This window comes from Lacerta agilis, chromosome 17, assembly GCF_009819535.1.
Source record: "Lacerta agilis isolate rLacAgi1 chromosome 17, rLacAgi1.pri, whole genome shotgun sequence".
Taxonomy (NCBI): Eukaryota; Metazoa; Chordata; class Lepidosauria; order Squamata; family Lacertidae; genus Lacerta; species Lacerta agilis.
Genome location: NC_046328.1, coordinates 15,295,540 through 15,417,435, shown reverse-complemented (window position 1 = coordinate 15,417,435; position 121,896 = coordinate 15,295,540). Strand labels below are relative to the sequence as shown.

At 47.8% G+C, this 121,896-nt stretch overlaps 4 protein-coding genes across 5 annotated transcripts in view; 1 reads left to right on the top strand and 3 right to left on the bottom strand.

Moving 5' to 3' along the window:
- Nucleotides 1-349: 349 nt before the first annotated feature.
- LOC117061783 lies at nucleotides 350-11,164 on the bottom strand. 2 transcript variants are annotated; one of them, XM_033174749.1, is made up of 7 exons: nucleotides 11,075-11,164; nucleotides 9,328-9,550; nucleotides 5,864-5,987; nucleotides 4,714-4,874; nucleotides 3,507-3,580; nucleotides 1,443-1,544; nucleotides 350-563 (listed from the first exon to the last, which is right to left on the bottom strand). In XM_033174749.1, the coding sequence occupies exons 2-7, from the start codon at nucleotides 9,547-9,549 to the stop codon at nucleotides 410-412; spliced, it is 837 nt and encodes a 278-aa protein (XP_033030640.1). In that variant the 5' UTR covers nucleotide 9,550; nucleotides 11,075-11,164; the 3' UTR covers nucleotides 350-409. The 2 variants fall into 2 exon arrangements, with proteins under 2 accessions (XP_033030640.1, XP_033030641.1); XM_033174750.1 differs by lacking the exon at nucleotides 11,075-11,164 and adding an exon at nucleotides 10,850-10,868.
- Nucleotides 11,165-12,506: 1,342 nt separating this feature from the next.
- On the bottom strand, nucleotides 12,507-17,932 carry PLA2G1B (phospholipase A2 group IB). The gene is made up of 4 exons (XM_033136317.1): nucleotides 17,867-17,932; nucleotides 16,840-16,993; nucleotides 14,489-14,616; nucleotides 12,507-12,643 (listed from the first exon to the last, which is right to left on the bottom strand). Exons 1-4 carry the CDS (start codon nucleotides 17,901-17,903, stop codon nucleotides 12,522-12,524), a joined length of 441 nt encoding a protein of 146 aa, XP_032992208.1. The 5' UTR covers nucleotides 17,904-17,932; the 3' UTR covers nucleotides 12,507-12,521.
- Nucleotides 17,933-28,544: 10,612 nt separating this feature from the next.
- Nucleotides 28,545-81,821, bottom strand: MSI1 (musashi RNA binding protein 1). The gene is made up of 15 exons (XM_033174509.1): nucleotides 81,626-81,821; nucleotides 81,028-81,068; nucleotides 80,380-80,461; nucleotides 80,178-80,262; nucleotides 59,132-59,173; nucleotides 56,313-56,405; nucleotides 38,843-38,891; nucleotides 37,881-37,963; nucleotides 36,908-37,025; nucleotides 35,969-36,049; nucleotides 34,813-34,869; nucleotides 32,248-32,344; nucleotides 31,979-32,144; nucleotides 30,678-30,743; nucleotides 28,545-29,290 (listed from the first exon to the last, which is right to left on the bottom strand). Exons 1-14 carry the CDS (start codon nucleotides 81,682-81,684, stop codon nucleotides 30,702-30,704), a joined length of 1,095 nt encoding a protein of 364 aa, XP_033030400.1. The 5' UTR covers nucleotides 81,685-81,821; the 3' UTR covers nucleotides 28,545-29,290; nucleotides 30,678-30,701.
- Nucleotides 81,822-119,835: 38,014 nt separating this feature from the next.
- LOC117038946 (cytochrome c oxidase subunit 6A1, mitochondrial) overlaps nucleotides 119,836-121,896 on the top strand; it is a 3,843-nt gene continuing 1,782 nt past the window's right edge. The window contains exons 1-2 of the mRNA XM_033135939.1: nucleotides 119,836-119,996; nucleotides 121,388-121,527. Coding sequence (XP_032991830.1) covers nucleotides 119,870-119,996; nucleotides 121,388-121,527 — 267 coding nt within the window. The 5' untranslated portion in view covers nucleotides 119,836-119,869. The remainder of the gene's footprint in view (nucleotides 119,997-121,387; nucleotides 121,528-121,896) is intronic.

Genomic DNA, 121,896 nt, shown 5'->3' with positions numbered 1-121,896 from the left:
TGGACTACAAGTCCCATCATCCCCAACCGCTGGTCCTGCTAGCTAGGGATGGTGGGAGTTGTAGTCCCGCCGCATCTTTTTTTTTAAAAAAAGAGCATTTTGAGGCGTGTCCTCCCCCTAAGGCAGGCATAGGCAACCTTCGGCTCTCCAGATGTTTTGGCCTACAACTCCCATGATCCCTAGCTAACAGGACCAGTGGTCAGGGATGATGGGAATTGTAGTCCGAAACATCTGGAGAGCCGAAGGTTGCTGACCCCTGCCCTAAGGCATAAGGATTTCTCCCCTCTCCCAGCCACCGGTAGCCATTTCCTCTCTGCAAGGTCCGCAGCAGAGGCCACACCCGAGGAAGCAGTGTGCACCGGACGTTTCTTTTTAATTCACACAGCATCTCCCCATACACAAAAGTTGTTTAGGTCCCTGTCGGTCGAGAATCAGGACCTGGGTTTTCATTGTCCTTCTCCTCGTCTTTGCTGCCTCTGAACTTGGCCAGCACAGGCGTATTGAAAGCAGACGTGGGGCTGGATGAGCTCTGGGAAGATGTGGCGGAGTTGCTGGCAGCGGCCCTGGAAGGAGAAAACACGGCAGGTGGTGAGGCTGGCCCCGCCCCCCCGCCCCCAGGTAGGTTGGTGTTTAGCAAAGAAAACTAAACAGCATAAAGGACATAAGGAGAGACCCGCTGCATCAGGCCCAGTGGCCCATCTAGTCCAGCCTCCTGCTCTCGGAGGGACCAAATGACCGCAGGAATTCAGGATAGACTGCCCCTAGACCTGGAGGTTCCACAAGTGCATAAGGAGAACCCAGCTGCTGCGGCAGGGCAGTGGCCCATCTATTCCAGCATCCTGTTCCCACACTGTGGCCAACCAGGTGCCACCAAAGGGGAGCCCACAAGCAGGACTCGAGAGCAAGAACTTTCCGACTTCAAGAACTGTTCGTGGCGCACGGCTCAGTTGGTTAGAGCACGGTGCTGATGATGCCAAGGTTGCAGGTTTGATCCCCGTATGGGGCAGCTGCATATTCCAGCATTGCAGGGGGTTGGACTAGATGACCCACAGGGTCCCTTCCAACTGTGGAATTCTATTATTCTGTTCTACGACAGTGGAATGGACTCCTTCAGAAGGTGAACTCTCCTTCTTTGGAGGTTTTCAATCGGAGGTTGGGTGGCCATGGGAGAGGGGCTTATCAGCTGTGATTCCTGTATTGCAGGGGGCTGGATTGGATGACCTTAGGGTGCAATCCAACTCTACAGTTCTATGATTCTACAGACTTCTGGAGTGCCACACGTTCAGGCCTCGTGAGGAACCATGGAAGTTTGCCTCCAGGAAACCACTGGCCCATTTTTCCAGCCCCTTCCCTGTAATGAAATGCCCCCCCCCCTTGCTTGTGTGTGTATTTTCCCCGTCAGAACAAAAGGTGTCACGCCAGATCTCAGAAGGGTCCTGCACCTTGGGAAACTGGTGTATTTCAGCCTGCTGGCAGAGGTGCTCCCCAGGAATGAAGGGCGGAAACCGCCGGGGTTCAGCATCACAGGGCGCAGGTCAACCATGCTGTCGGAGGAGAGACAAAACAGGATTAGACTCAGGATGACATTGGGAAGGAAAAAGATTGTGGAAAGTATGCTGAGATCATGGGAGGTGAGGTCTCTTTGCTCTGGACTCCTCCCTGATGTGAGTAAATCAAGGGAATTAATAGTACTGCTCTATTCTGCTTTGGGGACGCAGGTGGCGCTGTGGGTTAAACCACAGAGCCTAGAGCTTGCCGATCAGAAGGTCAGCTGTTCAAATCCCCGCGACGGGGTGAGCTCCCGTTGCTCGGTCCCAGCTCCTGCCAACCTAGCAGTTCGAAAGCACATTGAAGTGCAAGTAGATAAATAGGTACCGCCCCGGCAGGAAGGTAAATGGCGTTTCCGTGCGCTGCTCTGGTTCGCCAGAAGTGGCTTAGTCATGCTGGTCACATGACCCGGAAGCTGTACACTGGCTCCCTCAGCCAGTAAAGCGAGATGAGTGCCGCAACCCCAGAGTTGTCCACGACGACCTAATGGTCAGGGGTCCCTTTAAAGGTAGGGGTCGGGTTGGTGAGGGGAGGGGGCACCCGGTATGCCGGCGGGCTCACGGGGGCGCCCCTGGGGGCCCGGCGCCCTGGTGCGCTGCGCCATCAGCCCAAATGGACGAGACGGCCCTGCTGGGGGGGGCTAGCACCCAAACCAATTAATTCAAATGACCAGAAAGGAGATTGCAACAAAACATTAGGAACAACTTTCTTCTTCTTTTTTAAATGTATTTTTATTAAAGATTTTCTTGATTTACAAAGGTGTGTACAATGTCTCTCTCGTTTTTTTATGTAACTTTTTTTTTACTAATCGGTTTCATTTGTTGAGACATTAGGAAGAAAGGGGGGAAAGAGGTGGAGGTGGAAGATGAGTGGGGGTGGGGTCGGGTGGCAATGTTTCTATTCTACTTAATATATGTGGAGTTTTGTGTCAACGTTGCTTGTGCAGGTTCTCTGCTGTTCGCTTGTGTTCCTTTGGTGGTGAGGGAGGTTGGGGTTGGCCTAGGGTGTGGTTGTTCATTTGTGGCTGGCTGTGGTGGTCTTTGTTTTCATGTGTGAATGGGGTGGGTTGGTGGGTGTTTTGGATCAGGTTAGCCATATTGATTTGTACGCTGTTGGTGGATTTTTGTCATTGTCTTGTTGGGCTGTGTGTGGGATAAAGGGGAGCCATACCGGGGTGAAGGCGTCTTCTATTTGTCCCTGTGTCAGTTTCAATTTATTGGTAACTTTAGGAAGAACTTTCTGCTGCTAAGAGCCGCTTGGCAATGGGCCAGACTCCCTTAGAAGATGGTGGGCCCTATTTTGTTGGAGGCTTTAAAACAGAGGAATATAGCCACCTGCTGAGGATTTGTCAGTCGTGATTCCTGCATTGCATCTCAAGGTACCATCCATCTCTACTATGATTCTGTGAATCAACACTGCAAGCTAAAAAACTAAACCAGAAGAAATATGCCACTCTTGTGTGGTGTAGTGGTTAAGAGCGGTAGACTTGTAATCTGGTGAACCGGGTTCGCGTCTCCGCTCCTCCACATGCTTGGGCTGGTCACACCTCTCTGAAGTCTCTCAGCCCCACTCACCTCACAGAGTGTTTGTTGTGGGGGAGGAAGGGAAAGGAGAATGTTAGCCGCTTTGAGACTCCTTCGGGTAGTGATAAAGTGGGATATCAAATCCAAACTCTTCTTGTACCTTGGACATGTTGCAGACCACACCCCAGTACTTCCCCCCCCCTAAAAAAATGTTTAGGGGTACTCTTATTTTGACTCAAGAAAATCACCATTTTATAGTTCAAATCGAGGGAAATGAATACAGTAAATGGACAAAAGTACAAAGATTCACAAAATGTTTAGGGGTATGCGTACCCCCAGAAAAAAGCATTGCCACACCCCAATACAAAACCAGTCCACAGTGGGGGGGAACCAGTATGTATCCACCCTCTCCCCTCGCCTTCAAGCCCCTTGCACCTCTTTTGATTGACGGATGACATGCCGGCCCAGAGTTGCTTCAAGTCCAAGTTGGATCCCATCGATCTCTCCATCTGTAGGGGGAGTGAAAAATAAAATTAAAGAGCTTATTATGAGCTGCAAGAAACTGTCTTCCTAGGATAATAATAATAATAATAATAATAATAATAAACTTTATTGCAGCTATAAGCTCATATATAAATAGACACGCAAATCATACTTGCTTTACAATCCATGCAAAAACAGCTAAAATAATTACATTAAAATAGAAATAATAACATAAAATATTTACAATCAGGAGAAATAAATATAAATTGAACCTATGATACTATCAGGAGTTATAGGCCCAAAAGGGGTGGAAAAGAACCATTAGGATTCTTGTAATAGGCCATTTCGCCTCTTATGGTTCAGAACCGAACCACTTGCCACTTGCAAGGTTAACTGTTGGGTTAAAATCCTGGAGTAAAAGGGTAAGCTGGATCTCAGCTGGAAGTCCAGAGAATTTTTGGACCAGTGGGCTCAACAAATTTCTCCTGACATCACTGTATAAAGGGCAGATAAAAACAATATGCAGGAGGGATTCCCTCGACAACTCGTCACACGAGCATAAATCTGATACACGGCCCCTAGAGAATCTATGTGACATGACCCCGGAAGGAAAGGCATTAAACCTTGCCTTAATAAACGCAAAACGATGTCTTCCTAGGAAATTATGACTGCTGCTGGCACCTCCCACCAGCAGCATTTTGGGGGTGGATATTTCTGAAAAAGATGCTGTGATCATGGGAGGTGAGGTCCCCTTGCTCATTCAGCCTGATGTGGAATGGCTGAAACACTTGGGCATGTTTTGTTTTGTTTTTTGTTTTTGTATTGACTGCATTTATATTCCACTTTTCCTCTAAGGAGCCCAAGGTGTCGCATGTGAGTATCTTCCTCCCCGTTTCATCCTCACAACAACCCTGTGAGGTTGTAACCAGACTGCGACTGGTCCAAAGTCACCCAGTGGGAGTTTCATGGCTGAATGGGCATTGGAACCCTGGTCTCCCAGGTCCTAGTTCTCCTTTAATCCCCCCACAACAACCCTGCGAAGTAGGTTAGACTGAGAGAAACCAGCTGGAGCTCCCAGGCTCAAGGGCAGCCCCACAGACAGCACATTGCAGAAGTCCAGCCTTCGGGATGACCAAGGTCTTGAGTCAGAAGAACAAACCTGCTTTGGGAAGGAACCAAAGACCTTCGGCATGGAGGGAACACTCGAGTCCAGAAGCTTGGTCTGGCTGGGGCTGAATCCCCCTGATGGTGGAATAGCCCTCCTGGGCCTCATCTCTGATGGCTTCATTGCCAACGACCTCCAGGAAGCACTCTTGGCAGCTGCAACAGAGCAAGGCTCATTTCATTTCATTTATCTATTTTAATAGGTTTTTTAAATTAAATTTTCTAAATGACATTTCAAAATATTCATTTAAACAACCTTAAATCAACTGACTTTCCTTCCTCTCTTTCAGTGGTTCATTTTGCGTACCATGCAGCACTGCATATTTTACATGAACTAAACCATTCAATAATCCACTTACATCTATCAAAACTTAATTACACTATTGAACTTACCTTGATGCTACCAGCGTTTTTAAATGAACACAGTTTTTACTCATATATTCCATAAACATTTTCCAGTGCATTCTTCTTGTCCTCTTATTCTATATATTAAATCTGCAAGCTGCAAGTATTTCATCAGTTTAAGTTGCCATTCTTCATTGGTTGGGACCTCGCTCATTTTCCATTTGGGGGCTAACAAGACACGGGCTGCAGTAGTGGCATACATAAATAGTCTTTTTTGACACCTGGAAATTTCCCTCTGAATTACCCCCACAAAAAGGACTCTGTTGTTGTTGTTTTGGAAAGGTACTTTTGAACATTTTTTCAGTTCATTATATATCATTTCCCAATATTCTTTTCCCCTTTTACAAATCTACCACATATGATGAAACATATCCTCAACCTCATTACACCTCCAGCACTTATCTGATTCGGACTTGTACATTTTAGCAAGTCTACTCAGAGTAAAATAGCATCTATAAATCATTTTCAGGTAATTCTCCTTCAAAGAATAACATGCTGTGAAGCAAGGCTCGTTTGAAACCACAAAAACGGTTTGAATGGACACCTCCAGAAGGTGGTGAACTCTCCTTCCTTGGAGGTTTTTAATCGGTGGTCGGATGGCCCTGTGAGAGGGATCGATTCCATCGATGGAAGCGATTGGGTGGGTGGGATGAACAGCGGGGATCACAGGGAGAAATTGGCTGGAGGAGCAAAACCCAGGAGGAGCCTAGGGAAAGAGCGAGGAAAACAGCCAGACTTACCACGAGCGTAATCGTTGACCTTCTCCATCTCGCGTTTCAGTTGCTCCACCTTTTCCTCCATTTCCATTTCCCCCAGCGAGTTGCTGTTGTTCACGTCTCCCTGAAGCATGGAAAAGAACTTGGCCTGGAAAAGAAGAGTGCAGAATGGTTAAAGCTTGGCAGGTGCGCAGGTTTTGTCAGCCTGGAAACAGCTGCCTGGTTGAGCCGGTGAGACCCAGTAACACAGCAGACCGTGCTCCTTGAGATGGGAAGGTGATGTTAGTTCCATTCTGAAATGTTTTGAAAAAGGAAACCCCCTGCAGTAAGAAAATCAGCGCATCAGGGAGGGGGTTCTGACCAACCCTCACCCTGGTGTGCTAGATTTCTATTCACAGGGAAATAGTTTCATATATTCATTTCATTTAAATGTTGTTATTATTGGATGTACATCCCACCTGCTTTCCTCCAAGGAACTCAAGGAAGGCTCTGCCTCTCCTCAATGAATTCTCACAACAACCCTGTGAGGTAGGTTAGGCCGAGAGGCAGTTTGACTGGCTCAAGGTCACACCCAGCGAGCTTCATGGCCGAGAGGGGATTTGATCTCCCATGTCCTAGTCCAATACTCTAATCACTGCACCATGCTTGCTCTGTTTATGACCCACTTAATATTATTTTTAAAATATCCAAACAGGGATAATGAAAATGGTTAGGATGTGTGTTTGCTTGCTTGCTTAACATGAAGGACAACAGTGTTTAAGAATGTGACCTCCTCCTCCTGCAGTGTGAAGTGGAGCAGCCCTTTCTACCACATCCTCGTTCAGCTGCAGGCTTCAACTGAGTTTCATCAGCCTCAGTTATGAATTTTAGACACGTTGGCTCAGCCTTTGTGAGCACTGACAGCTTCTAGATCAGGCTTCCTCAACCTTGGCCCTCCAGATGTTTTTGGCCTACAACTCCCATGATCCCTAGCTAGCAGGACCAGTGGTCAGGGATGATGGGAATTGTAGTCCCAAAACATCTGGAGGGCCGAGGTTGAGGAAGCCTGCTCTAGATCAGTGTTTTTCAACCTTTTTTGGGCAAAGGCACACTTGTTTCATGAAAAAAATCACGAGGCACACCACCATTAGAAAATGTTAAAAAATTTAACTCTGTGCCTATATTGACTATATATAAAGTAATTCTCTTGAATTTTTCAATTTTTCCCACGGCACACCAGGCAACATCTCGCGGCACACTAGTGTGCCACGGAACAGTGGTTGAAAAACACTGCTCTAGATGGTGTGGGACCAAGACTACAACTCAGACATCTAGGACACGCCAGGTTGGGGAATGCTGGCTGATGGATCTTGGAAACAGAGAGGTATTTCCAATCACTCTGGCTCTTTTAAAACTGGGGACAGCAGTGAGGAGATTGAGCTATGGACTTTACTTCAAAAGAGGCTAACAGCAGACTTATACACCCCGAGCTAATCACTGATTGATGTTAAAAGGCCCCCCCAAGCAAGTGCATTCTGAAACACATCATCAGCACACAGGAATAGCACATTAGCGGTCGATTTATACCAGACCATCCACCCATCATTCCACTTCGTTAGCTGTTCAGTGCTGCTTCCCAAATGTTATTGCACAATTTCCATCTACAGGGGGCGCTCTTGCACTGTAAAAAAAAAAAAAACCAGGGGAAAGGGACACCTGGAACAATTGTGGTGTAAGGGCCATGTGCACGCCATACATTTAAAAGATATCCAACGCACATGAAAAGCACATGATTTCCCATAAGCCGTAGTCAGTTAAGGGTGCTGGGAGTTGCAGCACTGTGCGGTGAGAACTACAGTTCCCAGATCCTACGGGGGTGAGGAGTCATGTGCTTAAAATGTGCGTCGGATGCGCTTTAAACGTGCGGCTTGGATCTGCCAAATGTTACAGGATTTCAGCAGGAAGTTACGAATGTGCACCAACTGGAAACAAAGCCATGTGCCTGCTCTGAACCAGGCAGGTTCAGGGCAGACACATGGAGGAGGGTCATGCAGAATGTTGTTGTTCAGTCATTCAGTCGTGTCTGACTCTTCGTGACCCTATGGACCAGAGCACGCCAGGCACGCCTATCTTTCACTGCCTCCCGCAGTTTGGCCAAACTCATGCAGAACAGTCAAGTGTTATTGGGGAATAATAATAATAATAATAATAATAATAATAATAATAATTTATTTATACACCACCCACCTGGCTGGGTTTCCCCAGCCACTCTGGGCGGCTCCCAACAGAATATTATTAATAATAAAAAAGCAACAAAACATCAAACATTAAAAGCTTCCCTAAACAGGGCTGCCTTCAGATGTCTCCTAAAAGTCAGATAGTTGTTTATTTCCTTGACATGTGATGGGAGGGCGTTCCACAGGGCGGGTGCCACCACCGAGAAGGCCCTCTGCCTGTTTCCCTGTAACTTCACTTCTCGCAGTGAGGGAACCATCAGAAGGCCCTTGGAGCTAGACCTCAATGTCCAGGATGAACGATGGGAGTGGAGATGCTCCTTCAGGTATACTGCGCTGAGGCCGTTTTGATTTATAACAAAATGGGGGGGGGGAAATGTTTAAAAGAACAACACACCCACACACCCAAAAAAACAGAGGCATTTCTTCTGGGTATGATACAGACAGAGGTAGCCAGGGGGGGCAGAAAAAGCAATTTATGTATGCAGTGATTGTAGCTCAGGTTTTGTTAGCTGAGAAATGGAAGGTGGGAGAGGCTGCAAAGAAGAAGGAATGGCAGCTGAAAAGTGATGGAATACGCAGAGCTAGCAGGCCTAAACAGCAGGGCAGGAGAACAAGAAGGTATATAAAGAGGAATGGAAAACATTTGCAGAAAAACCATTGTAAGCAAACGGAAAAGCTAGCAGGATTACTGTAAATTCAACGGTATAATTTAGATTAAGATATAATAGAGGGGGGTGGGAACCAGATGGAGGAAATAAAACATGCAGTTCATTCTGGAAGCATAAGGAACCATGGAAGGAGAAGAAGGGAAGTCGTTGGATGTATATTTAATTGCGGGAAAATGTGTACCTGAAAATTTAAATAATAAGAATAATAAATAAATATTAATCTGATGGGGCGGGGTATGAAACTTTTACAGGTCGAAACCGTATTGAAAACGGGATCATGTTGTATAACCGCCCCGATACAAATCATGAGCACAGATCACCATGAATGTGCAATGAAAGAAGCATCTTGCAAAATTAGGGTAGGCATATATGAGGGCAGGTTTACTAGCCTGTCTGCCAACTTTGCTCCTTTGCATGCAGAGCGGCTTCTTCTGAAGATGCAAACAGGCATGTTTTGTCTCCATGAAAAGCTTCCCTTGCAGATCCCTGCAGTTGAAGGGCCAGGAGCAGGCTGGGATGCTCTCTGCCCCCCCACCCTGCCCTGGCCAGGTCATGTGATAACTCCCTTCCGGGGGTCCCCTAGAGAACCCCTTCTCCCGCTCACCTTCAGATATTGGGCCAAGCTGGCACCCTCATTCTCAGCTTGCTTCCTCTTCCTCACCACCCGCTCGCAGATTCCCGGGTTCTGTTCCATCTGGGCAAAAAGGTCCTGCAGGGATTTCTGGGTGTAGCTCACAGCCTGGCTGTCAAAGTCCTGGGGGGAGATCCGCTCGCAGAAGGAGATGAGGAGCGGGTACTCGTTGTCAAACTCATCCAGGATCTCCATCCTGCACTCGGCCAAAAAAAGGAGGAGGAGGAGGAGGAGGAGGAGGCAGAACGCCAAGAGTTCAGGCAGAGCAATCCGTAAGAAGAGGAGAAACCGAGCCTGTTGCATCATAGCGTTGGAAGGGACCGTGAGAGTCATCTAGTCCAACCCCCTACAATGAAGGAATCTTTTGCCCAGTGTGGGGCTCGAACCCACAACCCTGAGATGGAGAGCCTCATGCTCTACAGACTGAGCTGTGATCCCATTTAGCGCAAAGCTCTGATTATTGGTTGGTGACTGTCTGAGTGTTTCGCTGGGGTGGGGATGGATGGGGCGATGCAACAGGTGCAAAGGGAAGTGTGATTGCTGAATGAAAACCAGTATGAACTTCATGCCATGCAAACTGGCTGGATTTTCTGGTTGTTAAGTCGCTCTGAGATAAGATAAGGCAACTAACAAATCCCCCTCCACGAGTTTGTCCCATACTCTCTTTTAAAGCCATCCAAGCTGGTGGCCGCCAGCACTCCTGCAGCAGTGAGTTCCATAGTTCACACTGTCCTGAATCTTGTAGCATTCAGCTTCATCTGATATCCATCAAGTTCTAGCATTATTAGAAAAGCTTTTCTCTATCTGCTTCCTCAACACCATGCATAATTCAATACACTTCTATATCCTGTCGCCTATTTATTGCTTTTTTCTCTAAACCCCAAACAAATAAATAAATCAGCACCCCCACGCCCTGGCCAGGCCAGCCTCATTAAGATGAATCACCTCCTCGGGTCTGTTGTCACTCTGCCAAAATCCCTCAGGAGCACCAGTCTGCGCTTAAAAGGGTCCAAGATCTTTTGCAATCTGGCCAGGGCAATTTGAACTTACCCTAGCAGCTTCCAGATGCTTTGCACTACAACTCCCATCAGCCCCAGCCCACGTGGCGGTATGGTGCTGGGGGCTGATGGGAGTTGTAGTCCAACACGGTCTGGAGAGCAGCTTCTGACTTCTGACATCCCAGGGTTGCGCACTGGAGCAATGAAGGTGGTGGTGGTGGGGAAGAGCACACACCCTTCCAAACCCAGTAACCCAAACCTATTCCCCCCACGGAGCAAAGGTTTGCCAAACTGCAGGATCGTAGAGTTGGAAGAGACCCAGAGGGTCATCTAGCTCAACCCATTGCAGGATAAAATAAAAATGTCCAGATAAGGCCACAGAAGCCATTATCTAGAATCAAGACGCTCCAGGTACTTCGGCCAAACAAAATATTCTATAGCGAAACCCTGCTGAGCATTGTAAAAACTGTGTTTAATTTTAAATTGCTGCAACGCACCCTGGGACCTGATGCTGAAGGCAGAGTAACAAATTTTAATGAGGATGATGCATGATGAAATAGAGGAGGAGGGGTTCTGTGGCGCTCGTTGAAGAGCAGCTCCGAGGAGGCGTGGCTTGCAAACAGCCCCCCCCCCGCTTAAACCCTGGCAAGTGGGCGGGTCCCTGTGCAACCCAGGGGGCGTGGTTTACCGTCTTTTCCCCCAGGAGAGGGGGCGTGGCTTACTTTTTCCCCCACGTGCGCTGCCTGGGTTGGTGCCTGGTGGGCGGCTGATGGGTGGGCGGCGCTGCCTGGCTTCCCTCTGCCCGCCCCGTCCTGCCCTCTCCGCCTCCTCCAGCGACAGCTGCTGCTCCCCCCCCCCCCGTCGGGCCGCCCCACATTGTGACACAGGTCTGCAGGAGCGGGGGGCGGGGGCTCTGCTCTCCCTGCCGTCCGGTCCTCCTCACGGGCAAATCAGGCCCCCGGCCCGAGGGTAGGGGAGGTTGGAAGGTGACGGGAGGAGAATCCAATGACCCCGACCCTCTCTTTTCTCCAGACGGAGAGGTTCCGGGGCTCCGGGAATGCAGCCGCAGAAGCACCCTTGCGAATTGTAAGTGCGGACTGATCCCGCGCCCCGCCCCCTTTCCCGTTTTTGCAATCGGTAGAGAGGAGGCAAAATGCACTCTGCGTGTGCTCCGAGGCCGTCTCTCTGTAGGTTGAATCCCCAATGGCTCTCCCACTGCACTCTAACCCTTCCTGTCCTCTCTGTGGCAGCAGGGCAGGCCAGCATCCCTCTGTAGTCTGTGTCAAGGCAATGGGCGTGCCCTTCCTCTTATGCAGAAAAGAGGAAACGGGCTTTGATGCTGTATAAGAAGAGCTTCCTGGATCAGGCCAATGGCCCATCGAGTCAGGCATCCTGTTCTCATTGGGGCCAACCAGATGCCCATTACGGGGAAAACCAACAAGCAGAACCTGAACACAAGACCACTCTCATTTCCTGTGGTTTCTGGCAACTGGGATTCAGGAGCATTGCTGCCTCCGACTTTGGAGCCTGAGCACAGCCATTACAGCTAGTAGCCACCAATAGCCCTCTCCTCCATGAATTTGTCCAATCCTCTTTTAAAGCAATTCTATGAGTCCCAAATGCTGCTTTTTTTTCCAAAGGGGAGTTGCTACGTCCACTTCATCATTTGGGTTTCCCTTTTCTAAACCTTTTCCAACTCTACAGTATCCTTTTTGAGGCGAGGCACCCAGAACTGCAGCTGCAACACAGATTTGAATGACGACCTTTTCAGGATGGCAGTTTTATGTTCAATTCCTTTCCTAATGATAACCCCTAGCATGGAATTTGCTTTTCTTGCAGCCGCTGTGCACACACAGGGTCAACCTGGATTTTATTATTCAGGAGCCCCCTTGTGGTAGAAGACTCTTAAAAAAAACACCCAGTCTGTTTGTTTCTTTGTTCAGTCATTCGTTTATTTATTATTTGCACGTTAAAAGGATTTCGGGGAATCGCCCACCCGCACACCTACATAAAAATCACACAAAACAACCCTCCTAAATTTGCGGCACCAAACAAACTCAGCACAAAACTTTTTTTAAAAAACCAGGACTAAACTCACTCCTCTGCTTGAGGATTGAAGGGCCTTTTAATAATAATTTCATAATAACTTGAACTGGGTTTCCCCAAACATCACTCGCAGTGTTTGCTGGTATCCATGTTCTTGTGTTCCTTGTTGTACGACACCCCCGCAAAGCAGATGGCGGCGCTGCGGTCACAATTACAGATGAAAGCCTCGCACTCGTTATTCTTTTCTGGAGAAAGATTTGGGAGAAGACCAGGGAATCAGGAGTTCAGGTGCGCTTGAGCCCAGGTAATCCGCTCTCCCCCTTTTAGGAAAGTAAATACTGCCCACAACCTCCTGAGGACACAGTCCCCAAATACCTTTGAAACTGCCAGAGTTTAGGCCGGTTACCAGTGGACTTCTGAGTTTGATTCAAAGTGGTAGCATGAGCATATAACATCGTAAGTGGCTTGGGACGCAAGTTAACCAAACGAATCCCTTCCCCAATATCAGCAGGTGAAGTCTCAGTGGTGGTGCCTCTGCCATGAGGGGTTGCTGACCCCTTCCCCACCTGACAGTGCCTTTTCAGTGGTGGCTCCCATGTTTGTGGAATGCCCTCCCTCTGGTGAGGTTGCACCTGCCTCCCTCATTACTGACTTTCAAGGGGAATTTAAAAACATCCCTGTTCCCCCAAGTGTGCTGGGTGGTTGAAGAATACTGTTCCTGGCAACCCGGAGATCACTGGATGAGAAAATGTTTTAAACTGTTTTTATAATGTTTGGGAGCATGGGCGTAGCCGGGGGGATGCAGAGGGAGCAGTTGCCCCCCTAAATCAAATAAATAAAAATACTTAACTAACTGACCAATTGCATCTCTCCCCCTAAAATAAATCATGGCTATGCCCATGTTTGGGAGAGAGAATGAATGGATGCGTTTGTTACCTTGGGCTCCTTTGGGAGGAAGTGCAGAATATAAATTGAATGAATGAATGAGAACTTAAGAAAAGCCTACTGGATCAGGCCAATGGCCCATCGGGTCCACTATTCTGCTCTCACAGTGCTGCCTCCAACTGTGAAGGCAGAGCATAGCCAATAGAGCTGATAGCCATTTATAGTCTCCTCCATGAATTTGCATGTTTTAAGCCATCTAGGTTGGCGGCTGTTATTGTCTCCTGCAGGAAGGAGTTCCATAGATTAACTGTGTGTTGCCCTCATTCGCTCACTCCCTTTGTAAGACAGATCCAGTTGTCCTCATTGTTAAACGCTTCCACTCCCATGTCTCTGTATCGTCCTCAAATATTTTCTGACCACATCTGATTTGTAATCATAGGAATAAACCAGAGTTTCCCAAACTTGGGTGCCCAGATGTTTTTTGGACTACAACTCCCATCATCCCTGGCTAGCAGGACAAGTGGCCATGGATGGTGGGAATTGTAGTCCATAAGCAGCTGGAGACCCAAGTTTGAGAAGCCCTGGCATAAACCTTTAACTATACCAGGCATTAGGAAACTGGCCTTTCAGAGCAGGCATGATGGGAGTTGTAGTTCAGGCATGTCTGAAGGGCACCAGCTTGGGGATAGGTGGGTCTGATGCAGGGGTCAGCAAACGTTCAGCAGGAGGCCGGTCCACTGTCCCTCAGACCTTGTGGGGGGCCGGACTATATTTTTGGGGGGAAATATGAACAAATTCCTATGCCCCACAAATAACCCAGAGATGCATTTTAAGTAAAAGGACACATTCTACTCATGTAAAAACACTCTGATTCCCCGACCATCCGCGGGCCGGATTGAGAAGGCGACTGGGCCTCATCCAGCCTTAGTTTGGGGACCCCTGGTCTGACAGCATAAGCCTGGGACCAGATCCGAGGTTTTAGAATCATAGAATTGTAGAGTTGGAAGAAGGGACCCCAGGGGTCTTCTAGTCCAACCCCCTGCAATGCAGGAATTGTACCTGAAGAATCCCTGAGAAGTGGCCATCCAAGCTATGTTTCAAAACGTCAAGTGAAGGAGAGTCTGTTCCACTTGTGGAGAAGAAAACATGTGCATGACCAACTGCGCCAGAGCCTCTGCTAAGCATGCCATATGAAGTACATTTACCTGTACAGGTGATTTCGGTGCCAGAGCAGGTGTAGGAGTAGGTCTTTGTGTAAGGATTGTCCAGGATGAAAGTGCAGGCCGGGTGCTTCTTGGCTGCGGAATAGCAGTTGTCGTGGATTTGACAGCAGCTGCTCAGGAAGCAAAAAGATAAAGAAAAAGAAAAGGATTCAAAAATGATTCTCCGGGCACCTGACACAAATTCAGAAAGCTTTCTTGTTGGAAGAGACCAAGCACTCTGCCTAATCCAGAGAGTGGCAAGGCATCCGGAAGAATAATAAATCAAGGCAACAAACTTTTTATAAAAGAATGGAAATGGTTTGCCGAATATTTACAGATACATTGTAAACAGATAAGAACATTGGCAGGATTATTATTGTAATAACCTGCAGTTTTATAAGAGTATATATTTAAAGTAGATAAATAAATGAGCAAATTAAGTTAATCTCGGATATGCAGAAGATATTTAAAATAAATTTAAAGAACCGCAGAAAGAGGGGGAAGGAAGTCAAGTTTTGAAACGTTAAAATGATTGTAAAATTAATGAAATGTATAAACCTGAAGAGCATAAATATATTATTTAAATTAAAAAAAGTGAGTAGCAAGACAGGTTCTTCCCAGAAAATCCTGCAAGCATGATATGATGGCAACCAGCCTCCTCAGCATCTGGAATTTAGAGGTACACTGCCCTTGACTGGGGGTGTTCCATTCTTATCTCTCGAAAGAATTTAAGAGCAGCCATCTTGGATTAAGGCCAAACGTCCATCTAGTCTAGGATCTGTCCTCCCACAGTGTCAGCCAGATGGTTCCTGGAGCCCCACAAGCAAGAAGCAGCTCCCCCCAACCCAGGGAAGTACTCTCTCTGAACCAGCACAGTCTTTAGCACATGTGCCACCGGAGTGCAAAGATCCGCCCAGCGCCCCCAAATTTAGTTTAGCCCCCAAATTAATTTTATTATGCTTGTGTCAGACATCACGCTTATGCCTTATCTCTTGTTTACGAAAGAAGGGAGGAAAAAGAAACAAACTTTTTTATTTACTCATTTATTTACAATACACTTATTCCTAAGTATACGATACCACCACACTTAAACTTATAAGTATTTTTTAGGTACCTACTTAGGAGAAACTTCAGTCGTGTCAAAGGTGCCGCTGACCCCGCTGCTGCATAGCAGCTCAATACAAGACGTAACATAATATTTTGATGTAAGAGTTCATTTTGCATGCACGGCACCTTTTTGAGTGACAAGTGCCGTCGTTGAGTCTGACAAGCGCTGCCACTGGCGTGGCACGTCTTTGGTAAATGAGTACACAAAGCTGAAAGTCCTTTAGTGAAACAGTAGGTATACATTTCAATAATACCTAGGCATGTATGTATTTTGTTTTTCTAGCTGGATCAAAATTATTTATTATTTCGTAACAGGTAGCAGTGGGTGCCTGGCACCCCCAGAATTCGGCGCCTGGGTGCCCCGCACTCCTTGCACCCCCAGGTAAAGATGGCCCTGCTCTGAACCAGGTAGCAGACATGACTAATCACCACCTCATGAACAGAGTCAAAGGTATGGGGCACCACATGTGGCAGCAAAATCCATGACCTGTGCTGTGTGAAGACATCTTTCCTTTGTCTTTCTATTTCAGCCTCACAACAGCCTTGTGAGGTAGGCTGGGCAGAAGTGAACCAGCACAGAGAATCTTTGGCACTATGGATGCTGCTGAACTGCAACTGCACTGGGGTGTGTGTGTGTGGGGGGGAAACATTGGACTCAGTTATACAGCTGCAAATAAAACGTTTTAAGTATGTTGTGCATTATACAAATATGACACTAGCTGGCAATAGCGAGCTATGGCAAATTCAATATATATATTTTTCAAAACGTTTTTTTAAAAAGCATTTTCAAAGCGTTTTTAATATGTGTCTAGATTCCGCCTTTGTCCGTCGTAGGCTAGCTCCCACACACATCCCAAACCTATGAGTTCATGGAAACACTCCATGGAAGCCAAATAAACACAAGGAGGTTATGAAGTAGGCCTGGCGAGGGGCCTGGCCTGGGAGAGAGTTGCAAGGGCCAGAGAGAGGGGCCGGGGGGGGCAGGTTCTCCAACCCTGACCCACGCTATCATACACTCCAGATAAGCCTTCTGCAACCGAATGCCTTTCAGGCGCTTTGACTACAACTGCCATCATGCTGTGCTGGCCAGGCCTGATGGGAGTTGTAGTCCAAAACATTTGGAAGCCAGATAGTCGGGGAAGTTTGCTCCAACGGGACCTACCTCATAGCAGACATCTCAAAAACACAATGAGAATACACAATGCCAAGCAGAGGATTTGAGTGCTTAAAGAAAGATGGCTGCTTACGTGTCCAGGTCATCAACTGGCGTCCCGCTGCCCCCCAAGCCGCAGTAGCAGCCGTAGTTGTTGTAATCCCTGAGGGGGTCACTGGATGGTATGGTGCATTTGATCATGTTACGGAATTGCCACAGGTTCCGGAGGACGGCATGGGCAGTGCCCGCTAGAAAACAAAGCGACACACACAAACTAAATATTTCTGCCTGAACCCTGGGCATGCAGAGTTGCGATGGACATGCAGAGTTGCGACAGGCATACCCCTTGGAAAAGCAAAGGACTCTGCTGAGCTTGTGCAGCAGGAGCAATGGGATGGCCCAGCCATGCTCAAGGTCAGGCTTCCTCAACCTCGGCCCTCCAGATGTTTGTGGCCTACAACTCCCATGATCCCTAGCTAGCAGGACCAGTGGTCAGGGATGGTGGGAATTGTAGTCTCAAAACATCTGGAGGGCCGAGGTTGAGGAAGCCTGCTCAAGGTAGAGAGACTCACTGGAAAGAGAGAGGGCTGGAGCAGGAACTCATACAGAGATATGGCTTAGTTTGGGGTTCTAGGAGGTCTTTGGCAGATTTAATGCATCACATTGCTTCAACTGCCCCCAGCGTGCAAGTCTGGGAATTACCAGGCTAGAGCTGTGCTTCCCAGCTGGCCAAGCAAGAAGGGAAGGCATGAAACGCCTGGAACCAAAGAGAAGACTTCAGAGCATGGGCACCATGAAGGTGCTTGTGCAATATTACAGAGATTAGGTCACGCACAGCTGTTTACACTCCAAATACTTGTGATTGCAATATATCACTTGCAAAAAATGGGGAGTTCCAAAGGGGAAGGAGATAGGAGCCACCAAGAAGACTTTTTTCCGTTTTTTCTTTTTAAAGGCACCCATTGTCTGAACCAGACATGCAGATGGTTTCCTCTAAATCCACAAGTTTATTGCACCACCCAAATAACAAACAAACAAACAAACAAAAAACCACCTTTCCAGGCCGATCAGAATGCATCTGCAAAGCAAGGAATTCTCAACTTCACTGGGTTGCAACTCACCTGATGCCAGGAGGACTAGGAGAACGGTGAGGTTCATTTTGTCAGGTGTCCAAGTCCTAGTGGCTGTACTTCACTTCCCTGCATCTTTATACCCTGCCCTCCCCTTGGCACCTGGATCCGAGATAAGAACACCCTGTTTACCTTTCTATAAGCATCCTTTTTCCGTCAGAGGTTGACTGAGGGTAGGGGGGGTGGCTTGAGTGTCAAGCAAGGCCAGTGGGAAAGCAGCCTTTGCAATACGCAGCTTAGCCTTCGCTGGAGAGGAATCTTATTTCAAAAACACCCTCTTTTAAAAACATGACCCTGGTGGACTTTCCACCACTGCTCGATTCAAGCTGGGACTCAACCAGGACTTAACCCACGTAGCCAGTTTTTGCTGCCAGGACTAATCCTGGAAGGAATAGCAAGGGAGAACAGTCATTGGATGCAAAACAGCTTGAATTAGGATTCCCGGGCAGTGGGCAAAGCAAATCCCAAATTCCTCCTACCCCAAGTTGTGTGTTTTGGACTACAACTCCCATCAGACCCAGGCCAGGAGTCATATGCTTGCTGGGAGTTAATAGTGCAAAACCTCTGCAGGGCACTAGGCTGAAGAAAGGCTAGCTAATTCTGTCAGGACCATCAACATTCAATGACTTTCACCCCACCATCAACCTAACAATGAACCAATCTATGCAAGAAATACATTTTTGGACACTACTGTAAAAATACAGGATGGGCACATAGACACCACCTTATACCGTAAACCAACTGACCGACAAACATCTACATGCTTCTAGCTACCATCTCAAACATACCAAACAATCCATTGTATATAGCCAGGCCCTACGTTACAGCCACATCTGTTCCAACTCTACAGAGACTCTCACGTAAGAGATCTACAGCATACCTTTTTAGAACTAAAATACTGTATCCGCCTGACGAAGTTAAACAACAGATCAACAGAGCCAGACTGATACCCAGAGAGAACTTGCTGCAAGACAGACCCAAAAAAGAAAATAACAGAACACCACTAGTAATCACATACAGCTCCCAAGTTAAAACAGTACAACGCATCATCAGAGATCTACAGACAGCCACCCAATCTTAAACAACTCCTCACCCACAATAATACAACAACAGGACTTAACATGGACACTGGTATCAGGGCCTGCAATAAACCCAGATGCCAACTTTGCTGCCACATACACCCAACAACATCAAACATACCATCTCAGGACTATTTAATTGCTCATCTAACATTGTGTATGCCATCAAATGCCAACAGTGCCCTTCAGCTCTCTATATTGGACAAACAGGCCAAACCCTACGCCAAAGGATAAATGGACATAAATCAGACATCAGGATTCACAAGAAAGAGAAAACAGTAGGAGAACACTTCAGTCTCCCAGGACATTCTATACAAGATCTCAAAGTAGCTGTCTTACTACAAAGGAATTTCAGAAACAGACTGGAAGGAGACGTTGCTGAATTGCAACTCATTAGCAAACTTAAAACCATGGAGAGACCTGGTCTGAACAAAGACATTGGATTCTTATCTCATTATACATGACAAAGCTATTTTTAGCCATCTCACCCCTTGCTTTTTCCTGTAAGACTAATTGCAGTCGTTAACAGTCATCAGCAGGTTTTCCACACCTATCAGCCAATCACCCATTCCCACCACCCTTCTGAGTAATACCCCTCCCCACTCTCTCACTATATATAAGGGTCTAGTGACTTCTGTTTCAGTGTATCTGAAGAAGTGTGCATACACAGGAAAACTCAAGAACAAACTTAGTTGGTCTCTAAGGTGCTACTGGAAGGATTTTTATTTTTATTTTTTTTAATTGTTTTGTTTTGACTATGGCAGACCAACACGGCTACCTACCTGTAACTGTGGTTAAGAGCGGTAGACTCGTAATCTGGTGAACTGGGTTCGCATCTCCACTCCTCCACATGCAGCTGCTGGGTGACCTTGGGCTAGTCACACTTCTTTGAGGTATCTCAGCCCCACTCACCTCACAGAGTGTTTGTTGTGGGGGAGGGAGGGAAAGGAGAATGTTAGCCGCTTTGAGACTCCTTTGGGTAGTGATAAAGTGGGATATCAAATCCAAATTCTTCTTGTTGTTGTTGTTAGCGGAGTTCTTATTGGCCCAACACACATCACCCCAAGCGCAGTGACCGGCTGGAGCCTGGCGGAGTTGCTTATCGGAAGGAGGCTCACTACCCTCCTTGATCGTATGGGCTCTTGAGCAACGGCCATCCACTGTGGTGCGGGGGGCTCCAAGACAGTTCTCCCCGGGGGACCCTGTGAACGTCCGAAACTATGGGCCCGGACAGGGTTGGGTCCCAGGTACCATTGTCCGCTGTACAGGTCTGGTTTCCTATGAGGTAGGGTTGGAGGGGGGATTGGTTTGGAAGAGACACCTCGACCAGATCAGAACCAGGGCACCTCTGAACACGGAACTTCAAGCGGAACCAGAGGACAGAGAAATGGGTACTTCGGGAGATTCTGCGCCCAGGCCAGGGTGGGAACCAGATGGGTTGCCGGTGACTGAGTTACCCCAGCAGGGCGACCTCAGGCCCGAGTCCTCAGTGGCTCCATCGGCCGTGACCCCTTTGGAGCCGGCCTCGCTGGCCGCCCCACTCAGACCGCAGGTACCGAAGGAACCTCCCGGGTCACCCACTTGGGCCCAGGAACTGCGATGGTCCCAGCAGGAGCGGAAAAGGCAAGCACACCTTGATGACTGTGTTTGTTCCTTTTGTTAGGAAGTTGGGGGGAGCAGTGTTATGTGTTGGGTCTAACACATTTTATGTTGCCAGGCACATTCTAACCAATCCTACCAAACGTTCCAATGGCAAGTAAGCGCAGGCACTGTCAGCTGTCAGTTCTTGTTGGGTTTTTTTTTAGTGTGTGCGTCCTGTGTTATGTTCTTGTTTTTCTAGGAGTGAGCTGTTCGTCACTGGACAAATGTTGAATAAACATAGTTGAGGAAGTTATACTTGCCTTGGGCTTCTGACTTTTTCTGAACATTTAACAGTGGGTTTTTAGTGTTAGTGACTGCCTGACGCAAGGTCACCCAGTGAGCTTCACGGCCAAGTCAGGATCCGAGCCCTGGTCTCTCCCAGGTCCTAGTCCAGCACTCTAACCACTATTCCACGCTGGCTCTCATTGGCCTTGGCTGTGACAAAAGCAACCCCAAGGTGGCTTTGAGGGGTGTGTGCTTTGCAAGCACCCCCTCCCCCGCAGCACTTGTGCTGCATTCTGCTGGCTAATGACACCTGTGCAAATGGAAATTGATCGTTCGTAAATTGATTGTGCGAAAATAAACAGGTGCCCCCCCACACACTACTGCTGTGCCAGGCTAAAAAGGAAGGAGAAACGGCTGTTTTAAAAACGCCCCTGATTGGGCAACTCACTCCAACTTAGGGTCAAAACCAGACCCTCCACGTGGCCATTCCTCAGTTCCAAGAATGTCCTTGTTTTCCCTGCACATCAGCTCGAGTGGCCAGGAGGGCCTGCTCTCAGGACATTGGCACATGCCCAAATTTCCAAGACGTAACAGGACACTGGCGGCAATCCAGTTCCAGTCTATCTGAAGACCCCAAGCCCTGGGAGAGAAGCACTTGTGAAGGAGCAGGCTGGCTCAAGGGTTTGTTTGTTGTGGGGAGGCTCCGGTGGAAAATGCAAATTGCATGGCATTCCCACGGACCCTGCCCCATTCCAGGGCTCCGTTCCCCTCTGCAAGCCCTGCTGAAATGCATGCCTATTGATTTCAATGGGGCTTGTGCAGGCCAAATCTTTTCATTTATTAAATTGGTGCACCACCCTCCAACCAAAGATCACAGGGCGGTTCATGACATAAAAATACAAAACGAAAAGCAACCAATAACCCTCCCCATCCCACGAACACAGAGCGTTTCTGCTTCGAAATACAGCTGTACCTTAGAAGTCAAACAGAATCAGTTCCAGAAGTCCGTTCATCTTCCAAAACGTTTGGAAACCAAAGCATGGATACTGATTGGCTGCAGAAAGCTCCTGCAGCCAATCAGAAGCCACGGAAGCCCCGTCGGACATTCGGCTTCCAAAAATAGTTCGCAAACCAGAACAGTCCCTTCCAGGTTTGCGGCGTTCGGAAGCCAAAACGTTCGAGAACTAAGCTGTTCAAAAACCAAGGTACGACTGTATGCTGGTCATCACAAGATGTAGGCCTTTATCTGTGCCAAGAGTTGGGAAACCGCAGCCCTCCAAATGTTGTTGAACTACCAACTTCCATCAGCTCCAGCCAGCATGGCCAGTGGTCAGGGATGACTGAGACCTACAGGTTCCCACTTTGTGACTGATTCTTCTGCTTCTTGGCTTTCTCCAGGTTTTGGAGTCTCAGGTGGAAAATATCAAATGTCATTGGACCATTTGAACATAAGAGGCTGCTTGTTACCTGCCAGATCCCTGATCCATCTAGCTTAGTGCTGTCTACACTGGGTGGCAGTGGGTCTCCAGGGCGTCAGACAGGGGACATTGAAGGTGCTGCCAGGGACTGAACTTGGGGCCTTCTGCATGAAAGACAACAGCCCTTCCCCTCATCCTTTATAGGTTTCTAGAAGCTCAGGAACGAAGTGGAACACGCTTTACATTGAATTAGATCGTTGGTTTGTCTAGTTCAGTGATGTCAACACTGGCTTGCAGCAGCTTTCCCAGGTTTCAGATCTATTCCCAGCTCTACCTGGAGGTGCCAGAGATTGGAGCAAGGACCTTCCGCAGGCACTCCGCCACTGAATGATGGCCCTTTCCAAACAGGAACACAGGAAGCTGCCCTATGGTGAGGTAGGCCACTGGCCTATTGAGGTTACACTGGCTGGCAGCAGCTCTCCAGAATTTCAAGCAGGAGTTTACCTGGAGATGCTGGGGAACTTTCTGTATGCAGAGATGTTTTGCCACTGAGCCACACCCCAACAGCCCGTTCTCCCTCCAGAGAGATTTCTAGATGCAAACTCAGCACAAATCCATGGCAGCATTCGCCCACTTCCAAACCACACCAACAAATCCAAAAGCCATTTTCAAATAATTTATTAGGAATTTAAAACTGAAAATCTGGAAAAAGGGGTTACAGGTATGGAGAGAGAACATTGACGTATAATAAAACTGGCTTAATAAAAACCACAGCTTTATTTTTTTTCTCTTAAAAAAAAAAACCAGACACAGCAGCAGTAGCTCCCCCCCCCAAATCACAGGCCCTCCCACCCCCTGACACCTGGGCTGTTGCCAAGAGAGTCGCAATGCAAACTCCAGATCTTGGTGGTGCCGCAGGTTAGGGATGTGGTCGGAGAAGCAGCTCAGCGCGTGTACCGAGGGGGGAGGCACGGCTGTGTGTGTGTCCCCACCCCCTCTGCAGCCCCCCAAGGCTGAAGACTCAAGAATAAAAATAAACCCAATAAATCGCGGCTGCACTTTCGCTTCTTCTTCTTTTAAAAAAAGGACATACAGACTCGTCTCAGTAACAAAAATTATTGCTTTGTGTTTCCAGTACTAATTCGCTAAGTTATCCCACCCACCCCGCTCCTTCCCTCTCCCCCCCCCCGCAAAAAAGAAGAAAAAGAATAAAAAAGAGAACTCTCCCAATATTTATGACCTGCTTTAGGTGGGGACCTGGGGTTTGAGGACAAGGCAGCAAGGACATCATCCCAAAAAGAGGGAGGGGGCATGAAGCAGAGAGAGAGAGAGAGAGAGAGAGAGAGAGAGAGAGAGAGAGAGAGAGAACAGGAAGGGGTGGCTGACGCTGATGGGCAGTCAAAAGGCTTCACACCTGGACTGCTCCACTTCTGGATGCAGGGGGGCTGCCTTATACAGAGTCAGATCGCTGAGTCCATCTCCTCAGTATTGCCTACACTGACTGGCAGTGGCTCTCCAAGGTCTCAGGCAGGGGTCTCTCGCAGTCTTGCCCAGAGATGCCATTGGGGACAGAACCTGGGACCTTCTCCATGCAAAGTGCTCTGCTAGTGACCTAGGGCCCTTCTTTTGACAAGGTGCTAGTCCTCATGGTTCCGAGTTAAACAGCAGCATAGGAAACTGCCTTATACCAAGTGAGGTCATTGGTTCATCTAGCTCAGTACTGTCCACACTGGCAGCCAAGTCCCTCCTAGCCCTGCCCTGCAGGATTGCATGCCAAGGATTGAACCTGCATGGATAGTGGATGTTTCTGCCGCTTAGGTTTGGAGGTTCCAGTTAAGGAAATCTTCCGTAGTGACATGAAATAGCAGGTGAGGGAGAGCTGGGGTACATCACAAAGCATGACACACTGATTTTCTATATGCATAACAATATATGAAGAGCCCTGCAGATGGATCAGGCCCAAAGGCTTATCTAGTCTGGCGTCTTGTTCTCACAGTAGAGCCAATTGCTCCCAAAGAACCTAGGAATTTAGATAGACTGCCTCTGGACCTGGAGGCTCCATAAGAAGACAAGAAGAGCCCTGCTGGATCACGCCAAAGGGGGCCCATCTGGTCCAGCCTCCTGCCCTCACAGTGGCCATCCAGGTGCCTCTTTGGGGAAGCACACAGGCAGAACCTGAGCGCAAGAATAACTCTCCTCACCTGCGTTCACTGCTTCAAACAGTGGAGGTAAAACACAGCAGCTAATAGTCATTGACAGCTTTATCCTCCATGAAGTTGTCCCCCCCCCCGATAAAGCAGCATTAAACATGCACTCTGAAGTGAGTGCAGGGATAAGGGACATCTGTTCCCCTCCAGATGTTGCTGGACTCCAACTCCGAACAGCCCCTGCAGGCTGCATGAAGTTTAAACTGATCCTGGTCAAACAGGTTCTGTAGGCTTCTGATCATTTCAAAAACCTGCTCAACCGAAGTTGTTATAGCAGGACAAAGGAAACACCCCCTCCCCCCCCCCCGGGAAATGACACTGGCTCTTTTCTGCTACTTTCAACACTGTTTGAAAAATGGTCACTAGTCACCAGTCTTAAGGAAGCAAAGATCCTGTTTTGGGCGTTGTTGTGTGTCCAGACTTCCACAACCTGGTGCCCTGTGCATTTCTTTTGGACGAAAATTGCCATCAGCCTCCAGCCAGCATGGGCATGCTCAAGTGGATGCCGTGGTCGTATTGGTTGAGGGCTGATGCAGCCCAAAATATCTGGAGGGCACCAGGTTGGGAAAGGCTGGATTTGTCTCTTGCTCATAGGGGCTAAGTTTGAGGAAAGGCGCTAAAATTATTATTATTATTATTATTATTATTATTATTATTATTATTATTATTAGACTTAAGATGAAGCTGTGTTTTATTTTCCCTGGGCATAAGTGTCAGACTGCATCTTAAGAAAAGGCTCAGACAAGGTCTTTGGTTCAAGTTTAAACAGATTTCAGACCCAGTCCCGGTAAGCTCTCCCCCCCCCCCCCCGGCAACAAAAGGGTATTGATTTATTGCAACTGGAAATTATCACCCATGAAGTATTGCATTACACACGCAGGGAGGAAGTGAGGCCTGCAACTAAGTATGCACACACCAAAAGGAAGCTGCAAGCAAGGGATGGATGGAGTGCTGCTTGAAACCGAGTCAGACCCTTAGTCCATGTAGCTCAGTATTGTCTGCACTGACAGGCAGAGGCTCTCAATGGTTTGGGACAGGAGCCTTACTTCTATTTGGCAATGGGGGGGGGGAATTGGAACCAGGACTGTCTGCATGCAAAGCAGATGCTCTCTACCACGGCCCTTACCCAAACTGCACATTTGCCACACCTGCACGATGCACTTTGTAGAGGCATCTTTTAATGTTGCCTAAATAATGCAACAGGCAGAGAGACCCTGTCCTGGTTGGCTGTGCAGGAGAAAGGAGCCAGGGCAAAGGAACCTGAGACAAGTGGGATTTTGCACATCCCCCCCCAAACATATATAGATAAGATTCCCTCTTGCCACCTCAAAGGGGCTCAGATCTCCCAGCTTCCTTCCTTGCCAAAGTGGCAATTCTTTGAAAGGTGGGCCCAAGGCATCTCCGCCCCCCCCCCAAATGTAGATGACACAACACCCACCCACACCATTCCCTACATGCAACCGATCCAGAAGGAAGGTCCCTGGCACAAGCCTCCCTGAAAGGTACAGGAGCTGCGAAAGAGCCCTTCAGTTAGTAGACAGAACGCAGTGGCTAGTGCCTGTGATGTCACAAACTATGGTACTCTGGCACAGATGCCGTTGGTTTCAATGGAGGTTGCATGGGAGATCATTACACTGGACTGATAGCTCCATAGATTGGTGCGTGGAGAGAGAGAGTGGGCGCCACTGGGATCTTCCCCTTCAGGCACCAAAATGTTGCCTTATTGAAAGGTTGAAGCAGAGAGGAAGGGACATGGCTGCAGCATGTCTGAATCCTTTCGCATCGCACACTTTCACTCTCTGGAGGAGGCCTCACAGGGGTCGGATCTGCCTGCTTCCTACCTTAGTGATGCCCAAAATCCACTGGAAAGGCCACATCTAGATTTGGATTGAGTCCCAGTTTGCCTCTGTGGGGACGCTGGTTCCCCAAAAACGGGCCTTTTTGGGGGGGGGGGGAATTCAAGTATGGTAGTCAGAAGCAACCCAAAAGCCCACTCTGGGGCAGCACCTCACCACACAGAATGTCACATACAAAGAAGCTGCCTTGCACAAGTCAGTTCATTGGTCATCTAGCTCATTCCTGCCTACGCGGACCCCAAGGTATGAACCTGGGACCTTCTGCACCCAAAGCAGGCACTCTGTGCCTCTGAGCTATGGCCCTTCCTCATGGTAGCGAGAAGAGCGGGGCAGGAAGAGTTCCACAAAAAGGCAAGCAGCTTGAAAATGAGGCGTGTGGGTGAGGAATGCAAATGCGGCCTAGGGAGTGGATAGCCAGCCTAGTTGCTCCTGGACTCCAACTCCCAGCAGGCAGCCAGGCCAAGGCTGGGAGTTGTAGTCCAGTCACACCCAGAGAGCATGACTGTTCCAAGGGGAGACACATGTCACACTTCCCAGCCTCTCCCTGGCTGTGTAGTAGCAAATCTTGATAGAAGGGGTGCGGAAGACAAAGAAAGGCCCACGCGAGATGAGAGTCAGAGGAGGATGCAGAGGACCATGTGCAAGGGGAAACGAATGGGGATTTAACTTTTTGCTTCAAAGAGAGCGCTGAACGTGTGCAGGGTGGCCCTTCACTTTCCACTTCCATCGCAGGAGGAAAACTTTGCTCACCTCACCCCTGACAGGAAGCAGGGTTTCCCAATGGGGAAATTTGCTGTGATCCTTGCATTGCAGGGGGTTGGACTACAGATGACCCTTCAGGAGCCTTCCAACCCTACAATTCTATGATTCAAATGCGCCTTTCTTAAGAACAAATGGTATCCTGGCATAGTAAAACAAGGTGGGGATCCAGGGCTTCTCCCCTCCCTCCCCCCCACTCACAGGATCCCTGAGAACCTTTCTACCGGTGCAGATCTTGGGCCACATTCACACCATACCAGTTAAAACCACTCGAAACAGCCATGAATTCCCTGCCCCTACAAAATAATAATATTATTAATCCTGGGAACCATAGTTTGCTTTGGTGCTGAGACCTTCCCTTCCCTTCACAATTCCCCTGGGAAGAGGGGATTGATGGTTCAACCACTCTGTAGCTCTGGGAAGGTAACAGGGGGGTCTCTTATCAACTCTCCGCGCCCTTTGGCAAACTACAGTCCCCAGGATTCAATGTGCTTTTGATGTATGGTATGGATGTGGCCTTTACTCAAAAATAATGCCCATTGGCTTTGATGGCCGGGTTTAGGAGGGTGTGGGATCACAGCCTAAGTCTCCCTCACTAGCAAAACACAAACACACACACCTTTTTTGCCTGAATCATCACCCACCTTTACAGTAAAAAGTGAGGGAGATTGGGGGGGGGGGGGCGAACAGATGCCCTCGACACCCCCCACCCTCCCGGCAAGCTATTGCCCACCCTCTTGGCAGGAAGCGGTAAATATTGGGAGAGTTACATCCACCCAAAGCGTCAACAGAGACCAGCAGTGGTGGCTGAAGAAGCCCTTTTCTAAAGCGGGCGCTGGCACCGTCATGAGAGGGGGGCACGATGCCCGCATGCTGAGCCTGGCACAAGCCACCCAGCAACACACCAGCCCCCCCCCGCACCAGATGATGCAAGTAGCTCTCACCCGACTCTTTCCAAACCCGCCCTCCCCCCCCCGTGTCCCCCCCAACACCCACCAAGCGCCCTCCTCCTCCTGCTCCCCACCCCACCAGACTCCCAGAGGTCTTAAAATCTTATACAGTAAAAGGTATAAAAAAGGGGGAGGGGAAAGAGGTTCGTCACGGTCCAACTGGAGAGAGTATTGCTCACGTTTTCGGCATCAAGAGGCCCAGAATGAGAAGAGGAAAAAGAAAGGAAGCTTAAGAAACCCAGAGTTTGCTTGGTGCACAACAAGGCCGAAGACCGCCCTGCAATATTTACATATGATACAGGAAAGATCGAAGGGAAGGGGGCGGAGAACAAAATAACAATAATAAAAACCCACAGAAACCTAAAATCTAGGGGAGGGGAGGGGGGAATTCAGTCACAAGGAATAGTGTTTTTTCTTCTTCTTCTTCTTCCACTTAGCAAAATATACAGTTCATTATTCGTTCCATAGCAATTGCCTTCTGCTAATTCGGCACGTTTCTCAAAGCCTCACCTTGATAGAAAGAAAGGGTTTCTCTTTTTTTTACAAAAAAAGAAGAGAGACAGAGAGAAAGAGAATCTGCCCGATGCAGCGACAGCTCCCTGCTCTCTGCCTACCCTTTGGAACTGCCTTCACTTGACATCTCAATGCGTCCTTTCCAAGAGAACCTTTTGCTTTCTCATGACCAAGTCCTGTTCCTTCCTCCTGCCCTACCCCCCCCCCAAATATATATTTATATAATATATATCTAAAAACAAAACAAAACAAAAAGATTTCAAAGCCAAATAAAAATATTCCTCAATAAAAACTACCCCCTACTCACAATCACAATAAAATAAAATCCAAATTCATAAAAACGGTTCTTCTGAGAGGCTCTGCAAAAGAGCAAAAAGAACCACAACAACGAAAAAACAATGACAGCGAGAGGACTGACTTCACACCTCCTCGGTCCTCCTTCCCCAGCACCCCCCTCTCCCCCCCAAAAAAAATTAAAAATAAAAGCTAACAAGCTAACAAAATAAATAAAAGAAGAATTGTTGGGGTGGAGGGTTTGGGGACAAGTGTAAACGGTCAGCGGTTAGTAAGAAGAGGAGACAAGATCTCCTTGCGTTCAAATCCAGTGCTCAAGATCTGGTCAATGGAGAGATCAGGGCAGGCCAGGAGAAGCCCAGAAAACAGCCACGAGTGTGCAGTTTTATTTACTAAAAATGAAATCTTGGCTCATCCCTCAAGTGTTGCCGGATCCTCCAGGTCGCTTGTCCTTGGTTTGCTCACTGGGGAATCTGCAAGAACAAAGGGTGCGGGGAGATGGAAATTATGGAAAAAAAGAATGATCATGCAAGTTTCGCCTCCCCAGAATTCTGCATTTTGCATTCACAGCTGTCTTAAGAGTGTGTAGGCACACTTTCTCGTAGAATCTTACAATGGTAAAAAGGTAAAAGACCCCTGGACGGTTAAGTCCAGTCAAAGGCGATGATGAGGTTGTGGCACTCATCTCGCTTTCAGGCTGAAGGAGCTGGCGTTTGTCCACAGACATGGTCATGTAGCCCAGTGTTTTTCAACCTTTTTTGGGCAAAGGCACACTTGTTTCATGAAAAAAATCACGAGGCACACCACCATTAGAAAATGTTAAAAAAATTAACTCTGTGCCTATATTGACTATATATAAAGTAATTTTTCAATTTTTTCCACGGCACACCAGGCAACATCTCGCGGCACACTAGTGTGCCGCGGAACAGTGGTTGAACAACACTGATGTAGCCAGCAGGACTAAACAGCTTCTGGCACAACAGAACATTGTGACAGAAACCAGAGCACATGGAAACACCATTTACTTTCCCGCCACAGGAGTACCTATTTATCTACTTGAACTGGCATGCTTTCAAACTGCTAGGTTGGCAGGAGCTGTGACGGAGCAACGGGAGCTCACTCCGCCGCGGGGATTCAAACTGCCGACCTTCTGATCGGCAAGCCCAAGAGGCTCAGTGGTTTAGACCAGTGTCCACCCGCATAGAGCTGAAAGGCACCCCCAAAGCTACCGTAATCTGGTCCGACCCCCTGCAATGCAGGAATCACAGCTAAAGAATCCTTTACAATGCCCAACATAATACTAGACTCCACAATGGGAACATCCCACGAGAGACAAATGGAAGGACTTTTTCTCACACAGCCAGGCATCTGTGTCAAGACAATGGGCATGCCTTTCCCCTCATGTAGAAAGGAGGAGACGGGCTTTGAACATGAACCTGCCAATGGCTCATGCAGTCCAACCTCCTGTTTTCACAGTGGCCAGCTAGATGGCTGTGAGAGCCCCACAAGCAGGGCACAAACGCTAAAGCATCTTCCCCTCCTGTGGTTTCCAGCAACTGGGATTCAGGAGTATTGCTGCCTCAGACTATGGAGGCAGAGCACAGCCATCATGGCTATTAGCCGCTGAAAGCATGAATTTGCCCGATCCTCTGTTAAAGCCAGAAGATGCAGAGAACCATCCCAGGTCTTACCACTTGACTTCGAAGTACAGATAGTTCTCTATGGGAGGAGGAACCCCCTCTAATATCTTGGACTATGGCCACTTCACCCTACAGTTCAACTAAGAGTTCTAAAACTGTATTCAAGGACAGACCTATGAACAGCACACTGTGGTAGCCTAGTCCCCACTGGCCATCTTACCTCCTCCTTCCTTGGTCCTCAGCTTCAGTGGTAACCATTAGTAAACGCTGTTGCAATCAAAGGTCCCTTCAAAACAATGACATGACATCGATTGGACATTATCTGCAGAGCTTTGAACACTCACAAAGTACCGTGTGTGTGTGTGTGTGTGTGTGTGTGTGTATCAGGTTTACCTACAAGATGACCTTATCCCCACATGTGCCCTCTTGACTGCTTCAATCTGCAGAACTGGCACTGTTACAGGTGCCACAAAATTCTCGTTCCACATTTGTAAGGAATGGAACTTTCAGTGTGGCAGCACTTTGGAACTCCCTGCCTATTGACATCCAGCAGGCAGGTGCCTCGTTTTGTACACTTTTCGGTGCTTGCTAAAAATGTTTTTGCTAAGGAAAAGCCTACCCAGTTATATAGAACGTTGATGTAAATTTTAATCTGGGGTTGTTGTTTTATAAGTTACAAAATGTTTTATTTTTATTGTACTCACATAATTCATAACATGACTGACAAAAAATGGCTCCTTAAGGGGGTAAAATACTGAACACAAAAAAGAGTTCTTTTTTGTAAACCACCTTGAGTGTGGTTTTTTCAGGGTTTTTTGTTTTGCAATCATGCAGTATATAAATTTTATGAATTAAATAAATATATCAAATAACCCAACTGAGTTATCTGGTGCTGCAAAATTGAAGCGCAGAGCACTCTGGCCTTTGTCATCAGAAAGGGCCACTGGCGGGGCTGCACATACTGCCTCCTAGGAAGATAATCATAGCAATGGGAAGACCAACTTGGCCCCATCCACCAGCCAGTGAAAAAGCAGCTGTTCTAACACTTGCTTTCCTCTTCCCTCCGCATTCCTAATTCCTTACGTGCTGTACCTATTAAATTGCAAGCCTGGAAGGCAGGGACAGTCTCATAATTTAATGCTTTAGCAGTATTCAATAATCATGATTGTTACTGAAGGATATATGACTTTAGGCAAAGCTAAAGAAGTCCCGACATTTCTTTAAAAAGCAAACATACATGAATGAATGAATGTGAGTCACTGGCCCTCCTTTCCTGTCTGGCAGTGGCTCTGTAGGGTCCTGCTTAGCCCTTCACATCCTTTAATTCAGCCATCCCCAAATTGGTGCCCTCCAGATATTCTGGACTACAGCTACAACGGGAGCTGCAGTCCCAAATGGCGGTGTTGGCTGGAGCTGATGGGAGCTGTAATCCAAAACATCCATAGGGCACCAGGCTGGGGGAGGCTGCTTTTTACAGAGCCCCTTGCTCCACCCCACAGGGCCCTCCTGCTGATCACTCACCCCTAGGCTGTGGCCAAAGCCAGTGCTTGGGGCGGGACTTGCTGCGCTGATGTAGCTGCTGACTCCTGAATCCTGATTGGCTGCTCCGTAAAGCTCCGCCATTGGCCCAGGGCTGGTGGTGCCCAGGAATCCACCGGTGCGGCTCGGGTTGGACCCTACAGGAGGAAGCAGGACTAGCCAGTGAAGATGCCAAAATGAAGGCCCCCTTGTCCCCCCGCCCCACCCCTCACCCAGAACAAATATAGAGCTTCCCCAAAGCCAGCAAGGTGGCCACCCCCCAGGGAGCACGGCAGTTACCTGTCCCCCGCACCACAGCCGCCGCTGCTGCTGCCGCTGCCATGGGTCCATACGCAGTGAGAGGGATGGCTGGAAGGAAAGGGAGAGACGTCAGAGCAGGTCTGGGCTTCCCTGCGGGGTGGTGAAGGAGTGGGTGGCTGGTGAATCTGAAGAGCACCCAGTGCCCATAAGCCAAGGATGGGGGAGGCGGTGACCCTCGCCTGCTGATGGGAGTTAGAGTCACTGGTATTCCTGCATCCCTGCTGCTCTCTGAGAAGTAGAATTTCCATGCAGGGAATAACACCTCTTCTTAGATCTTAGGGATGGCAGGGGATAAGCCGCCTTCTGCTGGCTTCAGAAGCTTTCATAGGTTTCCTCCCACGTCACTGTCTAATTACATCAGGGACAGTCAACATGGTGCAATGTTGGTCAAGGGATGATGGGAGTTGTAGTCCATTGGGCCATATTGGCTGGGGCTGACAAGAGGCAGAATTCCAACCACGCCGGCTCTCCCTGCACCAGGCAGACCGCAGTTCAAGGTCACAGCCACAGCATATATTTAAAGAACTCTAAACAGGCATGGCTTCACCCAAAGAATTCTGGGGTCTGTGGTTCGTTAAGGGGGCCGAGAGTGGTTAGGAGCAGCGCTCCCCCCAGGGTACTCAAGGGTACGCAGTACTGGCCCTTCTTTTTATTGTAATTTAAAAAATGTGGCACTTACTGTAACAGCTTCATGGTGAGTACTGGGCTCCTACTTTTCTAGGGGAAAAGCACTGGTTAGGAGACCCCTAGTCCCCTCACAGAGCTGCCGTTCCCAGAGTTCCCTGGGAAAAGGGATTGATTGTTAAACCACTTAGGGGGTAGCGGCTCTGGCAGGGGAATGGGGGTGGTCTCCTAACAACTCTCAGCCCTCTTAACAAACCATGGGTCCCAGAATTCTTTGGAGGGGGGAGGCCATGGTATCATAGCTCTTTATGGTGTGGATGTGACCTTGAACTGGGATAGCCAGCGTGGTTGGATTCAGCATCCTGTCAGCTCCAGACTGTGGCCGTCGTCTGAAGGCACACGAGGCAATCAACTTGATGAAGCTAAGTAGGTCTGGCTCAGGTCAGGCTGGCCTGTATGGATGACCACCTGAGAACCACACAGATGCCACCTTGGAGAGGGTTCCACAATGGAATAAAGCTTTTTGATACCCATGTTAAGAAAAGAAAATAGGTCAGAAGCAGCAAGATTTTAAGCCTGGGAAAAGGCATTATTATTATTATTATTATTATTATTATTATTATTATTATTATTATTATTATTATTATTATTACCACCACCCATGGTATCAGAATGCCTGTGCTGCAGGGTCTTTGGATGCTTATCACAAATTACCTTGGAAATCTGCGGCACAAAGTAGGCTAAGGTCTCCCCCACCCGTGAAGCTCCAAACCTCAGAAGAAAGAGAGGGAAGTGTGGCGAGTGAGGGGGTGTTATGGAGGATGAGACGGGCCTGTCAGTCCATTAGCTCAGGAAGAGAGAGGAAGAGCAGAGTGCTGCCTGGGCAGGAGACACAGGTGGCAGCTTCTACAAAGCTTTGGGGAAATGGCAGCGGGGGGCAGGGGGTGCGCCCTGAAATGCAAGTGCGAGGCCAGGCCAAAGGGCGGAAGGGCCGTGGGAAGGAAGCGGCAGGAGGCATTAGACTCAGAGAGGACGAGGAAGAGGAGGAGGAGGAGGGTGGGGAGAAGGTGCCCTCTGCTCCCTTGTGAACAGTGGGTGCAGGGAAGGAGCACCCCCAAAAATTTCCACCCCATTCCATCTCCAGAAAAATAGGGTGAAACAGTGCTGTGCCGTTCCAGCATTGGCATGGCTGTTTTATCAAGGAATGCCTCAGCGGGGCAAAGAGTAAGGAACAATGCAGCAGAATCAGCTGGAAGGGACCCGAGGGTCATCTAGTCCAACCCCCTGCAATGCAGGAAGCGTAGCTAAGTAGTTAACAGTTCTAGGAGGCGGCACCAGAATTCGGAGCAGAACATGTGAAGTTGCCTTGGTAGAAGACAGAGGAGGGGGAAACTCCGGGCCTACACCTCCCTTTGCCCCTTGGCTGCTGGGGTTGATGGGAGTCGGAGTCCTCAACCAACATAGGGAGGGCTGAAGGCCCCCACACTTGGTGACCCCTTTTCTCCTCGGTCCACACAGACCAGCAACATTTATTGTGACCAGCGGTGTCCCCTGTTATGCTTTGCAGAGTGAGGCTTGGTGAAAAAGTGCTGAGAGAAAGAGCAAAAGGGTTGTGTGGGTGGGTGCCTTAATGGTGGTGTTAAATGGCTGCGTCCTTCAAGTAAGGATGTAACAACAAACACATTTCCCTGATCGTGGAGCCGCTGCAGAACAACACGAGAGCCTGAATTTTCATGCAGATGGAAGAGGAAACAAGGGTCATTTCCAACCTCCCGCCCGCCCACTCCCCCAAAACAAGCTGCAAGGAGGTAACTGGGCTGGAGCCGCCCAAAGCTCTGTGCCCCCCCACCCTTCCAGCTTTTTGCAAGGTTTAGGAAATTGGTGGGACTGACCTGTCAGCTCAGGGAGTACTGGGGCACTCGGGAGGGGGGTCCTCTCTACCCGGAATTCTAAAAACGAAAGGCAAGACAACTTAGGATATGTGGTCAGTTTCATCCCCAAAAGAGAGGATCCAGCAAACAGAGCAGAAGGGGCAGGGGAGAGAAGAGGCGCAACAGCAGAAAACACAAATATTCTGGGTGAGGCAAATCCTCAGAGTTGCTGCCTGGACTTGATAGAGTAGGGAGCAGGTGAGAAAAGACCCACCACTGCTTTCAAAACCGGCACCAGATGCCCTGGTTCAGTATGACCACCTAAACAAAGGATTCACCCCCCCCCCCTTTGCAAAGAGCAGCAGTGACCTGCCTTGCAGGCTTCTTGTGCTCCCCCCCCCCCCCAAACTGAAGTAACAAATTATTTTTCATTCCTTGAGGTTTGGAGCCTGTTAGATTTTTGATTGTGAGTCCCAATTAATATCCGGCTTTTAGATGGTGGGGTTGTGGGCTTTTTGTTCCGGTTTTCAGGAAGGCGGCAACTCTGGGAGGGGGTTCGAGGTGGATGTTGAGGATCAGAAGCAGGGAGGGAAGGAGAGGCTTAGAAAAACAGATTGAGAGAGAGATAGAGAGATAGAGGCTTGCAAGCTGCCCTTTCTAAGGACTAACAAGTTTCCAGGGAGAATGTGGCCAAGGAGGGAACCACAAAATCGGCATCCTGCTCCTATTAAAACCTCAGAGGTTTCTCTCACTTCCTTCTTGAGTGGAGACAACTGGCAAAAGTTTAGAGAGGTGGTGGCGAATCCCACCTGGGTGGGGTGGGGGCACATGTTACTGGTGGGTGGGGCCAGAGGCAAAAGTGGGTGGAGCAACAAGTGTGAATTTTATATTTGTGCCGTAGGCAAGTTTCTACACACACTCGCATGGACCCCCTCTCTAATCTCCATCCAGACGAGAATGAAGCATTATCAGAGTTTGAGGACTAGGGAAAGGGTGTGTAGCTAGGGTAGAGTCCCAAGGGCTGAAGGTCCTTGTCAGCTGCAGCAGGATTCTGGGACTGAGGTCTGTCATCCATCCTCCACTGCCTGCTGGGATTGTAGGGATGAATTTTGGGGTCACTGGGGAGCCCACCCTTAGCACAAAGGCACAACAACCGAGAAAAGGGAGAGAGACATACCAGGGAACTGGTAAGTGTAGCCAGGCGCAAGGCCCGTGTAACTTCGGCTGGCGTAGGTGGCAGCCTGAAAACCTGGGTAACCTGTTCCCAGAGACAAAAGCATTGAAACAAGTTAGATTATTTCACAACAAGGCGCGCGCGCGCGCACACACACACACACACACACACACACCTGATTCACCCCTTATTCCCTCATTCACGAGGCAGCAGAAGGGATCTTCTAAATGTCCAGATCTCGCTCTCCTCAATCTTTTCATGGGAGACAATATTCACTTACAGTTCAAACCTTTAATAAGTTGTCCTCTACTAGCAGCCAGGCTCACAATAACGAGACACTGGAAGAACTTAAGAGACTGCTTCTCTGACAAGTCGGCACAACCAAATTATGGCAAAACAGCACTTGTGGAAAAATTAAGATAAGAAGAACAAAGAATCTTTCGGCACAAGTTTACTTAGTCCAGTCATTAAAGGATCCTGTGTTGTGTTCGAAACACCTTCACTCGAAGGAGCAAGTCTCTGTGCTGCACCTCTGCATGACTTAAGTGCTCTGGCGGCACCTCACCTCCTTTAAACAGGAAGGAGTGTGTGCAGCGCTTACTTTTGCACCATGCAAAAGGAATGCTCTTCATGTGCAAGAGCAGTATGTGTGTCAAATTTTAATCTGTAAGGGAAGGTATACCTCCTTTGTGGGGAAACTCTGCTCTAGCGCTGAAATTATCTGCAGTGCGCCCATTCTGCCAGAAGAGGGCAGTGTAGGATCACAAATGCCCGTCCGCCCAAATGTATTACCCCCATCACAAGACCTCTGACATCATAGAGCTGATCCTTACACAACTCGGCACGGGTCTTAACACAGGCTGCCTGCTGCAGAGCAATAAGGGCAGAGAGAAAGTGTAAGGGGGCGCAGGCAGTTAAAGAGAGCTCCTTTGCCGTCCTTACCCAACATGCCAATCCCGAGCATGAAGGCGTCCATTCCGTAAGGCATCACCCGGGACCGCCCTCTTGCAGAGCCAGTGGGGGACATCACTTCCTTTGGCTGAGCTTTTTTACATTCCACCTGACATGGGACACAGAAAGAAGACAGCTTGTTTTACAGCCCACCTAACCGTGTAGGATATGTCAGCTTGTAGAGCAATCCCTCACTTCACACCCCCGGAGTCAGATTTACAAGCAGCAGAGCTTTCTTCAAGCCCAGCCCTGTAAAAACTGCTGCATCTCCCCCCCTCCCTTCCATAACCATGCCTGCAAAACCATTCCCCCAACTTTGTGCTGGCTGCGGCCGATTTGTCATCCAAAACATCTGAAAGGCACCAGGTTGGCGAAGATGGCTCTAGAATTTTCTTTTTCTGTCTGCTTTCTAAGCCACAAAAGGCTGGTTTCCCCATCTTTTTAAAAAGTTTGCCCTAAAGTAGTTTGTCCTTTCAACCCAGCATTTCCTGCTAGGATTCTTCCTGCTCATTTCCACCCCATCCCCTATTAAAGGCAGAACCCCATTGCCACTTCCTCCTCCTTTCCCCCCCTTACAAGGCTCCTGTGGCTCTTCAAAAGTGGCACAACTGACAGAAACACAATGAGTGGAGTGTTCCCCTTCACTGCACCCCTATATTTCGGTGGCGGCGGCTGCACCTGTTGAATTACTGCCCGTCGTGCAACTTTTAAAGGCACGCAAGTACTGCCAGAATAAAATAATTAAAAAATCAGCAACTCCAATCTAGTGAAGTTTTCCCGGTGCATGTATAGCTGACAACACTAGCAGTCGCTGGCCACATAGCAGCCTCTGAAGATCAGTCGGGTGGCTGTGCTGTGCGATAGGAAGGGAGACCCACCTAACACTTCGTATACACACACATTACAGAACCCCGCAGCCTCGTACCCTCTGTGACCTCCACAACCCAACTTTCCTCCTCCTAACCATTTTGTTGTTGATCTCATGGAAGTGGATCTCACAGACTTTCTCCACAATGTCTTCACTTTCGAATGTGACAAATCCAAAACCTGAAAGAGAAATAAAGCGGTTGTGGTCTGGTCAAGATGCTGCAGAATCACATTCTATGTTATCTTCCTTAGTGAGTCGTGCAAACCGTTCTTCTGAACAACGCTCTTTGTAGGGTAAGGTAAGGGGCAATGGAGATGAGTTTATGGAATCAAGAGGCTGGTTGCCCCAAACAGTTTGGGAACCACTGTTCTAGATGAAAACAAGGATGACCTCTTCTTGATTTCCAAAGGAGTCAGGCATCTAGGGGCTGCGGAGGGGGGGCGGGCGCTGGGTAACATCAGTTGTCTTCAACCCAGAGGACGAGCCTTGCCTTGGATGGCACAACACCCACCCACAACCATGCAGGAGAGTAGTCTCCTGCCAGCAGCCTGCAGAAGGCTCCCCGCTCTGTAACCAAACTCCCCAAGGGAGGCTCTGGGAAAAGGTGACCTAGGAGTGGGAGCAGCCGCCACCGCCGCAGCCCCAACCCCCCCATGCTGCGGCAAAGGAGGAGAGGCAGCCTCCTGGCTTTCGTGTCAGCTTCCCCAGGGGCTCAAATTACTCAGGACAAGGTAAGACACACAGACAGATGGAGCCACGTAGGTGACCAGGGAGGGGAAGGGGAAGAGGCTGCCCCCTCCCTCCCCCCGCCGGCAAAGAGTTACACGGCACAGGAAGCAGGCAGACAAAAAGCCCTCTGTGCTGGGAAGGGACGCATCGGGTAAAAGGACACGGCTGACGAAGGAAAGTGGATCTGGAAGGAAGAGGCTGGAGGGAAGGGGGTGGGAAGGAGCTGCAAGCAGGGTGGGGCAGGGCAGGAGGGCAGAGGCAGTCGCAAGTGGTGCCTGGGTTCCCATGAAACACCCCGGAGCCTGGCTCCTCAAAATACAGGGCCTCACCTCGGTGCCTGTTTGTGGTCTTGTCAAACATGAGCATTGCGTCGTCCACCTGCAAGAGACAATTGGGGGGAGTGGAATTGAGTTTGGGGTCGGAAGAGAACCGTTTCCATACTTAATCCCGCAAAGCCTTAGGTTTTCTCTGCCTATTGTCAGGCAAAGCAAGGCAGCTGGATCCAGGTATCTAGGCTTGGGGTGCTACGAAAGGGAAGCCAAGCGCCAAAGCTGTTTCACTGTCTCTTTAAAGGGAGAGAGGCACCTGTAGGATTCCCACAAGTGCCCAGGTGTCTTGAGATGGGTCCTGGGACAGCCTGTGCTGCCCATGCCTCTTGCCCCCATCCTGCCCAAATCTTAGGCAGACCAGCCCCTTTGCTGGGCACTTCTGGATATTGACATTGGTCACCCAAATCCCAAAGAAGTGGAACTGCCCTAAATGGCCATCAATCATTCAACAAACAAATAAAACAATAGTAACCTAGGAAGCTGCTTTAAGCAGAAATCAGACCATTGGTCCATCTAGTTCAGTACTGTCTACATACACTGGCAGCAGTTCTCCAGGGGTTCAGGCAGGGTTCGAAATTAGCCATGTGCCAGATGGATTTTGCACCCTGCTATTGACCACTTGCGACCAAGCGAAGATGCCTGGGTGCCAGGATGACGGCTGACATCTCTACCATCTGGAGGTGCATGCCTGGGAGACCACTGGATCTGGACTGTTTTCACACCCTCAGACCCACATCCTGTAGAATTCTATCAATTATATTTTATCTGCACAATCGGAATGAGTTTCTGGAACCAAAATGCTGCTTCTGTGCAGCCTGAGCAGGAGCAGTCACCATTAAGAAAAAGAGGTTGGAATAGGCAAATATATACAAAAACTGTCCCTGGATCAAGCGACTTTTCTTCTTTAAGTTTTCAAAGCTCTTAACCTAGCTCAAGGTTGTCATCTGAACGAGCCAATGTTTAACCAAGAATCAATCCCAGTCAGTCCATCATTTGAAAAAATAAGACATTAGAGCAGTCTTGCCCCTAAAATGGCAACTGGACATTCTGTTTTGGCGACTGCAACCTTGGTTTAAGAAGCCATTTGGCGCCTAGCTTATATATTTGAGTTTCCAACACTGGTTTCTGGCAGGGATGTCTCTCCTGGCCCTACCTAGAGATTAAATTTGAGGCCTTCTGCATGCAAGGCAGATGCTCTGCCACTGAGCCTGTACACTGCTAACATTACGACTGCATCCAGAAACATCCTCCAGGCCAGAGACTCCGGTTACACACAGATGATGGTTTATCAAGTGCTAACATGCCACTTGGAAATGTAATCACTTAGTAAGCTGCTCATCCATAATGGCATTCTAAAGAGGCAAGGAGAATTCTAACACAATTCGGATTAAAAATCCAGGAAAGCAAGTGGTTCCCCACTTGGCTGGAGAAGATGGAAGCCTAGCATATCTATGCTGTCACAAGTACATTGTAGTAAGCAGGCTGCAAAGGATCTTTTTGTGGGGTAACAAAGAAACCAGAGCTATGAATTAGGATGGCCCCAGTTCAGAGCTCAAGCAGAGGTGGCCTCCAGATGTTGTTGGACTCCAACTCCCATCAGCCACAACAACCAAAGGTCAAGGATGATGGCAGTTGTAGTCCAGGCACCATGATGACACCACTAACCTAGACAAGTGACTGTCCCCCCCCCCCAGACTGATCCCCCCCCATCAATGTGGGGTGTGAGGATTATTCCCAAGTGATGCCTATGGAAGACATTTCTGTTGAATAAGGCTTTCTCCCAGATGTGATCCAGCCATTTATGGAACATTAATTGCACACATGTATAAATGGTTTTATTGATTTATTTAGAATTTGTAGAGGTGGCCACTGAGCTACAGGGCTAAATTCAAGATGTTAATATCAGCATATAAAGACATAAAAGAGTGCATTCCCCAATACCAACCATCTCAGATCCTACAGCCAGCAGGTAAGGCCTTACTGGTGGTGACGCCACTGATGGTTGCTCGGTTGGCGCTGACCCATGACGGAGCCTTTTCGATGGTGGCTCCCCAATTGTGGAATGCCCTCCCCAGTGTGGTGACCCTTTCTCTTTCATTATCATCTTTCAAAAGTAATTTGAAACCATCCTTGTTTACCCAGGCATTTTGTGGTTGTAGGATACTGTTCATGGCTACCCTAACATCACCGGCTAGAATGACGTTTGTAACCGTAACTGCTTTTTGGACTGTTTTAACTGTTTTCAGAATGCTTAAACAAATTATTATGCATGTGTTTGTCACCCTGGGCTCCTTTGGGAGGAAGGACACAATATCAATTGAATAATGGAAAAATGGAAAAATTGGAAAAATCTACTCTACTGTGACGGCTTTTAGATGGATTTAATTGCAATTTTTTTCTGGAGTATAAGGAAGGGTGGGATATACAGTAAATTCAATAAATAACAACAAATAATTGTTTTGTAACTTTTTTTCCTTCTATTTTTATTTTGTACCCCGATTGTTCATACATTCATTATTAATAATAATGCCACCCCAAACTCCTAATACATTTGCTTCCTGTATTTTTTACTAACCATTTCTATCACACATTCAAGGCAGGTACCTACACAGCCAGGAAGGTTCTGCAGAGTGTGAAAAGGAAAAATATACATATTCCCCTTGTCTTTCTTCCTGAAACAGCCTTGGGAGTGTAGGTTTGTTTTTTTTATTAAAAATGTATTATTAACCTCACAGCACACATCTCTCACCACCCTAATCCCTCCCACCCCTCCCCAATCCATGATGCTTACTATAATCTGTTAGGATCTTGAGAAGGCTAATTCCTTCTTCCAATCCCCACCCCCACTTCCGTTTATTCCCTCCCACCCAAGCTGACACTTGCAAGTAACCCTTACATTCCATTTATTTCCTGAAAGCTCACAGGTTCTTGCTGGGCCATTTTGGGTGGTTGTCATTTGTTTTTTAAATCTCTTTTATTTTAAATTTAAAGCCGATATCCCTTCTGCAAGCCAAAGCAGCCCTCTACGTTTATGTAGGAACCACTAACCTTATTTTAAGTAGAAACATAGGAAGCTGCCTTTTAATGAGTCAGGTCATTAATCCATTCTAGCTCAATATTCTCTACACTGGCCAGCAGTGGCATGGCAAGATTTCAGGTCTCTCCTAGCCCTTACCTGGAGATGCTGGGAATCGAACCCAGGACATTCTGCATGAAAAGCAGGTGCTCTACTGCTAGAAGTTACCTTATACAGAGTCAGACCATTGGTCTATCTAGCTCAGTGTTGTCTACACCAGGAGTAGCCCATGTGGTGACCTCCAGATGTTCTGGCCAGGATGGCTGGGACTAATGGGAGTTATAGTACAACCACATCTGGAGACCATCACAGCTGGCTACCCCTGGTCTACACCGACCAGCAGTGGCTCTCCAAGGTTTCAAGCCAGGGACATTTCCCAGCCCTACCTGGAGGTCCAATTGAAGTTATCTGGAAATGGATAGCCCAGTTCTGTTTCCAAACTGATAAACATTGACCCACTCAAGTTTGCTATCCATGCAAGTAACTGTTAATGAATTATCCCTCAGCAATAATCACCATATCTGCCCTATTTTCAGAGTCTTCGGTGGCCAAACGGTCCACATGCTTATTCTGAAAAGTGGCATGATTCTGCAAAAGAGCAGGTCTGTCGTGGAGGCGAAAGCCTAGAATCAGGAACCAAGGCACCAGAGCGTGGCAATTATACAGACGGCACCCTTGGGCCCGTTCCTGAAAACTAGGTTGCTGGCCCCTTCAGTTGGCCTGAGACCAGAAGCCTGACTCCATCCCTGTGGGAGGAGGCTAAGGAAGTTTAGGAGGGGTCTCACTAGGATCGCAAACCGTGCTCCACTTCCTTGTCCACCTTGTGTCACAGGAGGACACAGAAACTGCCCTTCCATAACGTCAGCAGGCCAGGATGAAGGAGGTGGGGGGGTGGAGAGAGGGAGAAGGTGCTCACAATGGGCTTTCTGTGTTCAGGGTCAGGGCCGCTGTCAATTGGCAAGCCTAGCAGTCAACGTTGCAAGGGTTTCAAGATTGACGTGCGCTGGGCAAAGAAAGCAGGGCAAGAGAGAAAAGGAGATTATCCACTTTACCAGCGGGCGTCTCGAGTAGAAGCGTCTGGCAGAGGGATAGAGCACAGGGCACTTGCTGTTCCGGCCTGATTAGCCCCGAGGTAGCAGGCGTTAACGTGTGCCGAGGACAGGGGCAAAACCCTCCCGGGGCATTCTGCCAAGGCTGGGGGGGGGGGCTCTCCAGAAGAGTTCAAGGTGGCATACCAGGCTCTCCCTCCGTGTCCCCAATATTTTGTCCTCACAACAACCCTGTGAGGTAGGACATGCGGAAAGAGTGCGGATGGCCCAAGGTCACCCAGTGAACTTCATAGCTGAATGGTAGGATAAGAAGCCTGTTCTAGTCAGACACTCTAACCACTACACAACACTGTGCACATTTAGTTGCCTAACACTTTTCTGGTCTCGGTCCTGTTCTGGAGGAAGTGGTACTCCTTCACAGAAGGTGGTATCATCATCATCACTATCACCTATTTGTCTATCTCTTTGATTTCCTGGGGACTCACTAAAATTCTTTTTTCCTCAGGTAGCAAAATGACACCCTCAAAGGACAAGCCCAAGACGAGAGGCAAGAACACTGTAGAAAGGAAACTCTGTCTTTGAAAAAGGCACCCTCCTTAGGACCTAACTAAAAAACCACTGTCTTCCTGTATATATTAAAAGACATAATCTGTAGGCTGGGTAGACCACCTAAAACAGCAGAGAATGAACTATTCCAACCCCCAAAGGAGAAAGACTCTGCAGAACCAAAGGACCCTGAATTAAGGACATAAAATTTGTTAAGAGTTCTTGATAATGATGAGAAAAGGGCGCTGTGTTCCAGTGCAGAGGCCGAGGAACTGAACCACCAGAAATACACTTCTCCAGTTTTTTATTCACAGGAAGGCACGTTTTAAGAAAGCCCCAAATCTTCCACAAAGTGGTCAGCAAGCACACTAAGCCCTGGAGAAATGGAGGAAGGCTTCAAGGTTGCATAAGAACATGAAGAGCAGCCCTGCTGGATCAGGCCAATAGCCCATCGAGTCCAGCATCCTGTTCCCACTGGGGCCAACCACATGCCCATTACGGGGAAAACCAACAAGCAGGACCTGAGCACAAGAGCATTCTCCCTTCCCATGGCTTCCATCAACTGGTATTCAGCAGCATTGCTCTCTCAAGACTGTGGAGCACAACCATCAATGGCCCTCTCCTCCACTGCATCAAAAGAAGCCTGGGATGAAAAGCCAGAAGGGAAGAAGATGGTGGACAGGAGCATCCCTGGGAACGGCCAGCGAGCCAGCCGGTCTCTCCCCCCCCCCCCCAAGCTTCCCTGACACCGGGTGGGCATTCAATTTCACAGGCGGAAAATGTGTGTCCTCAATAGGCTCCGGTGTCCATGGAAACCCAGGGCAGGGGAGAGGCGGGATTATGGCGGAGCAGCCAAGTTCAGGCGGGCAAGCGCTAAGTGTGAGTGGCAGCCCCCGGCGGGCGGCTATTGTAGCGGCTGCCCGTTGGGTGCCTCTTTGGGCAGATCCCCCTGCTGGGGGGGGGGAAGACCCCCCGCTGCTCCCCTGGGCCCCATTCTCCAGAGCCCTTTTCTTCTCCAGAGGGAGGCCGCCGCTGCAGCAGTGGCTGGCTTTGCCAACGCCCCGGAACAAAAGAGGCTGGCTGGGGATGGCTTCTCTTGGGGCCTGGTTGCTGTGGCAACCCTGGCCCCTCCAATCCGAGCTGCTGGATCAGATTAGCGCCAGCTCTAATGCTCTCTCTTTCTCTCTCCCAGGGAAAAAAAGCGCTTCTCAACAGCCACACAAAAGGCATCCCTGCTGGGGACAGACCCTCCTCATGGAGGAGATGGTCCTTGTGGGCCTCATGAGGGAGAGCCAGGGCCACTCGTTCCCTCCTCCTCCTCCTCCTCCTCCAGCCACACAAAAGCCTCCTACAAGGGAGGCCCTGTCGGCCCTCGCACATACTGTGCAAAGCTCTCAGCTCAGTCACAAGTCCGTTCCACCAGACTACGGGTCAGCGCCACAGCTTAGGAACACAGGAAGCTTAGGAACTGTTGACCCATCTAGCACAATACTTTCTACGCCAGCCAGCAGCAGATCTTTAGGCCGGAGTCTATCCCAGTCCTGCTTTGGGTTGAACCTTCTGCAATCACAGCAGATGCCCTACCCCTGAGCTCCATCCCTCCCCAAATTGCCTTATACTGAGTCGGACTGTCAGTCGACCCAGCTCCATACTGTCCACACTGACTTGCAGCAGCAGCTTCCCAGAGTTTCAAACAAAGAACCAGTTTTGCAGCCATCTAGTTATAGAGAAGTGATCATCATGGTGATCTAGGCTCTCTTCTTCTGGACATTCGAAGTCAGCCCCCCTTTTGGACTACGGCTCCCAGCGACTGGGACTGATTGGAGTTGTAGTCCAAAAGCAGCTGCAAGGGACCAGGTTGGGGGAAGGCTGAGCCACAGAGCGCTGTGATTTAACACCCAGGAACCGGCGGCAGGAGGGTATTTACTAACTGTGTCTCGTCTCTCCCAAATAAAATCCACCCCGCCACTCCTTGCCGTAGGCGTCGCAAGCCAGCCAAAAGCTTTTCTAGAAGAAAGCGCCACTGAGGAGTGCAGGCAGAGAGCGAGGCCTTCGCTTATAGAGACAAGAGGGTATAAATAGCAGGACGCCCCCTCAGCCTCACTTCCGTTCCACCTTCACATCCTATCTGGAGGTGGAACTCCGAGTCAGGTGGGAGGGAGAGGAAGTGCAGTGCAAATTATTTTTAGAACGTGGGGGGGGGGGGGGGGAGAGAGAGAGCTCTAATCTAGTGCAAAGGCCTAGTGCCCACTGAGGCGGATGAAACCTGCATACGAGCCGAGCCGGGCCACTTCAAAACAAGAGGTGACATAAACGGTAGAATCATCCTTTGCAGAAAACGCAGACACTCACTGCACTCATTGAGGTAGCATGTCAGGGAAAGGACTAGGATAGCTTTCTGCACGGAGGGGCTTCCCAAACGGAGGAGCGTGCCATGGTGCAAAGCCCCAGCTGCAAGATTTATCGCAGAGAAAACTAGGCCAGAATCACTTATCTTGCAGGGAGGAGAAAACCTTTCATCGCTACTGTGTTTGTTTGTTTTATTTACATCCAATGGAGTTGAATGTTTTAAGATTCAAGGTAGAAGGAAGAACAGGACAACTTCATGCCGCTATGGAACTCGGTCCCACAGGAGGCAGTTATGGCCACCAACCTAGATGGCTTTTAAAAAAGGATTAGACAAATTCTTGGAGGAGAGGGCTATTGATGGCTACTAGCCATGAAACCTCCACAGCTGGAGGCTGTAATGCTTATGAATTCCAACTGCTAGAAACCAAAGGAGAAGAAGAGTGCTCTTGTTGCTCAATTCCTGTTTGCAGGTTTCCCAATGGAGCATCTCGTTTGCCACTGTGATGCTGGACCAGATGGGCCATTGGCCTGATCTAGCAGGTTATCCGTATGTTCTTATGTAACTGTCATCCCCAAGCTGGTGTCCCCTCCAACCGTTTTGGACTGCAGCTTCTATCAGCCCCAGCCAGAATGGCCATACGATGCTGAGGCTGATGGGAGCTGTAGTCCAATGGAAGGACAGCAGGTTTACATGTTCAAGTCGGGGGTGTGTGTGTGTGGAGGCATCGCAGGAAAGCCGAACAGACCAAGAAGCATGCAGGGATCTAGGTGCAGGGATATGCCACTTCTCCAATGTGAGGAGGTATCTCATGGGGCAAGGTAAGTAGCAGCAGGCGTGAACAATAATTTCCTTGCAACCAAGTCTCTCACCTAGTTATAGCTGCAGGCTCAACACACCACCCAGAGGGAGCAACTCCACCTCTTAATCCCTGGAGGACACGTTTTCACAAACAACAGGCAAGGAAGGAAAACTTTGCCTCAGCTGTGCCACTGCAGACTTAGTATAGATTCAGTTACAGGTGGGTAGCCGTGTTGGTCTGCCAGAGTCTGAAGAAGTGTGCATGCACACGAAAGCTCATACCAAGAACAAACTCAGTTGGCCTCTAAGGTGCTACTGGAAAGAATTTTCTATTTTGTTTTAGTATAGATTGTATGTGTGAAATATATATACCTCCAGAGGTACATGGAATGTATTTAATGTATAGATTTGGCATAGTTGAGAAAGACATTTACTTCCTTGCCTGTTTATACACATCAGGGATAGGGAACATGTGGCCCTTCAGATGTTTTTTTGGTCTACAATTCCCATCAACCCCAGCCTCAATGGCCCAATATTCAGGGATGACAGGAGTTGGGGTCCAAAAAACATCTGGAGGACCACAAGTTTCCCCACTATATAGAACCAGTTTACCTGCGAGCTCACCTTACTCCATATACGTCTACTCAACTGCTCCAATCTGCAGATCTGGCAGTTATAGGTGCTACATAATACCTGTTCCGCATTTGTAAAAACTTAGTATTTTACTGTGGCAGCACCTACACTTTCTAACTCCTGCCTATTAACACCAGGCAGGTACCTTTGCTGTATTATTCTCAGTGTTTGCTAAAAATATTTGTGTTTAGGGAAGCCTGTTTGCACATGCAGAATGTTGACACGTACTTTAATCAGCTTTTCAGCTTATTGTTGATTTTAATTTTTAAAAATGTTTTTAAAAGCTGTTTTAACTGGGTTTTTTTTTTAAAAAAAAGAACCCAATAATTTAATTGTTTCATTCTTTTTGTAAACTGCTTGAGGTTTTCTTTTGTTTTACAATCAAGCAATATATAAATTTAAACACACACAGAGAGAGAGAGAGAGAGAAAGAGAGAGCGCCTTCCATATCTTGATGCTCTCTGGATATTTTGGATTGCAACTCCTATCAGCGCCCAGCCTGCACAGCCAATGGTTAGGGAGCACGAGAGCTTTAGCCTAAAATATCTGGAGACGATGAGGTTAGGGATATATTATAGAAAACTAGGAGGAGAAGGGTTCTAACCCTTGAAAGTTCTCTATGTGCAAAAAGTATTTATGTTTGGAGGGGAATATTCAGTTATAGAAGTGAATGTTTCCCTGCCATCAGAAATGTTTCCATCTAGAAGCAGGCATTTATGAGATATAGATGTAAAATTGCTGTCAGTTCTTGTACTGCAAACCACTGCCAGCCAAGAACCAAGTGGTCCTTTTCCAGTTTCCAGAGTGTGTGGGTGAGTGGGATTATTAAAAATCCAGCAAAACTGGAGGTGAGAAGGAAGGTGCGTCACCCTCTGTGAATTTTCTCTCCTTTCCAGTGTTTCAGCAAAATCTGCCAATACTTCTATGAGATAACTGAGCAGCGTTTTCTTCCAGGGAGAAGGGAAAGCAGGCAAATAAAGACCCTTCTGTAAACCTGACCTTAAAACAAAGGCCAATGACTTTTCCCTTGTGAGCTGGTTGTCAGGGAGAGCGCCCTTAAAAATGCCAAAAAGAAAAGCATCTGCTTTAGGACGGCTGAGCAGCCTGCAAGGTGGCATCCAATTCACCACGTCAACCATGCTCTGTCGTATTAAAGGTGGGAGAGAGAGACAGAGACAACAAAATCCAGCCCAAAAACCAGATTTCACTGGCAGCTGGATTGCAGCAAACAAAATGCTCCATGCTGCTGACCAGGTGAAGAGGGGGGGAAGCCAAGATTCTCAGTCTTTATACCTGGGTCAGCCAAACCAGGTGGGTCATACTTCCGGCCAATCACAGGAGCTGGTGGTGCACTTGACTACTTCCTTTCATGGCTGCGGGGGACCCTCAAGTCCTGCATGCCTATATACCTTCCAAAGTACTTAAGCCCCATCCCAGACTCCTGACATCCCACATAAGCTGCTGCGATTTGATGCTCCCCGAAAGGAAAGCTGGTGGTCCTTCTACCTCTAGTTAAGTTTCTGTTGACTATCATAGAATTTGTGTCCTTCTCCCCAACACCCACCTTCTCTTATTATTTTTTTCCCTGATGCACATGTTGGATTTTACATGTGCTTAGGAACTGGAGGGTGTCTGGGCATGTGTGTGTGTGTGTGTGTGTGTGTGTGTGTGTGTGTGTGTGTGTGTTTAAATTCCCTTGCAGTGACTTGGCTCACTTACTCAAGTAATCTGAAGCTGTTCATTAGCCGGCACATGGCACATTTCTCCAGCATGCCCGCTTCTTAGCCCCAGCCACATGTGGATTTTGTAGGCAGATGACAGGTCGTTGTCAGAAACTGGCTCCCAGGGTTTGCTGCTTTGATCAGTCTCACCGGAGCTCTGGACAGTCCAATATATATATTTAGTTTGATTGCTCTACCCTGATTTTCCCTCAAGGAGCTCAGAGCAGCTTGCTTATAGCTCCTAGCCAAGCAGCTTAGAGGGCCAGCTTGCTCATCTTCAGCAGCAGAATTGGAAGGCAGGCCCTGGGACCATCCTCTGAGCCACACATACCCCCAAACAGAAGGAAGCAGAGCTTGAGCAATGTTTACAGGCTAAGCAATGGATTGCTCTCCTGCAAGAACTGCCAGGAACTGAAACTTCTTATACACAGGAATAGAGATGGAAGGATCTGTCAATCTCGGTTCTCTCAGTCTCTTATTCTTCTTCATCTTAATTTCAGCTCTCCACATTTTGCAGCAATTTCTCCCTCCCTCCCTCCCTCCCTTTCTTTCTTTTAAATTCACGTATTTTAGTGTGCATTTCTTCTAACACACACCTTTATAATGCAGTTTTTACTATTGTACACATTTTTGCAAGATTTCCCTAATACAATGCATTTCTGTATGTTATTTTCACTAACCCCTTCATCTTTATGCACACTTTCCCCTATATATGCATTCTTTATAAAGGCTGTTTGGTTGCAGAACTGCTTCACAAAATTCAGCTAAGTGTTGGTTTCCAAGGGAAGTTGTGCTTCGTATACTGCAGATTTGAAAGATTTGGCTTCAAACGCAAACTGCTTCAAATTTCTCCTCTTATACAGGAGATGGAGGATTTGGAGTGACTCATCCCCAAATAAAGGATTGGGCAGAGCCTCAATTTATCCAATTTGTTCCTCCAATTTTAAGGGGAGAAACTGCAACTGAGCCAGCCCTTAGCTTCTTGGCCTAGGGGTCCTTCCAGGCATCCTTTTTTCTTGTGCATCCATTACGATCTGAGCTCACAATGGTATCAGGGTGGTTCCAAGTAATTCTGCTTTCAATGCTCTAATCTTTACTATTTAGTCAAAGGCCCTCAGTCCACTTTCAATACTCTTTGCGCCTGCAGAAGTTCCAGGGAGGTTGTACTGCTTCCTTTACAATCAGTGCATGTCCTGCAACTTCCTGCTGAAATCATGCAACTTTTTAATATTGCGAATGTTCTAGGGTTGTTGCTTTTTTGTTGTTGTTCAGTTCCACTATAGAGCACACACACACACCCAGACAGCAATAACGCTGGGGAAGCATCACGATGTGTGATCAGTGTCAATGGAATGTTGCAGAATTATACCCACTAAAAAATAAACACTGGTCCGGAGGGGTCCTCTATCCTGGTCTTCGGACTTAAGATGTATATTTTCAGGATCCACCCTATTTTCGTGATTGCATTTCTTTTTGTTGGTACAAGTTTTTTAAACTGTTTTTAAAGCTGTCTTTTAAATTGTTGGCACATGCCCTGGGACCTTAAGAGCGAAGAATGGGTAATAAATTAAAATAATCATTGTGGAGTGATATAACTTCAAGGTTTCATGTGGGGTTTCCATTGCACTTGATCAGCTGTGATAGAATGCTGCAGCATGATTACTGACAGGAGTGAGGCCTTGTCTGCATATAGCACCTGAGAGCTACACAGATTGCCAATTTGCTAACAGGCCAAGTTCAAGGTGTTAGTATATAAAGCCCTTAACAACTTGGGAACAGTTTACCTGTGAAATCTCATTACCCCATATATGCTCACACAACTGCTTCGATTTGCAGAACTGGCACTGCTACATGTACCACGTAATACCTATTCCACATTTGTAAGAAATTAATATTGTAGCGTGGCAGCACCTACACTGTGGAACTCCCTGCTTATTGACATCAGGCAGGCATCTTCATTGTACAGTACTGCTAGAAACTTTTTTTTATAGATAAGCCTACCCAATCATGTAGAATGCTGATGTATGTTTAAATATTGTTTTTTCTTAATTGCCGATTTTATCTTTTGAATGTTTTAAAGAGTTGTTTTTACTGATAGTTTTATTGTTCTACTCTCTTTGCAAACCACTTTTTTTTCAACAGTCCAGCGGTGTATGGATTTCATGAAATAAATAAATAAATACTTGGGTCTCAGAGGCTGGACGAGGCCACATACCTTTGTGCCACCTTAGCAGGGCCTATCCTGGTACCAATTCAGCATGAACCAGAAGTTTGGGCAAGGGATGGGCTTCTGATTCCAGCTCTCTGCTAAACCCTGACCCACCTGTTCCACGTATTCATACGTTACTCAGGCCAAGAAAGAGCTCCATGCAGAAAAGTCCCGTAGAATCCTTTCACTACCAAGCTGTTGCTGGCAGAGGCAAATGCTGAAATCAGTTTGCTGCAGGGGAGATATATACACACGGCCACTTCTCTCCCCCACCCCCAACAGAATCTGTTTTCAAGTTCTACATTCATTGGCTAGGCATATGATTTGAAGGTTGGCATGAAAATGGAGCGTCGCTAACACACATGTGCTACCGCGGTCATCTACACTCTGCGACCTTCAAAGCTACGTACAAAAAAATTAAAACACAACAACAGTGGGAAAGAAAAGGGTAAAAAAGAAAAAAAAATCACTATAAACAGCTGAAATGTATTATTATTGTTGTTGTTGTTTTTCCTACATCTAAGTCTAACTATACAGATAATGATAAAACTATCTACAAAAGTCTTTGGGCAAGACTAGGCGAGCAACAGAGACGAAAAGGGTGAAGCTGGTTTTGTGATTCTTTGAGCCAGAAGACAGAGGGGGGTGGGGGGAGTGAGGGGGGGGGAAACTACACATTTGTATATCTGTACCTTTGATCTATGCTGGGACACGAAGGTGCCCCCTTCACTGCCAACTACTGATCAAAGAGCATCCATGGCCACATAAGGGAGGGCTCTGTGGAAGCAACGTCATAGAAGAGAGCTTAGGATCCACACAGGGCGCAGAGTCACGTGCAACAGCGGCTGGCTGGCTGGCTGGCTCTCCTGGCCAGGAGGGAAGGCCGACAGCAGCTGCCAAGTATCAAATGGCACCCAAACGCCGGAGCTGCCTGCCCCGGGAAGTAATTTTGTAAGGAGTTCAGCAGGATGTGTAGCAGGGGCAAAGGAAGGAAAGCAGAAGGGCTGTGGGCTCTCTCAAACCCACAGTCGGGAAGATTCATCTCCTGCACAGACAACTATGCTGTAATTCCTGCACCTTTGGGTTCCCCCCTTCCAACTCTACTTTTCTGTGATTACAGCTACTTGAAATGGGGCAGCAGTTGGGCAAACAGCAAGCTCCCGGGCAAAGGTGTGGTTTCACTCCTCCTGGATCGTGCCAATTTGAGTATTATTAATTCCCGCCCTCCACACCCTGCAGCCCCAGGGCAGGTTACAGCATTAAAACACAATATTCAAAAACAATTTCGAACAGCTTACGATCATAAACGTGAGGTGGGTCTTAAAAACATGCACCTCAACGTGTCAAAAGCCAGGGTGAAGAGATCCGTCTTCAGCATTCCCCGGAAGGTGCCAGGCGCACCTCTGTGGGGAGGGAGTTCCACAGCTTAGGGGCCACCACAAGAAGGACCTGCCCCAAGCCACCACCATCACCCCAGGCATCTGAGGGCGGACCCTCTCTGCTGATATCAGGACCCAAGAGGGCCTGTGGGGAACAAGGCGGTCTCTCTCACCATGTGCCTCTCTTTCCCTGAAAGTTAAGGCATCACCCCCAGTTAAGAACGTTAGAAAGAGCCCTGGAGCTGGATCAGGACAATGGCCCAGCTAGTTCAGCATCCTGTTCTCGTAGTGGCCAACCAGATGCCCCAAAGGGGAGCCCACAAGCAGGACACGAATGCAAGACCAACTCTCCTCACTTGCGATTCCCCTCCTCCTCCAGTTACCTGTTTTCTTTTCATCAAAAGTAGGTAGTAATTCCATTAACCAAACCTTCCTCCCATGGCCTCCTACGCTCAGAAAAGAGTACTCATAATACCTTGACCCCAATGTTTCTGACTATTTCAAAGGCTACCCTATGCCATTTGGGTCAACGGGGGTGAACAGTTATCCAAATGCATCACAACATGGTAAGTAAACACACCAGTAAAAGTAAATAAAATTTAAAAAATGGGGGTCCTGAGAAAGAGAACAGGCCGTGGTATCTATTCTCTGCTAGAATATTTCTTTTTTTTAAAATTATGCATTTCACATTAAATTCTGAAGAACTTAAAAAAAAACTTGCTCAGAAGCAAGTTCCACAGATTGAACAGTATTCACTTCCAAGGAGGCACACTACCCCACAGCCTGTGAGTGGGGTTGGACAGACGATGGTGGGGATTGTAGGGGAAGCATTTCACAAACCTCACAAAATTGCCATCAATTGTGTGATTCCTGCATTGGATCCCTTCCAACTGCACAATTGTATGATTTTTCCTTAAAACCTTCAGAAGATTCCCACTTAGCTCTCCTGCATTCAGCTAAGATTCACCAGGCAGCAGTTAGCAAGCATTCACAAGCTTGGGTCTATCCCCCACCCCCAAAAGACCCTGGTGGCCATAGAAAGGCACATGGTTACTTGCTAGAATTAGCCCATCTGAGCCCTTTTAAAGTGCCCCCCATAATCCTTCACACTGGAACAAGCTATTAAGATACAATAACAGGCAAACAGATATGCCAATGTTTGTGGGGCTGCCCTTGAAGACTGTACATAGGAGAGTACCTGAAAACACATCCGCTTTGGGCTGCTAACTGGGACCAGCTGTTAGGACCACATCACCATGCCAGTGTTGACAGAGCTCACCATCTGGCCTCGAGCAGAATTCAGAGTGTTGGCAGATCGCCTTTAAAGCACTACATGCCACTTGGGACTCGTGCCACAAGGACAACCTGCTGGTGGACCTGGGTCATTTTTGGAGGCCCATTACTGGAACCAACCCACTTTCTGAATAGAGGTGTGTGACTAATGGTGGGCCATAGCTCAGTGACAGAGCATCTGCCTGGCAGACAGAAGGTTCCAGGTTCAATCCCCAGCATCTCCAGGTACAGTCGGGAGAGACCCCCTGCCTGAAACCCTGGAAAGCTGCTGCCGGTTAGTGCAGACAATACTGAGCTAGCTGGACCAATGACCTTACTCAGTATAAGATAGCTTCCTATGTTCCTCCTGTGTTCCTATGACACCCTGTCTGGGCAACTATCTCTCTAGGGAGGCTCACTCACAGCATACCAGACAAAGACCTTCCTACTTTTCCAACCATTTTTTGTTTCAGCACTGTATTTTTGACCAGCTGTTTTATTCTTTCCACCACTTCTTATTACAGTCGTACATCAGAAGTCAAACAGAATCCATTCCAGAAGTCTGTTCGACTTCCAAAATGTTCGGAAACCAAGGCGGGGCTTCCGATTGGCTGCAGGAGCTTCCTGCAGCCAATCGGGAGCTGCAGAACCCGCGTCAGACATTCGGGTTCCAAAGAACTTTCGCAAACCAGAACACTCACTTCTGGGTTTGCGGGAACCAAAACGTTTGACTCGCAAGGCGTTCGACCTCCAAGGTACAACTGTATTTTGATGACTATATTGTTTTTATGCCAGTCTTCCCCAGCCGGGTGCCCTTCAGATCATCAGCCAACATGGCACATGATGCTGACGGTTGGTGGGAGTTGTCAAATCCAAAGTATCTGGAGGGTACCAGGTTGGGGGATAAGGTTGAGCCATGCTCTGGAAGTTATTTATATGTTTATAAAATGTTTATATGTTTATAAAATAAAAAAGTAAAATAGGATGGCTATGCACTAACAAAAAAAAGTTCACAAAGCATCAATGTTCCGGCTCAGATTCAACAACCAAAAGCAGGCAAACGGCTAGTTGCTGAAGACGGGGGGGGGGGGGGAGGTGGGGAGCAACTTAGATGAAACTGAAATCTGGATAAGGTGGCATCACAGGTCCCTGAAAGAAAAGGGGTCAGGAGACGCCCAGAAAGGGAATATGACCACTACAGGTATCAGACTGTGATGGCAGTGTGGGAGGCTAACAAGTCTGATCCCTGGAACTTAATTCACTGGGGGATCTGTGCAAGCCCACAGAAGAACTTCTTGGATGATTAAGCCCTGCACTGGGTCTCTTAATTAACAGCCTTTCAGTGCCAGGTTAAAAACTTACAACTTCTCTCAGGCACTGGGAGGATTATCATGACTTTGCTCCCTACTGATGGAATGATTCTGGTGCTGTTCAGCTGGATTACTGTACGGCTTTTCTTGAACGCATTGTTCTTTTTTTCTGATTTCATGTCATGCTTTATGCTTTTAACATTTTTCTGAGTTGTTTGGAGAATCCTTATGTGTCCAGTAACCAACAAGCTGAATTTATTATCATCATCAAGAAACAGGGAGGGTCACTTTCCATCTCAGGCACCAAAATGTCTTAATTGTTTGGGGAAGGGCAGAGAGAAAGAGAAAGAGAGAGACTATTTGAAGACTGTGGAAGAGATTCAGTCAACTATAAGGCTTAGGAGTGGATGACTCTTAGGGTCAGAACTTAGGAGGAAGGCCCATTTTTTTAGGGGGGCACAGATCTACCAGTGATATACTGCAGATGTCCAATGATCTACCTGTTGAACATGCCTGACCTAGAACTATGAACTGGCCATGCCACTAGTCCTCAGCCTCATCTCAGGAGAATCTGGGTTGGAGAGGGAGCATTGACTTGTTGGGTTACTTCATGTTCTGTGAATTTGTGAGGCACCCAAAGGCAAAACAGCTTTAAAATAAACCTCCCGTGAAGCTGGAATCACGAACTTTACAAGCAGTCCTTGTAGCTCTGCCTTTAGCAGCTCTGGTGATTAGCAGGAAGTGGTACCACTGATCACCTGCTGATTTCAGCACTGCAGATTGGTCTTAAAGGCAGAAGAAACAGGCCAGGCAGCTTTTTCCCAGGTCAGCTGACAGAACACCAAGCTATCTGCGGGTGTCTTAGCAAGGAAAACATTGCATTTCCTAATCCTTTCCTTCAGCAAACCCCAAAAGGTGTAATATTGGTTTTATACAATCATAGCTTCCCTGCAAAGTATCCTGGGAATTGCACGTTTGGCGAGAGTACTGAAAATTCTGTTTCCTAATACCTCCCCACCTCCACTGAGTGAACTACATTTCCCAGATTGCTAACCAGGTTATGGCTGCAGTTTAGATATAACCCAGAGGGATGCAGTTGGTTGCTTAACTGGACCCAAAGCACTTACCTTCCCAAATTGTTCAAAATACTGTTTCACATCCTCCACGGTGGTGTTCACGGAGAGGCCGCCCACAAATATCTTCTTGGTCCGTGTCACCATCTAGAAGACAGAAGGACAAGAAGGCAGCAGGATAGCAAAAAGGGCCACTCCTTCAAAACTACAAAAGCTTCATTTCACTTTGCCAGCTAAAGAAAATATGCTGTCTAACCATCCCGTGATTTGTGTGCAGGTTTAAAGGAAGACATTTCCATGTGCCACTATCCCATGCATATTAAGAATCCCGCTTCATGAGAAAAGAACACCAAATATTCTTTTTCCCTTAAAAAATAATAATCAAGAAGCCAAGTTCCAGTCCTTAAGGTTCTGATGGTTTGTTGCCTTGTGCAATTTTAAGTGCTAGATGTGACGAACAACCATTACAGCAGTTACAGGTGGTGCTTTGGTGACCTCTGCTTAGCTCTTTGCCCCTCCCAATAATTAAATTATGCAGAATAACTTAGCTTTAGTGGAGATTTCTGCATTGCAGGGGACTATGCAGCCTAGAAACTTAATCTGCACAGCTTACTTATACAATTTGCAGAATTCTGCTTCGCTTCACCCAGAATTTCCACCATGACACCCCCTGCATGAAATGTCTGCTTGCAAACAACTTACTCCCCCACTGCTTTCTTTGCCTACCCATTAAATTCTTTTTGAACAGCTTTTAAACAGGGTGCTTTTGAACAGCTCCTCCCATTCACTTCAGCAGGGTTTGCATAGGAGAACTGCTGGACTGTGGCGCTGTGTGCGTGTATTCTCCCTTCCACCTGAGACTCACAACAAGGCCCTGCATCTGATGCAGGAGTGCTGGTAAGTGACCGCAAGAGAGACACACAGACAGACAGACAGACAGACAGACACACACACACACACACACACACACACAGTGTGGCTGACAGAACATTCACTTTGAGACGCTCAGAAAGAGCAAGTGCATTTGTGGAAAGAGACTGCTCGGTGCGTTTTCCTGGTCCCTTCAGCCCTGTAGAGCTCCCTGATCACAGAAGGGGCCCGGGATGCTCTTTTCAAATAGGCTCTCTTCCGCACACTGCTGCCCTCCCCCTCCCCCAGGATGACTGTGTCCCCGCTCTGCAAGAAACACATGCTCCTAATTACCCCAAGGAGTGCACACAGAGCTAATCCGCAGCAATTCCAAGCCTTAGAGAACAGCCCGCCCAAACAGCAAAGCGCCTTCTGTCACCAAAACTGCTTAATGGAATTAACCCAATTCCAACCATGTGCTCATGGTGCTGGTTACTTGGGATACCTGAGCACTCGCTACCCTGATCCCCACTTTGCTGGCCGGCACAAATCACGTTCCCTCTCCTTGGGTTCCCCCATCCACCCAACCCTCTTCATTTGCGCATCAAGCCCAAGGGCAAAGGGCAGAAAAGGTGCCTTTATTTTACTTCCTACATTTCTGTGGCCACCCAACGGCGTATGTTCTCAGGGCAGCTCACAAGCTTTAAATGCAATATTTTAACGTTTTGATTAAAAGCAGTTAAGAGCAGCATGAAAAATGGGTGTTTTGAGAGCTGGGTAGAAGATGGGATGTCAGCAGGTAAAGCATCTGTAGCAAGGGAAAGAGAAGCGAGAACCCAACAAAATAAAACTCAAGCTAACTGCATATTCTTTCCTCATTTCGCTCCCGCCTCAGTTCTCCCTCCCCTCCCCCCCCCCCAATGTCAAATTTTAGATGATTAGTCCCCTGGAGCAAGGACTTGTCCCTTTGAACTTTCGCAAACCACCGTGCAAGCCAATGTATTGCTAAATGAGGATCGCTCTCTGGAGGGCCACAGGTTCCTGAACTCATTCAGGTCAGCCCAGTATATGAATCACAGGTTGCTGTACGGGGCTGTCTTACACCCCACACCCCTGCTGAAGCCACTGTTTTGCATCCAAATGGTTAAACCAGGGGTCAGCAAGGTTTACCTCACCTGGGCTAGTTCACTCCAGTGGAGATCCCTCCGTGGGCCGGATCGTGCGTGCTCATGCACGTGCACCCGTGATTTCCAGCATCTGTGCGTGCACAGATGCAATTTTCGGCGTTGCAGAAGCGAGTCCCCGCACCACGCTGCGCTAGTTTAGCGCAGTGTGCGGGGACTCGCTGAGCGTTCAGCTCAGTTCAGGAGTGGCTCAGGGGCCAGTTAAATGACCCCCGTGGGCCGCTTGTGGCCCATGGGCCTTAGGTTGCTGACCCCTGGGTTAAACCTTTGGCTTCTAGTAAAAAGTAAAATATAGACCATTCAAACAGTTGCCTCTAAGCTTCTCTTCGGGTCACATATTAAACTGTTTCCTTCCATCAGGAGCCAAGGACAAAGGTCTTACTTAAGAAGAGGGCAGCCAGGCTTGCAAGTGGACATCTTAACCCCAAAAAGAAGCAAGACCAACACAAACTGGAGCCACGGGGAAGTTTAGAAAAATGAAGTGTGGACACTCAAAAGAAAGGCACGTTTGACAGAGGGGAACACTGCAAGGTAGACCTAGGTGAGGAGTCCTGCTTTGAAAGGTTCTTCTTCAGCAGTTTCCATCGCAGGGAACGCCACCGGTGGTTGAAACAACAGGCATAAACCCGATAACCAGCAGGCTCTAAAAACATTGAGGTTTCGGCTGCAAGGAGCTGGAAAGGTCCAGGTGCTGATCTGTACCCTCAACCCAAGAGGAAGAGCTCCAGCACCCAGCCATCTGCCTGGTGGCCAAAGAAGCGGTTCCAAAGCTTGATGCCCCCAAAGCACCTGTATGATTGGTTGGGGGGTCACTCTCAAAAGTTGTAAACAAGTACCTACCTTGGGCTGTGCTCTGCGGGGAAATGCAACCTTTGGGTCAATCTGAAAGACAAGGAGAGGCAGGTGAAAAAAAATAACGACACAAAACTTCCCTTTAAGAAATAACAGAGCACACACATGTGGAGGCAACATCTCTTGGCACAATGGAAGCTTTCTAGTGTGCTAGAAGACCTTACGGGAGAACAGAACAAAGCAACAAGAAGCATGTCAATGGAAAGGGCATTTTTGGGATGCCACACTCCTTGTGCACAAGCTACAGTGAAATTAAGTGGAGCTAGCCAAAGACAGGATTTTGCAAATGCTCCCATTCATATTATTGGGGCTAGCAGCTAAGCAATTCCTGGAGATGATACCCATTTCCTGTTCAGTTTTTAACATTTGATTTCATTTTTTCACTTTTAATTTGCATAGCGCCTTTCTATATTGCTATACAGAAGCTGGTTGACAGCCACAAAACATACAACCAAGAACACACAGCTTATAATAATCTGATTCAACACAGAAAGTCAAAATAAAGCATAACTTTAAAAAGGAACGACTTATATCAAATAAAGTAATATTCAATAATCTATTAGCATGTAACAGCACAGAGTAAAATTAATTCTGGAAACATCAGCAAATGATAATTCAACAGAAATTCACTCTTTTAACAATTACGAAAAATAATTGATCAATAAAATAAATGCAAGGCACAATTCATAAAATACCACAATACATACAAAACCATGTAAAAGGAACAAATTGAGAAACAAAGAAACACAACCTGAAAAAGAGACAGTGCATGTACTTTCGTAAACTAAGAAAATATTTAATAAAAATTATTTTTTTTAAAGAAACGAAGACATACAACTTATAAAACTCCCCCCCCCCAGCTGTGTATAGAGAAGGTGTAAGGAAGATAAAACATTGCCATCAATCACTTCATCCTTGTTTTATTCTTTAAAAGTCGACTTGGCGGAACTTTATAAATACCAGTTGCTGGAAACCACAGTTGCTTTCTGGTTTCACTTTGGGGCACCTGGGTGGTCACTGTGAGAAGAAGATGCTGAACAAGAAGGGCCACTGGCCTGATCCACTAGGCTCATCTTATGGTCCCATCATCCGCACAACAAGCATGACCAGACCTGTAATACAGCTGGAAGGCATCAGGCTAGGGAAGACTGCTCAGGTACAAGGATGGGAAACCTTTGGCCCTCCATGTGCTGTGGGACTCCTCCTCCCATTAATTCGGACCAGCACACTCCCCCTCCCATTAATTCGGACCAGGGATGCTGGGAGCAATAGTCCAGAAACAGCTGGCAGGCCAGTTTCACCATCCCTGTTCCACAAGAGGAAGACTATCTTGACTACTTGAGCAAAGGCACATCTACGCTAGTCTGTTTTGAAACAGTTTAGCCTCTATGACTCCACGTAAGGAAAGCCTGCAGGATCAGACCAACAGCCCACCTCGTCCAACAGCCTGTTCTCACAATGGCCAACCAGATGCCTCAAAGGGAAACCTGCAAGCAGGATTCTAGCACAAGAGCATTCTCCCCTCCTGTGGTTTCCAGCTACTGGCATTCAGAAGCATTATTGCCTCTGACCATGGAGGCAGAGCATAGCCATCTTGGCTAGTAGCCATTGATGACCCTCTCTTCCATGAATTGCTCTAATCCTCTTTTAAAGACATCCAAGTTGGTGGCCATTGCTGGCTCCTGTGGAAGCGAGTTCCACAGTTTCACTATGTGCAGCATGAAGAAGCCCTTTCTTTTATCTGCCCTGTATCTTCCAACATGTAGCTTCCTCCACCACCCAAAGATCCCAGGGGAAATTTATTTATTAAGTATATTTTTAGCACTCCGTTCATCACATCATATCAGGGGGGAGTAACAACATCATCAATTCTGGAGAATTAAGAGCAGGCCACAGAGAAAGACCACAGCGCTAAAATTTCAATGACAAAAATACACATACGGCCTTCCGCCGGTTCCAAATTTGCAGCTAACATCCCACAGATACCCAGGCAAGCAGATAGGTCTTTCAACTAAATCGGGGTTTCCCAGACCCCTGAGTTCATTGACTCCTTGATGAACTTACAAAGTTACCATCAACTCCAGCCCAGATTCTTAGGAATGTAAATGAAATAAAACAAAAAATATCAATGTTTACATCAATATTTATAAATGATAGATCACTATCATACTAGGAATCATAAAAAGTAAAAATAATAAAGTAAAGCAAGCAAAATAATAACAATATCACTCTGACAGTGCCAACACCCCTTATTTCAGAAGTTCTTAACTCCTAATTAAAATCTTCCAAATGATACCCCATAGGTCCTTGTTGACCCTTATGTCTTTATCCACCCCCTGCACAATCCCATCGACCCCAGGGGGTCGATATTGACTATTACAGGATAGCTGAACTAAACCGAAGTTTCTGAAAGCTTTTGGAGGCATTAATGCTTCTGAATACCGGTGGCAGGAAAACAACTGGAGGCAAGAGGGTTCTTGTGCTTGGGTCCTTCTTGCAGGCATCTGGTCGGTCATTATGGGAACAGGATGCTAGACTAGAAGGGAGATTGGCCCAATCCAGCAGGCCCTTCTGATGTTCTTATTCTTGGTAGAGCACCATAGCCCACCACTGGAGAATGACACAGCGCATAGTTCAGATATGGAATTCACTCCCACAAGAGAGGAAGTGATGGACACTGATTTGGATGCTTTAAAAAGAGGATTAGACAATACAGGTCTTGTTCAGGGACAACCTGCTCACCTCATTCCTTGGGCATCTCTTCTGATGATCCATTCCATTTAGCTGCATACCTTAGGAATCTGCACGTTGTTGAATGTTGCAGAGCCTTTATTCTGGTCAGATTTAATGTTCTTCTACCCAAAATACTTTGGGGCAGGTATACAGGGCATCCCTCTTTCCTTAAGAATAGGACCTCTGTAAGTACCAGGAGGCATAGAACATGTCCTTCTGTTCTGTAACTTTGCTACTTTACAACCTGCCTCGCTGCCCATCAATCTCCCTGTCTGAACTGACAGAACTGGTCTCAGAGGGGGTGTTGCAGACTCCCAGACTGCTGGTTTGGGGGGGACATCAACATCCATGCCAAGGCGACTGGCTCTGGGGTGGTTCAGGACTTTATGGCTGCCATGACGACCATGGGGCTGTGCCAACCTATCACCAGCCCAACACACGTGGCAGGCCATACTCTGGACCTTGTTTTCTCAACTGGACAGGAAGAGGATGATCTGAAAATAGGGGATATTGATACCAATCACTTGTCATGGTCAGATCACTTCCTGCTGAGATTTAGGCTTTCAGTATCGGGTTGGGAACCTTATTAGGATGGTCCATCCTTTGAGGTTGATGGATCCAATGGATTTCCAGACGGCTCTAGGGGATTTCTGGCAGATGTGATTGGTGCTGCTCTCGAAGCCCTGGCCAATCTCTGGAATGGCTTAGGCCAATGACCCTCTCCCACTTCATGGAACCTGTTTGGTTCCCTAGTATCCTCCAAGGACCATGACTCCACTGATACAGCAAATGAATCTTGAGGAGTCTAGAGTATTGTCTAGTCTTGTTATGCTGGATGAGTTTCAGTTAGCAACGCTCGAGGATGTGGACATGGTGCTTGTAATCAGTCAGGGCAACCACTTGCACTCTATACCCTTGCCCCACTTGACTGAGAAAAACTAGAAGGGAAGACAACCCTAACTCAGACAGTTGTTCCAGAAGGATGGGAGCCTGCCTGCTCTTGATGGGGTTAAACTCCCTCTGAAGGAGTAGGGGACGCAGCTTAGGGGTACTTTTGGATCGGGTGTCCACACTAAATTCAGCATCACTTCCTTCCAATCGCGGAACTGTTTCTATTTCAGCTCATCATGATAAGAATTGCTGTTTAAGAATTGGTGCCCGAGTTTGCTTATTTTTTCCTCTCTTCCCTTTCCCTTCAGGTGTTGTGCCTTTTAGATTGTAAGCTGGCGGGCAAGAACTGTCTTGTTTTTAATTGAATGTTTGTTAGCCATTCTGGGAGCCTTTTTGGCTAAGGAGCAGGGTAAAAATGGTACAAACAAACAAACAGAGGCTGGTGCTTTGAAACAACAGGTTCAGCTCAGTGCGAAGCTGGAAGAATCCTGTGGGTTCCTTCACTCCCTTCGGACCACCAGTTCAGCAAACTCCAAAGGATTAAAGGGTGGGGAGGGCTGCCTTGCTGTAGATGTCCTGCTTCCCACTCCCCCTTATTTATTTTCCTGTCTCCTTTTCTTTCGTTTATGGTGCAGAATTCAGGCCCTTCAGAGCCATTCCAAGTTGCTGCAAAGTCTTACCATGCTTTCCCTCCCAAATTTTGTTCTGATTTTCATCTGGTGGCACAGATAGGAGCTGGATTTTCTAAGTTCACTCTCACTGGTAGTTTAAGGTAGTCAAAGTGGTGCCCTCCAGGTGTTGCTGGAATGCAATTCCCATCATCCTTAGCCACTGCCCATGCTTGCTGCTGGGAGGGTTCCAAAACATCTGGACAGCATCAAACATCTGGTGAAGGCTGCCATGCATCCTTGTCTGTGAGGAAGTCCTAATGAAACCAATGGTGCTTATGCTGCAATAGTGTTTCAACTGATTTACAGAGTAATCCTATATCAGGAAGGAGAAGCTGTGCATCAGAAATACTACCTTCCCTAGTGTTGTGGGGTTTCCTGGAAATTTTTGAATAAAAAACTTGCCAGAATCAGAAACTGTTCCGTTTTGGCATATTCACTGGGCTTATGTTTAATACAAACAATCAAACTCAGAAAGTATGCCGCATTAATTTATCCACCATATAAAAGTATCATATTCTTTTTTTAAAAAAAATATTCAAAGAACTGTAAGTATTTGAACAGGGCTATTTGATTAGGGGAGAAGAAAAACACTTGATAAGCCACAAAAGCAGATGCTGGATGAAGGACTATAAGATCTGGTGGATGCTACACTGATGGAATACCAGGCCTGCTGCCACCATGACAGATGCACCAGTGGGACTGCCCAGGTGCAGACATTCTACCAAAGATCCACCTGTGGGGTGCCTAAAATGGTGTGGAGTCATGGACAGGATGGGACATCAAATTTATGCTGTAGCTGAGCCTACACCAACCTGGCACCCTCCAGATGTTTTGGACTAGAACTCTCATCAGACCCAGCAAACATGTAGTCCAAAACATCTGGAGGGCACCAGGCTGACGAAGGCTGCTACACCCTACCCTCATCATCATCATCATAAGGTATCTTTACAAGATACCAGGACAAGGCACAAGTAGATGATTACTGAGGCTCCCTTGCACCCTTGGCAAGGAGCTGTATCGATCCTGGTCCCCCCCCCATCACTTGTGACCAGATTCCTCTACCAAGGCACCCAGAGGAGGCTGTGTACCTTCCCAGCCACCCAGAACAGCCAAGGAGCAGCCCGGGGAGCACACAGGCAGACTCCTAGGCACTCTTGAGCCAGAGTGGAGAGGCGTAATTTTTTCACACACCCCTGGGCCTGAGCCATTGGCAGGGCCAACCTAACCAACCCCTAGGTACACCCCTGAACGCAAGACATGTATTTCCCACTGGCTTCAGGAGAGGGGATAAGAATAGCCACCCCCACAATGATGTAAGGACCCTGACCCAAGGATGACCCTGCCCACATCTCCGAATGCACAATAGGCTATGGTGCAATTCAAGACCCAATTGGGATTCAGCATTCATAGCACCCAGTATATAAAAAGCCCACACAGGGTGATTTCCCGTATGCTCTTGCTCTCTCCCTCATGCCACACACAGAGCACACAAGGAGGAACTCTGGTGATGGGACACTATAAAGAAGATGCACTTTGTGCAAAGGAAAGAGAACACTTAGCACCAAGCCACCTGGCTCCTGACCAGGAATTGAGCACGTTGCAAATGCTTCTCTCCCTACAACCCTTGCTGGGTGACTCCAGATTAATACACTCACCAGCAACTCCACTCTTAAAGCAGGGGGTGCCAGGACAGGGCACGCGGCCCCACTGTTTAGTAAGGGAAGGGGGCCGCCACATTGCAAAGCCTGGCAACACTCCCACTTTGTACCACAGTCTCCACGATCAGCTCTCCCCCCCCAAAAAAAAAACAACCTTTGCCGTATGAGAATGTTGTGACTTGCTCCAAGACTCTTCCTCCCTGCCATGACAGGCAGGCAGTGTGTACCTTACCCACAGGGCAGGTACCCCACATACACAAGTAAACTCTCAATCGGCAAAGACAACACAGTTTGCTGCAACCATTGCTACTCCTGGTTGGACTTTTTGTGCAAGCACATTTCGCAGAACTGTAGTACTGGAAGGGATTGCAAGGGTCATTCTAGTCCAAACCCCTGCAAAGCAGGAGTCACAGCTAAAGAATCCCTGACAGATGGCCATCCAGCCTGTTTAAAACCCTCCAACAAAGGAGAGTCCGCTACCTTCCAAGGGTATCCTTTGCACTGTGAAACAACTCTGGCCACCAGAAAGTTCTTCCTAATGTTTAATTGGAATCTTTGTCATTTGAATCTATTAGTTCGGGTCCTTACCCTCTGGAGCAGCAGAAAACAAGCTTGCTCCATTTTCCATGTGACAGCCCTTGAGGTATTTGAAGATGGCTCTCATATCACCCCACTGCCTTCTCCAGGCTAAACATACCCAGTTCCCTCAACCATTCCTCATAAGGCTTGGTTTCCAAACCCTTGATCATCTTTGTCACCCTCCTCTTGACGTGTTCCAGCTTTCTTCTTTTTTAAAATATATTTTATTAGTTTTTACATATATTTTCCAAACAAAACATAACATCTCCTCTCATCTTATACAACATTTTGGCTATAAGCCTAGGACTTCCATCAACCACGTCTAGTGATTTTCAACCTTCATCTCTTAATCTTGCATTTCATTATCTTAACTATTACTTCTAACAATCCATAACTTAAAGTACATTCTCCTAATTTTTTTCTGTAATATTTCGTATAGTTCTCCTTACAAAACTTATTGTAATCCTACAAGCGTACTGTAGTCAGTTGATTACAATTGTTTTTCAAATAACTCGCATATTTACTCCAATCTTTCAAGAATTTCTGATCCCGCACGTGCTCCAGCTTTCAATATCTTAAACTGTGGTACCCAAGACTTCATGTGGGGTCTGACCAAGGCAGAATTCTTTTGCCCAGGAAAATCACAGCCTGGGGCCAGGGAATAGAAGAGGCAGCCACAACAGTGGCTATTCCTAAGGCACCTTTTACACCAATTCCTAATGTCGCCGTGGCCATAAATTTCAAAGGGTCTGAGTATGACTAACTCTGGATATCACCCAGACTTGGCATGTAAAGGCAGGGATGTTTAAACATCTTCAGCCAGAGGGCCGCATTCCCCAGCTGGCAACCTTCCAAGGGCCACATGCCAACAAAGGCACAGCAACAGATACGATGCTGAAAGTACCTGTTACCAACAGTGCCCAACTAGTCTGCAGTGGCTTCTCATCCATATTCAAGGTCCTTGTACTAGTGTACAAACCTCCTGAGCAGCTTTGGATACACCTTAAAGCAGGGGTTTTCAACACCCTGGAGTGCCTTGAATGACAGTCAGGGGTGCCGTGGGCAACACTGGCCTCCGTTCCTCTTTCCTTCCTCCTCTGATGTCCTCTTGTGTCTATGCCTCCCAAAGACTTGTGTGGCTGTTTGTGCAACAGCCCTGGATACAAGCGCCCCAGGCAAATGGTGCCTCTGGGGCTTGTCAGGTGGTGCTGGTTGCCAGGAGCTGTGGTGGCCTTAGAGTAAGCAGGCAAGCAAGCAAGCAAGCGGGTGAGGGATCCCAGCCCTTGCTGCTGGGAATGGACAGACAAGTCCCAGGCCCCTGTGGGGGCAGCGTGAGGAGGCACCTCTCTTTGGGGTGGGGTGGGGCAGCTCAGAGACCAGGGGCAGCAGCAGCGGCTGCCCAGAGGACTCCCAAGGAGAAGGGAGAGGAGAGAAGGAAGAGGGAACACTCCACAAGCGAGGGTGTTTGAAAAAGGGTGAGAGGCTGCCAGCTCTGCAGGCGGGGGGTGACATAACTGGGCTCCTGAGCCCCACATGGGTGCTGCAGGAAGAATGAAGTTGGTAAAGGGAGCCGTGGACTCAAAAAGTTTGAAAACCTCTGCCTTAAGGATACACCTTAAGGACTGCCTCACCCTTATTGTGTCACAAGCTGAGAACACCTGAAGGAACACTGTTTGTGGTTCCCCCATGATCCAGAAGCATGTCTTGTGCCATCAAGGAGTCGTGCCTGCAGCATAGAGGGCCCAACTCCACGACACTCAATGCTATCAGAAACCAGGCAGCCACCAGCCCAGCTAAGTTTCAGGCACCAGCCTGAAACAGTTTTATTTCAGTAGGTCTTTAGGAAAGCACCATGGCTCAGTGGTCGAGCACCTGCTTTGCATGCAGAAGGTCCCAGGTTAAATCCCCAACAGCATCACCGGGTACAACCTGGAAAGATCCCCGCCTGAAACCAGGGAGAATCACTGCCAGTCAACGTAGACAATGCTAGGCTAGAGGACCAGTGGTCTGACTTGGAATGAAGCAGCCTTATTCTAGAACCTTTATTTTCAGGGGCAAGACCATAAGCTAGTGGTAGAGCATCTGCTTTACCAGCAGAAGGTCTTAGATGAGATCTCTGGCAGCATCTCCAGGTGAGGCTGGAAACAGTCCCGTCTGAAACACTGGAGAGCCTCTGCTAGTCAGTGTCATATCGAGCTGCATGGACCAGCTACAATAGGCAGCTTCCTATGTTTCTTTCCACTATGAATATTGCTCTAACATCCTACTTCCTGTTTTAAATTTTGTGGGTTTTGTAAGCAAATAGCTGCCTCTGGATGTTCACAGGTAGGGAAGCAGCCTTGCCCTGCTTCTTCATCCCTATCATCAGGTCCATCAGAGCTGCAGTGCTCCTGTCGACAGGGGATTGGTCCATTTAGCTACTGTGGCCAGGAGCCGTTAAATTACGCCTATCCTCCAAGGATTTGCCTAATCCTTTGTTTAAAACCAGCATCCAGGCGTACCGCCAAAAACACATAGCTTGGCAAGGAGACCCCATCAGTCAATTGTGTATGGAGGGGAAGAAGTAGGTTGCTCTGTGCCCCATTCCTCAATAAGTTTTCACAAGTTGCCGGCTACTGTGAGAGGAGAAACCGAGTCCGTTTTTACTCGCCACACCATTGATTTTAGACACCTTTTCACCACCCCAAAATTATCATTTCCCCGCCCCTAAACTAAAGAACTCCACACTTGCTGCCCTCGAAGTGTTTTGTGTTACAGTTCCCATCAACTCCAGCCTACAAGCCATATGCTGCTGAGGGTGATGGAAGTTGTAGCTCAAAACACCTGGAGGGTGCCAGGTTGGCAAATGGCTGCTGCACCACCTCTGCTTGTACAGAAGATGCTCCAATGCTCTTCAATCATTTCTGTGTTTCACCAGGGCCACCTCTGCTCCCGATTATCCCTCAACGCTTATAATCACACAAGCACACCCTTGTTCAGGGAGGGTTGGGAGGGAGGGAGAATAGGTAGGAGACAAGTTTCTAAAACACGTAACAAACAAAAACACACTCAATCCCTTTGCATTGTGGCATTAGCAAAAGCCCACAGTGAGTTTCCAAGGCCCCGCGGGACAGCAGGAGGCTGATGGAAGATACCAAGCACAAACAATTGTCCCCTGTCTTGTTCAGTTCCCAGCCAGAGACATTCAGCTCCTGCCAAGAAGATACTCCCCTATTTCAACAAAAGTTAACCCAGGCCTTCCTTTTCCCAGCACAATTCACTAGGCAGAAAAGAGAGCCTGCTTGCTGTAAGCTGGGTGAGGCCGGCTGTTATTCAAATTGTGCAGCTAGACCGTCTGGCTAGCAAGTGTTGGGAGGCAAACTGAGGCTGGGAGGGTTTTCCTTTTCCTATTTTTAAAAAAGGGGGCTAGAAAAGGTGTAACTAGAAGTGAGCAAGTTATTTAAGAAGTGGGAGCAATACAGGGTGCGCTTGGAGGGGTTGGAGTCAGGACACGTAAAAACGGAAGCAAAGAGTAAAGGAACCTCAAGAGAGAGAAGAGGAAGGTTGTGTTTGATGCTCCCAAGAAGCAAACAGCATTTTTTTTTTTTTTTTTTTGCAAAAACTGTACAGGAAATGGCTGTCAGGTTGGGCGGCCCGCTTCAGCCTGGAAAAGCGTTACTCAACTCTTTCACGCCTGATCATTTATCATATTATCTTACAGGGCTCATGTATCACCTGCACTGGTTACCTTATTTGATCCTGGGTTCAACTTAAAAGCACCAATATTCAGCTGCAATATTCATCCCCACTAGGGCGTGAAGTTCATTGTGTGTGACCTTGGGAGGTGGGTGGTAGCCTACCCCACAGGGTCGTTGTGGGGATTAATAAGGAGCGGGAGGACGGTGTATAGCAGCCTGTGCTCCATGGAAGAAAAAGTGGGGCATAAACACAATAAAACCAAGGAGCTCAAGGTGGTGTACATAGTTATCCACACAACAACCCTGTGAGGTAGGCACAGGCTGGGAGTGGGTGACTGGCCCCCAAGGTCACACCCAGTGAGCTTCATAGCCGCGTGGGGATTTGAACCCTGGTCTCTAACCACACTGGCGCTCACAATGGCGCAGGAAAGTTTATACACAATCCCACATTTGACACTGTTTGTGTCTGCAAAAGCTTCTGTTTTGTTTCGAGTTGGTGCATCTCCTGTTAAAGGCCCATAGAAGCTGTAGTCCCAAGAAACATCTGGGAGGCTAAAGGTTTTACACACACCTGCAAGATCACCTTACCCCTCCAGACGCCTAGTCAACTGGCTTTAATCTGCGGAACTGGTACTGTTTACAGGTGCCACATAATATTTGTTCTGTTTTTAAACAACCAAGCAGTATATAATTTTTATGAAACAAGTATGTCATAAACACAGGGGTTCTAATTAGCTGACACTGGTAACAACTGTTCACAGAACTTGCCCTCCATGAATCTGTCTGGCTCAAGGAATGCCAGAACAGTTCCTTCCTGTCATGAGTCCGCTGCAAAAGACGCCTTGGAAAGGGCAGCCGGATGCAGAAGACGAATGGGGAGAGACTGGGGAGCTGGAGCTGGATGACTTATTGTGAGGCTCCTAGGGACCTCAGTCGGTGACTGACCCTGAGGAGCCCAGTGGACTGGGAGAGGGAGTTTGGGCCCAAGCAGGCTGACAGGAGAACCTTCTTCCTCCAAGACGCTAGATATCCCAAGCCCAAAACGACCTGCAATGGAGCCATCCCTGGTGCTGCTTCTTGTCATTGAACCTAGAGATGCAACTGAAAGACCAATGCAAAGCCAGTCCTGACTTCACTCCCATCTCCACAGCTCCAGTGAGAAGATGCCTCGAAAAGCCAACCTACTCAAAGAAGTGCCCGTTTGTTTGCCCAGACCTGGGACTTGGGATGTTTGCTGTGCATACAGTATTAGAAACTCAGATATATAAGCTAGGCATCAAATGGATCCTTAAACCAGGGTTACAGTCGCCAAAACAGAATGCCTAGTTGCAATTCTGGGGCCAGATGGCTCAAAAGTCGTACTTTTCAATATGACTTTTTAGTTCCTGAAATTCATTCTGATTGTGCAGATAAAATGTAATGCATAGAATTCTACAGGATATGTTGCTGGCGTATGAAAACAGGCAAGATCCAAGGATCCCCAGGCATGCACCACCAGATGGTGGAGACATCGGGTGACATCCTGGCACCTGGGCATCTCCACTTGGTTGCAAGTGGCCAAGAGCCAGGTGCAAAATGTGCCTGTAGTCTGGTGAATTTCAAACGCCGCTGCACAGATAGCCTTTTGAAGCCCCATGCCTCTGATGTACCTGTGTACCTGCTGAACCTGACTTTTGCATTAAAGCCTTTGGCAGAAACGGTGCCGAGAGTTCCCAGTCTTCATCCCACAGTGAGAGCCAAACACTTCCTGCCATTGTTGGACTACAGTTACTCCTGCAAGTCCCAGTCAGGATGGCCAAAGGTCAGGAATAATGGGAGGTTTAGAGCCAGCAACATCTGGAGGGGAACCATATTGGCTACTCCTGCCTCAGCTCTTTCTCATGGTCACTTGATCCGATTGCAGCAAAGTCTAGAAATTTAAGTTGGGCATTTAGTTGCAAACAGATTATGAAAAGTGAAGGCCATCTCAGATTTAAAACATAAAGGTTATATCAGGTTACGCACCAAGCTGGTAGCCACAGGCAACAAGGAATACAGGCAGGTGAGTGCATGGTGTCTCATGCAGATGTGTGGGCAGGCCAGCATAGAAACCAATGAAGTTCAGGACGGGGGGAATGGAGCCCCTCCTCCACAAGCCCAGCACAGAAATTCAGCTCTCTGTCTGGTTAATATTTTTTTTGCAGGCTAGTAACTTTCATAACTTATTTGCAAGGCTGGACAAACTTCCCTCTCTCTCCTTCCTTTCTCCAAAAAATACCTCCATGTAAACCAGGGCCGGGGGAGAAGTTATTCGCTTCCCAGCTAAGAGCAACCTTAATCATCATCATAATTGCTGTTAATATTTATGCAGCAGCGTTCCAGCATGCCTGGAGTTCTTTTGGACACATTATCTCAGGCGGCCTTACAACCAACCCCATAAACCTCCTATGACAGGCCAGCCAGTGCATTGCTTTAGCTGGGAACTGAAAGCAGAGGCTGGCTGGCTGCCCACAGTTCCTGAAATAAGTGCATTGAAGCAGCTCAACCCAGCCATGTGGACACTCGGCAGAGACCCACAGAGCAGGAGGAAGGCACTTCTGCCCTCTCCCCTTGCATCTGACAGAGCACCCAAAACTGTGCATAAGGAGGGGAGATGTGAGCCAGGAAGCTGCTGGTGCGAGTCATGCCTCCACCACTAGGTGGCATCAGAGAGGAATGACATCACACCCAAGCGTCCTTCAGTCTGGTGCAGTGGTTAAGAGTGCTGGTCTAGGACCTGGGAGACCAGGGTTCGAATCCACATGCAGCCATGTGAAGCTCACTGGGTGACCTTGGGCCAGTCACAGCCTTTCAGCCTAACCTACCTCACAGGGTTGTTTTGTGGGGAATCAAATGAGATGGGGGAGAACAGTGTATGCCACCTCGACCTCCTTGGAGAAAAAGATGGGATACAAATATAATAATAAAAAATAAAGCTACTAATATTTTGGGGGTGGGGTTCCTGCTTGCAGGGAAGGACTGGCAGGCAGGATGAGGTCCTTAACTCTTCGTCCTCTGCAAAACACCCCACAGTACTCATTTTTGGTCTGGCTTTTCCCTAGGGGTGGGGTGGGGGATAAGACTGTCCAACCTCACAAGGCTATTGTAAGGGCTACTGAGTGAAGCACTCTCAATACCCCCAGAACCCTATATGTATGCACAGTTTTTAAAAAGGCACCTTACTGAACCAATACCATTTGCTCCCACTTCTAATCATGAGGACTAGTGACCTTACAGGGGGGAGCCAAGGGCACAATCCGCTTCCTCGCAATCCTACTACCGCTCCAAACACTGTGCAATTACTGTTAAAGCCCGTGTAACCACATTTAACTTGCTGGAATCATCCTCTGAGGTTATCTATTGCCAAATCAATGCCGTAGCCAAGCGGAGCCACGGAAGACACGTCGGCAAGACCTGTGGTGCCAGCTATACTGCAAATTGCTTCACCCTGAATCCAAAATGCCCCACTTTCCTCCTGCCCCCTCAGCAATGCTTATCTTCCAGCCTAGCAAAGGTACCTATTAAGACTTAACATTTGCGTAAACAGACCTCAGCGTGTTTCTACGTTGCTTACAAATAAAGGCCATTGAGGAAACATTGCACTTAAGCTTCTTCCACCTCAAAATCACTCCAGGCTCCTAGGGAGCAGGGGGAAATGCAGAGGCCGGCAGCCATCAGGGCTGGTTCACACAGGCTCATTCATCACTTCACGGCCACACTGAAAACTGAATGGGCTTGCTGAATGGTGCAACCGCATTTGGAATACTGTGTACAGTTGCGGCCGCCTCAATTCCAAAAGGAGATTATAGAGTTGGACAAGGTTCAGAAAGGGGCAACAAAAATGATCAAGGGGATAGAGTGGCACACACCCATTGAAGAAAGGTTGCAGCGTTTGGGACTTTTTAGGTTAGAGAAAGCGAGAGTAAGAGGTGACATGATTTAAGTTTATAAAAAGATACATGGCACAGAGAAAAGGTTTTTCTCTCTTTCTCATTACCTTAGAACTTATGGACATCCAATGAAGCTGGATGTTGGAAGATTCAGCACAAGGAAAAAACCAAAGGACTTCCTCATGCATAGTGGAACTATGGAACTCCTTCCCACAGGAGGCAGTGGTGGCCACCAACCTAGATGGCTTTGTAAGAGGATTGGACAAATTCATGAAGGATAAAGCTATCAATAGCTACTAGCCATGATGGCTCTAATCTGCCTTCACAGTCAGAAGCAGCAATGCTTCCGAATACCCGTTGCTGGAAACCACTGGAGGGGAGAGGGCTCTTGTGCTTGAATCCTGCTTGCAGTTTTCCCATAGGCACCTGGTTGGCCACTGTGAGAACAGGATGCTGGACCAGATGGGCCACTGGTCTGATCCAGCAACCTCTTCTTACGTTCTTATGAGCCGGAACAGATTCATCACCAGAGAGGAATGCCTACTTCGCCTACTTGAGTTCAATTCTGCCTTTCAACAGGATCCCATTTGTACATGTGAAGCTGCCAGCCAGTCAACTGGAGAGTAATCAAGTCACATGGGAAGCATATGTGGACCTGCTCAGCTTCCTATCGGGAGACACCTCCCAGACTAGGGTATCCAAAGTGGTCAATGGGACTGTGCAGTGGGTGATTAAAGACCCGGGGGGTTGAGAGGGGGTCAGCAAGGTTCTAGTGGTGAAAAAGTTCACAGGATATAGCGCAACAAAAAAAGAACCAGGAGCTATGAGCCTCAGAAATCAAAGGCATGCGCATGTACAGAGTGCACTCGCTTGCCAACGAGAAACCTCCGTGATTAATAAGATGATTGCACAATACAACACTACCGTCAGACCATGCTGCTAAAAAAGTGTATTACTATTTCTTGACGTTATTTCACTTACATTTTTAATAATATGGGTTGGGGGGGTGAGCAGTGTTGGAAACTAGCCAGGCGCCAGGTGCGTTTTGCAACTGGCACGGGTCCAACTGTGATCACATGGCGATCTCAGGGTGCCAGGTTGGCGACTGACATCTCTATTTGGTTGGCCCCTCCAGCTTTCATAAGCAGGTAATCAGAATAGCTTATTTATTGCGTTTATATCCCACCTTTTCCCCCAAGGACTACATGGTTCACCCGCCCCTCATCAATTAATCCCTACAATGACCCTGTGAGGTAGATTAAGATGCTATGACTGGACCATGGTCACGCAGTCAGCTTCATGACTACACCACACTAGCTCCCTAGAGTGCTTCTGCTATGGGGCAGCTATAGAAATTAAGTAGGTAAATAAATATGGAGAAAGCCAAATGTCACTTAGAGAAGGATCTGAAATATTTTCCTTGAAGCTTGAGTTTGTTTTATGATGGTTTGTTTTATTTGACTTTTTAATGTGTCGTAAACTGCTGTGAGATTTTTTTTCTTTAAAATACAAAGCGTTACAGAAATGAAATAAACAATAACAAAAAATGCCACTGCAAAAAAGGCGACTAGACATTCCATTGTGGCTACCGCAACCTAGGTTTAAGATGCCATTTGCCAATTAGCTTCTATATCTGAGTTTCTAACACAGGGGCAATGATAGCTTAATAAGCTCGTGAAAGCGGTCAATGAACTCAAGACGTTTAGGTCTGGACCAGGGTTTCCCAAAGAAGGATCAGAACTTGGTAGAAAACCCCAGTCTTTGCATCTTGGAAATCTCAGCTCTAACTCCAGGGCACCTCCAGTTTAAAAAGTATCAGGTAGGAGGTAAAAGGAAATAGCTTTCTCTGAGACCCTGGAAAACCACTATCAAGTCACAGAAGACCAGCCTTTGCCAACCTGATGCCCTTGGGATGTTTTGGGAATACAGGAAGTGGCCTTATATCAAGTCAGACCATTTGGGGTCCATGTACCTCAGTTCTGTCTACACTGGCTGGCAGGGGCTCTCCGGGGCTTCAGGCAGGGTTCTCTCCCAGCTCTACCTGGAGGTGTTGAGGAATGAATGCTCCACTGCTGAGCTATATCCCTACTCCAATGTTTCCTAAATTCCAGGATTAGGATGGGTTAGATAACACAACACACACTTAACAAATAAATAGTATTGGAAACTTGCACCAACCTAAGGCTGTGCACATGTTTTCAAACAGGCTTTTTTAATTTAAAAAAGGAGAGAGTTTGATTGCTCTTTATGTTTGTCTAACATCTGAAAAAGTGTTATTTTTTAAAAAAGAAAAAAGAGGAAGGAAGTAGCAGAGCTGTACTTGCGATAAAACAAGGCAAGGTGGCAGTTTCAGGGCACCATTAAAGTATGGGAGAGCTACTGTGGCGTAGTGGTTAAGAGTATTGGACTAGGACCTGGGAGACAAGGGTTTAAATCCCCACTCAGCTACGAAGCTCGCTGGGTGACCTTGGGGCAGTCACATTCTCTCAGCCCATCCTACCTCACAGGGCTGCTGTGGGAATTAAATGAGGAGGGGAAAGAGCCATGTACAACACCTTAGCTCTTTGGAGAAAAAGGCGGGATATAAATGCAATAACTAAATAAATACTTTGAAGTTATTCTGCACACGCCTCGTTAGGAAAGATTTGATGGCGGCGGGAGTCTGTGCTCTACTGCAACTCCCATTCATTCCAATGGGGTGTGAGCAGGAGAATGTCCTAGAAGATGTGAAGAGTGTGTGTGTGTGTGTGTAAGTAAGTAATGCCATTTAGATTTTCCATCTCAGGACCTGAAACTCTGGCTGACCCAGGTGGGGTGGAGGGGCAGAGAAAGAGGATAGATAGCTCAGAAGGGTTTGAGCTCCAAACAAAAGAGGGTGGGTATTTTTTGAAAAAGAGCTACTGAAATTGCTCCCCACAATTCCCGCCCTCCTCCCCCTCAACCCAGCAAAGCAGACGCATCAGGAGATTTCAATAGCCGGCCAACCACCCCCACCACCCCACCAATCCGTACAGCATGAGACCCCTTCTGTTCTCTCCCTCGGCTCACTTAACCCCTCCCCCCAACCGCTCCACCTCGAAGGGGAGGCCCCACAGCAAGGTTGTAAGAGACAAGAGGGAGAGAGAGAGAGAGGCACTGTTCGGAGGAGGCAGAGAAAAGAATAGGGATCAGCAACCACAGCTTTCATCTCACTTTGTATCCCCAGGAAACTGTTCCCAAGGATTAGGCCAGCCGCCATGGATATTCATTCATCACTCACTCCTTTCTTTCAGGGGTGGGGTGACCTTGCTGCTCCCACAGAGATCCAGGATGGGCTTAGCTGATTAGGCACTGTAGCAAAGTTCAGAGGCAGGCTTTTCCCCAACCGAGTGCCCTCCAGCTGTTTTGGACTACAAATCCCATCATCCCCAGCCAGTCAGCTGGGGCTGATGGGAGTTGTAGTTCAGAACAGCTGGAGGGCACCCAGTTGGAGGCTGGTTTAGAGGGAGAGGAGATGGCCCGGTCCACCCTGGAAAAAACCCTACTCTGCATACATACCCCAACAGGACTAGCTTTATTACAACCCAATCCTACAGCAACCTCAGTGATTTAGGTGAGGATTGCTTCCAAGTACTGTAGTAGACCATCATATCCTCTTCCCAAACTAACAGAGACTTTTGAAAGACTAACCCATTTATCACAGCACAACCTGCGTGGCCCGCTTCATTGTATCAAGAAAGAAAAAATAATGAAAACTTGTGCCTGACTTTCAGGATAAACTTTCATTACACTTTTAAGGAATACAGGGCATATGCATTCGGCAGAGAGAGGAGATTCCTGGACACAGGAAAGGGAACGATCCCCTGAAGAAAGGAGGGCAGTGATCAACTTTTCTGCAACTCCCCCAGGCAGCCTCAAGGAAAGGTCTCCCTTTGGAATGCCTTCTGTTCACCTTGGATACTGAATTCTACCAGAAATTGGATTAAAACAGCACACAGTGTGACATTAGCCGCTGGCAAAGTTCTCTTTCGTAAGCCCCTCACTCCAAAATGAAGGGGGACTTGCATAGGTTCCCCTTGGTTTCTGTGGGTTTGAACAGAATTGTTCCTTTAAAAGTCATGCCCTGCAAGGGGGGGAGGGGGGACATTGTTTCCTCTAGGCAGAGTTCTAACCTTGAGCCCCATATCTCAGATTTCAACCACAGGAAAAATGACTTAAAAGTATCCTCAAGAAAAGACTCCCAGCCACTGCAATCCATCACCAAAATGTGTATCCACATTCACAAACACACGCACACCCGGAAAAACTAAGAGTGAAAAACTAACAGTTGTGGGTTCAAGCCTGACATTGGGCAAAAGACTCATGCAATGCAGGGGGTTGGACTAGATGATGCTAGGGGTACCCTTTCAACTCTACATTTCAATAATGCTATACTAAGATGCACTACAGGTCTCACAAACTGGTCAAAAGAGCACTCAACCCAGCTCTGGGTAACAATGGTTCAAATCAAAGATAAAGAACTACGCAACTTTTAGAAGTAATCTGAAGGCAGCCCCGTATCAGGAAGTTTTTAATGTTTGCCATTTTATTATGTTTTTATATGCTCTAGAAGCTGCCCAGAGTGGCTGGGGAAACCAGTCAGATGGGTGGGATATAAATAGTAAAATAATAATAATAATAATAATAATAATAATTTTATCCCAACTAGAACAAAACTGAGCAAGCATTTTAAGTCCCTATTTAGGAACCCCCCCAAAAAAAATTGAGGGGGGGAATCCAACTATTTGGGGTCCAATCATTTTAAGGCCTAGAGGTAGAAAACCCAATCTGAAAATACAAATTTGGAAAGTCGGGAAGGGATTTGATTTGGGTATTCTCATCTGGATTTTCCACCTCAGGGCCCCAAATCTACTTGGGCTAAGACACTAGTTGGATCCGGACTCAGCTCTCTGTTATTAGACAACCAAAGAGCCACCATATGTTGGGAATAGGAATGGAACAGCTGTGCTGGCTGTTGATCACTTCTATAGCCCACCCCCCTCCCCGCCTCCCTTCCTAGTTCTTTGCTTCCAGACCTGCTACTTTCCTCTGCACACACCCCAGGGCAAGTCTTCTTGCTTGCTGAACATGCAAATAGGCTTGAGGGGAGGGTGGTGATTGGTAAAATATATCAGAAAGTCATTTATGCAGTTCCTAGGAGGAGGGGCATTTGCCAAGGGGGTAGGGCGACTCCCAGGTGAAAGGTTGCAGATTCCCCAAACATACTCTTCCCAAAACAAAATCGAAAATTCTTTCTAGTAGCACCTTAGAGACCAACTGAGTTTGTTCCTGGTATGAGCTTTCGTGTGCATGCACACTTCTTCAGATACTCTTCCCACCTAGGCTTTCTGGTGGTACCTCTCCCAACCACAACGATAAAGGGACACAAGAGATACCTTTTAAACATTTAGGTAAATTAAGTGTACAAGATCCCCAATTTCGCAAGAGAGAGAGAGAAGTCCCCAAAACACCTGTTGGTCATCAAAAAGACCCCCACTTTAAAACAGATACTTATCGAAGTTCACCACTGAACTTTGGGACTTGGCAATCACGGAGAAACTAACATGCCTCCTTAAGCTGCTCAGAAACGCAAAGGCAACAGACTAATTCTCAATAACTTTGGAATGACGCAAAGGCAACAGACTAATTCTCAACAACTTTGGAATGACTTTATTTCTTACATTAAATCAGGAAGATGGTGAGAGACAAGTCCCAGCCCAGACAGACACAGATGCACATGAAAGGTTCGTTCTGATTTGTAACAGGAGTTAGGAGATGCTACTTTTAAAAATAGTCCCCAAGGTGACCTAAATGTTAGAGAAACACAAAAGAGATATATACTCTAGAAATCCTTCTCCTCACCTGCACCTGGCATTTGAAATTATCATGCATTGCTATATATAGCTATGCTGTTTAGATGTATTTATTGCTGCATATGTTATTTTGGAAAATTACTGGTTTCTTATAATAAAAAAGCCTTCACTACTGCAAATAACATTGCATTGTAAAGCCATGTCTCCATTTGAGACCCAGAACATGAGCTCCAGGGCCACATCCATGGAATGTTTGAAAACTGTCTCTGACCATATGCAAAGTGACTCTCCCTCTTTAACGGAGCCAGTGTCGATCTTCCAATACCCAATAAATGGGGAGGGAGCCCTGAGACTGGCATTCCACACAACCTTGGACCAAAAGAGCTTAATTTTATTTTTATTTTGCAAGTGAGAAGGGGATCTGCCAGTCAACCACTCAGGCCCCAGATATTGGAGGAAGAATATCCAGCTTGAAAGGGTTAGGCCAAGGTGGAAAATCCAAAATCCAAATCAAAATAAAATATCCCCCCTCAAAAAACCAAAAACAAAAAAAAAACCCAGCCACTTTCTGATGCCTAACCAAGATCCAAAAGAATAGTCCTAATCTTCAGGGAGAAATCAAGCATCCTTCAGTAGGTCTCAGGTTCAGCAAAAGCTCCAGCAGCACCCCATGGGCCAAGCCAGACAAAAGGCCTAGGGTCTGCCCTCACCCCACTGAAGCACTAGACTTTCCTCCAAAATATCCAACCAGCATCACACAGGCTTTCATACAACATTCACCCTGCCCCAGTACAATACTTTTCAATTCATTACCTCCCTAAAACTGTTCTGCAAAGAGAACTTTGCTGAGTTAAAAAGTTTTGAAAAACACAACCCCTAAACCAAGAAAACACATCAGGTCCTTGCACAGACTGGAGAAGCCGTTGGTTTCACTGCCTGCTTCAAAACCCAATAGCCAGACAGGATCAATATAGCTCTAGTCAATAGCTGATAGGTCGCTGGCTATTGCGCCCACACACACACATACACACACACACACACACACACACACAGAGCGCGCTCTGGAGATGGGAGAAGGGGACTCACCGTCTTGGAGTCCAGTTCGTGTCTAGATTGGGCCAGTACCTTGTCCACACCAGCTTGGTCCATGAAAGTGACAAACCCGAATCCTCTGGACCAGGGAGAGGAGGTGGGAAGGAGAGAGAAAGAGACCGAAAGGAAGTTGGTTAGAAAGAATGGATCTGGTGCAAGAGGGATGGGGGGGAGGAGTGAAGTGGGGGCATCTCACCTGGATCGCTTTGTCAGCGGGTCCCTCATGACCAGGCACTCTTTCACTTCGCCAAACTGGCTAAAATACTCCCGCAATCCTTCTGCAAAGCACAAGAGAAGGACACAAATGGGTCCCCTAGGCAGGTGGTGGCACTGTGGGGGGGGTGTCCCCGGGTGATGCCTCTTTCCTCCCCACCCCAAAGCTTACAGAAAAGAGGGAGGGGGGCTATCCGACCTCTGCTGGCAAAGAGTGGGGTAGATCCTACAACACTTGGAGGTGAAGAGAGAAGAGAGAGGGGGGCATGCTCCAGGGGAAGCTTCCCCCCTCCAACAGAGAAGGAGAGAGGGAATTGGGGGGGGGCCTTGCAAACGAGTCCGAACAGCGCCCCTTACCCAAAGCTGATCACAAAGACCCACATGGGAGAAGCCCGCTCCCCCCCCACCCCCGCCATGAAAAGGCGCATCTAAGTTCTGTACATCGCAGAGAAGATTTGGGGAGGGGCAGGAGAAAAGGCGTCAGAGGAGTTGAAAAAGTTTGGGTTGCAGGTGCGGCTCGGCCAGAACCGAACCCATAAGAACGCCTGCCCCCGGCCCAGTAACTCCCTCTCCCCCCCCCATCCTCCCGAATACTCCCCACGCCGGGCCGCTACCGCCGCCTTGCTCTCACCTTGCGTGGTTTGCCAGCTCAATCCCCCGATGAACATTTTGCTAACGAGAGGGAAGAAAACACAAAAAGAGAGAGACACGGGGTTTTAAATCAGCACGCGAGAGCAACAAGACGGCCATAAAAGTTAAGCGCTTCGTATTCCGAGAGGAGGGAAAGCCCCCCGATCAAGGGCGGCGCGGGCGCAGGGAGAGAGGAAGAGAGGCTGCCTGGGGGACCCCAGGAACTCCTCCGTCCATGGCGGGCGGCGAGCGTGGCGTTGGGGAAAAAGGGGGGGGCGTGTGTGCGCCGCCTCCGGAGCGCTCGGGATGGCGGATCGGGGCGGCGGCAGCGGCGCCAGGGCGCCCCGGGGATGCGGCGGGCGCAAGTGGGCTGCCCGGCTCGGCGGAGGCGTGGATGGAGGAGGCGAGCGCGCGGGGGAATCGGCCATGTTGGCGGCTCCCCGCAGCCAGGCAGAGGAGAGAGGAGGAGAGGAGAGAGCCTGCCCCGGCCGCCGCCAGCAATCGGGCATGGCGGGGAAGCTGCCGGCCGGCCGAGAGCGTCGGCGTCGGAGCAGGAGGAGGAGGCAGCGTCGGAGGCGAGGGTGGGCCGGGCCGAGTACCAGGGGTCGTGGGGGGAGTCCGGGGAGGCGAGGCCGGGCTGGTTGGCTTCTGTCTCCATTCGGACCTCTTCTCCCTGCGAGGCGCAGCGCCACACTCCCGGGGCAGCTGAGCGTTGGAAAAGGGGCCGGACGGCCAGGCCATGCTGCCCCCTCCCCCGACCCCTCTCAGCCGGGCGGGGAGGAGGAGGAGGTGGAGATGATGATGGGGAAAGAGGAGGAGGAGGAGGAGGCCGGGCAACGGCAGCAGCGCCGGGGACAACCTGCCCGGCTCCTCCCACCCGCGGCAGCCGGCGTGAGCATAAAAGCCGGCCCGCCGCCGGGCAGCGCGCTCAGGGCGGCGGCAAAGGCGGCGCGCAACAAGGCTGGGCGCTCAGGGCGCACGGGGCCGGCGAAGGAGAAGGCCTCGCCGGGGAACAAAGGCGGGCGGGGGGCCGGCGCCGGGTCCACCTTGGCCTCCCAGGCGGGTCCGGAGGCGGGGGGCCGCGCCGGGGGGGGCCGGCGGGGCTTTTGTCCTGCTCTACCTGCTGAAGGCGGCCACGCCGGCCACGGAGGAGGCGGCGGCGTCCATGGTCAAGGGCGCCGGGCGGAGGACGGGGCCGCCCTCCTCCCTCCGCTGCCTGGGCCCACCTGGCGCCTCATGCCTCGCTCGCCCCGCCGCTGGAGCCCGGCTTGGCGGCTGGAAGGGGGGAGCCCGCGCAGGAAAGGGTTAAAGCCCATCTAGCTGGCAACAATAAACAGCATGTGACATGGCGGGGGACCGGCGCGCTTGAGGGAACAGGAGGAGGAGGAGGGTGGCCGGCCGGCCGGCTCGCTCGTGGGGCAGCTGCGGGGCTCGCCCGCTAGGCCAGCTTACTGGCCGCCTCATCGTCCTGGCGACCTTCAGCGCCTAAGTTGTCCCCTCAGGCGCGGCCTTTTCGCGCGCTCGGCCCGCCTCAGAGAGGCGCGCGGGATGGAGCTTCTCTCGCGTGAGGGCCTCGGGAAGGACGGGAACGCGGTGCCTTTGAGGGGGGTGAGAGAGGGAGAAGGTGCCATTTTGGTTTGGGGAGCCGCGAAGGAGCGGGTAGTGCATCCCCCCCCCCTCCCCCGAACGAAAGTGGTCCTGTCCGGAACCTCGTTGGAACAAGCGGGCCGGACCTTGAGAGGGGGAAAGTGGGGGAGTTCCTTTTGCCACTTATAACCATCTCGATCCAGGGCACAAGTCACCTCTGTGTGGCATGGCGCTGGGCTACCAACTCCACAACCTTCAGAAGCCCACACATGGCCATCTCGACTGGGGCTGCTGGAGTTTGGGCCCCACAACATTTGGGGGGTCTCAGCCCGCCCCCATTGTTGGGATTTATACACTAGGTGAAGAGAGGTTTTGCCCCTGCACCTGTTGTTGGAAGCACAGCTCCCATCATCCCTGGCCATTTGGACATGCTTGCTCCAGCTGATGGGGGAGTTGTAGTCCTGCAACAACTTCAGGGGCCCGCAGATCCCCACACACCTGATTTACTCACAGGGCTGAAGGTTGTGCGGCTTCTGGCCAAGTAAGAGATGTAATGGTTACAGTGTCAAACTAGAACCTGGGAGACCAGGATCTGAATTGCTACTCTGCTATGAAGCTCATTGGGTGTGACCTTGGGGGCCAGTCACTGCCTCCTCACAGGGTGGTTGTGGGGATTAAGTGAGGAGGGGGAGTTCCATGTACGCCACCTTGAACTCCTTGGAGGAAAAAGTCAGATATAAATGCAATAAATATAAGTTCCCCACCTGGGAATCTATGCCATCAGAAAAAAAGGAAGACCTTTTCCATACTCCCATAATCAGTTCCCATAATCACTGGCCCAGCTAACAGTGGAGCGCTCGGAGCTTCCAGCCCTACAACCTCCCACCTTGCAGTCTGAAATGGTGCAGTTTATGGGACCCTCCAACCATCTTTCTCTGTAGCTCAGTGTGGAAGTAGGTAATTAAATTGGTGTGCCTGAGGATTCTGGCAAAAGTATCTGCCTCTATTTTAAAAAAAACAATGTCTACTGAGCCATGTGCATTGCTTGTGCTAAATAAATTAATAACAATAATAAATGAGTCCTTGTTTCTTATTCTGCTTGGAATTGTTCCTTTGGTCAGTTGCCTCCTGGGCAGCTCTTATCCAGGTGGGCAGGTAAACATGCTTTCTTTGACAGGTAGGTAGGTAGCTGTGTTAGTCTGCCATAGTCAAAATAAAAAAATTCCTTCCAGTAGCACCTTAGAGACCAACTAAGTTTTTTCTTGGTATGAGCTTTCTGAAGAAGTGTGCATGCACACGAAAGCTCATACCAAGAACAAACTTAGTTGGTCTCTAAGGTGCTACTGGAAGGAATTTTTTTATTGTGTTATGCTTTCTTTGAGTTCTGTCCACATCTGGGCCATCAGTGACATCAGCAGCATCATACTATAAGCAGTATTCTAGCATTTCTATATTGTATTCACAGAAAGTCTTTTGGGGTGATGTACAATAGTTTTAAAATACATTGAAAGCAAATAAAATAAATTCAACTGGTACATCAGGGTGTGTATCCTAGTTACCCGATGGAATGAAGCACTAGTAAAATCCAGGGAGCCAATTGCAAAAGGTGCTGGAATGTCCTGCATTGGCACATGCCTATGTTCATAAGGGAGGGGATTCCACAGCAAAGCGCCACTGCCGGAAAGACTCCTGTCCCTTACAAAGAGTAAAAGGAGCCTCTTGGCAGATCTGTGTTATCTCCAGACTTCCCTAAAGATGCACAAATCTTCCATGTTGGTGTGTTTGCATCCTAAAACGGATGAGAAGCATCAGGTCCAGGTTGCTGAATGTGGCCCTACAGAGGTCTCTACCTGGCCCTCAGAACTCTTCCCTGAGCCACACTCTTTACTGGCCCTGCTTTGCACCTTGTTTCACCCTGTCTGGGATATATCCTTGAATCCTGATGGTGCTGCTTGTTTGCCAGGGTGGAGGAACAGAGAGGGGTTGTGATGTACAAAACTAGCCTACTGTGCAAAGGCAGCATTTGCATTTATTGCTCTGTCCTCGTTTGCATCTGGCTCCACCCACCACCGGCATGCAGCCCCTGGGAGGTTGCCCAGAAGTCTGGGACACAGCTCTACCAAGCAACTCCTATGGAAACCTACAAGCGAGGACATAGAATCGTAGAACTGTAGAGTTGGAAGGGACCCTGAGGATCATGTAGCCCAACCCGCTGTAAGGCAGGGTTATGCAGCTGGTCCCATATGGGAATTGAACCTGCAACCTTGACATCAGCACCTAGCTCTAACCAGTGAACTATCCACTTTAGGACATCATTTTCCTCCACAAAAGAGTATGTATACACTGTTTGAACCTAAGAACACAAGAAGATCCCTGATGGGTCATGCCAGAGTCTCACTAGTCCAGTGGCCAACTAGATGGCTGTGGGAGGTCCAAAAGGAGGGCCCAAGTACAAGAGCATTCTACTTCCTGTTTCTAGGAACTGGTATCCTTCTCCCTCCTCCATTTTCCTTTTGTGTCATGTCTTTTTTATTTAGATTGTAGGCCTCAGGGTGGGGACAGCTTTTGTTTATTTGTCTTAGCGATTTATAATTGCTTCAAGACTTTTGGTTTTTTAAAAAAAGAAATTATCCAAATAAATGGCTGCCTTTTTACAGTAGCCCCAAACAAACTGTCGCCTAAGGCAAGCCTCATCCTGCCTAATGGCAGAGTCAGCCCGGCTTCCAGTCCCCGTCCTGCAGGAAGCAGTCTGCAGAAACAGAGCTAGCTAACAGGCTAAGACCCAATCCAGATGCTTAAGACAGAAATACATGCCCCAAATCCCTCTCTAAGCAGCTCAGGGTGACAGCCTTGCTTCCCTGTGGCTTTGCAAAGGTATTTTCTTTGCACCAACCACCTGACAGGTCAATCTGCATCTCCTAATTGAGACAGACACCTTCCTGAAGAAAGATAACCCTGAGAGGAGAGAAGGGACTCCCGAGTCTTTGTTTCTGGAGAATCTTATTCCGCCCAAGGGCTGCAATCCCCTTGAGGGCAAACTTTTGGGGAACCCACGCCAGTGGGGAACAGGGCCTGGGGCAACACTGTACATTTTTTCCTTTGTATAGTATAGTATAGTAGTTGCTACACACAAGAACATAAGAGCCTGCTGGATCAGGCCAAAGGGGACTTGTCTAGTCCAACATCCTGTTCTCACAGTGGCTGACCAGATGCCTCTGGGACCAGCAAGCGGAACCCAAGCACAAGAGCAATCTCCCCTCCTGCAGTTTCCAAGGACCAGTATTCGGAGGAATTGCTGCCTCTGACCATTGGGGCAGAGCATAGCCATCATCATAGAATCACAGAATTGCAGAGTTGGAACTAGTTCAAACCCCTGCAATACAGGAATATGCAATTGCCCCATACGGAGATCGAACCTGCAACCTTGGCATTATCGCCACCATGCTCTAACTAACTGAGCTATCTAAATTCATTGATTTGTCCAATCTCCTTTTAAAGCCATCAAGGCTGGTGGCCATACTTTAACTATGTGCTGCATGAAGATAAATAAATAAATTGATAAATCTGCCAAGCACAAAAATGGGCCTCTGATCACATCCAAACCCAAATATTTAAACCACTTTAGCAGCCATGGCTCCCACTCCAAAGAATCATGGGAAGTGTAGTTTAAGGGTGCTGACTTCACAGACCAATAATTATCAGCAATCAGTTCCCATAATTCTCCAGGATGGTTAAAGCACTTTTAAATGTATGATATGGATGTGACATTTGTTTTCCGGATATTGTAGGAGGTGAGAAATAAATTCTATTTGTTCATTTAAAAAAACAAAAACCAACAACTCATAAGCTCATGAAAATAACAGGGATCAAAAACAAATGTGTAATATCTTCATTAGGACCAACTCAACCTTCACAACATCACAAGGAAGCTTTCAGTTTTATCAGCAATCTTCAATCTAGAAGATAATAGTTCTGGTTAACTCAAAAGCTTGCTCATTTTTTTATGATGTTCCTTTTTGCTCCTAATTAAGGCATTACGTGACTGCCACTCTTTCTTAGGAAACAAAGTCTCTTTTCAGCATGTTCTCCTTTTTTTCTGTTTGGAGCCCCTCATCGAACACACCGGAACCAATATAGCTTTGAAGAAGAAACACACCGGAACCAATATAGCTCTGAAAAATAAACAAGTGTGCACTTAACTCTCAGCCTTGCTAATTTTAATTGCACTCCTGTCCCCCTGCCCCAATTAGTTCAACTTTTCCTCATGGACCGGTAATCATTATTGGATGGCAGACGATGCCTTAGAGTATGTTCACCTTCAGGCACCAGAATGTCAGTAGCATTAACCCTGATTCAGCAGCTACAGCTTGATGACTAGTAAACCACTTACTTGTACTGAAATTGCCCCCTCGAAATCCGTTTTGAAAGGGGATATCATGTTTTATCAAAGGAAAAAGGATGAACCCTTGGAGGGGAAGGCAGTATGCCTCCGAAGGCCAGTTGTTGGGAATAAAAAGTTGAGAGAGCACTGGTGCTCTCAGGTTCTGCTTGCAAGCTTCCTCTGGGCATCTGATTGGCAATTTTGAGAACAGGATGCTGGACTAAAATTAGACCCCTTTGGCCGGATCCAAAAGGACTCTTCTTATGTTCTTACGGAACCTCCAAGTCCAGAGGCATTCTATCTAGATTCCTATGTTCTTAGAGGAATTTTTGGCCAATGTGGGAACAGAATGCCTTTGGGCCTGATCCAGCAGCCAGTCTCTTCTGTTAACCCCTTCCTTCCTGTTCGGTCCAGGTCTTTCCATCTCCGAGGCCAGGAATGCTGTCGGGTGATTTGTTTTTTTATTTATCTATTTACCGCTTATTTACCAAAATCGGCTTACAAGCATTAAAAAAAAAAAAAAGCCAACTGTGCAAGCATGAAAATTACAACCATCCATAATTAAAACGCACAATAAAGCAATCCCATTAAAACGTTAACATTTAAACATCCATAATTAAAATATGCAATAAAACAGTCCCATTAAAAGAACACGGTAATTAAAACAAGGAGACTCATCTGACATGGTCGTCGGCTAACTAGGGAGCAAAGTTCCTGATTCGAGGAACCGTCGGGGAGGTGGGGGGTCCCAGATGTAATTTTCCCTGAGGTCAGACCCGGAACTCTCCTCTTAAGGACTGGCATTTGTGTAGGGACGGAGGCCATTTTCCCCACATGGAAGGGATTGGGGGCATCAATTTCATCCCACTGATGAGAAACATAACACACCAGTGAGAGCACGCACACACACACACACACACTCCTCAAGGAAGCACACAGAAGGCAAAGGTCAATGTGTTCCACAAGGGGCTGCTATGCTTTGGATAGCGGAAATGCCCAAGTACAGAGTTTGCTTCTGTTCCCTTCAAACGGAGGACTTAGCCAGGGAGCCCTCAAGGTGCAGGAGAGTGTCAGCTCAGCCCTCCTGAAGCACATGAGAATGGCCACTGCAAATCAGCCCAAGATCTGCAACTCCCCTCTGTGGGAAGGTTGCAGCCTCTGGGACTTTTTAGTTTAGAGCGAAGGAGAGTAACAGGCAACATGGTGGAATATTTTGAAATTGTGCATGGCATAAGGAAAGCAGATAGAGAAAGGTTTTCCTCCCTCTTTCATAAATCAAACCCTTCAAGTGTCCCTATTTCCCAGGGACAGCCCCATATTTACAGAAGCTGTCCTGGTTTCTGATTTGATCCTGTAATGTCCCACTTTTCCTTAGGACATCCCTATTTTCATCAGAGAAAAGTTGAAGGGTATGGAGTTAGCCGACCCCACTAAGCCATCTGAAGGCAGCCGCATATAGCGAAGTTTTTAGAAAAAGTTTAATGTTCTGTTATGTTTTCATATATGTTGGAAGCTGCCCAAAGTGGCTGGGGCAACCCAGTCAGAGGGGCGGGATACAAATAGTATAATAATTGAAAAGGACGTTCCTATTTTCATCGGAGGAATGTTGGAGGGTATGGAACATGTGGACATCCAAGGAAGCTGAATGTTAGAAAACTCAGGACAGGTTTAAATGTGCGTCAGATGCGCTTTAAATGTGCGGCTTGGATCTGCCTAATGTTACAGGATTTCAGCATGAAGTTACGAATGTGCACCAACTGGAAACAAAGCCATGTGTCTGCCCTGAACCAGGCAGGTTAAGGCCAGACACATGGAAGAGGGTCATGCAGAATAGTCAAGGGTTACTGGGGAACTGTTGTTGTTGTTGTTGTTGTTAATACCCTGCCCATCTGGTTGGGTTTCCCCAGCCACTCTGGGCAGCTCTCAAAGGAATATTAAAAACATGATAAAACATCCAACATTAAAAACTTCCCTAAACAGGGCTGCCTTCAGATGTCTTCTGAAAATCAGAAAGTTGTTTACATGTATTTCCTTGACATCTGATGGGAGCGTGTTCCACAGGGCAGGCGCCACTACCAAGAAGGCCCTCTCCCTGGTTCCCTGTAACCTCACTTCTTGCAGGGAGGGAACTGCCAGAGGGCCCTTGGATCTGGACCCCGGTGTCCGGGCTGAGCGATGTGGGTGGGGACATTGAACGATGGAAGGTTGGACAGTTTCATGAAGGATAAATCTACATTGGCTTGGCTCAGCCTCTGCTTCTGAATACCAGATCCAGCTGCTCTCCTTATGTCCTTATGGGCACCTTGTGTGGCCAGAACCAGCCGCAGTTTAAGTTTTGCAAGGCAGTTTCCAGCCCAGCCTCTGGAGCTCCTGCCACTGCTGGCCATCCCCCCAAGCTTGCATATGGCCACTTGGGATGGGGAGGAAGAAACTCAGCACAGGGGGATGGTGGCAGGGTTTTTTTTGGAGGGGGAGCGGTCCATTCGGGCAGGGAGCCCAGCCTGGGAACTCAGAGGAGAGCAAGCGAGAAAAGGAGAGTGGAGTGGAAGTGATTTGAATGGGAACAAACCCCCGGCTTGCTGAATAACAGCTTTCATCCCAGCCTGGAGAAGTCTTTTGTCAAGCCAGCCCCAGCCAAGGACAAAAGCCCCCCACTTGAATTCATGGAGTTTTAATTGGTTCTCAGGTGGGGGAGGAGAGGGGGCGCAGCCAAGCCAGATTCCTTAAAGGCACACACACACACACACACACACACACACACACACACCCCAAAGAGATGGGCCTCCTTGAACTCTCGCCCCAGAAGATTAAGAATCACACACTGCACCGTGGTGAACTTTTGGAAACAGTTCCTGAAACCATGGCTTTCTCAACAAGCTCTGCCTGCAGACTTTTCTGGGCGATCCTGTTTGTCTATCTATCTGTGCTGTAAAAAAACAAATAGCCCCCTCCTATCTTCTTCAGATCAAGCTGTTTTGCCTCCCTTGAGCCAGCCTGTGAGGGCTGCCAACATTTCTTAGTAACTGGTGCTGCTTTAGCTACAGTACTCAGAACATGAATGCAGGGTACACTGGCTTAAAACACAGCAAAGTCTTTATTTTTCTCAATTGGGATTGAAGCCGGTTTGGGGCAGGGGAGAGAACACATCAGAAAGAAGCATATTGTAAGAGAAGGCAGGAAAGATAAGGATCTATCCACATCTTGACTGGAAGTGTTTTAAATGTCGAAACAAAATAATAATAATAAATCCCTTCCAGTAGCACCTTAGAGACCAACTGAGTTTGTTCTTGGTATGAGCTTTCGTGTGCATGCACACTTCTTCAGATACACTGAAACAGAAGTCACCAGACCCTTATATATAGTGAGAGAGGGGTATTACTCAGAAGGGTAGTGGGAATGGGTGATTGGCTGATAGGTGTGGAAAACCTGTTGAAGACTGAAGTATCTGAAGAAGTGTGCATGCACACGAAAGCTCATACCAAGAACAAACTTAGTTGGTCTCTAAGGTGCTACTGGAAGGAATTTTTTTATTTTTTATTTTTTGACTATGGCAGACCAACACGGCTACCTACCTACCTGTAACTGTTGAAGACTGTTAACGACTTGCTTTTTATTGCAGTCCTTAACAATCTTCAACATATTTTCCACACCTATCAGCCAATCGCCCATTCCCACCACCCTTCTGAGTAATACCCCTCCCCACCCTCTCACTATATATAAGGGTCTGGTGGTGACTTCTGTTTCAGTGTATCTGAAGAAGTGTGCATGCACACGAAAGCTCGTACCAATAACAAACTTACTTTGTCCCTAAGGTGCTACTGGAAGGATTTTTATTTTATTTTATTTTATTTTGACTACGGCAGACCAACACAGCTACCTACCTGATTTAAATGTGTTTTTATTGTTTTAACATAAGAAAGTAAGAGAAGGCGGCTGGATCAGGCCAATATCTAGCTCAGCACCCTGTCCTCACAGTGCGGAACCCGCAAACAGCACCCAAGCACCTTAGTACTCTTCCCCCGCTGTGGCTTCCCGCAACTTGTGTTCAGAAGCATTACTTCTTCCATAGTAGAGCAGAGGTACTGTGGCTAGTAGCCATCGGCAGCCCTCTCCTCCACGAAATGATCTAGTCCTCTTTTAAAACCATCCAAGTTGGTGGCCACCATCGGCTCCTGTGGGAGGGAGTTCCATAGGTTAACTCTGCACTGTGTCAATAAATCCTCTGTGTTATCGGTCCTGAATCTTCCAACATTCAGCTTCAGTTGACGTCCACGAGTTCTAGGGTGTTACATTTGCCTCCTTGGGCTCTTTCGGGAGGAAGAGCGGGGTATAAATTTAATAAATAAATAAATAAAATTGTGGCAAAGGCTGCCCACACAACGTGTACCAAAATCAGCATCGGGAGCGCCCTGGGTGCAGAGTTAAACGGGAGTGTGAACACGGCTGAAGTTACAGTTATGGGGGATGGCATCTCAACTGTTAACATTTTCCGCACCTCCTGCTGCTGTTTTAAAGGCAAAAACTCTCTCTGAGTGGAGAAGGAATTGGTAACCCCAGTTAGCACACTCAAAAGGCTTGGGAGTCCAGGCCAAAACAAGCAAAACAGCAAACAAAAACAGAAACAAGCCTTGCTAACTCAGAGAGGAAGTAAAAGGAAAGGCACAAAACTTGGAGAGTTGAAAGTTTACCTTGCTTGAACTGTTGGCATTGAAGAGGTAATACTTCATCACTTAACACTTTCTTTGCAAACCTTTCTCTGCCCCCCCCCCAAAGGAAAGACTTGCTTATCCTAAGGCAGCCTTCCCCAACCAACCCAGTATTGCTGGGCTCTGTGTAGCCCATGATCACTGGGCAACATGGCCAACATGGAGCTCCAAAGAGAGTTAGGAATGTCAGAAGAAGCTGCTGGATCAGGCCACTGACTGGCCCATCTAATCCAGCATCCCGTTCTCACAGTGGCCAACCAGAAGCCTCTTCGGGGAAATAGGCAAGCAGAGGCTAAGGGCAACAGCACTCTCCCCTCCTGCAGCTTTCAGCAACCAGTATTCAGAAGCATCACTGCTTCCACCCATGGAAAATTCTTTCCAGTAGCACCTTAGAGACCAACTGAGTTTGTTCTTGGTATGAGCTTTCGTGTGCATGCACACTTCTTCAGATACTTCAGTCTTCAACAGGTTTTCCACACCTATCAGCCAATCACCCATTCCCACTACCCTTCTTTAGTTCACAGCGCTACAATTCCCAGCACCTTTAACAAACTATAGACAATGGTGATGATATCGTTGATTTGTGACTCGCCTTCAAGTAAAATTACATACACTCCTTGGGATTCCTTGGCGGAGGTCATGTGCTTGAAATGTGCGTCGGATGTGTTTTAAAGGTATGATGTGGATCTGCCTGACGCAACTATTATTTCTGGAAAGCGGCAGGTGTTTGTTGTGAGCAAGGCGGGAGAAGAGAGAAGGTGCCTGTCTCTTTAAGAAGGTCGTTTTTTCTTTTTCTTTTTCTTTTTTTAAAAACCATCCTGGTGGCAGGAATTAGGCTTCTAAAGAAAGAGCAGAGACTGGAAATTGGATTGAGCAAACCCTGGGCTCAGGACCAAGCTGGATCTGTAAGGATTGTTATGCTAATCACCTGAGTGCTGGACTTTCATCACCCTTTGAGTTCAGAGAGGAGAGCAAATGGGAGCCTTCCTGGGCCCTCCCCGGGTTTGTTTGTTTTCCACTGGACCAGAACATCATCACCTCTTCCTTGTTTTTCATTTTCAGTTACTCAGCTGCCTGCTGTTTTGCAACACTGTGGTTGACTCAAATAAAGGTATATTGCTCAATTGTGCATTTTCGATTTTCACCCCACTCCTCAGTGGACCAAACTAACAGAGGGGAGAACTGGCTTCAGTCTTGTGTGATCTACTGAATCTTTTCTTTTATGGGTAAAGCGTAAGGTCTGTGCGAAGGGGGTCAAAGACCTGGTCATAGCCATACCAGCCATACTATATTCCAGTAGCGGCATACATCACAACTTACAGCTCAGCAACTCTTCACCTCAGGGGTTCGAGCCCCATGTTGGGCAAGAGATTTCTGCAGTGTAGGGGGTTGGACTACATGACTCTAATGGTCCCTACAATTCTATGATTCTATATACCGGTGCATTATAAAGTCAAGTGGGCAGCTGTGAGAACTGGATGCTGCACTAGGTGGGCCATTGGCCTGATCCAGCCAGCTCCTCTTACATTCCCACGTGTGACCCAGACCCGCAGGGATTGTGGAGAGGCATGATGTCACTGCTGGGCTGCCTCCCTGCTCCTCCGCCTTCCAGCTGGACTCGGGGGTGGGGGTGGGGGTCCCACGCCATCTCTGCCTGGAAGAAGGGAGGGGGAAGGAGGGCCGGTTCTGTCTGCCCCCTACCCCGCCCCCCCTGTACCCAGAGCACCGGATGGCCAGGGTTTTTTTTGGAGAAGCCGGGCTTAGTGGAACTATTCAAGCCAGCTGCAGCCTGGCAACCCGGTGTCGACAATGGGCGCCCAGGAGGGGGAATGTTTCTGCATGCCTGATCAATGGGAGCGGGGTGAGACAGGCAGGCAAACAGGAGCTGGGAAAGAGACCCAGAAGAGAAAGGGACCCTTCCCACCCCTCCTCTCTGCCCTGACTCAGTTCCTTTCATTTATCACGGGCGCTTTGTGGAGCTGGTGACACAACAGAGGCCTTTCGGGAGGGAAGGCTCCTTGTGGGGAGTTGGGACGAGGGGTGTGCGTGTGTGTTTTCCCACCTACCTCCCCCCTCCCCACAACCCAAATTAAATATCAGGCTCTGCCCTTTTACTTCTTTGTCACCTCCTGGAAAGGGGGGGGGTGTTTCTCTCCCCCACCCCCTTCCCCAAGTCCCATCTGTGCTCCTCAGGCCTCCCAGAGTTGCACACCCTAAGGAATGTCCGTTTCCCTGGGCAGACAAAGGAGCAGCCATTCCCACCCCCACCCCATCCCCCCCAAAAGCACCCACACCCCAGACCCTTGTTTACCGACCCAAGGGAGAACGCCTGGGTTTAAAATGGCAACCGTGCCCAGTTGCCAGGGCAAAAGCGAGGACTCTCTGGCAACAGGGGCGAGATATGCCAACGGTGGCATCCGACAGGCTTTGGGGAAGAGGGTGAGCCAGCCAGGAAAGGCTGGAGGTGTTTATCAATGGCTACCACCAGCCATGGTAAAAGGTAAAGGACCCCTGGAAGGTTAAGTCCAGTCAAAGGAGACTATGGGGTTGTGGTACTCATCTCGCTTTCAGGCCGAGGGAGCCGGCATTTGTCCACAGACAGCTTTCTGGGTGGGTCACGTGACCAGCATGACTAAACCGCTTCTGGCGCTACGGAACACCCTGACGGAAACCAGAGCGCAGCGGTACCTGTTTATCTACTTGCACTGGTGTGCTTTCGAACTGCTAGGTTGGCAGGAGCTGGGACAGAGCGATGGGCGCTCACCCCGTCGCAGGGATTCGAACCGCCGACCTTCCGATTGGCAAGCCCAAGAGGCTCAGTGGTTTAGACCACTGTGCCACCCGTGTCCCTAGTACCAGCCATGATAACTATGCTCTGTCCCCACAGTCGGAGGCAGTGATGCTTCTGAGTACCAGTTGCTGGAAACTGCAGGAGGAGAGAGGGCTCTTGTGCTTGGTTCCTGCTTCTTGACGGCTTCCCAGAAGAGGCATTTGTTTGGTCACTGTGAGAACAGGAGGGTGGACTAGATGGGCCACTGAGGCAGCCTCCTCCGGCAGTGGGTTTTGGTTGCCACCAAGGGTGGACATCAAGGGAGACAGACAAATATGATGCACAATGAGGTGGGCTCCCAACAAACGGGTGCATTGGGCTGCCCTCTAAGACAGGCAACAGTTGTTAGGTTCCCCCCTCCAAACAGGGTTGTTGAAGGTACCTTGAAGAATGGAAAGTGTGGCCCATGGCATATTTGCACACCCTACTTTTTGTGCTGGCTCAACAGGTTCAGCGGGTTTTTTGTATTCTTGCAAAAATCTGCGGCTCCTAAAGGTTCTTTTATCATATGTGGTGGTTTTGTAGTAAGGTTAAAGCTTACTGGGAAATGATATATAATGAAATGGATGTTTAAAATAACCTTTGTAAAAAAGAAAGAAAGAAAGCAGCTTTTCTTTTGAGAATTATAGGGACAGAACTACCTAAACTTATTCATGTAACATAAGAATGTTGCTTGCCCCAAAATGGAAAGAAGCAGAAGTCCCAGCAAAGGAAGAATGGATACAAAAACTTATGGAAGATGCAGAAATGGCGAAACTTACCGGAAGAATAAGAAATCAAGTTAACAAACTTTTTATAAAAGAATGTAAATGGTTTACTGAATATTTACAGATAAATTGTAAACAGATAAAAAGATTGGCAGGATTATTGTAGCAACCTGCAGTTTCATAAGAGTACTGTATATATTTAAAGAAGATGAATAAATGAGCAAATTAAGTTAATTTGGATATGCAGAAGATATTAAAAATAAATTTAAGGAACCGCAGAAAGAGGGAGAAGGACGTCATGTTTTGAAATGTTAAGATGATTGTAATAATTAGTGAAAAGTATAAATCTGAAAAGTATATATTTTTTATTTAAAAAACAACACTGCAGCTGCAATCAAAAGCTGCAGCAGTTGGGCAGCAGAAAGGCGTGTGTTGAAACCAGTGTGGGATGTGAAGCCCCTCTCAAAACTGGTTCCGGATTTGACGGGGGTCCACCATGCAATGCTATATGGATCCAATGCCAGGTGTATGTTCCTATTTTCCACTGCAAGCCTGCAGCACACGGCCGGGTTGGGGGGTGGGGGTGGGGGACAGGAAAGGCCATGTGGCAACAGAAGAAAATGGCAGGGGGCTCAGAAGAAAGATACTGTTCCTGAAGATCTGTTGCCCAAGGAGGAATCTCAGCTCCGGTTAAAGACAGAGCTGGAACTACTAGCTAGAGCATTGCTGGTGCAGGAGGTAAGGCAGAAGATTCTGACTTCTGGAAGTTGCATTTCAATATGTTTACACCCAACTGCCTTACCTGCAGTTTGCTTCCTAGAAGCAGAGGCTGCTCCATTATTTTTTTTATTTTTTATTTCATTAAAAAATTATGCACCACTCAACTGTAGAAAAAACAAAACAAACCTCAAAAAGCGGGTTACAAAATAGATGAAACAATAAAATTATCAATAAGAAAAGTTAACAGCAATAATACAAAACTTTCAAAAAGTTAAAATAACCATAGACTAAAAAGAGATTAAAAGCCACACCAACTTTTTAAACATCTGGGTGGGCTTGTCTAAAGAAGGATGTTTTTAGTGGGCACCGAAAAGAGTAGAGTGAAGGCGCCTTGACTGACATCAATAGGCAGGGAGTTCCAATGTGTAAACGCTGCCAAATATCAAGCTCCTACAAACGTAGAACAGGTATTCTGTGGCACCTGTAACAGGGCCAGTTCTTCCAATTGAAGCAGTCTAGTAGGCGCTTATGATCTCGTAGATTAGAGGGCAAATGGGGCACTGCTTGCACCAATCTGAGCCAGCTGCCACCAGCCTGCCTTCCTACTTACATGCAGCCCAGAGGGTGGCCCTGCCTGTCAGCAGCCTCCTTTAGATATCAGTGTTGCCCCTGAAGAACTCGGCTGGGGTGAAACTAGAATGAGCTCTCTCTCTGTTTGTCATTGGCTCTCTGGCGCCACCTACTGTCAGGCTCCCTGCTCTCCTGCCTACCAGCTTGCGGGCAAAGGGTGTATTTAAACTCAGGTCTTTTCCAGTTTAAACTCAGGTCTTTTCCAGGCTGCATTTGGAAGCCCGTTTTGATCCACCGGTCCTGCTTCAAGATCGCACAAACCTGATCTGGGAAGAGGCACAGAAGGACTGGATGGTCTTCAGGTGCATTTTAATGTGTCTGTGTTTCCAAATTTATTCCTCCCAACGCTATACAGCCTGCCACAAGATGTAGCATTAACACACTGAATTGTAGCTGGAAAACCTCGCCAAATATGCAAAGGAGGCATCTCAGAGCCGGCTTGGAATAAAAGCTTCCCAAGTGATAATTTCATTCTTTTATCTGCGGGAGCGTTAAATGCAGGTCCCAAACAATACGAGCTCCAAGCGCCACGTCAAAAAACCTTGAGAAGTTCTAATTGATAATAAATAATTCAGCTTCTCGCCCAGGCCCCAAATTTGTTGAAATCTTCGGCAGCAATCCAAGCAAACGACTTAAAGAAGAAGATGAAGCCCCAAACCTTTCACAGCGGGGGGGGGGGGGAATTGGCCAGATGAAAATTGTGGCACCCTTTGAGCTCCCCAAGGCTCTACAATCTTCATCTTATGACTGTGGAGACCAGCATTTGCCAGACTGGTGCCCTCAAGATGTTCGAAACTATCATTCCCATCAGTCCCAGGTGATGTGATGCACAAGGTGATGGGAGCAGAACTGTAGCTCAGGGGAAGAGCACAAGCCTTGCATACAGAAGGTCGCAGGTTCAGTCCCCAATGGCATGCGGAGGCAGGGCTGGGAGAGAGAAATCCCATCTGAAAAATCCTGCAGGTGAGACAATAGCGAGCTGAATGGCGCAATGGTCTGATTCAATATAAGGCAGCTTCCAATATTCTTGGCTGGGACTGATGGAGGCAGTAGATGGTGGGGATTCAGCATACCCTCAACATTTCTCTGATGGAATTAGGGATGTCCTATTCATGGGTGGCGCTGTGGGTTAAACCACAGAGCCTAGGGCTTGCTGATCAGAAGGTCGGCGGTTCAAATCCCTGCAACAGGGTGAGCTCACGTTGCTCGGTCCCTGCTCCTGCCCACCTAGCAGTTCGAAAGCACGTCAAAGTGCAAGTAGATAAATAGGTACTGCTCTGGTGGGAAGGTAAACGGCGTTTCCATGCGCTGCTCTGGTTCGCCAGAAGCGGCTTTGTCATGCTGGCCACATGACCCGGAAGCTGTACGCCGGCTCCCTCAGACAGTAACATGAGATGAGTGTCACAACCCCAGAGTCGGACATGACAGGACCTAATGTTCAGTGGTCCCTTTACCTTACCTTTACCGTTATTCAATAATAATAATAATACCACACCCACCTGGCTGGGTTGCCCCAACCACTCTGGGCAGCTTCCAACACATAATAAAATATATAAAATATAAATAAAATATATAAAAAACATAATAAAACATTTAGCATTACAGTGGTACCTCGGGTTACAAACACTTCAGGTTACAGATTCCGCTAACCCGGAAGTAGTACCTCGGGTTAACAGAAATCGTGGTGGCAGCAGGAGGCCCCATTAGCTAAAGTGGTACCACAGGTTAAGAACGGTTTCAGGTTAAGAACGGACCTCCAGAACTAATTAAGTTCGTAACCAGAGGTACCACTGTAAAAAAACTTCCCTATATAGGGCTGCCTTCAGATATCTTCTGAAGGTTGTACAGTCATACCTTGGATCCTGAACACCTTGTGAGTCAAATGTTTTGGCTCCCAAATGCCGCAAACCCAGAAGTGAGTGTTCCGGTTTGCGAACGTTCTTTGGAACCCGAATGTCCGACGCGGCCGTGCCTTGGTTTCCGAACATTTTGGAAGTTGAACAGACTTCCGGAACGGACTCCTTTCGACTTCCGAGGTACCACTGTATAGTTACTTATCTCCTTGGCTCAGGGGTCGCATAACTCCATACCCTCCAACATTTCTCTGAAAAAAAATAGGGACATCCTAAGGAAAAGCGGGACATTCCAGGATCAAATCAGAAACCGGGACTGTCCCTGGAAAATAGGGACACTTGGAGGGTCTGGGATTGAACCTGGGGCCTTCTGCATTCATAGCAGATACTATACCAGAGATTGAATCTGGGGCCTTCTCCTGCATGCAAAGCAGAGGCCCTGCTAAGCTGCATTCCTTCACAAATGGGGTCATAGGAAGCAACCTTACACCGAGCCAGATCACTGGTCCATCTATCTCAGTGTCCTCTACTCTGACTGGCAGTGGGCCTCCAGCACACGGGTAGGCAAACAAAGGCCCGGGGGTCAGATCTGGCCCAATCGCCTTCTAAATCTGGCCCACGGACAGTCTGGGAATCAGCATGTTTTTACATGAGTAGAATGTGTCCTTTTATTTAAAATGCATCTCTGGGTTATTTGTGGGGCCTGCCTGGTGTTTTTAAAATGCATCTCTGGGTTATTTGTGGGGCATAGGAATTCGATCATTCCCCCCCCCAAAAAAATACAGTGGTACCTCGGGTTACGTCCACTTCGGGTTCTGTTTTTTCGTGTTACAAACCCCGCAAACCCGGAAGTGAATTTTGCCACGCGGACGCTTCTGCGCATGTCCGCGTGGTCTGTCCATGCACAGAAACATTCTGCACAGCTTGCACATGCGCAGAAGCACGATATCGCGCTTTGCGCATGCGCAAAATGGACACTTGGGTTACGTACTTTTTGGGGTGCGAATGGCACCCCGGAATGGATTGGGTACGTAACCCGAGGTACCACTGTATAGTCTGGCCCTCCACAAGGTCTGAGGGACAGTGGACTGGCCCCCTGCTGAAACAGTTTGCTGGCCCTTGAGTCCAGCATTTCAGATAGGGGTCTCTTGCAGCTCCACCGGGAGATGTTGTTAGGGATAGAATCTGGGACTTTCTGTATGGAAGGCAGACGCTCTTCCTCTGATCTGCACCTGTTTCCCAGCGTAGCTTGGTTGCCAGCACCTCCACCCCTTCCCTGGCTCTCCAGCCCCTGGGAGTTGCTAGCGCCACCCAAGCTATGATCGCTGGATGCAGAGAGGGGGCTACGAGATGCTTGGCGAACCTGGGAGTGTGAGAAGCAGATTACTGCATGGGCTCAGCAGAGAGGCTACGCAGGAGCCAGGGAGGAGTTGCCAAGGTGAAGGCAGTTTAATAGGTTGCTGCTTACAGGCTTAGAGTGCTTTGCAGGTGCGCCCTTGTCTGGAAATATGACCAGCAGCTGCTAATTGCTTCTCTAACTGGCCAACCTCATCTGACATCTTCCTATTTTGGGAGCAGGGACCTGCCCTCCCCACGCAGCAAGAGGCAGACTCTCCCTCTTTCCATCCCTTCCACTTCCCCCTCTGAACACAATGCGGACGGGCAAAAAGTCAGTTTTCAAGGCAATGGCTTGTTTGAGACAAGAGAAACTCAAGTTGCGGGTTGCAAAGTAAGCTTGATTCAACAGGCAGTAGTTACGACTGGCCACACAGTTTAGGCTTTGAACATGAGTCACTATGGTTTTTCTTCAAAGCGCGGGATTTAGGTCTGAATGTTTCACTTAAATGCTTTTATAGGTTTCTTCTTGTATGCTGATGCCATGTACGGACTTTTCGCTTGTGGTTTCGCGGTTGTACCTTGCATGCCCCGCTTAGAGATTTTATTTATTGTACTTCATAAAATATACACACCGCTTGATTGTTTTCTTTAAAAAAAAGACAACACCTCCAAGCGGTTTACAAAAAAGATAAAAAATAAAATTATCAATAAGAAAAAATAACAACAATAATTTAACGTTTGAGAAAGTTAAAACAGCAATAGACTAAAAAAAGATCAAAACTCACACCCACTTTCTAAACACCTGGGTGGTCTTAATAGCTCATTTGGTTAAGTGGCCTGGTCTTCTTGGAGGGACCTCAGCTTTGTAGAAGGCAAGAATAGATGCCATGGGGAAAGGCCATCTTTTGGATGTTGGGTGGTTCCGCCCTCCCCTCTTTCCTAGAATAAACAAAATTTCCCTTCAGTGGTTCTTGGTAACTGACATGGTTTAAGGCAGGGGTAGGCAACCTAAGGCCCGTGGGCCGGATGCAGCCCAATCGCCTTCTCAATCCGCCCGCAGACGGTCTAGGAATCAGCGTGTTTTTACATGATTAGAATGTGTGCTTTTATTTAAAATGCACCTCTGGGTTATTTGTGGGGCATAGGAATTTGTTCATTTCCCCCCAAAAAATATAGTCCGGCCCACCACATGGTCTGAGGGGCAGTGGACTGGCCCACGGCTGAAAAAGGTTGCTGACCCCTGGGTTAGAGTGTGGTGCTGATAACACCAAGGTTGCAGGTTCGATCCCTGTATGGGATAGCTGAATATTGCTGCGTTGCAGAGGGTTGGACTAGATGATTCTCAGGGTCCCTTCTAACAATTCTATGACTCTATATTTTTAGCAGGTGCCCAAAAGAGTACAGTGGGAAAACCAGCCTGACGTCAATGGTTCCAAAGTTTAAGCACTGTCACTCTAACATATTTATTTCTTGCAAATGCCGAATAGGTATTACAGTATGTAGCATCTGTAACAGGGCCAGTTTCACAGATCGGTGCCCTTTTCTTAGCCTTCCGCAGCTCTGCAATATCCTTTGCTTTACTATAACCCTTAGTCAACCATGTCTCTCCTCACTGTGGCTTCTCTCTTGGCTTTCCCCAGGTTCCCAGATTGGCCCCATAGTGCAATCACCTGCTTTCTCTTTTGCTACACTGAAAATCCGGTGCAGCTTGTTTCACACACAAACACAAAATGGGAAACCAAATATCCCTCCCTTATTCTTCCCAGCTGAAATGTTGCACCTGATTAATTCGGGTTGTATAAATAGCCATCTCTGAGGCCCAGCAGCCGGCATCAAGGCCCCTGCTGTCTGGTGGAGAAGCCTCCCTGAGCTGTAATTAAAAACTTTACCCCTGAAAGGCTGTCGGGCTGAAGAAAGGAAGGAAACAGAGAGAAAGAGGAGAGGAACTGGTTCTCGGACGGACCTAACAATTATGCTCTTGATGAATTATTCAGGGTGGTTGCGGGGAGGGAGTGGGGCTGTAGAGATGGATTTCCCTCTGCCAGCATTAAACATGTGAGAAGAGGCTCAGATTTTAGCTGTCCAAGGGAAAGGGTGCTTGCCGGGAGCTCAGCGGATCCAAAATCAGGTGCACGGGTTTTGTGAGATGAGCATCAAAATCTGGATGGTGGGAGGCAATTTGGCCCAGGCACAGAGCGCCAGAGAACAGCCCATAGCACTGCCTGCAACAAGCTCCTGAATTCCAAAGGTTTTGGACTACAACTACTATCAGCTGGGGTTGGGTATGTTTAGCCTGGAGACTTGGATGGAGAAGAGGAGACTTGGATGGTCACGGCCTCCTGTGGCAGTGAGTTCCATAGGTTAACTTTGAAGAACGATTTCCCCCTTTATCTGTCCTGAGCAGCTTCACTGTATGTCGACCAGTTCTAGCACAATGAGAGGGTTTTCTCCCCTCTTATCGACATTCCCCACACTGTGCATCATTTTATTAACCTTGGTTTTACGTCGTCTCCAGCGCCCTCGTTTCTAACCCGGGAAGCAAACGACTTTTCAGCTTTTCCTCCCAGGGAACAGGCACCCTTTCCCCACACCTTCCACAATATCCTTGTTGTTGAGATGCGGCAAATGGGACTCTTCCAAGAGGAATCTGGTTGGGCATTTACGCAAGAAGGGGGTTTATGGGAAGGTCAGGCCTTTCTCAGTGTAAGCCTGGGACATGGTGAGCACTTGGCCAGAGCCTGCACTAATTACTGCCCCTAACGAGGACACCAATTAGGAACAGCACTTGAACCACCTTAGCTCGTTTCCTTCTTCAAAAGAGGAGAGCTGCTTCCAGAAGCAGTCGCAACCCAGGACTGAAAAGGGAGGCATTGTGAGGCGTGGAACAGTGTGGCAGAGTGGTTAGAGGGTCAGACTAGAACCTGAGAGACCAGGATTCAAATCACCACTCAACCATGAAGCTCACTGGGGGACCTTGGGCCTCTCAGCCTAACCTACCTCACAGGGCTCTGGTGAGGATGAAATTCAGAGGAGAACCATTTCTTGAGGTCCTCGGAGGAAAGATGGGATGGAACAACAAACAAATATTTTGAAGACATATCATCTTTGAGCACTTCCAGACGTGGGGAGGGGAGCGGCTGGTGGATGTATTCTGGAACATTTTTATTACATATATCTTTTATTACATTCCTATCCTGTCTATCCTCCACGGTGGGTTAAAGCAGTGTTTTTCAACCTTTTTTGGGCAAAGGCACACTTGTTTCATGAAAAAAATCACGAGGCACACCACCATTAGAAAATGTTAAAAAAATTAACTCTGTGCCTATATTGACTATATATAAAGTAATTCTCTTGAATTTTTCAATTTTTCCCACGGCACACCAGGCAACATCTCGCGGCACACTAGTGTGCCGCGGAACAGTGGTTGAAAAACACTGGGTTAAAGACTTCTCATTTTATCCTTACAACAACCCTGAGAGCGGTAGGTTAGGCTGTGAGTGACTGGCCCCCGAGGTCACACCCAGTGAGCTTCATGGTTGAGTGGAGATTTGAACCCTTGTCTCCCAGGTCCTAGTCCAATGCTCTAACCACTCTACCACAGTGGCTCTTTGTTGCGGGGTGTGTGTGTGTGTGTGTGGAATGAATCTCAGAGACCTTGAATTAAAAGAAATACTGTTTAACTGAAGGTAGAGAAGATGGATGTTAGCACGGACTGAATGTTTTGAATTAACCATTTCTTCTTTTTTTAAAGTAATCTGCAGATGGAAAATCAGAAGTTTTCTTTTTTGTATCTTTTCCTAATATTTCTTTTTCTTTTGTCTTTTTTCCTCTCTCTCTCCTTTTTTTCTTTCTTTCTATTTTCCCTTTTTTCTTCCGTTTCTCCCCTTTGTTCTTCTTTTTCTTCTTTCTTTGGAGTCCGATGCCTGGGGCCTTTATGTTAAGGTCTAGAATATGTATACTCATCATGGGGGTGATAATCAATGGAGGACCCTGGGAAATGTCGGTCTCCCAGGGCAAGAAGCTGGGACGGGAAAGGAAAGTTCCCAGGTGAGAGCTGGGAGCAGCTATTGTTTTTTTTGCGGGTGATAAGAGGGAAGAATTACTTTTAAGAGAGGACGCCGTATTCTGCTTATTCGATTTGCATTTTTGTAGTTATAATATTACTGTATTAAAAAAAAATATCTTAGCTCAACTACAACCAAAGTGGCTCTCAACTGCAACTTATCAATGACAAAACAACAGAGCATTGGTGGTGGATTCAAACCGGACTGTCCACACAGCTTTATTAGTTGCTCTGCAATGTTTCCCCAACATTATTGCATCATTGCCACCTGCAGGGTCAACTCTTGCACTGCAGCACCGAAAACGGGCCAAAAAAAGCAACAACCCAGGACATTTGTGGTACAAAATGTGACAGTATTTCAGCAGGGAACGGCAGGAGACGCATCTGCTGCCAACGAAGCGGTTTGTCCGCCCCAAAAAGTTTGCAAACTGCATTGAAAGCAGGACCACGTATAACCACCCTGACACCATCGCGAGTGCAAGTCATCGTGAAAGCGCAATTTAAAAAAGAGGATTGGTTTGGTGGGTTTTAATTTGACGTTCCGGAGGGGGTCCCTTAGAGACACCAAGTCCCAAGCCACGTGCCACGACAGAGCAGCTGCCACTCCACGTGAAGAGGAAAAAATTAAGCCGGGGTGAAGAGAAAGCAGAACTGGATGTACGGGTACATCTCTGAGTGATTTGCTGTAGGTCGGAGGGCATTTCTGAATCTGCCACAGTGGTTTAGTAGCAGCAACAGCAACAAGACAAGAAAGGCCTGCTGGATCAGGTCAATGGCCCATCTAGTCCAGCATCCTTTTCTTACAGTGGCCAACTCCTCGTGCCTTAATTATCCAGTATTGCTGAAATGAAGAGAGCTTGGATTGAGTGTGAAGCAAGCTCTATTCAGTTTTTGGCATTCCAAACCAATTCCCGAGCTCAGAATTCCTGTGTCCTTTGCGCCAGCCTCTGGTTGGTGGACTTTGGGGCTCTAGTTAAAAAACCAAGTAGGCCACACAAGCCTGAAACACACAATAAAATGCTCCTGTGAGCCTAATCTACTTACCCAGAGAGTAAGGTGCTCATTGCCTCTCTGCATGAGTCACTGCTCAAGCCTGGCCTCCCTCCTTCCTGAGCAGAGGTTAACTAGCCTCTGTGGTTGTTCTGGGAGGTGTCTTCCATCGCTCCCTCAAAGGAGTATTCCTGCTGCCTCCCTGCATGATATGAGTTCCTCTGTAGATGGGGACACCTTATATTTTTGCCTTTTTGGGTGGGAAACTGCCTCCACTTTTCATCAGGGTGGGTGGGGGAGTGTGTTTCAGCTCTCAGATGTTTAGAGGATATTTTGCTGGCCCATCTCCGTCTGCCGTGTCTCTGGTAGAAGAGAGTTCAGAAGAATACCCCGCAGGGATCCCGATTCCTGACACAAAAGGCGGACAGGAGAAGTGCCTGCCTTGCCTGTCCACAAAAAGCCAGAGTCCCGCTTAGCCTGAGAAAGCCTCCTGGCTGGTTCTTTCTCTGGGAGTAATTGAGTCGAGCCCTTCTCCTCTGACCCTAGTGGGGCTAGCTAGACTCTCCAATTTCCACATGAAAGGAGCCCTCAGGGAAGAGGGGCTGTTGGGATGAGGGAGGAAGAGGCCCTTCCTCCTTTTCACATTCACAAGGAGGCCAGGAGGACTATAAATAAACTCTGCTCTGGAAACAAGAGCTTTTCCATGGCTGCACCCAGGTGCATGAAAGAGAATTGGTTGTTCTGTGCATGAAAGAGCCATTGACACGTGTGTGTGTGTGTGTGTGTGTGTTTGAGAAAAAAGTTACCATACTGTTGTAAGCCAATTTTGGACAAAAAAGGCAAAAAGGGGCCCGGTTTTCCCAAGGAGGAGTTCCGGAAGTTTAGCCCTGAGAAGCCCACACCTTTTCTGAGCTCCCCACTTACGCTGGAAAAACAGAGGCGACACCGGAGCTGGTAGAAGGGAAAGCAAGGCACAGCCCTCCCGTTTATTCGGATCTGTTGCAACAGAGGTTCCCCTACGTCGTGTAGAATCACGAAGAGAGAGAACCATGAGTATAGTCACAGGGAGGGTTTTATACATTTTTGTTCCCATACAGGTGAATGGAAGGAAAAGAGCAGGAAGGAGGGATTTACATAAGGTAAGTACAAGGAGATGGCTTATACAATAGTGACGAAGTGGTCTTCCTGCCGGTTCTTTGGACTTGCTAATACTCCTGTTGTCTTCTGTCCTGCAGGGTGGAGTTGGTGATCGGAACTTCCTGGAGGGTGAACGTCCGTGTTGTTTTGTATATGAATAAAGGTGATTCTCTTTGAATGGCAGATGTTTCCATTGTCTTTTATCCTGCTGCTTTGGTGGTAGACCCAGTAGATGGCGCTGTGGTATAGGGGAAGCAATTTGACAGTTCATAGAATGTTGAGGACGGGAATCTGACAGCTCCCGGATGAGTGGCAGTTGGTCTTTATGAAGGGCGGCAGCTAGAGGAAGCCCTTTGCAACGTAATTTTGATACAGTCAGAGTGCAGATAACCTTATAACCTTATAGTTGTTACAGAGAAAAATACATGGAGTGCAGGGATACATTTAAGGTACATAGCTGGAGAATCAAGAGTTACATTTTGGATACAATGTCAGAGACCCACACACAACGTAACGATACATGACATTTTGGAGGTGAAAGGGCACATTAAAATCAGCGATTACAGAGGGGAGACATCTGCTTAGCAATTAGGGGAAAAGGCACGCCTTTACGGTGTTTTTGCAGGTTCGGGTGGGGTGCGCTGAGGAAGGGCAGCCCCAGCGATAAGGATGTTTATTTCGGTCAGGACCTGAGGCAATGTTTGTCTATTGTTTTCACTCACTGGGTTTTGGCTGATGCATTTAGATATGCAAACGGTGGAGGGGCTGGGTGGGGAAGCTAATCTGGCTGCAGGTGATGGGTGGGTGCGGAGATGTGGGTGATTGGATGATAATGAGCGGTCAGATTTGCATCTGAACATCCGAATTGTTATCGCCCGCCTCCCCCTCCCCTCTCTGGCCAACTTGTCCTTCTGCTTCTGGAAAGAAGTGGATCTAAAATGGCGTTGCAGTGGATTTCAGGTCCCCTCTCTGTGCGTAGGGGTGGTGGTGGGGCGAAGATGTAGGTGACATGGGTATACTCCTATTACAATACACTCCTGCAAGTGCAGAAATTTACCAGATATGCAATTGCAACTTAAATCATATATATATATATATATATATATATATATATATATATATATATATATAATAGGGACGCGGGTGGCGCTATGGGTAAAACCACAGAGCCTAGGGCTTGCTGATCAGAAGGTTGGCGGTTTGAATCCCCGCGACGGGGTGAGCTCCTGTTGCTCAGTCCCTGCTCCTGCCCACCTAGCAGTTTGAAAGCACGTAAAAGTGCAAGTAGATAAATAGGTACTGCTCCAGCGGGAAGGTAAACAGTGTTTCCGTGCGCTGCTCTGGTTCGCCAGAAGCGGCTTAGTCATGCTGGCCACATGACCCGGAAGCTGTACGCAGGCTCCCTTGGCCAGTAAAGCGAGATGAGCATGCAACCCCGGGGGTCCCTTTACCTTTACACACTCTCTCTCTCTCTCTCTATATATATATATATATATACATACATACATACATACATACATATATATATATATGTATAATATGTTACATTTCATGATATAATTTTTAAAACTGAAAAATATTTGTGTGTGTGTGTCTGTGTGTATGTTTGTGTGTATGTGTTTTGTTCTTATTTTATAATTTATTAAAAGCATAAGAAAATCATTAAAGAGTTAAAAACTTGGTGTACTTTGCTTTTTACCTTAAAAAGACTTCCAAGGAACAGATTTAAAAGTCAGTTCCTGCTTGTAATCTAAAAGGCACAGCATAAAAGGAAAGGGCTACTGGGAGGGAGAAAACAAACAAACACAGGCGCTAGTTTTCAGGGACCGAGTTTTTATAATGACTAACTGGGATGGAAACAGTTTGAGGAGAACATAAAGTTACTGGTATGTTAGTAGAACTTGCTGTGGGGGGGGGGGAGATGTTTAAAATCATGTGATACACACACCTCTTTATCTGTGGCGATTTACAAACAATTAAAAAGCATACAGTAAGGCAGCCTTCTCCAACCTGGAGCCCTCCAGGTGTTTTGTACTACAACTCCCATCATGCTATGCTAGCTGAAGCTGGTGGTAGTTACTAGTATCAGCTTCAAATACAAGCAGTCCGTTCAAGGTCTTCTTCAGTCTTCCCAGTTCCTCTTCATTTCCAGACAATCGCACCCACCGGCACCCTCTTCATTCTCGCTGGCGCTTTAGGGGCTCGAACGGCCACTGCTGCTGCAGATAAGTGTGAGCCCAACGTTGCTTATCTTAGCACAGCCGACAGCAGGTGCCCCTCTACAGTCGTCTTCTCTGGCAATCACTCATAGCTGAGTAAGATTGTCTTCCATAAACACAGTTTTAACAGTCTAGAAGGACAGATCCTGAAGTTGAGGCTCCAGTACTTTGACCACCTCATGAGAAGAGAAGAGTCCCTAGAAAAGACCCTGATGTTGGGAAAGATGGAGGGCACAAGGAGAAGGGGACGACAGAGGATGAGATGGTTGGACAGTGTTCTCGAAGCTACTAACATGAGTTTGGCCAAACTGCGGGAGGCAGTGAAGGATAGGCGTGCCTGGCGTGCTCTGGTCCATGGGGTCACGAAGAGTCGGACACGACTGAACGACTGAACAACAAGGGACTGTGGATGCCAATTCTGGATCCACACGTCCTACCACAGTGGGGAAAATGGTTTCCGGGCAGGAGTTGATCACAATGTGGATTTGCCAAGCGTGCCTTCCTCTTAGCACATTTCTCCCTTTCGTCCTGAGTCCGAGTATCTTCAAAGTCCATGACACCTTTAGTAAAGGCTGTTCTCCAATTGGAGCACTCACGGGCCAGTGTTTCCCAGTTGTCGGTGTTTACACTACATTTTTTTTTAGATTTGCCTTGAGAGTCTTTAAACCTCTTTTGTTCACCCACCAGCATTACGCTTTCCATTTTTAAGTTCGGAATAGAGTAGTTGCTTTGGAAGACGATAAGGTGGGCCCTAAAATTTAAACCAGCATTCGAGTCTGGGGCACTTGAACCACTTGTTAGATCTCGCTGGGAAATAGTGCCAGAGTTTCTCTCCCGCACACCTCTGCCCTCAGGAGTTCATGTGCGCATTGCTCACTTTGGGCCGGTGTTCCTGAAGCAGAGAGAAATGTACGACGAGAAACGGGAGAGAGAAGGGAAGGAATTGTTCTCTGTTGAGCAGGCAAGGCCGCGTGATGTTACCTTTCCGCAAAAGGCGAAGAGGAAAAGAACAGCTTGTTCTCCTTATCTGTCAGAGGGGTAATCAGAGGAGAGAGAAGAAAACCGTGGAACGCGATTTGGATGGCCGCATGTCAACAGCGCCTTTGTATGAGAGCTGGCAATAGCATCCGAGGGACTGTCCGTATTTCACAGGAGGGAATCAAGTGCATACCAGAACTTCGGGGTTGAGCATTTAAGCGCTTTGTCTCACCCTAGCGCAACAAAACTGGATTTTTGTTTTTTAATTGCAGTTTGGAAAGGAGTGGGGAAATGCATTGACAAGTGCGGGATGAATGAATGACCAATAGAACGACATGTAAACACACTGCAAGCAAATTTGGATGAATGCAGATAAGTGGTCATTGTCATAAGAACGTAAACGTAAGAACAGCAGAAGAGCCTAGTCAATCAGGCCAAAGGGTACCCATCTACTTCAGCGGCCCTGTTCTCAAAGTGGTTACCCAGATGCCTGTGGGAAACGGGCAAACAGGACCCGAGCATGAGAGAATATTGAGAAGCAAAGCAACTAGTAAACCTGATCTTTATTCAAGGAACTGTTGCAGCAGGGTCCCCACTCACCACACGCAGGAGGGAGGAGAACCTTGAACAATGGTGCGCAAGCCCTTATACAGACTTTTGAAATTGCCCACCCCACCCTGTTGCCCCAGGCCATCCCCCTAAAACATCATACGTACATCACAGAAGGAGGCCGTCTACAGCAGAGGAGGTGTCTGCCAGGATACCTGATAATGGTCACTGACTGCATTACCAGGGCAGTCTAGCCATTCTTTTGTGATGGTTAATACTTTAGTTCCTGAATCCAGGTCACAGGCTCACCCTATTCATACTCAAATACGCCCTTAAGACAGGATTTGCAAGCAAAAAGGCAATGGGAAGACATTCCCCATTTCCCAACCTTACTGCAGAGGAATATTTGAGGTCATTGGGAGAGTCAAAATGGCTTCATGGTTCATATATTTAGATATCTGTGCATTTATGAATATTTATTCTATATTGAGACCTTAAAATTCTTATAACAAAGTCATTGAGGTTGGTGATAATCACTGCCTTCTGCGCATTGTTCAAAATCAGCCAGGTGCATTTTGCACTTGCCTTGCCATGGGCCCTGACAACCCATGCTACGTCACCGCTTCATCTTGAGTTATGTGCTTGACTACCCATGACTATCAAACTGCAGGTACTCTAGAAAGCATTGGAATGACCTCAGTAACTGCAGGCCAGCTTACCTGTTAAAACAGCTTGCAAATCACTTAACCTGCAAGGTGCAGCCTGTGGATAACACTGGGTTCTTAATCCCCATGGGACATCAGGAGCAGCAATGCGGCCTAAAAGACCAGATGTTGTTGGACGTCTGGGCGATTCTGGGGCTGATGGGAGTTGTAGTCCAACAACATCTGGAGGGTGCCACATTGGGAAAGACTGTAACAGACCCTGCTCTGCGTGGACATATATGAGCTCCCAAGATTCTTTGCAACCCAGAGGGGCAACATGGCCAGCAAGCAGTTCAGAAAGGGCTCCCTGGAAGGGGAAGGTGTGCGCAGGCTGCTGCTTTTACACCACAAAATTCAGGATAATGTGATCTATAAAGGGAGAGAAAAGGCATCTGGGTAGTTACTCTCATCAGACCAACTGAATGAACATCCCAGATGCTCAGAAGACACGGCAGCTATACATGTCGGAGGATGCACACACAACATATGGTATAATGCTGTCCTTCCTTCCAAGGAAACAAGAGGAAGGAGAAGGAATTCCCTGCCTACTGAACATATACTGCATTGGGCTGCTAAGAGATCGCCAAACATCTCGCCCTCCCCCAGACCTCATAGCTAAACCCATCCCCCAGAGGCCCAGTTCCCAGGGTCTTCAACTGAAGATTTGCATAGTGCTTCCAGATCATTCCTAGAAGACAGGACAATGGCATTCCACCCCACCCCCTGCCCTCTGCCTTGCAGTGTAGATGGATGGGGGTCACTGTAAAAAGGAGGGGAGGGGCAGGGCAAGATCTGAAGGGATTTAGGAGGCTAGAGACAGGCGAGAAAAGAATGGGGGCAAATCTTCTCTTTTGTCCCATCATTGTCTCTGCTGCTGCTCAGCCAGGACTGGCCAGTGAACGTCTGTGGACAGGAGGCAAGGAGGGTGGTTTTCAGTGTTGAAAGTGATGCAAGAGTTAGCAGCATCCAAGGGTGGACGGAACGGCCTAAAATTTGTCCCATTTCTTATGGGCAGCAAGACATAGGTCCCTTCCGTCTCACCTTCTGGGTGGATACTTTAAAAAAAAGAAAAAAAAGAATTGCGCACAGACAAAATCCACATTCTACTCAATTAAAACACACCCTTTAAAACATGAAAAACATGCACTTCTCAATGCATTCATCTGCACAATACATGTTTTGTAGGCATCTTCTTATACAAGATAGGACTTTTCGTGCAATGAAACAATACATGTTTTGTAGGCATCTTCTTATACAAGATAGGACTTTTCGTGCAATGAAACAGTTTCGCAAAAACAATAAAAGGCCTTATTCCAAGGGGGAGCTGTGTTCAGATTCGCAAGCAAGTTCAGAAACAGAGGAACGTAAGATCACAAAAAGAGCCCCTAAGCCGGATCAGGCCAGAGACCCATCTAGTCCATCATCCTGTTCTCACAGTAGCCAACCTGATGCCTACCAGGGCATGCAGTGGGTGGAATTGGGTCTATACCCTCTTGGCTGTGAGTTCTGGAGGACCTGCTCCCTGCCTTGCAGGCCTTTTCCCAACTGTGCTGGGAAGGCGGGGCCCTGGCTGACTCCAGCTACGAAAGCTGAGGCTGCTGAAGAGGCCAGTGACCATCTTGTCTCTTAGTGCAGAATCAGGTCATTGAGCCTGAGCTTCTACAGACACAGCCCTCCCAACAGAAGCATGTACAGTGGTAACTCGAGTTACAAACACCTTGGGTTACAAACACTTTGGGTTACAGACTCCGCTAACCCAGAAGTACTACCTCGGGTTAAGAACTTTACCTCAGGATGAGAACAGAAATCGCACGGCGGTGGTGCGGCAGCAGCAGAAGGCCCAATTAGCTAAAGTGGTACCTCAGGTTAAGAACAGTTTCAGGTTAAGAACTGACCTCTGGAACGAATAAAGTTCGTAACCAGAGGTACCACTGTACCTGTATGTTCTATGCTTATGATAATATGTTATTCGCTTGATAATTATGCTGCTTTAAATGTGCATTTTATATTTAACTTTGTTTACTAATGTTTCCCATATGTGGGTTAACTTTGCTGCGTTAAAATGTGCATTCTGTAGCTGACCTCCATTGTAATGTTATATCCTGAAAACTTTAAGATAATGTTTTAGTTTCCCATTGCTTTGAATGTATATTTTATATTTGACTTTCTTCAATAATGTTTTATTCTGGGTTCTTTTATTTGATGTGTTAACGTAAACTGCTTTGAGATTCTCCTCCCCCTTAAAAATATGAAGTGGTATAGAAAAGGAACGAATAATAATAATTTAAAGGTATAGTATGTACACAGACTACACACACACACACACATATCCTCTTCTGGAAGGACCACCTTCAAATAGTTGAAGGACTGTCACATGGAAGATGGAGCAAGCTTGTTTTCGCTGCTGCTCCAGAGGACAGGACACAAACCAATGGATTCAAGTGACAAGGAGATTCCAATTAATCACTAGGAAGAACTTTCTAAGAGCTGTTGGACAGTACAATGGACTGCCTTGGAAGGTGGTGGAATCTCCTTCATTGGAGGTTTTTAAACAGAGGCAGGATGACCATCTATCAGGGAATCTAGCTGTGATTCCTGCATTGCAGCGGGTTGGACTAGATGACCCTAGGGGTCCCTTCTAACTCCACCATTCTCTGTTTCCACAGGCTATGAAATGCATTCAGCGCCACATTCTTTCCCTCAAAGATTCTGCATGCTGTAGTTTAACTCTCACCACTGGGAGCTGGTGCCCACTGGGAGCCCAACAGTAGGTAGCACCAGTTCTGGTTTTCTCCCCATCCCTGCTGAGTTCTGCAAGGGCAACACAGGAAGCTGGTCGCTAGTGGCACCTGCTTCATCAGTAAGAAGGCAGACAAGGAAAAGGCTGAGGTTGGTGGGGCAGTGCCCCACGAGACCAGCCTCCACTGCTTCTCAATTCCCAGCAAGCTTTAAGGAACTACAGTTCCCAGAATTCTTGGCTGGAAAGAATGTGCTTTAAAAGGTATAGTGTGTTTGCAAAACATCTTAATTAATAAAATGCATCTGAAGTCCTTTGGGGTCCCAGGGCCTAATTTGTGGTGGATTTCCAGGGAAGGGGTTTTATTTATTCCTTTTATGACACTGGCATGTCTCCAAGGAGATCAGGGTGGTATTCATGGGGTCTATCCCATTTTATCCGCACAATGACCCTGTAAATTACATGATTAGAGCGGATCTACATTCCCACCTAGAAAATGCATATTTTGAGATGTGAAACAGTCGCCTGGACATCCCATCTCCAGGGTCAGCCACCGGTAGAAAGCTCAGCCTGCCGCCCCATGGAACTATCAAGTACTACCAATGATTTATCCACCTTTCAGGACTTGATGGCGGTTTCTCCAGAGCTGTTCACCTAAAATGTTAACAATGCCTTGTTTGTTATGTTAGGCCAGTGGAGGGAAGCCATTGAGCATGGAATGTGACCCTCCATGCCTCTCTGTCTTGCCTGCTGCACTCTCCCCAGCCAAACCCCTCACTGACCCTGCTCTATACCTTCCTTGAGTGATGTTATCTCTCTTGCTTGCCTGGTGGACAAATGAGGTGGAAGAAAACCCTGACTTTTGTGTGGATGGAATATAAGATTATTGTAAAAGCCACCTCTGTGGCTCTACCCACTTTTGAGCATAAGATCCCTGCTGGATCAGACCAGAGGATCAGACCCACACCATTTTTTAATGTGAAGAATACAGTACCAGGCCCAGCAATGTAGGAACACTATGATGGGGAGGTTTGACCGCTGGACAACAGGGTGGAAGGTCTGATCATTTAAAAGAAAGCCTGGCCAAACTGGGGTGCATCTATTTGTATGTGGACATGCAAGCAGTCCCAAACAGAGGGGAGGTCATATGGGCCTGGGCCTCCGATTCCAAAGGGGGCCTCGGTCAACATATTCACAATCGCTCACCATTACAGTATTGTAAATACTGTATGTAAATACTTAAAATACTGTATGTAAGTATTTGTAAGTATTGTAAATACTGTATGTAAATACTTAAAATAATCCTTTTCCCTATGTATTTTTTAAAAAGCACTATATGAAAATGTGAAAATTATTTATATACTTACTTATTTATAAGACTTCAGAGATCCCCAGGGTAAAAAAAAAGGGGGGGGGTATTATCTACCTGGCCTGGGCCTCTGCCAGGGCCTGCATGCAAGAAACTGCTTTTTCCTGAGTCAGACCAATGGATCATCTAGCTCAGTACTGTCTGGCAGTGGCTCTTCAGAGTTTCAGATGAGAGTCTCTCCCAGTCCTACTTGAAGATGCAATTGGGGATCAAATGTGGAGTCTTTTGCAGGCAGGGCAGATGCTCTACCACTGAACTGTGGCCCTTCCCTTATAGGAATTTGTCAAACCCCCTTTTAAAATTAAGCAAATTGGGAACTGCCAGCCCCAAGAGAGGAGAAAAATAAAAGATGTACATAGATGGGCATCCTGGTCCTCCTATGCCCATCTTACAGGTGATTTTAACAGCCTAACTATAATCATTTATACTCAGAAATAAGTGGTCCTCCTGCTTAATCCAATGGGGTTTATATACCTAGTTAAGCATGGCTAGAAAGTTAAGCGTCACTTACTACATTCAGTCTAACAGAGAAGCCTCCACTGCTGAAATGGTTTCCAGAGCCCAATGTATATTTCGTTTTCCACAAGCCAGTTTTTCCTCTTGTACAAGCCATGCTCCAGGTCTGTATTGAGGATCTGCTTTAATATTCCCAGGCTCTCAAAACCCAGGATCTATTACTGCTATAAGCTGGGAGGAGCTCTTCTCTGTGTTCTTTGGTCAGGGGTCACACCAGAAGTAAATATCCAGAAATCTAGGTTTACACAGCAGCTCCACACCTAAAGCATATGACTTCCTCTCCCCAAGAATCTTGGGAACTGTAGTCTCACAGAGCTGCAATTCTCAGCAGCTTTATCAAACTACAGTTCCCAGGATCATAAAATCAATATATTCAGCGACCTCAATAGCACCTCCAGCAAGCTTTTGGGATAATTTGGTTTTCTTTTTTAAAATGTTTTTTTTTATTAAATTTTCCATTTTACAATTTCAAATACTCATTTTACATCCTTGAAGTACCAGTGACTTCCCTTCTTCTCTTTCCATGGTTCATTTTATGTATCTTAAAGCCCTGCATATTTTAGAAAAACAATGCCAGCTTTCCATTATTGCATCCTTCAAAACTGATTTACAGTACACTGTTGAATTTATCTTAATGCTGCCAGCGTTTTCAGCTATGTACAATTATTTTCCATATAGTCAATAAACGCTTTCCAATCTTCTTTAAACATATGTTCTTGTTCTCTTATTCTATTTGTTAAGTCTACAAATTGCACATATTCTGTCAGTTTAAGTTGCCATACTTCTTTGGTCCAGACCTCGCTCGTTTTCCATTATTCGGCTAACAAAACACGGGTCGCGGTTGTTGCATACATAAATAACCTTATCAGGGGCGTACCCAGGATCAAAACTAGGGGGGGGCAAGCCATGGTCGCCCCCCCCCCGTTTTCCCAGAGTTGTCGACCTTTTGGCTGGCGGGGTGGCAAGGACTCCCGTGATGCAGGGGGCAATAACCAGAGGCGTAGTAAGGTTAGGTGCAGGGGCATCTTAAGCATATCCGGCGCCGGAGTACAAAGATCCCTCCGGAGGGCGCCTCCCATTTCCCACATCATACATTCAACACACATTTAAAGCACATGATTTCACCCAGAGAATCCTGGAAACTAGCTTCCCACTCACAGAGCTACAGTTCCCAGGATTCTCTAGAGGAAGTCACGTGCTTTAAATGTGTGGTCTACTCTAGAACTGGCGTCAGCGGCTGAACATCTGCTTGACATGCGGAGGGTCCCTGGTTCAGTCCCTGGCATATCCAGGTATGCTGGAATAGGACTGCATAAAAATCCCAGAGGGCTGTTGTCAGTCAGTGTAGACACTATGGAGCTAGGTAGGCCAGTGATACAACTCTGGTTAAGTTATCCCTCTATAAAAGTAATATTTCATTTCCTCAGGTCATGTGTCCCTTGTTAAACTGGCAGAAAAGGAGGGGCCCCACCCATTTTTTGCACCTGTCCTGCCCACCACTAGTATGCCACCCCTGAGAAATGGCCTTCATGGAAAAGGTTACACATTCCTGGTTTAAACTACCTTTTTATGAGTAAAAGTAATCCTAGCTTCATTCCAGAATTACAGTATCTGATGTTTACATAAACATTTTGGAAACAGATTTGTCAGGGGTTGGCTTCATAATTTCTCAAACTTTTTGGAGTCCTCTGTCCATAGGAAGCCCAAGTGAGCCAGTAGTATTTGCTCAAGTTTGCTTGGCATTCTTCTTCCTCACTGGAAAATTAAGTGTCTTCCTTGTATTTTTGAAGTAAAAGGTAAAAGGTAAAGGACCCCTGGACAGATTAAGTCCAGTCAATGGCGACTATGGGGTTGCGGCGCTCATCTCGCTCTATAGGCTGAGGGAGCCAGTGTTTGTCCGCAGACAGCTTCTGGGTCATGTGGACAGCATGACTAAGCCGCTTCTGGCGAACCAGAGCAGTGCACAGAAACACTGTTTACCTATTTAACTACTTGCACTTTGACGTGTTTTCGAACCGCTAGGTTGGCAGGAGCATGAAAAAAAATTGGATTAAGCAAATAAGAGAGCCAGGGAAGTATAGCAGTTAAGAATGTTGGGCTAGGTCGGACCTGAGGGAGGCCCAGGTTCAAATCCCCACTCAGCCAAGAAGCTCATTGCATGACCTTGGACCAGTTGTCCTCTCTCAACTTTGCCAACCTTGCAAAGTTGTTACAAAGATGAAAAGAAAATCATGTTTACTTCCTTGGACACCTTGGGGGAAATGGAGGAGTATAAATGTAGTAAATAAAGAAAACAAGCAAACAAAGAAATATGGACTGTGTTACTGGAAAGGTACTTTTCCCCAAGTCAAACCATCTAGCTCAGTACTGCATACACTGACTGGCAGCAGCTCTCCAGGGTTCCAGGCAGGGGAGATTCTTAGCCGTACATGCAGATGCCAGGGAGGAAAACTTGGGTGCAAGGTGTTCTAACCACTTAAGGGGATGACCCTCCCCTTAAGACATAGATACATTGGAAGCCACATTATGCAAAATCAAACTCTTGGTCCATCTAGCTCAGTATTGCCCACACTGACTGGCAGTGGCTCTTCAGGAGTCTTTCCCACTTCCCAGCCCTAACTAGAGATGCCAGAGATTGAACCTGGGACCTTCTGCATCAAAGCAGATGCTCTGCCACAGAGCTATGACTCCACCCCCTGCTTTATTTGCAGATTAAATAAATAGCTGGAATGTTGGGAATTAGAAAAAAATGAAACAACCAGTTATTCCCAGACTAGCTGGTGGGGGGGGGGCACTCCAGCCATGCTTAGGGCCATTTGCCCCTCTACCCGCCTTACCCAATTCCCCCTTCCCTACCTGGCTGACTGGGGAGTGGGCTCCACTCTGCCAAGGGGGGATGCGACAGAGGTTGGCACCCTCTTCCAACAGAGCCAAGTTTGCTCATCTAGTCTTCTCTTGTTTCCCCCACCTGTCATGGACCTGGGCTGGGAGGGATGAGATGGAGCTTTACTTCCCTCCTTCCCCTCCCTCTTTGATTCCAGGGTGTTGGGAGGGGGGTGTTTCCCCCAATGCATTGCCTTTTTAACCCTTCTCTGGCCCCTTCAGCCACAGATTCCTATGAAGGTCACTATGTAGCATCTTGGTCAATGCTGACGTTCATGGACAGGAATTTTGAAGTCGTTTTTATATCTTGCAAACCCCGTTCTGCCCTGTTATGCCTTGTTCCTGCCCCGCCACTGTTCCACCCATTTTGCCTTTTTCCAGGTCCAAAAGGATCTATGAGTTGGCAGTTGCCTGAAATGGTCTCCGGCTGTACAGTTTCACAATATGAGTATTTATTATCATCGCCAGCCCACCTTTTATTATTTTCACAATATGAGTATTTATTATCATCGCCAGCCCACCTGGGAAATCCTTCCCAGGAAAGTAACATTTTTAAATGCATTGAGAAATTCATTTAAAAAAATTAAAAAATTCCTTCCAGTAGCACCTTAGAGACCAATTAAGTTTGTTCTTGGTATGAGCTTTCGTGTGCATGCACACTTCTTCAGATACACTGAAAAAGAAGTCACCAGACTTGAATGCAAACTTGATAAAGACTTGAAGGCAGGAAAGTGGAAAACAAAGGGTTAAATGCTGCTGGGCAAAACAGTAACTAAGGAACAGGGAGAAGCCACAACAAGGAGGGTCTTAACAACAAGGTGGTTTTAACAGAGCAAAAGGCAGGGAGGGGCTGAACAACAGTAATTGCTAGCGGCAGGTAAAAGGACGCTGCGAAACACCAACCCAGGAGATATTTTTGCTAGCGGTAGAAAAGCAGGGATTTTAAACAACTCAGAAAAAGGGGGACAGAGGGAAACACCAACTTCAGAGCAGTAAAGTAACTTTAAAAGGGGCGAACCAGAGGAGTTGGGGTGAAGGAATGACAGACAACACAACGCCAGGAACAGGCAAGCCCTCCAAATGTGTTAATATTCCCAGAACACAGGGAGGGAGGGAGGCGTGAGAGGGAAGAGCGAAGCCTGACGCAGCGGCAAAAGCACAGTGAGCGCGCTCCTCCTTGCCTCCGGGACAGGAGCTGCCTTGGGCAAGGGGGGGGGGCAAAGGGAGGAACTTGGGCGGCAGGGACAGCAGCCTCCTTCTCCGCTCCTCTCCTCCTGCCCCGCTTCTTCCTCAGCCTAAATGGACGCGCCGGCAGCCCGGGATGCGGCTCCTCTTGCCAGGCGCCGATCATTTTTGCTTGGGGGGGGGGCAGCTGGCTTCTAGGGGGGGCAGCTGCCCCCTCCTGCCCCCCCTTCGGTACGCCCATGAACCTTATCTCATTTGAAATTCAGGTAGGTAGCCGCGTTGGTCTGACGCAGTCAAAATAAATAAAAAAATTGTCCAGTAGCACCTTAGAGACCAACTAAGTTTGTTCTGAGTATAAGCTTTCATGTGCTTATAGCCAGAACAAACTTAGTTGGTCTCTAAGGTGCTACGGGACAATTTTTTTACTTATCTCATTTTGTAATCTCAAACACAACCCTAAGCAATCTATTAAATTAAAAGGGATAATTCAAGCGGATTTAAGACGACAGCCTAAAATTCTAGAGTCCTTCATTGCTGTAAACGAGCAGCTGCCATCTGTGCACCAAGCGGCTCGGAAGTGGATCCTATGTGCGTGAGTCTACTCCTTACAAGTCTATGTTGGAGGCACGCCCTCTGCGCTATATCTCCCATCGCTCCCCTCGTGCAGACGTCATTAGCAAGCGCCCACACTCCGTCTCCTTACATCCGCTTCCGCCACCGAGAGAGCGACTGAAGCCTTCCAATCGAGAAGCGGCTTCGACATGGCGACAGCGGCAGCGGTCGTGCTCGGGAAAGCCTCCCGGCAGCTGGTGGCTCCAACTCCGCGGGCCGGGCTGAAGCGGCTCCTCTCGGCGGCAGCGGCGTCGGGCCACGGCGAGGGCGGTTCCAGTAAGTAGGGCCTGTGACCGGGTGACCTTGCGAGGAAGAGGGCGGTCCTGCCGGCGCCGGCAAGGAGCAGAGCGGGGCGGCGGCGGCGGGGGGGGGGGGGGGAGGCCGCCTCTGGGCACCGAACAAGGGAAGCTGCCTTATGCCGAGCCAGATCCCTGGTCCATTTGGTTTGGTACTGTCTACACGTACTGGCAGCAGCTCTCCTGGTTTCAAGGTTGGGAATCTATTCCCAACCTTATGCAGAGATGTCATTGGGGATGGAACCTGGAGTTTTCTTCATGCAAAGCAAGTGCTCGACCACTGAGTGACAGCGCTTCCCCAAAAGGAACATAGGAATCTGCCTTATACCGAGTCGGGCCATTGGTCCAGCTAGCCCAGAATTGCCTAAACGGACTGGCAGCAGCTCTCCATGGTTTCAAGGCGGGAGTCTTTCCTAGCCATATCTGGAGATAGGATTCAATCCCTATCTGGTATGGAACCTAGGACCTTTTGAATCTAAAGCTGTTGCCCTGCCACTGGCCTACATTTTTTCTGGTGGCCACTAAATAGGGCCTCCATGGTCAGAAGCAGTCTACCAGTTGCTTAGTGCTAGCAGTGGAGAAGGACTGCTCTTGTGATTCACTATTCCCTGTAGGAGGCAGGGGAGAGCTGAGTCGGCAGAGTTAACGGGCTGCAGGAATCAAGAGCATTGGCTGGCTTCATAGTTTTTCCCATATTGTGATTTTTGCATAGTGCACACACACACACACATCATGATTTGCAATATTTTTGCCAGGTCAGAAATTATGAAACCGATATCACAATATGGACTTCAAACCAGTTTTGGATTATATAGTGTATTGCTATATCACCCAGCCCTAGCTGCTAGATCAGACCAAAGGCTCACCCTGCCCAGCAACATCTGGAGGGCACAAGGTTGAGGAGTCTGGTTTAGGCAAGTCAGTGAAGGATAAGGCTATTAATGACTACCAGCTCTGGTGGCTGTTCCCCAGAATTGGAGGCAATATAGCTCTGAATAATGATTGCTGGGGGTGAGCCTTGTACTCTGGTCCTGCTTTCGGGCTTTTCAAAGAAATCTGGTTGGTTACTTTGAGAACACAATGCCTGTGGTCTAATTCAGCAAGGTTCTTCTTACATTCATACTCTTAAAAAGAGCACAACTTAAGCTGAGGTTCTTTTATTTTTCCTTACTCCCCACCCCCGTCAACCATAACTGCCTGCAAACTATTCTGAAACACACTGCTGAAGTTATTGGCCAGTTGATAGGAGGGATCCCACTATAAAGAAGCTGATATTCAGGGATTAATTGTATCAGTGCTGTGCTTTTTTCCCTTCGCAAAAAAACAGGGCAACCAACCAGTTTTTTCTTGTGTGTGAATTCTTTCCATTAGCTCGCATGTGGAAGATCCTGTCCTTTGTGGTTGCTTTGCCTGGAGTTGCTGTGTGTATGCTGAACTGCTACCTGAAGGCTCAACACGAACATGAAAGGCCAGAGTTTATTCCTTATGCCCATCTGCGCCTCCGGACCAAGGTATTGGACTCAAACCTGTCCACAAGCAAGTCTTGTTCTTTATTTACTTGGACCACTTAACAAGGAGATGGCTGCTGGTGCTACACCAAACTGGGTGGATGATGTCTTAAGAGGTTTCCAAATCAGTGCGGTTTGGAAAGGTTCAGCCCTCTATCTAGATGCAAAGCATGGTATCTAAACATGCTGTTCCCCCATCTTGGGATCTGTCATGCCAGATAGGCTGATGATGAGATCTCAAGAGGTATCCAAATGCATAAACCACATACAGACAGACAAGCCACTTTCCAAAATTATATACAGTCGTGCCTCGGGTTACATAGGCTTCGGGTTGCGTACTTTTCGGGTTATGAACTCCTGTAACCCAGAAGC

Excerpts from the sequence above, each read along its gene's own strand:
- PLA2G1B (XM_033136317.1), bottom strand. The coding sequence starts at position 17,903 with ATGAACCTCACCGTTCTCCTAGTCCTCCTGGCATCAG. Across the intron at positions 16,994-17,866 it reads CCTAGTCCTCCTGGCATCAG|CGGGCACTGCCCATGCCGTC; the intron begins GTGAGTTGCAAC and ends TTTGTTTTCTAG. Across the intron at positions 12,644-14,488 it reads CACCGAAATCACCTGTACAG|AAAAGAATAACGAGTGCGAG; the intron begins GTAAATGTACTT and ends ATCTTTCTCCAG.
- LOC117061783 (XM_033174749.1), bottom strand. The coding sequence starts at position 9,549 with ATGGAGATCCTGGATGAGTTTGACAACGAGTACCCGCTCCTCATCTCC. Across the intron at positions 5,988-9,327 it reads GCTTGGCCCAATATCTGAAG|GCCAAGTTCTTTTCCATGCT; the intron begins GTGAGCGGGAGA and ends CTTCTTTTCCAG. Across the intron at positions 564-1,442 it reads AAATACACCAGTTTCCCAAG|GGCCGCTGCCAGCAACTCCG; the intron begins GTGCAGGACCCT and ends TTCTCCTTCCAG.
- MSI1 (XM_033174509.1), bottom strand. The coding sequence starts at position 81,684 with ATGGAGACAGAAGCCAACCAGCCCGGCCTCGCCTCCCCGGACTCCCCC. Across the intron at positions 80,263-80,379 it reads CCGCTGACAAAGCGATCCAG|AGGATTCGGGTTTGTCACTT; the intron begins GTGAGATGCCCC and ends TCCCTGGTCCAG. Across the intron at positions 36,050-36,907 it reads GCTCGGGATTGGCATGTTGG|GTTACCCAGGTTTTCAGGCT; the intron begins GTAAGGACGGCA and ends CTCTGGGAACAG.